The sequence below is a fragment of the Eublepharis macularius genome, chromosome 7 (genome assembly GCF_028583425.1).
Source record: "Eublepharis macularius isolate TG4126 chromosome 7, MPM_Emac_v1.0, whole genome shotgun sequence".
NCBI lineage: Eukaryota > Metazoa > Chordata > Lepidosauria > Squamata > Eublepharidae > Eublepharis > Eublepharis macularius.
The window spans coordinates 140,386,674-140,530,254 of record NC_072796.1 but is presented as its reverse complement, the minus strand read 5'-3'; the positions used below and the strand labels follow the sequence as shown (position 1 = coordinate 140,530,254).

The 143,581-nt window shown below is 45.7% G+C and overlaps 4 protein-coding genes across 6 annotated transcripts; 1 reads left to right on the top strand and 3 right to left on the bottom strand.

Annotated features, from left to right (window-relative positions):
* The first annotated feature begins 49,385 nt into the window (after positions 1-49,385).
* LOC129333694 (ly6/PLAUR domain-containing protein 2-like) lies at positions 49,386-64,933 on the top strand. Its single transcript, XM_054985527.1, has 3 exons — positions 49,386-49,551; positions 61,286-61,405; positions 63,379-64,933. Exons 1-3 carry the CDS (start codon positions 49,500-49,502, stop codon positions 63,588-63,590), a joined length of 384 nt encoding a protein of 127 aa, XP_054841502.1. The 5' UTR covers positions 49,386-49,499; the 3' UTR covers positions 63,591-64,933.
* Positions 64,934-69,623: 4,690 nt separating this feature from the next.
* THEM6 (thioesterase superfamily member 6) lies at positions 69,624-102,748 on the bottom strand. Of its 3 annotated transcripts, none has more exons than XM_054985118.1 (2): positions 102,217-102,748; positions 69,624-70,458 (listed from the first exon to the last, which is right to left on the bottom strand). In XM_054985118.1, exons 1-2 carry the CDS (start codon positions 102,724-102,726, stop codon positions 70,345-70,347), a joined length of 624 nt encoding a protein of 207 aa, XP_054841093.1. In that variant the 5' UTR covers positions 102,727-102,748; the 3' UTR covers positions 69,624-70,344. The 3 variants fall into 3 exon arrangements, with proteins under 3 accessions (XP_054841093.1, XP_054841092.1, XP_054841095.1); XM_054985117.1 differs by lacking the exon at positions 102,217-102,748 and adding an exon at positions 85,943-86,482; XM_054985120.1 differs by lacking the exon at positions 102,217-102,748 and adding an exon at positions 78,403-78,917.
* Positions 102,749-108,054: 5,306 nt separating this feature from the next.
* LOC129334016 (secreted Ly-6/uPAR-related protein 1-like) lies at positions 108,055-112,817 on the bottom strand. Its single transcript, XM_054985939.1, has 3 exons — positions 112,766-112,817; positions 109,145-109,264; positions 108,055-108,266 (listed from the first exon to the last, which is right to left on the bottom strand). The coding sequence occupies exons 1-3, from the start codon at positions 112,815-112,817 to the stop codon at positions 108,055-108,057; spliced, it is 384 nt and encodes a 127-aa protein (XP_054841914.1).
* A 19,742-nt stretch (positions 112,818-132,559) lies between these two features.
* LOC129333016 (prostate stem cell antigen-like) lies at positions 132,560-142,484 on the bottom strand. Its single transcript, XM_054984307.1, has 3 exons — positions 142,433-142,484; positions 134,932-135,039; positions 132,560-132,841 (listed from the first exon to the last, which is right to left on the bottom strand). Exons 1-3 carry the CDS (start codon positions 142,482-142,484, stop codon positions 132,627-132,629), a joined length of 375 nt encoding a protein of 124 aa, XP_054840282.1. The 3' UTR covers positions 132,560-132,626.
* Positions 142,485-143,581: the final 1,097 nt, after the last annotated feature.

The window sequence follows — 143,581 nt, the reverse complement described above, 5'->3', positions numbered from 1 at the left end:
GAAGCCGCTCTGAAGAACTTGCCCAGTGTGGATGCTGCAAGATCTTGTCTTTGCTATACTTCCCATCCAGTGTTAAGCAGGGTACCCCAAGGGCATTCCTGGCCCAATCAACCAATGGCATTCTGTCCCTATTGCTTCATTTCTGACTTGAGCCAGAGTCTTACCTTCTTGATGGGAAATTTGGGGGATGAAAGTAACACCAGTCCGCTGTAAGCCTTCTGTTTCTATTTTAGTGAACCAGAGGCCTCTGAGCCAAGCTACAAGTGACTTTTTTATGTGTAGAACACTTGATCGTTTTTGCAATTTTTCCTGGGAACCGAAGTCCCCGTGTCCTTCCTCTCTCTGTTAGAATCGCTGCCTGAAGAGCCAGAGAAAGCCGGCGGCAGCAGCAGCTTTTGCAAATCCAGAGCAGCTCCCTGGGAGCAAGACGCCCAGGGAGAAAGCTGCAACTGCCCGCCCCCAAAGATCGTTGAGAGCAGGCTTGTGACTGGAGGAACGATTTGCAAAAGCTGCTGCTGCCGCCAGCTTTCTCTGGCTCTCCAGGCAGCGATTCTAACCGAGAGGGGAAGGACATGGGGACTTCAGTTCCCAGGAAAACTTGCGAGAACCATCAAGTGTTCTACGCGTGAAAAAAGTCACTTGTAGCTTGGCTCTCGGTGCATATTGGGGGCCTGTGGGTCCATGCAATGCATTTGTTCCTGCAGTCGCTGTTGAATCAGGGATCTGGTTTGCATCATCAGAAGCTGTACCCACATGGAAAAACCTGCAAAGGCGAGGACGGCACTCTGGCTGGCAGGCTCCTGGGCCCCCTGAACAGACCCGAAGTATGCAGAGGGCTGCCATAAGAATCTCAGCTGTCGCTCACCCAACAGGCCTGTGCAGTTTACGTCTCGCTGCTTGACTTCTACCTTGCTTTGCTTACGGGATCAGGTTGTGACTGTAAATCTACTGCTCCAAGTCAAACTTGGGGCAATTTCATGGTGGGAAATAATTTGGCCAGGTGATCGTTGCCCACTGTAGATTCACAGTTTCAAACCTGCATTCCTTCCCCCACCCGTAAAATCGACATAATATCACTGCGGGGTTCTGTAGTTCTTTTTAATGCACACAATACTTTATGCTTTCGAATGATCTTGCCAGATTATTATCCATTTATTATAGTTTAATAAATAAGCGACTGAGGGAGAAAGGTGTCTCGAGATTTGTAGTATGTGTGTGTTTGCCGTGGGGTAGAGAGTCTGAATGTAAAGGCATTTTCCACATAGCAATGCTTCCCTTTGGAACAAACAGTATCTCTGTAGCTGCTGGTAGAGCGTCGGGGCAGCAGGACTCCAGATAGCACCCTTCCCTGCATTTTCCCGGCTCCATTTCCCGTGGTGGCCACCCCAAGGGATTTTCCAAGGGCTTTAAAAAAACACAATAATAGAAATAGCGATAATGATATAGACATAATGATAATGATCACTATCTCATAGTGATTTGAGATAATGATATATCACTATGTCAATTTCTGATTGTTAAAAGTCCTCCCAAAAGTCCCCTGGTGGTATGCTGGAGGGGGAGATGGCTGCTGTGGGGACAGGGAAATGGGTGGGACTGGGTGGGACTGGGAAAATCCAGACTTTACTGTTCACATGGCAGCCAGCTTGGCTTTGCTGCAATCTTTCCTAATATTGCAAGGAAATCTCCTCATGGAGTTGGGGGAAGCAAGGGAAAAAAGCTCCCATATTTTCCAACACACTATATGGTAAGGGCTCGTTTGGTGTGGTGGTTAAGAGCACGGGACTCTAATCTGGAGAACCGGGTTTGATTCCCCACTCCTCCACTTGAAGGCAGCTGGGTGACCTTGGGTCAGTCACGTAAGAGCGGCAGGACTCTAATCTGGAGAGCCAGGTTTGATTCCCCACTCCTCCACTTGAAGCCAGCTGGGTGACCTTGGGTCAGTCACGTAAGAGCGGCAGGACTCTAATCTGGAGAGCCAGGTTCGATTCCCCACTCCTCCACTTGAAGCCAGCTGGGTGGCCTTGGGTCAGTCACTTAAGAGCGGCAGGACTCTCGTCTGGAGAGCCGGGTTTGATTCCCCACTCCTCCGCTTGAAGCCAGCTGGGTGACCTTGGGTCAGTCACAGCTCTCTTGAGCTCTCTTAGCCCCACCCTCCTCACAGGGTGATTGTTGTGGGGTAATAATAACACTTTGTAAACCGCTCTGAGCGGGCATTAAGTTGTCCTGAAGGGCGGTATATAAATCGAATGTTATTATTATTATTATTATTAATTTGATATAATGGTTAAACTCAGCAGGACTCTAATCTGGAGAACCAGGTTTGATTCCCCACTCCTCCACTTGAAGCCAGCTGGGTGACCTTGGGCGAGTCACAGTTCTCTGGAGCTCTCTCAGCCCCACCCACCTCACAGGGTGATTGTTGTGGGGTAATAATAACACTTTGTAAACCGCTCTGAGCGGGCATTAAGTTGTCCTGAAGGGCGGTATATAAATCGAATGTTATTATTATTATTATTATTAATTTGATATAATGGTTAAACTCAGCAGGACTCTAATCTGGAGAGCCGGGTTTGATTCCCCACTCCTCCGCTTGAAGCCAGCTGGGTGACCTTGGGCGAGTCACAGTTCTCTTGAGCTCTCTTAGCCCCACCCACCTCACAGGGTGATTGTTGTGGGGTAATAATAACACTTTGTAAACCGCTCTGAGTGGGCATTAAGTTGTCCTGAAGGGCGGTATATAAATCGAATGTTATTATTATTATTATTATTATTATTATAATGCAGATGGATTATATAAACTATGATGAAATAAAACAGTGGAAACGTAAAGACGAATAAGTGTTTTTCCAGAGTAAGCTTTCCTGATTTGGAGCTCACGTCATCAGATGCACTGGAATGTATATCTGTTGGGGTGAATCTTTTGTGTGTGTGTGTGTGTGTGTCCTGGTCTATATTTTGTTGTCCAAACTGCCTGGCTCAGCTATAGCAGCCTTCTAAGAATGAGTGAACAAGATGAAACTGAATTGTGTCAAGATGGAGGTGACGCTGGTTGGGGATTGATTGATTTGTTTACTTGTTTTATAGCTTACCTTCCTCGCCGACACTCGAGGCAGATTACAAAATATAAAAGAACAATGCAATCCCATAGGTTGGGACATCCAGTACACAGTGCAATAGGACTCGGATTACAGAATTTACGCAAACGGTGAGGTGTGTAAGGCACGGCATCCCATAATGCAGAAAGTAGATTATAAAGTTACAGGACAATGCTGTTACAACAAGACAGTATACTATGCAACAGACTGCAATTATGTTCCCTTAGGAAAGTACCCTCGTGACTTGTCGCTGTAGATTATACCTCTAATCTTTTATCAAAATGCTGTCCTGAACATTTCTGTTTCCACATTATGCAAAACGGCAGAAGTAGGGGGGCCTGTTTTGAACCGCTCAGGCAAGGCGGGACCGCAACAGAAAATGCACATGTACGGCCTGCTAGCAATCATACCCATTTTTTTTTTCATTTTTAAAATTTGTATTTATTAGTGCAAAGCAAACAAACAAAAGAAACAAAAAGCAAGAAAAACAGTTCTGGCAACCAGAACAAAAACACCATTGGTAAATCTATACATGTACATAAGGTTTTCAAATATCTAAAACTAAGTCCATACCCAATTGCCGTCTATATGAAATACCTTCAAATGCTGATCAGTTTACGTAATGATGAGTTACGGGAGGTGGGCTTTTGTCTTTCCAGTGTTGTAGTGTAAGTCTTTCAGTGACCGCAAGGGCATAGTGAGTCCATTTCCGTTGACCATCAGTCACACCTGTTTGCAGAGAAGCACTTGCTGTGGAGAATAGCAGGAGACATGGGCTGGTGGGCTTGTTGGCCCCAAGGCCATGAAGGGCTTTGTAGTCGATGACATCACCTCTCTTCCCCCCTGTCTTTCTTTTCTGAGAATAAAAGGATCAACTTCATGAATACATACTCCAATGCATCTGGTGAAGTGTGCTTTGACTCACAAAAGCTTATGCTAAAATAAATGTTGTTAGTCCTCAAGATGCTGTTGGACTCTGGTTTTTAGTTTGCTGCTAAAGACGGACACGACAACCCGTTTAGTATTATGATTATAATGAGTAGGTGATGGTAGTCACCCAGAAGGAGTTTATTATTCCAAGAGGAGATGCTACCTACCAGAGGTATATATTGATGATGGTTTGCTCCTCAAAAGTTGGTCCCACAAACGGTATTTTAAGTCTTTCTGTCACTATTTCCACATGGGGATGACCCCCCCCCCCAAGAGGAAGCCCTTCTAACAAAGGGTAACATCCATATGTCATTGTGCCCATGGCTCGTCGTGGCATTCCCAATATTTTGGCTATCACATACAAAGACTGCCTCTCTCTGCACTCCACCACAGTAGCTGCTCACATCTGAACAGGGACTTCTTCAGCAACTACCCTGTAAATGGGCAAAATGAAACCAAATTATTCAGGAGGGTTTTTTTTAACACAGGTAAATAAAATCCTCTGCTATCTAACTGTTCTAACGGATCTCAACTGCTGCAGCCCCAATGTTCCATCAGCTCTCACTGGCTGTTTGTTGGGAGAGGTGGAGCTGGTCCTATCCATCACAGATAGTTTTAAAGAAAGAGATGAGCCATGACATCTGATTGTTTTGATGAGCTACCTGGACTCTGGACAAGAGGCTACTGTTAGGACAGAATATGAGGAAATAGAATGGTTTTCAGTTCGCAAAGGTGTCAGACAAGGATGTATATTATCTCCCTATCTGTTCAACTTATTTGCAGAACATTTCAAAGAGAAAGCTGCATTAGATATAGATGAAGGTGGAGTAAAAACGGGTGGAAGGAACATAAATCATTTGAGATATGCAGATGACACCATATCACTGCCATAAAACAGTGAAGACTTGAAATGACTATTGATGAAGGTTAAAGGAGAAAATGCCGAAGCAGGTTGGGAATGTCATCAGAAAATATTGGTAACAAATACTTACTGAAATTGTGCATATTAGGCGTCAGTTCAGAATTGTTGCCACTTGCCACCACTTCACTTATTAGGATACTGTTCTGGAAGGAGGTTTAAAGGCCAGTTATCTCTGAGACATACACAGTGCAATCCTAAGCGGAGTTACTCCAGTCTAAGGACATTGATTTCAATGGGTTTGTGTTATATGTGTGTTAAGTGATGTCAATTCGCCTCCGTTCCAACCTATGGCGACCGTATGGTTGAAAGACCTCCAAAACAACCTATCATTAACAGACTGGAGGATGTGGCTTCTTTGAGTGAGTCAAGCCATCTCATTTTAGGTCTTCTTCTTTTCCTACTGCCTTCCACTTTTCTTAGCATTATTGACTTTTCCAGAGAGTCTTGTCTTCTCATGATGTGACCAAAGTACAATAGCTTCAGTTCTGTCATTTTAGCTTCTAGGGAGAATTAAGGCTTGATTTGATCTAGTACCCACTTCTTTGTCTTTTTGGCTGTCCATGGTACCCGCAAAACTCTCCTCCAGCACCTTTCAAATGAATAAATTTCCTTCCTGTCAGCTTTCTTCACTGTCCAACTTTCACATCCATACATAAGTAATGGGGAATACCATAGTTTGGATTATTTTGATTTTGGTTCCCAGAGAGACAGCTTTATCATTAAGGACCTTATCTAGCACCTTCACAGTTGCTTTTCCAAGTTTCAATCTCCTTCTGATTTCCTTGTTGCAGACTCTCTGTCTGAATCTTGGACATTTTCAATTTCCTCATTGTCAACTTTAAAATTGTGTAATTCCTCGGTGGTCATTACTTTTGTCTTCTTGATGTTCAGCTGTAATCCTGCTTTGGCGCTTTCTCCTTTAACCTTCATTGTGATGTCATCTGCATATCTCAAATTGTTAATATTCCAGGTGAGTGGCAGCAGGGGGCAGGGGCTGGGGGTGGGGGATCTCCCACCCCCACCGAGGGAACGGCAGCCCTAGGAAAGAATAAGCAGTTTGCAAGACTGTGTAAGGCAGTCAGGAGTTGGAGACATACTAGAAGACCCTAGGACTATGAATCAACAACTGCCCATCTCATCCCGTTCGAGCGCCACCAATTCATGTTGCATTCTCTTGTAGCGAAGGTTAACCAAAGCTTTTACCACAGCTGCTTAGTATGTAAAATTTGCCTTCCACGGTAATATGCTTCTCTTTGACGTGCCTGGTTGCTACAAAAAAAAATCCGTGAGGCATTCAATGAAACTGCTGAGTTTTCACAACAGGACTGGTGAACTTTGCAGAGAGATTGTAGCGGCATGGTTTGCCAAAGAGATTGCCAACATGAATCGTGATGGCTGGGCATGTCGTAACAGGCTCTTGAAGAAATAAGTATTGTAAGATTGCATTTGGGGCAATTTCTTTTAAAGCATACTGAGGTTTTGTTTTTGTGCTTCCATGTGCTCAGCTGGAACCATCAGCATTTGCCTAACACCTTCAAAGAAGGGAAACCTTCTTTGATCACATTCTGCAACAGAGAAAGTAAACGACGTGTATGAGATCGGTTTTGAAGTCAGATTGCTCCACGTTTATGGTCAGAGATTTAGTTTTGTAACCGGGAATGAGCCCTCTTCCTCGCCTTTCAATTACCACCCAGACAGGGCTGATGCAATTTATTACAACTATTCATTTAAGGAGCACTTCCATAGCTGAAAGGTTGTTTTTATTGTTCACGTAGCAGGTTTACATGCAGCCCTTATGGCCAATGCATTCTGGAGGGCTTATCATTTAAAACCAATAAAACAAAAGACATACACACAAGTTCTTGTGCGGTTGTGCATGCGCGCGCACACAACTCATTAGTGTTTTCTTCAGGAGCCAATGGCAAGAGCTCTCAAGCCCAGCCCTTTCTTTGTTCTGACACAATTTTATCCTTGCATTCGTTCATTGAACTTACGAAAGTGTACATGGGTCTGTTCTCCATTTTATTTACGCAACAACCCTGTGAAATAGGTTAGGCTGAGAAAGAAGGTCAAGAAAGAGACATGCTGAATCAGACCAAAGGTCCATCTAGTTTAGCACTCTCTCTACATTATGCCTAATTTTATAGACCAGTTGTAGTCCAATGCATTATCTACCACAGCAACCAGCTAGGGTTGCCTGCTTCAAGTTGAGAAATTCCTGGAGATCTAGGGGGTGAAACCTGGAGAAAGTGGGGTTTGGGGAGGGAAAGGACCTTGGCATGGCATAATTCCATAGAGTCCACCCCCACCCCCCAAAGTAGCCATTTTCTCCAGGTAAATTGATCCCTGTGGCTTGGAGACCAGTTGTAATTCCAGGAGATCTCCAGCCACTACCTGGAGGATGCCAATTCTACAACAAGCTCTTTTAGAAATGCCCTCCCAACAGCTTCTCTGACTCTTTATGCAGTGTGCACAATGCATTGAAACTGTCAACTTAAATGAAAAATTCACTTGCCATGCTAGTCACACCATTGCTCATGGCCTACTTTGAACATGGCTCTGGGCATTTTGGGGGGAAAAACCCCAAACCCTACACACACCTCTTTTCAGTGCAGGGTTGCATGCTACATTTAAGTTGGACAGTTAATGCTTATGTATAAAGCTTTCATAGGCATGCACTGCAGAAAACTGGGAACGGGATTGTAGGTAGGCCAAAGTTGCATGCATAGGTTTGCCAGGTCCCCTGACCATCAAGAGTTTCAGAAGGCACATAGAATCATAGAGTTGGAAGGGGCCATACAGACCTTCTAGTCCCACCCCCTGCCCAATGCAGGAGGAGCCTAAAGCCTCCCTGACAAATATTCATCCAGCCTCTTCTTGAAAACTGCCAGTGAAGGGGAGCTCACCACCTCCCTAGGCAGCTGATTCCACCTTTGAACTACTCTGACTGTGAAAAAGTTTTTCCTAATATCCCGCCGGTACCTTTCTGCATGTAATTTAAGCCCATTGCTTCGGGTCCTACCCTCTGCTGCCAACTGGAACAGCTCCTTGCCCTCCTCCAAATGACAGCCTTTCAAATACTTAAAGAGAAAATGTGTCCCCCCTCAACCTCCTCTTCTCCAAACTAAACATTCCCAAGGCCCTCAGCCTTTCCTCGTGGGGCTCAGTCTCCAGACCCCTGATCGTTCTTGTCGCTCTCCTCTGCACCCTCTGGATTTTGTCCACATCCCTTTTGAAGTGAGGCCTCCAGAACTGCACACAGTACTCCAGGCGCGGCCTGACCAAGGCAGTATAGAGAGGTTGTGTGTGTGCGGGTACGTACTGTTGTCTGTTCTCACATGTGTGTGCGCAGCGGCAGAGAATGCATTTCAATTTATTTTACTTTGAATGCTGCTTGCACTGCAGTCACTAGGAGCTCGGGGAAGGCAGAGCAGAGTAAGGCAGGAGGAGCTCGGACTATCTGCAGAGTTAACGACACGGAGGCTGTCCGGGGTCTGAGGCACAGCCCCCGGCCTCAACAAGAGGAAGCAGGGGGAGGCAGCCAGGAGACAGCAGTCCTGCCACCTCAGCCAGCAGCCAGGGCCAGAACCTGCCTACACCAAAAGGAGAGGGCAGAGGCAGGAAGAATTGGGACCCAGCAGCAGCCCAAACAGGGCCCTTACCTGCAAAGGGGGAGAAGCAGCCACAGCAACTCAGAGCCATGCCCCAGCATCCACCCCAGCTTGAAGATGGCAACCTGACTCAGAAGGTGCTCAGAAGCCAGCCCCTCCGGGTGGAGCTGCTGAGGGCACTCTGTGGGAAGAGCTGGGCAGCCAGCCAAGGGGCCGCAGCTGGGCCCACCTTCCCTAATTAGCTCAGCCAGAGAAGCCCAGTAGCCAGCCAACATGGTGCAACATGGGCTGATCCCGGCAGCCCAGCCAGCTACCCCTGCTGCAGCAACTTGAGACAGCCCAGGGCCACGCCAGGGCTAGAAGACAGCAGCCTGGCTCAGGAGTTGCTAGAAGCCAAGCCTCTACAGGGGGGGCTGCCACAGGCATTCTGGGGGAGGAGATGGGTAGCCCCGCCCAGCATTGCCAAGCAGGCAGCACGGAAGCTGGCTAAGGCAGCTCCTCATGAGCAAGGCCAGGCAAGCTCAGTAGCTCAGAGGCTGGCTGGGGCATCCCCTCGTGAGCAAGGCCAAGGAGCCCTCAGCTGGGGATGGCTCACACTCAACCCCACCCTGCCAGCTATGCAAAGGAGCCCAGAAGGGATTAGTGGTTGGAGGGAAACACCTGGGGGAACGCACAGCTGGGCCCGGTCAGGAGAGGGAACAAGCCTGGAAGGAGGGCGGGGTGGAGATAGGAAGCCCTATAAAGGGTGGCTGGGAAGAGCTCTGGGGTGGTGGGTGTGAGTGAGGAGTGATGATGTGGAGTGAGAACGGTGCAATGCAAGAGTGGAAGTTTGGAGGAGAGCTCTGGAAGGAGGGGATGAAGAAGGACACAGGGGGCAAGCAGGCCAGGTTGAGCAGGCCAGCGAGTGGACTGAGAGGGAGTCTGGGTGAGGTATACCGCCCCTCCTTCCACAGAGCAGGGTCCTGCAGCATCCCTGGCCCCCCTATGATGTCAGGAGCAGATTGCCCAGCGCCCCGCCCAGTGGCGGCTGCTGCTAGCCCTGACAGAGGCTGCTTAGCCCATCAACCAGACCAGCATTGGAGCAAGGCAAGAGAAATCAGCACCGCGGGTGGCTGCTACAGTCATTGCCAGAACGCAGCCTGCTAACAAGGTCCCTCGTTCCAGCAGTCTGTGGTTTCCTCCTGCCTTTTGTTTCCCCAAGCTACAAAGTTTAGGCCGCCCAGATCGAGCAAAGGGAGTGTGTTCTAACGAAGTATTTATTTAAGTATTTAATTATTTACATTATTTATAGTCTGCCTTTCTCACTGTGGGCCAAGCTACAAGCGACGAATGACACTTGAATGGCAAGTGTATTTCTCCCTGTTCACTTGCCCTCCACTCAATCCACTTGCCGTTCAAGTGTTATTCGTCACTTGTAGCTTGGCCCTGAGACTCAAGGTGGATTACACGGTGAGTCAGTACAGTCACTTTCAAAGATATTTCAATATGCATGTAATAGGGTCTATGCAGGTGGCGGAATTCTCACGAGGGAAATGAGGAAGAAAAAAATGGAATTCTTTGAAATAATATTATTTTCACGCATTATTGCTGAGTATTTTCAAGAGGTGCTGGAAGTCTGTTCCACCGTGTTCCCGCTGAAAAAAAGCCCTGGGTCTATGCGTGCAAATGAGCAAAGCTTTAAAACCAGCAGAAATCTAATATGAAATTGAAGAAATGCCAAAACAGAGCACAAGCAATTATAAGATGGACATATTAAACAACATGGTGGTGGAGAATGCCCTCATAGCTGACTTATAGCAACCCTTGGTGGGGTGGGGTGCCATTGCCTGCCTTTGCTATCCAATTCCTAACCAAGGCCAACCCTGAGATCTGACAAGATGGGGCTCACCTGGGCTATCCAGGTCAGGGCATATTAAACAACATAGGAACTTCCTAATAGGATCATAGTTACAGAAATAGTAGTAAAGTCTATAGTCTTTCATACTTACAATAGTAGTAAAGTTTATAGTCTCTCCCTGTTCTTTTACCAGTGCATCTCTTTGAGATTGCTTCCTTATATTATAGCCCTCTTATCTGATTCATTCGAAATGTGGTGCTGGAGGAGAGTTTTGCGGATACCATGGATGGCCAAATGTTGCCTGGACCCCCCCCCCCAACCTGGACATGAACTTTATATATATATGGACTGTGCATGCCTTGGTACTGAGGCCAATATTAAAAAGGGAACTCCATGGGACTGGCAAGGCAACCCCTTGGTCAGTACCCACAAGCAGCTGTCTGGAGCACCTACTCTATGCCCAGATCAACGTGCCTGTTGCCAAGATGCCAGCCACTGCTGAGATCCCCACAGGAACCAGGACCAGCAGTGAGAAAGAGAGAAGCCATGTTCCAGGGACAGTTTAAAAGGACAGCCATTTTCCTATGGAAGCCAAGACATGCCAGCGCTCTTGTCACGAACTGTTCTCCAGATGTGCCTCTTGATATGTAGATGCCAGAGACAGAGACTGTGAAGCAAGGTGCCTCCGGACTCTGTTGATCTCACATCAAAATAATTGCTTCCACCCATCAAGCCTGGGACTATCATAAAAATGCAACCATCTCCATACCCTTTCCGCACTTTTTATTTCCTAGTTCTGTATTGAATGCGTGCGTGATTCTCGAACCTTGTATGTTTGGAAGTTACTAAGTTAAGCCTTGATTCAATTAAGGTTTTCGGGCCAAACTACAAGTGAGGAATGACACTTGAACGGCAAGTGTATTCCTCCCTGTTCACTGGCCCTCCACTTGCTCTCCGCTCAATCCACTTGCCGTTCAAGTGTCATTCGTCACTTGTAGCTTGGCCCTAATCTCCCTCCTTAATGCGTGTGCTCCAGAAACTCTGACCCGGGTATATACAGGTTATATGATCCCATAATATATGACAAACACATACTCTGAAATCGAGAAGATTGTGTTTTTGTTATCTGACACTGATAATCATGTGTCCTATAGAGTCTCTCAGTTCGCACTCGCCGCCAAAAAGATAAGGTCTAAGGTGGTACTGAATGAGGCTGCTTCATGATCCCTGGGATAGTTTGACATACTGTATTGTTTTAATTAATTTTAGTAACTAAAATAAACTGTGATAAGGGACTTAATTGTTTATTAGTCAATGTTTGGTGAATCGTGACGGCCTATGGCTATAGACAATAACCTATTTTGACTTTGACTTTGAACATAATATACGCCCATTGCCTATTAATTCCCCATCTTTGAGGCAATTCAGCTAACACAAAAAGACAAAGAAGTGGGTACTAGATCAAACCAAGCCTGAGTTCTTTCTAGAAGCTAAAATGACAGAACTGAGGCTATCGTACTTTGGTCACATCACGAGAAGACAAGACTCTCTGGAAAAGTCCATAATGCTGGGAAAAGTGGAAGGCAGTAGGAAAAGAGGAAGGCCTAAAACAAGATGGCTGGACTCAATAAAAGAAGTCACGTCCTCCAGTCTGTTAATGATAGGTTGTTTTGGAGGTCTCTCATTCATAGGGTCACCATAGGTCAGGAGTGACTAGAGAGCACATAACACAAGCACATCTGAGTAAAAAGCCTTCTTGAATAATTCAGTTTTATAGGCAAACCTGGCAGGTCAGGCAGACCATTCCATAAAGTGTGGGCCACCGCAGAGAATGCACCTGTACAGGCAACCCTTGATTTTGCCCATGTGCAAGGTGGCACCTGCAGAGGGCCCAGTTCAGGTGAGCGAAGCTGCCATGGTGGAACATGGGGAGAGAGGAGGTCCCATAGATATGATGGTCCAAGGCCATGAGGAGCTTTGTATGTGATAGCCAGTACTGTGACTTGAGCCCAGCCAGTGATAGGTGGCCAGTAGAGTAACTGCAGAATGGGAATGATCTTCATATTCCTCCTAGCTCCAGATAATCGCTGTTTCTTTCTCGTCTCAATTTCTTTCCTTTTAAAAAAAACCTCTTTTCTCTTAGTTCATTTTGCTGTCTTGCTTCCACAATCTGCCTTCATTTCTTTCCCCATCTAATTTTTCGGCCTCACGATATATTGTTGAAGGCTTTCACGGCTGGAGAACGATGGTTGTTGTGGATTTTCCGGGCTGTATACAATGCCAAGACCACGGCTATACAGCTTGGAAAATCCACAACAACCATTTCTGCCCCACATTTTATTTTTCAGTCTTGGTCTCAATTGCTTCTCATTCCTCTTCTGGTTGACAACCTAGAATGTACTGAGGATATAGCAGCAAATCTTATTATTATGAACACAAAAGGGGAGGGCAGATAATATTTCCCCATGATCTATCAAAGTATTAAAAGGTTGCTCCCCTGCCCCCATCATTAAGGAAGAAAGTTGATTCATTTGAAATGTGGTGCTGGAGGAGAGTTTTGCGGATACCATGGGAGCCAAAAAGACCAATAAGTGGGCAGGGCCGGATCTACGGTTGCCGGCGCCCAGGGCAACAGAAGTCCAGCCCATCATGCGCGCACAGCGTGCACACGCTCTTGGTGCTGCATGATGACATCATCATGCAGGTGGCGTGTGCTGCCCCGCGGCAAGCCGGCTGTCCCGGCGCGCCATGGAGCTGGCGGCGGCAGTGTGAGTGGCTGGGAAGCTGCCCGCGCCATTCGCCTGCCCCACAGGACAAGGGGCGGCCAGCTTGCCGCACTAGATCTGACTGACCTAGGAGTGGGAGCAGTTGACGCACCAGCAGAAATACAACTGTGTATTTTAAAGTAGGTCAATTCTAACAAGTTATCAGATAGTAATAGCCTTTCATATTGCTGGCTTGCTACATGTCATACAACTAATCTCTTGTTTGCTTGCTGTGAGGAGCATTTCCCAACTTTATCTATGATTATCTATGTAACGGCTGTGTAGATACCCTGGGAGACACATTGCTGGCATAGAGTTGGAACCAACCATGTTCTATGCTGACTAGAAAGGGAGGAAGGTTTCCCAGTTGATCACTGAAAAAACTGTGTTACGAATCATGGAACCAGCATGTACAAAAGCCATATGGGATGGGGGCTGTAGGGGCAGAAATTGGATGAGACTGAATGAAAAGCCCACCGGATCCAACCCATAGCCTTGTGCTTTTCCAGGACAGGATGAAGTAATATGCCTGCTTGGGGGCACAAAACTGTGTTGTGTGAACATCGTTTGTTTTATTCTAAAATAAACAGGAGTCTTGTGGTGCCGTAAAGGCGAACATGTTGCATAAACTTTCGCGAGTCCTCATTACGTCATCTGATATGGGCTTTATCCACAAAAATTTGTGCTGCCATAACAACAACAGCAAGAGAAAAACCTACTGTGGTAAGGTCAATATCAAAGGTACCAAAAAACACTGTGGCAGTTACGATACAAAATCTTTATAACTTACTAACACACAACAAAGACCACAACACAATCACCAGTTCTCCAAACAATTCGGTAAATCACAGAGAAAAATCTTCCTTCAGTGTCTTTAAAGGATTCCAACAGCCGCAAGCAGGTGGGGAAGCCAACTCTCTGGTTGGAGATCCTGCAGTGGAGATACAAGACGTGTTGTGTGAAGGTCCCCGCTATTAACAGCTCAACAGGGCGCAAGCTGGACTCCTGTTTCAGTGGTGCTTTTTCAAGAGCGTTGACAACCAGCAACAATATCTAAAATCAGTTCCAAAGACAAAAATCTCCTCTCTAATCCTATATGGCTAACCCAGACGACGACGACGACGACGACGACGACGACAACAACAACAACAACAACAACAACAACAACTTGTGTTTGCCTTTAAGGGGTCACCAGTTTTATCTTTGCTGCAGCACAGTAACTTGGCCACAACCACCTACCCAGTGTGAAATCAACAACAGCCCGGGCTTTCTCTGTGGTGGCCCCTACCCTGTGGAACGGCCGGCCTGAGGAGGTCAGGAGAGCCCCCACTCTCCTGGCTTTCCACAAATGATGCAAAACCAAACTATTAAAAAAGGCCTTTGTATTGTAGGGAGGGGCTCTCAGATGCTTTGCTAATGAGTTAGGGACCAGAGACTTCACCACTATGTTGCTTTACGTACTGCCTGTTGTCTTAAAATTCTCTTTCAAGGTTGTGCAGCTGGGAGTCTGGCCGAGTGGCCTTGAGTTCTCTAAGCTTGAATGTCCAGCCCCCAAAAGATGGGGGGGAACTAGTTATCTCTAAAGTATGTGTGTGACTGTTTTTTTTTTAATGTGCCTTATTCCTAACAAAGCCTTTGTTATATCATGATTCATGACACTAGGTCTTACAATAAAACTTCAAAAAACCAACCAGTGGAGTTTTTTGTAATCCCTTGGCAAGTAACACAGGATGCAGGCAGGTAAAATATAATATAGGAGTTTATTTAAGAAAGAACATAGGAGCGTGTGCTAGGTGGAAACCGCTCTTGAAAAGCATTTAGGCAAGGCAGAAAACAAACAACAGCTTGCTGATCTCAATGTGTTCTAACTTGCTAAAATGCTACTGGCTATCTGTCTAATCGTCCTCCGAGTTGGTACCAAAGTTGGTTGTTCTTACCAAAGTCCATCCATGCCAGTTGGAAGTGGCGTGGAGTTGAGAAGCTCTCGTCTTGCATTGCAGGTGGTTGGCAATGGTTACAAGGTAGAAAGGTTGGTCAAGATTGATAGAATGGTAGAATAGAATGGTAAATTGCCTAGAGACAGAGAGGCTTCTTGTAAGGTGGAGGGGGCATCAGCCCACTCAGGGAACCAATCAGGGCTAGTTTCTTAATAAGGTTTCACCGCCCTGGGAAAGTTTAGGGAGCATAGCTAGAGCTGAGAACATCATCACCAAGCACTGGTCTTCCAAAGGCCACTCTTTCAGGAGTAGAAAGCAGCCCAGGTGCAGTTAATTAACACAGCCTGTGCCTTTCCCTGCCTAGTAAGATTTCTTGCAAGACAGGGAGCCTGAACCAAAGTTTTACTCTGCATTAGGTGGAACAAGGCCTGCTCCTTACAAGAACATAGAATAATAATTCAATATAGTGTGTTGCATCTAATTATTCATTTTTACTAAGTGATGAGTAGACATGGGCACGAACAGGAAAAAAACCCGAACATGGTGTTCATTGTTCGTTGCCATCCACGAACAACGAACAATGAACATTGACGAACATGATCCCGTTCATTAAGTTTAAAATGGCAGGCTATTAAAACCATTAAAGCTGGCAGCAAAAACTTGAAGGTGACATCCATAAGAAGCTCCCCCCCTTCCCCCTAATCAAACAGACTGCAGAAAGGTAAAGAGTCCAGTAGCACCTTTAAGACTAACCAACTTTATTGTCGCATAAGCTTTCGAGAACCACAGCTCTCTTTGTCAGATGCATCTGATGAAGAGAGCTGTGGCTCTCGAAAGCTTATGTTACAATAAAGTTGGTTATTCTGACGATGCATCTGACAAAGAGAGCAGTGGTTCTCGAAAGCTTATGCTACAATAAAGTTGGTTAGTTTGACGATGCATCTGACAAAGAGAGCTGTGGTTCTTGAAAGCTTATGCTACAATAAAGTTGGTTAGTCTGACGATGCATCTGACGAAGAGAGCTGTGGTTCTCGAAAGCTTATGCTACAATAAAGTTGGTTAGTCTGAGGATGCAACTGACGAAGAGAGCTGTGGTTCCCGAAAGCTTATGCTACAATAAAGTTGGTTAGTCTTCAAGGTGCTACTGGACTCTTTACTACTTTGCAGTTACAGACTAACACAGCTAACTCCTCTGAATCAAAGACTACAGAAAACATCAGGAGAGTATAAAGGCTCTTGAAAATAATACATGAGACGGGAATCCTGTAATGACCTGGATTTTCCAGAGAAGTGCTGCTGAGCCCACGGGGAATCGCTGCAAAAGATGGCTGCTGAGATGGTTCTTTTTCATGGATTCTTGTTTCTGGATTACTTGGCTCTCTGTACATTTGGTGCCAGCAAGTTCCATCAGGAGCGAGTGGGCCTACCAAGGATCATTATGTGGTGTTCCCCGGCATGCAGCAAAAGCACAGGAGACTTGTACTCTTTAGTGCATTTTTCAGTCTTCACTGCTGGTTTCACCAGGTCTTGTGTGGCACAGATGGCTGGTTCCATACCGAGGTCGTTAGCGGCCAGACTTGCCCTCACAATATTAGAAGGATTATGAATATAGTTATGCCATAAGCCCCTTCTCTGAATGCATTTCAAACACTAAAATATACTGCCCAAGCTGGCAGAAGCATGGAAATGTCAAATAAGCCCCAGCATATCTGTCATGGTGGTGTTTTATTCATGATCCAGTTCTGTTTTTATTGCCAGTGTTCTGAGTCCTCTGAGAATATGCAAAGGTACCCTGAGCAGGGAGAGAACGCTTGCTTGCTTATCTTGCAGATGTTTTATGAACAGCCACTGGCCGATTTGGGAGTAGAGATGGGCACGAACCTGAATACGAACCAAAAAAACCCCACGAACCAGCCACGAACTGGTCTACTGGTTCGTTTGGTTCGTTTTAAAGGGCAATGCCCCTTTCCCTGCCGCTGCAAAGCGGCAGGGAAAGGGGCAGTTTAAATGGCTATTTCCCTGCCGCTTGGAGCAGTGGAGAAATGGCCACTTAAACTTTTCCTGCTGCTTGCAAGCAGCAGGGCTCTTTAAATGGCCCAAAGCCCACAAACCCCAGCCCCAGCCCCCCCACCTCCACCCCAGCCCACACACCCTCAGCCCCCACTTACCTTGGCTCTGCTGCTGGCGTGGTGGAGGCAGCGGCCCAGCAGCAGCAGTTCTGGCCTTCTGCACCACCCTGTGGGCCCATGGCCTCCTCTAGCGAGGGGTGGGAAAGCCGTTTGTGGCCTCCTCTGCTGCTGCACGGGCCCGGAGGGCACGGAGGAGGCTGAAAAGGGCCTTCCTGCCAATCAAATGGCTGCAGCGGCCATTTGAAAACTCATACCCTGAAAACCTGGACTACAATATGTAGGCAGCACAACACGTCCTGTAAAAACACGGATCCAAGAACATCTGTCAAAGATCAGAAACAAATCCTTTGAAGCTCCGTTGTCATCACATGTCAGTCAATTTCATGCTCATGAAAGGGAGCTCAGATTTTCAGTTTTATGTGTAGCAGACTTGCCCACTAATGTAGATAGTCAAAAATGGTTATTGTGCATGGAAGCAGAATGGATCTTCAGATTGGGCAGTTTGGCCCCTGCCGGACTAAACGACGAGATCGATTTCACTGCATTTTTGTAAGTAATTTCAGTGTCAGCACCAGTCTCTTTAGTAACTGGGGCTTATCCCTTTAAGCCATCCGTTCTTTAATTGGTATATATAACTCGAGTTGACCTTTCTGGTTACGTGATTGTTAGGAAGAAACTAACCAATGCTGGGTTGTGAATACTTTTATTGAAGATGATGTGAGTAGACAAACATGTACTTCTTTTTACTTCTGTATTTATTAAGACATGACTGACTAGAACAATGTTATTATATTAATTATACCGTAGGCTGTAAATGAACGGCTTGATAAAGCAAGACAATGCAAAACGGGCTGTTATAACTGCTGCCGCACCCGTTGCCAGCTGCCCAGGAGACCTTTGCTCCACCTTCGGCTCCCGTGGCGTCCATTTCGTCTTCTCCAGCCGACGGCTTTTGCCAGCAGAAGGAAGAAAAAACAGATTAATCATTGGACTTTGGAATGAATATACTCAGTGAGTGATTCCGCACACGTTGGATAATGCACTTCCAATCCTCTTTATAGATCATTTAGAACGGATTTTTTTGTGTGCGGAACAAAAAATCCACCTTAAACGATTGATAATGTGCATTGAAAGTGCATTATCCAACGTGTGTGGAATCAGCCAGTAATTACCTGTTCAGATGATGCAGTTGTGAATACTGAAGTGTATAGCACTGGAGTTGTATTGTTGCTTACATGCATGGAGTAGAACAAAACTGAGAATTTTCTTCTAATCCTTTGCACAATAGCACTTGCACTTTTATATATATTTAAAAATTAAAAAATATTTTTGCAATTGGTCTCTTTGGACCTGTGGTCCTTGTTTAGTATATATGAAAGATGAATGTTTGTCAACTTTGGCTAGACCTTTTTTGGCTAAAGGCTGTTCTAGGTTTTGGACTATGCAGTAGAGATTCCTGAACTCCCGAAGGTTTGGATTATGTTGCAATTGCAAATATCCCTCCTACTGATCAATGATCGAATCAAATGTTAGTCAAACCATTTGTCTGAGTTTACAGAGCGGCTGCATGTCTAGCGCAACAACATACATGCACAATTGGCCTTTGTGGCTGTGTGCCATGTAACATATGCGTGATTTTGCATACGGGAGCTGTATTTTCTCCTTGTCGGTAGCTAGCAATAGCCAGGGAGCGTACTGTGCCTGCATGAAAGAAATGAAACTGGACAAGGCAGTACACTTAACCAGAACAAATATGCTTGTGTCTTCTATGGTGCATTGAGCACGGAACTTGAATTGCTAATGAAATATTTTAGTCGCTTATGAAATGTGCCCCACCCACACTTTTAGGAACTGCACTTCCCTCCAACAATACTGGAGTGTATTTTTAAATGTTTTCGGTTCTGTTTTTTAACACACACATGGATGGAATTATTCCACTCTTTCAATGACAAATAGCTTGGAAGACGAGGCCCAGAAATAGCACGTCCTGCTGCCTCGCCCTTACCCTTGGATGCAGCCAAAAACTTTCTCCCCATTTCTGGCTCAGTGTGCACCCAAATTTTCATGCAGGGCTGTATTTAGGGGGCCAGGGGGGTTGCTTGCTCTGGGTGCCGCCAAAGAAAGGGCGCCGGGTGCGGTTGCTGGCTGGAAGTGCATGGAGCTGGTGGTGGCAGCATGGATGGATGCACGGGGGGGGGTGGCTGGGAGGCTGCCCGCGCCACCATGGCCACCTGCTGCACTGACAGGGTGGTCAGCTCACTGGGTGCTTGGAGTTGGTGGCAGTAGTGTGGGTGGCTGTGCAGGAGGGCTGGGAGGCCACCCGCTCCACCCTGGCTGCCTGCCGGGCCAATGGGGGAGCCACGGCCTGAATCATGGGAGCACTCCTGGGAAACAGTCGTGCCTTGTGCAATGACATCACTTCCTGGAAGTGACGTCATTGCGCGGTCCTGGGAGTGCACATGTGCACGTGTGGTGGCAGGGGTACCACATGACAGGAGTTGGCAACCCACCATATAGCGCTGTTTACATGCCTGTAGTTCTCTAAGGGTCCACTTCTCACACTCTCCATCCTGGATCTAGAACGGTCTGGTTCACCAGGATGCTGGGCCCATTTAGCAAATATGCCCACAGATGAACCAAATTGGGTGGTTAGTAGCAACCCCCTTCCACCCCTGCCCCAAAGAACTACTGTGCATCTGTCAATGAGTTCATCAAGAATTTGAGACATTTGCTGCACCCATGAACTAATCTCTGGATGGGCTCAGCAGAATTGCTCCCATCAAATATGGTAAGTTTGCCTGATGAACTCATTCATGGCCAAGTTCATGGTCTCCCTACAGCAGATCCTCTTCTGAAACTTGGGACCTTTACTATGACAAATCCTCTCCAAAAGGCCTTTCTTTTTGCAGTAGTGGTTTTCGGCACTAAGAAACCTACGAGTGTATCGCTGCTGGTGGCCTCTGCAGCAGTGACAAGGTTTCTTTGCAAGTAGTGGAAAGGAGCAGCTGTCTCTGTGGCCCCCTTTCCTTCTGCATTTGGGCTGCCTGCTGATGTCCACGTTCTGAGGACTGGAGTGCTTTGGGGGTTCCAGGTTGGATGTCTTTTGTCCCTTGGTCCCTGGATCGTGTTGAATAACCTGTTCTGAAAACTGCCATAAGAACATAAGAAGACCCCGTTGGATCAGACCAGTGGTCTATGTAGTCCAGCATCCCGTCTCACACAGTGGCCTACCAATTACTATAGGACCAACAACCGGGCATGGAAGCCAAGGCCTTCCTCTGATCTTGCCTTCTGGCACAGGGATGCAGAGGTTGACTGCTTCTGAACATGGAGGTTCTCTTGAGTCACCGTGGCTAGTAGCCACTGATAGACTTATCCTCTATCAATCTGTCTAATCCCCTTTTAAAGCTGTCTATGCCTGCAGCCATTGCCACATCCTCCGGCAGTGAATTCCACGTCTTAATCACTCATTGTGCTTCCTTTCCTCCGTCCTGAATCTACTGCCTGTCACCATCATTAGATGCCCTTGAGTTCTAGTATTTGGGGAGAGGGAGAAAACGTTCTCTCTGTCCACTTTCTCTACCCTGTACATAATATTACAAAACCTCTATCACGTCTCCTTTTAGTCTTCTCTTTTCTAAACTGAAAAGTCTTGGACTCTTCAGCTTTCGGTCAAAGGAAAGATGCTCCAAAACTCGTAATCATCTTGGTTGCCCTCTTCGATACATTTTCCCACTCTACAATGTCCTTTCAAAGGTCATAGAATCATAAGGTTGGAAGGGACCTCTAGAGTCATCTAGTCCAACCCCTTGCATAATGCAGGAACAACTACCCCCTCCCACTGCCCCAGTGATCCCTGCCCCATACCCAGAAGATGGCGAAACACCTCCAGGATCCTTAGCCAAACTGGCCTGACTTTAAGGTCAAGTCTGGCATGGCCCAAAGTGGGTGTTGAATAGCTAAATCTCCAGTGCCTCACTCAAGTTGGTCTTGCTTGCAGCTTAGCATACTTCCAAATGAACAACTGGTTGCAAAGTGTTTAAATGTTGCCGAAATGTATCTGCTGCCTCCTCCCGTGCTCTTGCACACAACTTAAAATGTAAACTGTTGCAACAATTATAGAGAACTTTGGTTCGTGCCGATGGGCCGTTATCCCTCATGTTGCAGCAGAGGATACTTTATCGAGGTCCCTTGGAGCCAGCAGGGTCCCTGAGGCGCCCATGAGCACAGAAGATGCTCAGTAAGATAAAGAAGTTCTATTTGTTATCAACCACAGGGTTGGCCTTGAACAAGAAATCCGAGCATTCAAGGCAATTTGCTCCAAGATTCCTGGCTGGGTTCCAAACATGCCGTGGTCTTCAGTTTTAGGCAATTCCTTTTTTGCTTTATATGACATGCAGTACCTCAACTTATTCTATTGGTGGAGCTCTCACACCCTAATCAGCCGCTGGACAGATTTCAGCGCAAGACCCTAAACTGGGTAAATGCTCTCTGTCCATAATACTGAGATTTCCAACCTGCTCTTTTCTGCTGGCCTGGAGTCTTGCAAAACCAGAGGAAGAGGGCAGGCTGAAGGATGCTAACAAGGGACTGCAGGATTTTGGCAGGTTTCCTTGACTTAACAAAGCACTATTGTTACCCAAAGGAGTTTCCTTGCAAGTTGGGGGGAATTAGCAAGATGGAGAATGAGCGAGAGGAGGGGTAACTTAGGGATATTTTAGTCTATGTATTCGGGGATTGTCCCAACTAGAGAACTCCTTCAATAAACAGACAGATGTTCAATCAAAGGGTTGTTTTTTATTGAGGATAACAAGGAGCAGCAGCATACAACACACAGACAACATGCATTCAGAGCTAACTAGAAAGCAGTGGTGAAAGTTGGATAGAGTTTGAGGGTTTGGATAGAGTTGCTAGGTCCAGGTTGAGAAATTCCTGGAGATTTTGGGGGTGGAGCCTGGAAAGAGTGGAGTTTGGGGAGGGGAGGGGCTTCAATGGGATATAATGCCATAGAGTCTACCTTCCAAAGCAGCCATTTTTTCCAGGGGAACTGATCTCTGTGGCCTGGAGATCAGTTGTAATTCTGGGAGATCTCCAGCCACAGCCTGGAGGCTGGCAACCCTCGGTTTGGGTGATATTTACCTTTCCAGACGTCCAAGAGAGAAAGGAGCAGTGATGAGTGGCTTGCACTTCGAGGTGGAAGGGACTCAAGCAGAGGTTCAAGGGTGGAATTCTAGAGCCAGGAATGCATTCAGTTTGGGGCTGAGGGGCAGCCTATTTTATACCATGGATCCTACCGTCGGGCAAGATTGTATCTGGACAGCCAGTTTGGTGTAGTGGCTAAGAGCAGTGGTCTGGTTTTGATTCCCCACTCCTCCACTTGAAGCCAGCTGGGTGGCCTTGGGTCACTCACAGCTCTCTTGGAGCTCTCTCAGCCTCACCCACCTCACAGGGTGATTGTTGTGGGGATAATAATAACATTGTAAACCACTCTGAGTTGGGTGTTAAGTTGTCCTGAAGGGTAGTGTACAAATCAAATGATGCTGTTGTTGTTGTTATCATCTTCTACCCCCAAAACAAAGGCCTGAGTGGTTGGTCCCGGGGCTGGACAGAGGATTGCGAAGTTGTCTCTGGGGCGAGACAAAGAGCTGGTGAACTGTCTCCAAAGTGGGACAATAAGCTGGTAAACCATCTCTAGGGTGTAACAAAGAACTAGAAAGGTTTGATTAAGCCTTCCAGGCAGAACTAAAATCAAATTATGATTGACGGCCTGCGAGGTGGATGGCTGAGGTTATCGGTTCTCTGGATTGCTTAAGAATAGGGAAGTGGTTAAGGTGAGATCAATAGTGTGGGTTGCGTTGATTAATTCAGGAACTCCAGGAAGGCCCTGTTGTGTCAGGATCCTTAGCGTGCCTCTGGGGCAAGGAAGGGGGTCAAGCCGACCTCACCTGTTTCTCCCCATGTTTGGGCAGCAGCTTCTATGTTTTCTGCTTGCTTAGGTGATGGTTTTAGTGCTAGAAGCACATTCAGAGAAGGGGCTTATGGCATATCCATAACCATAAGCCTTCTAATATTACGGGGGTAATACTGACCTCTAACACTAAAGCATAATTTCACTGTCTTCAGCACCTCATTGGTGGCTGTTGCTATAATTCTGGCTCCCCAGGTCAATGCATAGACCCTGAAAGAGGAAAAAGAAGAATTCTCAAAACTTTTGTCTCTGCTGCAGAACAGGATATTAACCTTTAGGCTACTACACAAAGGCTGCCGTTCATGCCGTGGCAATGAAAATAGCCTAATAGCAGTGGGAAATGTGAAGTTTACAATGAAATCAGTAAGGGCAGGCAAGCTCGGTAACAGCCTGCTGTCATACACTGAGCGTGTAACACACTAAACTGTGCACCTTGCAGAAATGGATTCTCTGGCAGGCAATGCACAACTGATTCTCTGAAAGCAGAAAGCTTCAGATTAAACTGAATGCAAATTCGTGCACCTTGAAACAAGTATTCTAATTTCCAAAACTAGAAGTTCCATGTGAAGCACAGTTATACCTTTCTAAGTTCATTAAAATCAGCGGACTTAGACGGGTGTAGCTCCGCACAGGGTGGCACTGCAGGATGATTTAGAGGGCGAGATGACTGATAAAATGAGAATGTACCCTTGGATGTTGGCAGGGTTATCTCTGTTTATATAACCGATGAGAAAAATCGAACTTTGGCAAACAGTGCTAAGAATGGGTGTGCCGCCACACATGAATCACGGCCCTAAAGATCACTCATGTTGAGCAAGCACAAATATAGTGGCATTTCCACTTGTGTTCAGGAATCTGTATGGCTGAATCTGCATCGCTTGGGGTTCTTTTCTATCCTTATGTAATCCACCAGAGAGTTGACAGAGCGAGACACCTGACACGTGAAGAACACGTGTCGGAAGATGCAATGATAGCTGGGAAGGGTAGTTTTAAAAGACAGAGTTGGCGGCAGGGCATAGGCTTTGCTATACACTGGTGCTGTGTGAAGGGGCTGTGAGATGCCAGAAGGGAAACTTCACTAAATACAAAAGAGGAACCTACTTGTAAGGATAGCCAAGAGGGTGAAAACACACAAGTAGGAAATAATAATCAATCACGGATTGTATCAAAAATAGTATAATAAAAACTCTCCAAGTCCAATCAAAGAATCACCATGAATCATATACAAATTCAAAATTCAGCGCACATCACAAACAGAACTTGGTGCATCTACACGATATTCTTACAGTTCAAGTTATGTTAAAGTCCAATAAGGAAGACATCCATTAGGTAAGTATATTCAATGAAGTCAATAATACTGTTCTTTCTTCCAAGTGGAGCTGTAGCCAGTGGGTTGTCTTTCCAATAAGGAAAAACTTGGAGAGTTTTTACTCTATTATTGTCGGTCTATGGAAGACAGGATACGTTGAAGGTGACTCCCAACCCTTGCAGCAAGAAATCCAAGCTCTCTTGAGTAAATGGGTCTTTATTGGGATATCATAGGCTTCTCCATACATATGTCCATAGGTTACACAGAAGCAATTAAAGGTGTCTGGCTGTACACAGGTCTCTTGTTTAGAATGACGCATTGAGTACATGATACATTATATCAACCCTGCCACAGGTTCCCCCACCCCTCCGGTTCTCCCAGCCGAACATAATCAGTAGCGGGCTGGGAAGGAGCTGTCCCAAGGCTGCTGCGGCGAGCCATCCGAGATAAGGGCCCGACTGTCCTGGAATCTGGAAAGCAACAAGGGAACAGGTGCACGAGGCTATGGCAACATATCTTATGCTGGGTAACAGTATGGAGGGACAGTGGGCAACAGACCTGACAATTATACTATTTTTGATACAATCCGAGAAGGGAAACTTCAGCCCATTATAACCTCTCCCGGTCCAAGCCTGGCTCTGAAGCCAGCCAATCTCCATCCCTCGCTGCCCTCTGTTTTTTGGTTGGTTGACATGGGGCCCTTATTTGTTTCGCGTGATTTATACACCACTCTGGACTGCCTGTCAAACATGCGAGCAAACAGTTTCTATAGGTTGTTGTGGGTTTTCCGGGCTGTATTGCCGTGGTCTTGGCATTGTAGCTCCTCACGTTTTGCTGGCAGCTGTGACTGGCATCTTCAGAAGTGTAGCACCATGGATGACTCAGCCCAAACCCACCTTCCTGAGTAGATATAAATGACCTGCCAACATCCTTTCCACACTGTGACACTGAGAGATCTCTGTCTTTTGGTGCTACACCTCTGATGATGCCAGCCACAGCTGCTGGCGAAATGTCAGGAACTACAATGCCAAGACCACGGCAATACAGCCCGGAAAACCCACAACAACCATCGTTCTCCGGCCGTGAAAGCCTTCGACAATACATCAAACAGTTTCTATAGCTGTTCCAGATAGCATCACACAAGATCTTTGCTTTAAGCTTGGAAGGGTTCCTTCCTCCCACTCATCTACATGTTGCTTAAAACTGGGGAATGTGGCCTGCCAGAATTCGAGGGAACGTGTAGGTGCCAGTGTAGATTTCATTGATGCGCCTTTTGAAGTCGGAAACAGTCACAACAAGCATTTTCCTCCCGTCTTTCAAATCTGAACTCTACAAAAAAACAGAGCTGTCAGCTTCAAAAGTGAAAAAAGAATATCAGTCTAAGGATTCAGATTAGCAGAGAGGGATGCTTATGTGTAAGGACTCACAATGTTAGCTGGGAAGCATAGTTTAAAAAGACAGAGCCGGGGAGAGGGTTCCTCAGAGGGTTTGTTAATTTCATCTTTGCCTCCCCAAAGGGGAGGTGAAATTGATGGAGACTTTGGAGAGGTGAAGATGAAATTAACAAACCCTCTGAGAAGTGATCTCTGCCAGCTCTGTCTTTTAAAACTACCCTAGTGTAGAGACGCGAAATTAACAGAGCATTTGGCTCTGTCTTTTAAAACTACATTTCCCTTCTTACATTGCCTCTCCTTACACTTGAGCATCCCCATGTAAGATGTCTCATGTATAGAGACTCTCAGAGATTCCTTAGCTGAGTCCCTCTGCATAAGAGGGACATTTGGAGAACCTCTCAGGGCCAAACTACAAGTGATGAATGACACTTGAATGGCAAGTGTATTCCGCCCTGTTCACTTGCCCTCCACTCAATCCACTTGCCGTTCAAGTGTCATTCGTCACTTGTAGCTTGGCCCTCAGTTTCAGTGTTGTTTTGGGGTGAAAACTCTTGCCTTTTATCATGAAGCAGCACTTTGATTTTGTAAAGCTAAAGTAGTTAAAGTGTCAGAGCAGGATGGGGGACCAAGCTTTGAATCCCCATTCTGCCATGTAAGTTTGTTGGTGACCTTAGACCAGTTGCACACTCTCAGAGCTGGAGGAAGGAAAATGGGGGGAGGGTGATGTTGGCTATATTGTGACATCACTTCCCAATGAAGGCCAGAACAGTGGCGTAGGGTAGCTCTAGGAACTGCTGGAAACTCTTTCTGGTGATTTCTGGAGCTGCCCTAGTCACTTGCAAGTTTTTACCTGGAAGGGACATGGCAACGTAGCTGATGTTGCTGTTTTTTTGGTTTTTTAAAAATTTCTCCCACCGTCACTCAAAGCTAGGGTGGGAAATTCTTGGAGGTTTGGTGGTGGGAACTGGAGAGGGCAGGGTTTGGGAATGGGAGGGACCTCAGTGGGGAATAATGCCATAGGTTCCCCTCTCCAAAACAGCCATCTTCTCCAGGGGAACTGAACTCTGTAGTCTGGAGAACAATTTTGATTCCTGGAAATTTCCATGCCCTGCCTGGAGATTGGCAACCCCAGTATGTGCAGGGAAGAGCTGCTGGGGAATGATAATTTGAAACAGAGAAGCAGTGAGCTGGGAAAGATTTAAGCAATCTTAAGTCTCATCATTTCTCTACTCTAAAGGCCAAATCAATTGTGTGCGTAGTGGTGATTAGTGGTGGCGTAGTGGTTGTATTTCATGAACTTTCATGAACCTGTCCCTGTTCATGGACCAGTTCATTTGGTTCGTGAAAACGTCACATCCAGGTCAGCAAATCATCACTTCCAGGTCAGAAGAAGGTCACTTTCGGGCTAGAAGAAGGCCACTTCTGGGTCAGCAGAAGGTCTGCAGGAAGTCCATCCCTTGTTGCCTAGGAAACTGATTGATCGGCACCAGGCTGTCTGTAGTGACGAACCAAAAAAATGAACCAAATGAACCAGCCTAAAGTTCGTGGCAGTTCGTCAGAAATGGGCTCTGGCGAACCCCTGGTTCACGAACCATGAACCAGCCTGGTTCGTCACGGACTTTGGTTCGTATTTCGGTTCGTGCCCATCTCTACTGGTGATACATGTCCACAAACACCCAAGGCAAGGGTGGGAAATCTGGGTTTTTTTTAAAATGGAGCATGTGGTTGAAGGGCTCTATATACTGCCCCATCATGTATCTGATTTCTCTGTGTTGTGTAGCCTTCAGTGTTTTCCTTCCAGCCCAGTAAGTCCAAGTCCCTCCCAATAACGAAAGTAGCAGAAAAATGCCGAAAGCTATGGAATGCAGTTGGATGGGGGAGGATTTAATTCTCCAGGGACTGGTTCTGCTTCTGTTTTTTTTTAATAATGCACCAGTTCCTTGCTTTAAATCTGGATGGGGTGGACACATGTAAATACATGCATCTAGCCTTACACTCCCTGCTCCTGAAGCCACCTTTCCTTTGAAAATGTTCTCTTATACATATTTTTATGACATGTGTCAACCACTCTGAACACATGTGCTTGTCCTTTTGTCTGGGCCAACAACTGCCCTGGGTGGACAGGGGCAGTTTTGATTGGCAAAATTATGCAGAGGGAGGGTTAAACAATTTCTGGGCCAATGCTGTGGTTCTAGTCCTCCTGAATCCCTCGCTACAATTGCAGCCACCCGTTTAAAAAATAGTGCAAAAACCTAATCCTGGATATTTCAGTGTCTCAGCTTTTGCACCTTAATATTTCCTCCTCATTAAGCCTTCTTTGGACCTCTTGGCTTCTTCCCAGCCCTTTTGATTGCACCTTCTCTCTTTCAGTTTGTACGGTTAAGCACTTTTAAACTTTTAATCCTTCTCTGCAACCCAATACGTCTACATTCTCTCATGAGTGCAGATAGGATTGCAAGAAAACCTTTTATAACTCCTCTCTCTCCCTCTCTGTAGTTTTCTGTATTAATAATGCTTCTGTCTGTGGCTGTAAAGAGGAATGCCAAGCAAAATTAATGCATTTGGCGGAATAATGGATTTTGCTTATACTTATAACCTGACTGTTTATTTAAGCAGCCTATGGATACAACATCTGGACTGTTTTAAGATTATTACTGATTTTATAGTTTTATGATTAATGTATTATATTTTATGAATGTTGTGAGCTGCCCTGAGCTCATTCATGGGGAGGGCTGGGAATAAATCAAATAAATAAATCAAATAAATAATTTTGTTGGGGTCAGCATAGGTTACAAGAAACTGCACTAGATCCAGAGGAGTTAGCTGTGTTAGTCTGTAGTTGCAAAATAGTAAAGAGTCCAGTAGCACCTTTAAGACTAACCAACTTTATTGTAGCATAAGCTTTCGAGAACCATAGCTCTCTTCGTCAGATGCATCTGACCTATGGTGATCCTATGAATGAGAGACCTCCAAAATGTCCTATCATTAACAGACTTGCTCAGATCTTGCAAACTGGAGGACATGGCTTTTTTATCGAGTCAAGCCATCTCATTTTGGGTCTTCCTCTCTTTTGGCCATTCATGGTATCCGCAAAACTCTACTCCAGCACCACATTTCAAATGAATCCATTTTCTTCCTGTCAGCTTTTTTCACCATCCAACTTTCACATTGATACATAGCAATGGGGAATAACATAGTTTGGATTATCTTGATCTTGGTCCCCAGAGATACATCTTTATCTTTAAGGATGTTTTCTAGTTCCCTCACAGCTGCTCTTCCAAGTCTCAATCTTCTTCTGATTTCTTCATTGTAGTCTCCCTTTTGGTTGCTGATTGAACCAAGGAATAGAAAATCTTGGACAATTTCAATTTCCTCATTGTCAACTTTAAAATTGTGTAACTCCTCAGCAGTCATTACCTTTGTCTTCTTGATGTTCAGCTGTAATCCTGCTTTGGCCCGTTCTCCTTTAACCTTCATCAGTAGTTGTTTCAAGTCTTTACTATTTTCTTCCAGTAACGTGGTATCACCTGCATATATCAAATTGTTAATGTTCCTTCCACCAATTTTTTACTCCACTTTCTTCTAGATCTAATTCAGCTTTCCTTACGATATGCTCTGCAAAGAGGTTGAACAGGTAGGGAGATAATATGCATCCTTGTCTGACACCTTTGCCAATTGAAAACCATTCTGTTCCCTCATAATCTGTCCTGGCAGTAGCCTCTTGTCCAGAGTACAGGTTGTGCATCAAAACAATCATACGTTGTGGCACCCCCATTTCTTTTAAGACTCTCTATAGCTTTTCATGATCCACACAGTCAAAAGCTTTGCTGTAATCTATAAAACACAGGCTGATCTTCTTAAATTCCCTGGTATGTTCCATTAGCCATCGTAAATTTGCAATGTGATCCCTGGTGCCTCTTCCTTTTCTGAATCCAGCTTGAAATCTGGCATTTCTTAGTCCATATGTGGTAAGAGTCTTTGCTGTAGAATTTTGAGCATCACTTTGCTTGCATGGGAAATTAATGTGCTAGTTCAATAGTTACTGCACTCTTTGGCATCCCCTTTTTTGGAATTGGAATGAAGACTGACTGTTTCTAGTCTATGGGCCATTGTTTTGTTTTCCATATTTGTTGACAGGTTCTTGATAAGATCTTGATGGACTGCATTTCTGTAGCTTGAAACAGTTCTATTAGCTGATCAAATGTGGTTACCTGCCAATATCACTCAAGTGAGGCTGAAAGAGGGTGTAGACTGGTGGTCACAACAGAGATCCTAGTCCAATATGAGGATGTCCCTGTGCAGAAATGAAGCCTTTTTAGAATGGGGCTTTCTGAACTGATGAACGCTTTGATCACCTGTATTCCAAAAGTTATATATGTGTCTGTAGATGCTGATGAAAATGTTCGTTAAAATTACTCCCTTTTCTATTTTTGAGGATGCAAATGTACTGTTAAACTATTTGCGTCTGTCTGTCTGTCTGTCTGTCGAGAAATTTGCCTGTCCCTTGGAATTGAACTGATGGTCAACAGAAATAGACCCTCCATGCCCTCACAGTTGCTAAAAGACTTTTACTTTAACACTGGAAAGACAAAGGCCCACTTCCTGTAATTCACTGGACTGAAGACTTTATAAACTTATCAACATTTGAACGTATCACATGTAGAAGGCAATTGCATATGGATTTATTTTTAGATATTTGGAAATCTTTTATAGATGCCTATGTGTAATTTTGCTAATAGTGTTTTTGTAGCATTCCTTCTGTTTGCTTTTTTTGCTTTGTTTTGTGCTTTAAAAAAAGAAAGAAAAATTACCCCTACTTCAGTCCTACCTCAGTCTTAGAGAATCCAGTACACATTTCATAACACCTTTGATTTTTTTAAAAACAACCTTGATGTTTTTTAGTGCATCAAAAACCAGTCCTTAGCTAAAGGTAATTTATTATGAAGTTTGACCGATTTTTTCCTACATTTAAAAAAGTGATATTCTACCTGTACAGTTTTGACGAGGAGCAAATTTCCTCGCTGTATTATGCCAAGTCACACATTATCCGAGCCCATCACTAGATGCTTTGGGGTTGGCCTAGCCGACTCCACTTTTGTACATTTTGTTTGCTTTTCTTTTCAGCCACAACGGGTGTGTGTATGTGGCAGCCCATCAATCAGAGACGGTGAAATTGCAGGTGTGTTCAGTAAAAAGCCCAAGACAAGAAACCTACCCTTCTGAAAAAAGAGCTTGCCTTTTTGCCAGTTTCGGGTATGGCATACGAAACTATGCATTGTTCTCATGTGTATTGATTTAAGCAATTTAATACAAGCACAATACCCAACCGCACATTTCTAAAAGCAAATGGCAGCAGGAACTTAGGAATAGATTTGCAATCGGAACAGATCTCTACAGCAGATTCCTATTCACATAACCCAGTACCAGGTGGCATGCTGAACCCCACATCATTAGGGGTGGCTATAGCATAGCTGTTAATATCCCCATTCCAAACAGCTCCAAATGAAAAGTGTATATTTTCTGGGCAAAACTGACCTAGAACTTTGGTGGAAGAAGAGTGCATTCACACCAGTGATTTCTAGAGAAAAGCAGGTATGGTTTGTACAACATTTCAAGAGGAGCTGCTCTTTCTTTCTTTCTTTCTTTCTTTCTTTCTTTCTTTCTTTCTTTCTTTCTTTCTTTCTTTCTTTCTTTCTTTCTTTCTTTCTTTCTTTCTTTCTTTCTTTCTTTCTTTGCAAAAACCTTTACAGTTCTGCATTAAAGAGGTCCCTCTCTTCTGACTAGGAAAAGTAAGGATTTTAAGGAAGTTAATTGCCCAAGTGACTGACACTAAGGCAGGACTCAGAGCCTTGCTACAAGTGACATTTTACACGTGAAGGATAAAGGATCATTTTCGCAAGTCTTTCTGGGAACTGAAGTTCCTCTCCTCCACCCCTTTTCCTTCTGTTCCTTCCCCTCGCTGCCTGAAGAGACAGAGAGAGCCTACAGCAACATCAGCTTTTGCAAATCGTCTTGCTGGGGGGGGGGGAATGCTCCGGAGAAAGCTGAGGAAGTTGCAGCTGCCTGCCCCAAAGATCACTGAGAGCAGGCTTGTGACTGGAGGAACGATTTGCAAAAGTTGCTGTTGCCGCAGGCTTTCTCTGTCTCTTCAGGCAGCGAGGGGAAGGAATAAAAGGAAAAGGGGTGGGGGAGAGGAACTTCAGTTCCCAGAAAGACTTGCGAAAATGATCCTTTATCCTTCATGTGTAAAATGTCACTTGTAGCAAGGCTCTCAGGGAGGGTCAGAGCAGAGCAGCGAAGGAATTGGAAAAAGAATCTCTCTATACGTTACTAAGTACCTAGGGATGCTGTCACGTGTCTCCCCTCCAACTTTCCATGCACTCACTCGCACAGTCACACTTCAATTTGCTTCCCGTGAGTACGTTCACATTTCATATCAGCACCTCCTCAACTGCTAAAAGAATCCCAGTTTCCCCCACATTCGTTCATTCAAATGAAGACCTTGACATTTTCTCACACCTTAGAGAAATGCAAACTGACAATTCAAAGGAGCCTAAAGTACTTGTTCTCATAGCAAAAACAGAGCTGAACTGGTGCTTTGCCCTTTGGAATCACTTGCAGATGCAGCCATACGGCATTCACGTGCGCTGAGCAAGAACAGCCTGCACGTGAATTGAGGACTACACATAAAATCCTGCACTTGAGCATTCCTAGGTACTTAGCAATGTGTGGTGGGACTCAAAGTCTAGGTACAGCCAAAGAGCTGATGACCAGCCCATTAGCTGTCTTTTCCTGCTTCCCTTATATAGATGCTACTGGGAGGCTGGAGGCAAGGAAGCCAGGAAACTGGACTGCTTCTGTCCGTCTGCCCAAGGCAGTGAGGTGGGCTGAAAAGCTATTCCTGGGCAGGACGATGCAGATACCATAAATAGGTTTTATTCCACTTCGTTTCCCCCACAGCTGGCCAGCCTCCCCTGGTGGAGTGGGGTGAGGTGCCGGACTGTGGCTCGGGTGAACAGCATGTGCGCCAGCCCCCGCCGCTGTGAAGCAGCCTGCTCACCCGAGTTCCAGGCTGCCGGGGAGACAGCCGGCCCCACAGTGGAGAGATGACAGGTAAGGGTCGGGGAGGCGAGCGGGCCCAAATTGTGGGAGTGCTCCCAGGGGGGCGGCTGTGCTGTGCATGATGACATCACTTCATGGAAGTGATGTCATCATGCAGTCCTGGGAGTGCACATGTGCAAAGCACATGCATGGGTAGTGCCAGGGGTGCCACCTCCTGCCAGGAGTTGTCATGGGAGATAGTTCCCCCACCTATTTCCACAGAAAAACCTGCCCAAGGTTGCTTTGGGGAAAAAAAGATTGGGAGAGCAAGAGGGAACTATTTTAAATATTACTAGTTAAGATATTCTACCCAGCCCCTTCTTTGAGAATTCAAGGTAGCTAACACTATGGCAAAAGGCAAAGAGAATACAAATATAAATCGCTAATACATAAACAAACAACTTCTTCACCGGATACAAAGGCAGATTTAGCAAATGTCTGTAGCACTCCGACTCCAAGATAAATAGCAATGGAAATAATGAAATCAGAGCAGCATGAATAAATAAGTTTATAAATAAAAAAACAAATTATTAAATGATAAATAAATAATATACCTGCTATACCAGCCTTTTCTTATCCTAGAACAGCTCTGACATGTAATCATCCCATTCAAAGCCATTTGTTAGATCCACCAAAATATGCTAGGAAGCAGTGGGTGGGTATGAAAATGAACTCTGCGAAGCAGCCTGAACTAGGGTTACCAGTCCCCTGGTGGGAGCAGGGGATCCCCTACTCCAAGCCTCCACCTCCTGCCACCACTTACCTAGCCAGTGGAGGGCAAAAGCGTGGGGAATGGGCCCTGGAGCTCTGGAGCATGCTCCCCCGTGTTCTGGAGCATTTCCTTGTCATGCCGGGAATGAGGTCATTCCTGGTGCAACAAGGCAGTGAAGGCCCCTGTGCATGGCTGATTTGTTGGGTGAGGTAAATTCCCCCTGTGTGCCCCCCCAATCTCCCTAGCCCCCACAATCCCCTTGGGCTCCAGGGGACCTGGCAACCCTAGCCTGAACATATGAAGCCAGTGTGGTTTAGTAGTTAGAGTGCTGGACTAGGACCCGGAAGGCTTCAGTTCGAATCCTTACTCTGCCATGGAAGCTTTCTGGGTGACCTTGAACTAGTTACATATATTCATCCTAACCTACCTCACAGGGTTGTTGTGAGAATAAAATGGAGTAGAGGAGAATGACGTAAGCCTCTTTGGGTCCCCACTGGGGGAAACAGCAGGGGTATAAATGAAGTGAGCATGCAAGCAAGCACGCAAATAAATAAATAATATTGATTTTATTTTTTGAAACATTTTTATGCCACCTTTCCACCCAAATAGGGTCTTCAAGGCACGGAACCTTTGAATATTAAAACACTTGAACATTAAAACATTTGAGCATTAAAACAACATTTAAAATAATATGTACAAATTCAAAATAAACATATAATACTACTACTACTACTAACAACAACATTCGATTTATATACCGCCCATCAGGACAACTTAATGCCCACTCAGAGCGGTTTACAAAGCATGCCATTATGATCCCCACAACAAAACACCCTGTGAGGTGGGGGGGGGGGCTGAGAGAGCTCTGAGAGAGCTGTGATTGACCCAAGGTCACCCAGCAGGCTTCAAGCGGAGGAGTGAGGAATCAAACCAGGCTCTCCAGATTAGAGTCCTGCTGCTCTTAAGTGACTGACCCACGGTCACCCAGCAGGCTTCAAGCGGAGGAGTGGGGGATCAAACCAGGCTCTCCAGATTAGAGTCCTGCTGCTCTTAAGTGACTGACCCAAGGTCACCCAGCGGGCTTCAAGCGGAGGAGTGGGGAATCAAACCAGGCTCTCCAGATTAGAGTCCCGCACTCTTAACCACTACACCAAACTAGCTATAAGCACATAAACACACAAGACCAAACCAGGGGGGAGGTCAATAACAGTTATTGGGGGTATGCCAAACAAAATAAAAATGTCTTCACTTGGTGGTGAAAAACACCAATAGAGAGAGAAAGATGGATCGCCCCGGGGAGGGAGTCCCAAAGTTTTGGTGCCACAACTGAGAAGGCTCTTTCTTAGATTGCCACTTGAATCAGGCAGTGGGTAGCTAGCTAGGATTACCAGCTCCTCAGAGGAAGCAGGGGATCCCCCACTCCCAGCCTCCGCCTCCTGCCACCACTCATGTGGCCGGTGGTGGTGGTGGGGGGGGGGGTAAGCATGGAGAACGGGCATGCTCCTGCGTGCTCCGGAGCTCTTCTTTGTAGCACCGGAAATAACATCATTCCTGGCATGACAAGGAACTGAAGGTCATTGCACGGGGCTGATTTTCATTAAATCAGCCCCCAAGTTCCCCCTGTGTGTGCCCTCCCACGACCCCCCCATCCCCCAGTTTTGGCTCCAGGAGACCTGGCAACCTTACATTAAACTAGCCCAATGCTATCTGCTAACTACCACCAGCAATCCAAGTTCTCAGATGAGGGACTGACTACCTGATTATTTACCTAGTAATTCTAGAAAATGAACACGGAACATTTTGCATAGAACACATTTACTTTACACTGAGCTACGGCTCCTCTCCGAAGCTCGTCTATGGCCGGGTCTCTGGGCTACACATTAGGAAAAATGCTCCAACTATTACGGTGATGGAACAGATAAAGCTGCCGATGCTGGTTGTAGAACCAGAAATACTTCCTTTGGAAAATTTTAATAGAGGATAGAACAAGTCAGTTATAGCTTATCCAGAAACTAATCTCTAAACAGGAGCTATTTTTCTTCTCCCTTTTTGCCTCTGTGATATATGGAAGATATTTTATGTTTACATATGACATTGATCTTGCAAACACTTTGTTCATTTGAAGCTGCTTTACATCCAAACAGATCCAGTCCAAACAGATCCAGTCCAATGTTGTTCCCCTTTGACAAGATGCGGTTCTCCCGCCAGAGGTTCTCAAATTTTTTACCGACTGTAAACTTCAGGATCCACTTCTAAGCATTCTTGGGACCCACTTGCAAAGTAAGAACCGGTTGCTTACTTGTAACTGTAGTTCTTCAGTTTCATGCATTCACACCTGCACAGAGCTACCCTTTGGAAACTGCAGAGCGAACCTTGAAGTTCTTCTCCCCTCAGAGGTGGACTGAATGTGCCAAAAGGCGAGGCGTCCTATCTTCTGCACCACAGCAACTTAAAGGCGCTTGCAGCAGGGAAGACAGTTGGGTTGTGTGAATGCAAAGATGATAATCTAAAAACCACTTATAATTAAGCAGCCTGTTTTCTTCATGGTCTTTGCGCCTCACACTGATGGTATAAGGGCTGGTACCTGGCTTCACTGAGTCCTGGACAAAATACCAGGGCTTCCTCTACTCCTCTACTCTTCTCCCCTACTTGCCACTGTGCCCCCCAATCACACCTCCATTCCCACCTACTTGTATTCTCTTCCCCCATTCCCTAGCCATTCCATCCCTCCCCCATTTACTTGTTCATTTCCCAGCTACAAGTGACGCCTGACACAGGTTGGACACTTGTCAGCTTCCCTCAAGTTTTGATGGGAAATGTAGGCGTCCTGGTCTTGCAGCTTGGCTCTCCATTTAATTGAAGTTTACAGAGCGGCTGTCTATGGAAGGGAGAACATGCGGTTGGAAGGGGGGTGCAGGCGTCGGGCTCTTTCCAGGAGCCCCCCTTCCCCTCCACTGGGTTTGTGGGGGGGGGGCAGTTTCTGTAAACTTCAATTAAATGGAGAGCCAAGCTGTAAGACCAGGACACCTAGCTTTCCCATCAAAACTTGAGGGAAACTTAAGGTATGCTGATATAGGTTAATACTCTATATTGCAGCCCTTCAAGTACTTGAAGATGGTTATCATATCACCTCTCAGTCATCTCCTCTCTAGGCTAAACATTCTGAGCTGCTTCATAGGACAGCTTGGTTGAAAGGTGTATCTACTCTGGCCCTGACGTCTAGGACAGACATCCTCACAAAAGGTAGAAGGCCGAGCCTCAGTGGTTGCTCAGTGGACCTCTCTGCTAAAAGGCAGAAAATTTAGACATTGTCTTGGTGGGACGGTTTTTATCCTCTGTGAAAAAGAGTCTTATCAGAGTTCAGTGTCGTGAAATGAACCCGACCAATTAGGCATTGCGATGGCTGCCACAAACAATCAGAAGATAGCAGTTCTGTCCAGACAGAAGGAGAGTGCCCTCCAGAGAACCAGAAAATGGAGGGTCCTCTCAACATCTAACTAAGGGGATGGGCAGAAGGTAGAGAGGAACATATCTTGACTGAGGTGGAACCAGCCAGAACCCTTTGGCAGATAGAAAATGTTGGGTTTGATAAATATCTTGTCCCAGTGGAAACAGAGGGATGGAATATCTGGCCCAAGGGCTATGAGTTCAGTTGCTATTCTGGTGGAGCAGATTGCTATCAGAAGGGCCACTTGACAGAAGAGGTAGGTCACAGATGCCTGGTGGCTTGAAGGGCATGTCGTAAACTGAATGTGGACAAGCTGAAGATCCCAGGCAGGGATGGGGCTGGAGAATGGACCGAAGGATGAAGTTTATTTATTTATTTACTTTCTTTTTTGGCCCATCTTTCTCACTGAGTCTCTAAGCAGATTACAAGATATAATAATAACAACATTCGGCTTCTATACTGCCCTTCAGGACAACTTGTTAATAAAGATTTTTTATTGAGTAGGTTGACATACAAATTCCATACTACATAATATAACTGTAATTACCCCTTTATATATATATGTCCCCACCCCTTCCCCCTCCCCCTTTTCTTTTTAGACCCCCAACAGCACTATAACCTCTTTATTTCTTATCATTGTCTCTATTCTAATATTTGTCCCTAATATTAAAGGTAAAGTTCATACGTATCTCTGTAAATTTTAGTAGTTATCCAAAGACCACAATTGTCTTCTCACATCCCAGTTATTTTCCAAATAGTCCTTAAACTTTCCCCAATCCTTCAAAAATTCACTTGGATTTTGCTCTTTCAACTTTCTTGTCATTTTATCCATCTCCGCCATGTACAACAGTTTTTGAACCCAATCTTCAATTTCTGGTATCTCTTCTTGCTTCCAATATCGTGCATATAATAATCTCGCTGCCACCGTCATATAAAATAGCAGTTTCCTGTCCTTTACATTGACCTATTCCATATTCAGTCCCTTCAGGACAACTTAATGCCCATTCAGAGCGGCCTACAAAGTGTGTTATTATTATCCTCAGGACAATCACCCTGTTGGGTGGATGGAGCTGAGAGAGCTCTGAGAGAGCTGTGACTGGCCCAAAGTCACCAGGCTGGCTTCAAGCGGAGGAGTGGGGAATCAAGATTAGAGTCCTGCTGCTCTTAACCACTACACCAAACTGGCTCTCGTGTAGTGCAGTCAGGCACCATAAAACAGTCAATGAACAATGCCATAAGATTACAGAATTAGAAAATGATGCGAGCCACCAACTGTCTACTATAAACAAGGCAGGAAGTGGAATGATAGAAGTAGAATTACAATTACAGTAGACTAAACAACCATGCCATTATAAAGACACCTTCTCGCGGTGTTTCATTCTGCTACAGTTCCTTTTATAAAAATGTCCTCCTGACCATTTCTATTTTGCAGGTTCTGAGGAATGACAGACGTGTGGGGGCTTTCCTGACGTCCTCAGCCAGGCTGTTCCACAAGGCAGGAGCCACCAAGAGAACGTGCACGAATGGGCAGATCTTACCCATTTGCAAGGTGGCACCTTCAGAAGGCTCTGCTCAGATGCACGAAGCTGTTGCAGCAGAGCACAGCAGGCGGTTGTGCAATTGTCTGGGTCCATGGCCATGAAGGGCTTTGTAGGTGATAACCGTGAATTGAAGCTGGTAACTGATTAGTAGCCCTGAGGCCAGGGGAGCCTGGTTTTGTCAGATCTCAGAAGCTAAGCAGGGCCGGAGACCTCCAACAAAGGCCAGGGTTATTTAAATCTTTATTTATTTATTGGATTTTTTAGCTCGCCTTCCCCGCAAGCAGGCTCAGGGCAGGGCACAATCATAAATAAGATACTATAAGTAAAACCAATAAAATAACATTGCAAAGGCAGGCAATGGCAAACCATCTCTCTCAGGCTTTTGCCATGAAAACCCTAGTAAGGGGGGTGGTCACCATAAGTCATCTATGACTTGATGGCACTCTCTACCATATATGCCCTGACCTAGATAGCCCAGGTAAGCCTGATCTCATCAGATCTCAGAAGCTAAGCTGGGCTGGCCTTGGGGACTAATTAGTTGGGAGACCTCCAATGAAGACCAGGGTTGCAAAGGCAGGCAATCTCTGTTAATCTTTTGCCATGAAAACCTCACCAGGGGTAACCATAAGTCAACTCTGACTTGAGGGCTCTCTCCACCAACAACTGATTAGTAACCAGTGGAGCGACTGCAGAATCTGTGGGACATGCATGCTTTGCCTAATGCCTGCTAGTAGCATTCTGTGCCAGCTGGAGTTTCCGAGACGACTTTAAGGGCAGACCTTTGTAGAGTGCATTACTGTAGTCTAGCCCCGAGGTAACCATTGCACGGATTCACATGGTCAGCTCATCCAAGCCAAGGTAGGAGTAATCTTCCAGACCAAATGAAGACTGTTTTTCTTTGTTTTTTTGCAGCTCATTAACTGACCTCTCTAGCAATAGTGCTGGATCCAATATAATCCCTAACTGAGCTGGCGAATGACAGCTGGGCCCCATCAAAAGTGGGAAGAAAAATGTCCTTCAAGACCTCAGCCTGCCCTACTAGCATTAACCTACATCTTGTCCGGATTCAGGCACACTTGTTCACGCTTTGCCATTTTACCACAGCAGTAAGGCATTTATTTAGGACCTCAACGGCATCACGGGGTAATCTGGATAAAGACATATAGAGCTGGGTTGTCATCAGTATATTGATGACAATTTACTCCATGCTTGATTTCTCCTAATAGTTTTACACAGAGTTTGAATAGTACGGAGGACAAGATCAAACCTTCTAAAACCCCGCAAGACAAGTCTCACACTGCTACAATAAAGTTGGTTAGGTGCTACTGGACTCTTTTTTGATTTTGCTACTACAGACTAACACGGCTAACTCCTCTGCACACTGAAGATAACAAATTGATTTGTCCGTCCTTGGCAGATAGATCCCCAAGCCCTTCACAGCAAACAGGTGTACTGGTTGAAGTAACTTTATTGGAGATCAATCAGTTTCAAGGTGCTCAGTCAGCGGAATTGGCAGAAGTGACGTAAATGGGATGGGTAGTGTTAGTTATAGGGAAGCTTCCCGCCTTCAGGACAGGGGCCGTTGACGTTTGGGTGCGAAAGAGCCCAGGGAAAAAGATAGGTTTGGGCTAGACATGAACTCATCTCAGTTCTCAGGAAAGATTCGTCTCGAGTCGGCCACAGCTGGCATTCAAAGACACTCGCTTGGAGCGGCTGGGAAAGCGAAAGTACGTACTTGCGAGATAACAGGTTAAGCTAGCATCAATAAAGAACTTCCCATGTTCTCAGAGGACCAAATGCCCAACACAGGAACATTATTGGCAATACAAAACATTATTGGCAGATATGCAGTCAGGCATATATGAGAATTGAGTGCTGCCGATAAAGATAGTTTAGGTGGGTAGCTGGGTTGGTCTGCAGTAGAATTTGGGTTCAGCGGCACCTTAGAGATCAACAAGATTTTCAGGGTGTAAGCTTTCGAGAGTCAGAGCTCCATTCTGGTGTCTGAAGAAGGAATCTCTGACTCTCAAAAGCTTAGACCCTGAAAAACTTGTTCGTTTCTAAAGTGCCGATGGACTCAAATCCCGCTGACCATAAGGAATGATTTAAACCAGTCCAAAGCATATCTCTTCCTCTTCTACCTCCAAATGTCTCAATAAGATGGCATGGTCCACATGTCAAAGTCCGCGGATAAATCTAGCGAGAGCAAAAAAGACACACAGCCTTTGTGTACATTCAACCAGAGATAAATGACTACAATTACCAGCATCATCTCTGTCCCGTAGCCCAGCTTGAAACCAGGCAGCAGAGTTCTTTAGAGCAGATGAATCGCCCAGAAAGACCTGAAGTTGCTCCACAACTGCTCTATCATCTTGTCCCGAAAGAGGAAGTTGTAGATCGGGTGATAATTGGCCACGTCATTCTTCTCTAGCAATGGATAGCCCATTTTAGTGACCAAGGAAAGGAGCCTTTGAGTGACTGAACGAGATCCTGGAACAGGCTATGAGAATAATGAACATTACTGTATGACAGATTGAGAAGCTGAGATGGCAGCCGGATCGGCCCAGGAGCCAAGTGTGCCGATGAACAAATAAAGCTACCCAGGGGTCATTTTGTAGAAAAAGAGCTGGAGGAACTCATTAGCATAACTCATTAGCATATGCCACACCCCTTGACAACACTGGAAGTGTGTTATTAGCATAACTGATGTGCATATGCCACACCCCCTGACATCACCTGTCCTGGCTGTTTTGGACCCAATCCTGGCCATTCAGGGCCGAAATTGGGCAAAAAGGGGCTGAAAACGGCCTAAAAGGGGCCCAAAATGGTCAAGATTGGGTTGCTGCTGAGCGGAAGAGTGATCCACCACCCGTCAGAGGCAAAATCCGGGCCATTTCTGCCCCAATCCAGGCTGAAACAGGTCCAAAATGGCTGAGAGTCAGGTGGGTGAGGCCACCTGTCATGTGACCTCCTTGGGGAACTGCCAGAACTGCATTCCTGTGCGTCCCCCCTCAAAATAAACCCTGAAGCTACCTTGTATCGAATCAAACCACTTATCCCTTAAGGATATTGCTGAGAGACTCTCTACATGAGATGCCTGGGCATGTGTTTGGCAAGTGCCGGGAGACGCAATGTTAGCCAGGAAGGGTAGTTTTAAATGACAGAGCCAGTGCAGATTGCTCTGTGGGGATGGATTCTCTCCCAGCCTTCCACTGCTTCTGGCATGCCGGACTGTCTCCCCTTCTGGAGCCTTTGCCCTGCCATCCTCGCTGCTTAAAACTTTGAATTAACCAAGCAGTAGAAAGTTGTGAGAGAATCCATTCCCTCCGGAGCGATCTCTACCGGCTCTGTCATTTAAAACTATGCTTCCCAGCTAACACTGTGTCTCCCAACACATGAAGAACCTGTGTCAGATGTCTGGTGTAGAGAGACTTTGAGACTGGCAGCAGTTCTCCAGGGTCTCAGGTCAAGGTCTTTGATATCATCTACAACAAGATCATTTTAGCTGGAGATACCAGGTATCGAACTTGAGACTTTCTGCATGCAAAGCAGACGCTCTCCCACTGAGCCATGCCCCCTCCCAGTAGAAGCTGAGATATCTATGGATTGGGTGGTTGATTGGAACCTCTGCGGTCTTTCTGGGGATTGTCTATTTGGGTGCTAAACAAATCTTTCCCATTGAAAGACAACTCCTTAACTGTGGTGCTGAGCCTCTGGTGTGACAGTAGAGGAGTTAAGTCAAGCACGGTGCTGTAGAGGTGTGGAATTGGTTGCATTTGGCAACATGCTTTGCAGTAAAGATCTCTTTGGACAGATGAAGAGCTTTGCCTCTGAATGTGGTAGCTATGACTGATGTCCTCTATGATATGATGGAAGTCGGGTAACAGTTTTTGCTGAGATAAACTATTGGTGCCTGGACGTGTTGGCCAAGTTATTCACTACTTTGAACATTAAGGTAGTAGAGGTGTTGGCTAAACCTATCCACCTTCTTCCTTCCTCTATTGGCAGGGGCTGAGGGTGGTACCTGTTTGCTTCTACCTTCTGCCTCCTCCACCGCAATGAAATTAAGTGGCAGGTGAAAGAGGAGAAAGTTTCCTCCCTGCTGCTGCACCCCATGTCAGCTTCCAGCCTGCTTAGATGTAGGCATGGTTGAAGATAGATGAACTCAGGACTCCTTTGCGACATTGAGAAGGTTAGGGAGGATGGAGAATGCGCATTACTCAGAGCAGAGCACACCAAAAACTGGATTGACCTGAATTTGTGGCTGCCTTGTGACCTCAGTGACAGGAGTTGTCACCATCATCAGCTCTGAGTACATTAGGACATTCTCAGATGGTGAAAAATTATGTGGATTGTGGCTGATGATTCATCCATTGGGGATGAGTCAGATGCTTTCGCAAGTTTAGATGCTGGATCCAAAATTTTACTGTGGGAAGGGGGTTTAGATGAGAAGCGATTCCGCACACGTTGGATAATGCACTTCCAATCCTCTTTATAGATCATTTGGAATGGATTTTTTCATGGGCGGAACAAAAAATCCACCTCAAACGATTGATAAAGTGCATTGAAAGGGAATTATCCAACGTGTGTGGAATCAGACACCGTTAGAGAATATCTAGAAGGTGGGCCAACGGATGAAGAGGCTAGAACATCCTGAGACACAGGGCTTTTTTCCCAGCAGGAATGGGATGGAACAGAGTTCCAGCACCTCTTAAAAATGGTCACATGGCCGGTGGCCCCGCCCCCTGATTTCCAGACAGAGGGGAGTTTAGATTGCCCTCCATGCCATGCGGTGCGGAGGGCAATCTAAACTCCCCTCTGTCTGGAGATCAGGGGGCGGGGCCACCAACCATGTGACCATTTTTGACGAGGGCGATTTAAACTTTAAAAAACTCGCCCCTTGTTCCAGCTGACCCAAAGTGACGTCATTGTGCGGTCCTGAGTTCCACCACCTCTTTTCCCAGAAAAAAGAAAGCCCTTCTGAGACGGAAGTTGTGATGTCAAAATTGGCAGTTGAATTACCGCCGTTCGAGCATTATGGCTTGAAGTGAAGATTCGAGGGATGGAAGCTGGAGTCCTCTGCATGCAAAGCACGTGTTTTATTACAGATAGAAGAAATGATTTAACATATCCAATTCAACAGATTTTTACGTCTTGTTAGAGAGCCGGTTGTGTGGATAAAATGGAAGACAGGAGAACAAGGTAAACTGTTTTGGATCATCTTTGGGAAGAACGGTGAGGTATAAGTGAAGCAAGCAAGCTAGCAAACAAACAGTCTCTGCTGACTATTTGTCAGATGTGATTTCGAGGTCAAATGTGATTTTGACCAGGTGAGATTTTTTCCAAAATAATAGTTATGGTTAGCACCATTATTTCCCCAAGTTTTGCTTCTTTATCTTTCCTCAGTTATCCGTGGGTGAGACCACCCAATTAGGGATTGGGTTGTGAACAGGACAAAGTTCTAGTGCTGCACCTGCATGATTACATCACAGAATTAATCAATTAATCAATTAATCAATTAATCAATTAATCAATTAATCAATTAATCAATTAATATTGTGCCATATCTCCTCAGACTGAAGGCATCTAACCATGCAGCAGCAGGATCTGAGGACCCCCAAACTGCACAGATTAGAAAAGCACAGAACTTTAAAACACACAGATTACAGATGAAAAAGTGCACAGAATTACAAACTGAAACCACACAGGCAGAACTAAAAAGAAATAAAATGAAAATTAAAAAATTGTGGGAGGACATGGTGAAGCACATTTGATTCATGATAAGCAAGGCATGAAAGAACAACGGAAGATGACGGTGACATCCGTTTAAATGAGCAAGCATCTAATTTCACAAAGAATACACAAATACTAAAATGGAAAGGTTATTTAGCACCACTACACATATTCACAAAAAGTATTTTTAACTTAATCTAAGGCACGACCCATTCCAAAGAATAATTCAGCACAGTGAAATCAAAAAGAGCCCAGTAGCACCTTTAAGACTAACCAACTTTATTGTAGCATAAGCTTTCGAGAATCACAGTTCTCTTCGTCAGATGCACAGTGTCTCAGCACAGCGAGATAACAGTGAGTGGTGCTGAATATAGACTGTCTGATTCTCCCCACTTTCTTCTCCTTCCCCTCCCTTTGTTGTCTGTGTTATGTCAAATTTTAGATTGTAGGTTCCTCAGGGCAGAGACTGTTCTTGTACATTGTAAAGAGCTGTGCACATTGAGGATGATATGATGATGATGATGATGATGATAAAAAGTCTGGATAATCAACATTGCAATTCCTGGGGATGCCAGAGTCAAAGAAAAAGAACAAGAAAGAAATGATTAAATATAGAGATCTGGCAATGGAAGCCACCCGACTATGGAAGAAGAATGCAACAGTAGTCCCCATTGTCATCGGGGCACTTGGAACCATCTCGAAAAACTGCAACTCATATGGAAAAACTGGATTTCTGACATAGCACCTACAGAACTGCAAAAGACGGCGCTCCTTGGAACAGTGCACATATTACGCCAATATCTGGTTGATACTTAGGTCTCCGGCGGAAACTTGTATCAGCTTATCACGGCCAGTCAATAATGACATGTGACTTCTTATTGTTGATTGTGTTTCAGATAATTCAAATCATGATGATGACGACGACAGGGTCACAAAGCTGATTCACTGGTCATTGAGTAAAAAGTATAATCTGCCAGTATCAAAGAATTCATGGGAACATCAGGTGGAAAAGGTGCTAGAAAATGATCAAGTCAAGATCTTGTGGGATTTCAGAATACAAACCAATTGACACCTTGAACACAATACACCAGACATAACAGTTGTGAGGAAAAATAGAAAAGTTTGGAGAATTGACATTGCAATTCCTAGGGATGCCAAAGTCAAAGAAAAAGAACAAGAAAAAATGATTAAATAGAGAGATCTGGCAATGGAAGCCACCTGACTATGGATGAAGAATACAACAGTAGTCCCCATTGTCATCAGGGCACTGGGAACCATTTCGAAAAATGTTGCAATTTATATGGAAAAACTGCAGCTTTCTGATATAGCATCTATAGAACTGCAAAAGACGGCATTACTTGGAACAGCGTACATTTTACACCGATACCTGACTGATACTTAAGTCTCTGGTGGAAACTTGTATCAGCTCAGCAAGGCCAATCGATGATAACATGTGATCTTTATTTATTATTGATTGTGTTGTGTGAAATTTGAATAACAACAACAACAACAGCAACAATAATAATAGGTGCAGTAAGATCATACAGTCTATTAAAAGCATATAACAAAGTAGCTGCAATGTTGCATTGGAATTTATGCAAATAGTATGAGCTACCATCTGCAAAATATTGGTGGGAACATAAGCCTGAGAACGTTGCTGGAAATGAATTAGTTAAGATCTTGTGGGATTTCAAAATCCAAACAGATAAGGAGTTAGAACAAAATACTCCGGATATTGCTGTGGTTGAAAGTAAGAAAGTAACAGTCAAATTGAGGAAGAAGAGATTGAAAAGATCTCAGAATATTAAGATCTGAAATTGGAAGTTCAGCATCTCTGGGAGAAACATACAACAGTTATTCCATTAGTGATAGGTGCACTAGGTGTGATTACAAAAAGACTAACTAAACATCTTGGCGATATCTGTATAGACAAGATAACAACTGGACAGTTGAAAACAGCTGCACTGCTTGGAATATCTCACATACTAAGGTGATACGTCACTGACTTAGAGTCTTGGATAAAATCTGAGTCAGTGAGAGACCAAAAATTCCAGCCCAAACATCTGCTGGACTGTGAAAAATAGAAATAACAACAGCAATAACAACAGCAATAACAACAACTACCAACAGGAAGAGCAGGGATCCAGAAACACTTGGGATAATGCAAAGTCCAACCTTTTACGGTTAAAGAGCCAGAGCCAGAGATCCACAAAGAGCTGTCTTATAAGAAATCCTATATGCATAACTGTACATATATAACTAAAAATTACTGATAATTGACATGCTGATTAATAATCCATAACGTTTCTGCAGCAGCACAAACACTGGTAGTTCTGAGTCCTTTATTAGGAAGTGGAACACGTGGTCTCACAAATAAGTCGCAGAGTGGTAAGCGGAAGTACTGCAGCCCAAGCTCTACTCACGACCTGAGTTCGATCCCGGCGGAAGCCGGGTTCAGGTAGGCGGCTCAAGGTTGACTCAGCCTTCCATCCTTCCAAGCTGGTAAAATGAGTACCCAGCTTCCTGGGGGTAAAATGTAGATGATTGGGGAAGGCAATGGCAAAGCACCCCGTAAAAAGTCTGCCAGGAAAACACTGAGATGCAACATCCCCCCATGGGTCAGTAATGACTCGGTGCTTGCACAGGGGACTACCTTTACTTTTATTCACAGAAGGATGATTTACCATTGTTTGAGAGCACGGGAACAAATCTGTGGCAAGGATCATGCTTGGACTGTTTGCCTCTATCATTTCTGTAGGGGGATCTCCCCCGAACCCCAATATTGGGAGACCCCCAAATTTAGATTGCATCCCAAAAGACCCAAGGCTGAGAGTTTGGCAAGCAAGGGAGGTTTATTAGAGTGAACACCCAAATAAACTGATGCACATGAGATATCTCTGAAAATGCCACTACCTTATATACTTTATTACAAACAAATATCAAAAGAGAAAGTTATCTACTTGAAGCTACAGACATGCAAAATGTATACAGTTCTCAAGCAATAAAGAAAGGCACTCCAGTCTGCAAAGTGTTACATTTGACACCCTTTTGGCATACATCGTTAACGATCTACGTACCATCTAAGAGACAAAAGGGAGACACAGGGGAGTTAAGAAACATCAAAGTCTAAACATCTGGATAGTTGGAGACCATTTCCTGCTGTACATCATAACGAACTGGCACATCCCCTTATCCTGCTGACACTTGCTAAATTAGCAATTTTAACTAGACCAGTCTATGCTAGGTAAAAGCAAGGTTGAAAGGAGGGAGGCAGCTGAGGATCATCCCATCGTGCACGAGGTGAACCAAAGTTTAAGATTCTACTGCTCAGAATCTGTTGGCTACCAAGGCATGGCTTCACACTATCAAATATTGGTTGAGACTCCATTTTAATTCGGACCCCCCTAGTTATACGTACCATTTATTATCTGAATTTGCCAACTCTAGTTGGTCAGCCTGTATTGAAGCTAAAATAAGTTCCTTGAACTTGTCTATAGAATCTTTATCCCTGCTATCTGAGTCTGGCCAAGCTACAAGTGACGAATGACACTTGAATGGCAAGTGGATCGAGTGGAGGGCAAGTGAACAGGGAGAAATACACTTGCCGTTCAAGTGTCATTCGTCACTTGTAGCTTGGCCCCGAGGCCTTCTCAAAAATAAAACCCAGTCTTTTGGGATTAGAGTTACAAACTCTCTATAGTTCTGCTAATAGAACTTGTTCTCCCCTAAACTTGGGGATTGTCCCTAATGTAAGTCTCCCAGCAGTATACCTTTACCAACCCCTGGCCCCCAATTTACATAGAGCCTTTTCTCTGGCCAGATTGAATATTCTTCCTTCAGCCATTTTATCTGGTAGATTTCACGGGATTCCTTATTATAGCAGGTGTTGTCCTTGTTTGATGGACTGTGTTGAAACTGTCTCCCATGTTCTTCTCCAGTGCTCTTTTTATCTGGCGCCATGCCGGGATCTTCTACATCCTATTTTAGCCCAACTTTCAGAGTTTTCTGATGATTTTAAGGTCCAGTTCCTGCTTGACAACCCAGATGGGGAAATAACTGAAATAGTAGCAAAGTTTCTCTACAGTGCCATGGCTATACACCCTGACAAGTAATATTCTATACTGATTTTGCTGTACTGCTGCCCTGTTCCTATCTGTAATTTTTATCTCATTCTGTATGGACTCATTTCTGTATTTAAAATCGTATCTTTTTATAAATGCCAATAAAGGCTTGCTTGTGTGTGCGATTCTACTGCAGCAGAATACATACGATGGCAATGACTTATAACGCCCCTAACCATTTCCCTTTCCATAAATAGTAAAGAGTCCAGTAGCACCTTTAAGACTAACCAACTTTATTGGAGCATAAGCTTTCGAAAACCACAGCTCTCTGATGAAGACAGCTTTGGTTTTTGAAAGCTTATGCTCCAATAAAGTTGGTTAGTCTTAAAGGTGTTGCTGGACTCTATCTTGCAACAACAGACAAACACGGCTAACCCCTCTGGATCCTTTCTACGTCTGTAAGAAGCCCTTTAATCCTGCCAATACCTTTGTCTGCCATTCCCTTCACTTTCTGATTTTTCTCGCATCCCATGTACCCCTCTGATATGCCTTAGCTTAAATATTTGTATTTGATTTTCTCTTTGGTCATATTTGGTTCCATACTGAGTCACATTTGGCTCCAGGCGATTGCAAACACCTGAGATAATGCTTGTTTTGTATATCTAATAGATGTGAGATGTGCAAAACGGTTGCTGCTTATTGTCTTTTAAAAAAGAAGGAAGGGCAGAAGGAGAAAAATGGTTTCGTTCTCCTTCTGATCAGTGAAGAAAGTTTAGAGGTAAAATTATACCAGCGGGGGGTGTGGTTTGCTGATTTTAGACACTTTTATCCCCTCAAGCATCAAAGCAAACTTGTTTTTTCAGTCTAATACTGTTCTAGAGGGGAGGGCAGTAGGACGAAAAAAATCATCAGGTAGTAAAAGACAAAGGACGCGGAATGTGCATGAGTTAAGAGAACTGACAACCTGACTACTAGGACACTAAAGAATTGCTCAAGAGACAAGATGAAGGTTTTTCTCTCTACGCTGCTGGCTGCTTTTGTCTATGCTGAGCTCGGTAAGGCCTCTTTGAACAAAACAAATCCTTTTATATTTGGGTTGGAACAAAAAAATCGTTTGGGGCACTGCTTTGAATCTAGTTTCATGAGAATGGTAGCTTGTTTAAAAAGAATATTTGTAGCCACTGAGTTTGCAAAGAAAGGGTTCAGAAATGGAGAATTATTCGATGAGTTGGCGACCGGACAGGGAGACGTTTCTTCACAGGTCCCAGAATGGTCCCCCCCCCCAACTCTATATTTCTCTCCCCTACTGCTCGTCCATTAGGTTTAGATGGTGTGGGGATATTTGTAAACCGGAGTGCCTGACAATGTCAGAGGGAGGCAATGGTAAACCACCTCTGTTTGCTCTTGTCTTGAAAACCTTCTGGAATTGCCATAAATCAGATGTGGCTTGACAGCATTATATGTGCATGTGCATGCATGCATACATGCACGCACATACCTACTCTGATATGTACAGTTGGGACAGAATATTTAATCCCGCTGTGGGAAGCAATACGTAACTGCCGCTGCAAAACAGAATGGATTCACCAAATTCAGCGAGACTGCTTTATTAAGCCAAATAGCATTTGAACAAAGCATGGTAAAGCTAATTCACATGTAGTGTAAGTCACTGAGATTCCTTAATGTCTCATGGATCCCTTGGTTACAAGCAGTTTGAGAGCCAGTTTGGTGTAGTGGTTAAGAGCGTGGGACTCTAATCTGGAGAGCCGGGTTTGATTCCCCACTCCTCCGCTTGAAGCCAGCTGGGAGACCCTGGGAGTCACAGCTCTCTGGAGCTCTCTCAGCCCCACCCACCTCACAGGGTGTTTTGTTGTGGGGATAATAATGACATACTTTGTAAACCGCTCTGAGTGGGCATTAAGTTGTCCTGAAGGGCGGTATATAAATTGAATGTTGTTGTTGTTGTTGTTGTTGTTGTATGTGCTATGAGCCAGAAGGGTGAACTGTTTATCCATTGAGATGTTATGAAACAATATGAAAGGTCTGTCTGTGATTTGGAAGCATGGCCCCAAACGATGCACATGTAAGTATGCATGCTAGCCCTAACATATTCATTGTGGCAGGACTGTGTGGTGTAGTGGTTAGAGTGTTGCAAAAGATCTGGGAAGCCCAAGTTCAAACCTCTCTTCTGCCAGGCACATCAGGCACCCTCAGACTAATCTACCTGCTGTGAGGGTAAAATGGAGGAGAAGAGAATAATGTAAGCCACTTTGGGTCCCCATTGGGGAGAAATGTGGGGTATAAAATAATGAACGAACCAACGAGCGAATGAATGAACAAACGAATGAACGAATGAGCAAGTGAACAAACGAACGAACAAGCGAACGAAAGAAAGACTGCAGCAGTTGGTTGGGTGAAGTACAGAGGCCTAACTGTCAAATAAATGAGGTCCAAAGTAGGCATGATGTAGCAGCCACAAGTGGCTCCAACTCGTTCATGTTCAAAGCATGCTTAGAGAGTCTTATCTAAATGTGGAAAGGGGCCTAGGATAGAGTGAGAGGAAGTGAAGCTTCCCTGCGGTGTCACCTGGCACTCCATCGCTCCAGGCACTTCTCTCTCCACAACATCTCAGAGCTAGGCGAAGGCAAAGAGAGAAAGTATGAAGTAGTAGTAGGAGTGTTGGACTAGGATCTGGGAGACCCAGATTCAAATCCCCACTCTGCTCATGGAAAGTTGCTGGGTGACCTTGGGCCAGTCATACCCTCTCAGCTGTATCTACCTCACGTGGTTTGTTGTGAGGAAAAAATGGAGGAGAGAATTATGGAAGCTGGCATCTGGTGTCATCTGGCACGCCATCGCTCCAGGCACTTCTCTCTCCACAACATCTCAGAGCTAGGCGAAGGTAAAGAGAGACAGTATGGAGTAGGAGGAGGAGTGTTGGACTAGGATCTGGGAGACCCAGGTTCAAATCCCCACTCTGCTCATGGGAAGTTGCTGGGTGACCTTGGGCCAGTCATACCCTCTCAGCTGTATCTACCTCACGTGGTTTGTTGTGAGGAAAAAATGGAGGAGAGAATTATGGAAGCTACCTTGGGTCCCCATTGGGAAGAAAGGCAGGGTATACATGAAGAGAATAAAATAAATAAAGGGAGATGTTGTGGAGAAGAAAGGCAGAAGAGACCCCTCTCCTCTCACCTATGTGCCCCTTTTCATGTTCAAATAAGAGATGTTGTGGAGAAGAAAGGCAGAAGAGACCCCTCTCCTCTCACCTACGTGCCCCTTTTCATGTTCAAATAAGAGCAGGATGGGTGAACAAATAAACATGGCTCCTATATACTACCTGTTGTTTTAAGTATGACCGGACTGGGTAGTTCTATGTTGTCTAATGTCAGTCCTAGAATTGCTTACACTCTATTTCAGCATTTCTTCAACTCAGTATTGGATTTCTGCTAATGTTCTGTCTTTGTAAACTTGCATTTATTTACCCTATGGCATTATTTGTTAAAATGTCCTTGATACTGTGCTGATCTTGCACTATGTAATCCGCCCTGAGTCTCACTGAGAAAGATGGACTATAAAGGACATAAATAAAATAAAATTTAAAAAAAGTTGGCCACAGGAGGGTAAAATATGAGGCAGGACATCCATGGTTTGTTCCACCTCAGGGCCAATCAAGAGGCACAGGTTTTTAAAGAGTTGGGTCTGGGGAACAGCAGCTTTGAGGAATAGCTGTAAAAAATAAAGGAGTGCCTTAAAGGTTTCAGAATGTCTTCGTGGGACGAGGAGGGGCTCCTCTCTCTACCATCTAAAGAGTAGGGGAGGGAAGTTTCCCCCCTTTTTTCCTGCTCCATTTAGAGTATCCTATGCACATGTAGCAGTAAAAACGGGGGGGGGGACTCCTCCCATAGTATTGTGACATGGGGAAACAGCTTGAGGGAGGCATCCCAGCGGAGGCATTCTGAGGCCATTTGAGCTTTCCATTATTTTTTAATAGCCATTTACTTTTCAACTGCTGTGTCCAGGGTCTGAGGCTCAGCCCCCAAACTTGCCAAGAGGAAAGGTGGGGGATGGCCGGGAGGCAGCTACTCAGCCACCCCAACAGACCAGGCCCCAAACTTGCCAGCAGCAGAGGGAGGTAGAGAGCCTCAGCCTCAGAAAGTCAAATGGGGCAGGTGGAGTCCAGCCAGCCCCACCCTCCAGTGGGAGGCTAGGAGCTCAGGCAGAGAGAGTGAGGGTAACCAGGAGGGGACTAGCCCAGAGGGAGAAGGCAAAGGAAACAGGGACAGCCAGCCAGCCAGCAATCTTACCGGCAGTAGAGGAAAGGTAGTACAGGGCCACACCCCAACCTGCAGCCAGAACCAGGTGGGGCTGAGAGCAAAGCAGCCACAAGTAGGGCTGCCTGAGGCAATTAGCAAAAAAAGCCCAGCAGCCAGCAAAGGAGGTACAGGTGTGGCTGCCCAAGGCAGCCAGCAAAGCACCAACAGGTGTGGCTGCCTAAGACAGCCAGGGCTGTGGCTAGGGTGCTGGGGGCATGGCTGGCAGGTGGAGCCAGGAATGGGTGAAGGGATATAAGGGAAGTCCACCCACAGGGCGTGGTGGGTTGTGTAGGAACAAGGAGGAGGTTAGGAGAAGGAGTTGGTGCAAGCAGGTGAAGGAGAGGGAGTATGACAGACCAGGAAGGGAGTTGGAGGACCGGCCAGAGGCAGGCAGGGCGGAGGACTGGACAAGAGGGAGCGAGGGTGATGTATACCCCCTGGCCATAAACTCAATGCCAGAATGGTGTCTGCAGGCTACTGCCCATAAACTTTTGACAACTAGTAGGACAGCAGGAGCTGAGAGGTCCCAGCCTAGTTGGGGTAACAGTGCTGCCCAAAGACCCACAACAGGTGCTAGTACATCTGGTGCAGCCATGCCTGGACCCAGACCTGACATGCTGTACAGCTGCAGAAACTCAAGTTAACCCAGCTCTTTAAAAACCTGCAAGTCTAGAGAGACCCTCAGTCATTAACTCACGAGGATCATAATTATATGACAGTTAAAGTGATGTGGGTCTGGCAGTCCAATTCTCTGCCAAACACCTGCCAAGTAGTAGTGGGGGGAGATACAATCAAAGTAGCAGGGAGTGGAGGAAGGGTGTGTAACACTTCTCTGTAGAATGCCCACTTAAAGGCAACTTAAGACATTTCTTTTTAGTATGTCCTTTACTTGATTTATAGCTTGGCTGGTTTTAATTGCTGTGCTAGGTTATAATGCTTTATTTATTAGCACTTTGGGTACATTATATGGAAAAGTAGCGCGCGCACACATATATTGTGTTATTTGTATTTATTTAAAGCCTTTATTCTTTGTATTGTTGGCACCATAAGCTCTGGAGGGGGCTTCCAAACAACTAAAAACACAAGTAACGTCATTTCATAACAAACCCATCACAGCATTGTAAAATAAGAAGCCAACTGTAAAAGAATGAAAGCGAAGTTGTTAAACAATAAAATATACAGAGCAAACTTAAAAGCACTTTGAAAGATGCCTGCAGCCACAGAGGAGAGTCAGTAAAATTCTGCCAGGGAGGGAGAAAAAATAACAAAAACCCTGGGAGGAATAGTCCAGTAGCACCTTTAAGAGTAACCAACTTTATTGTAGCCTAAGCTTATGAGAACCGCAGCTCTCTTGCAGGAGTTCTTTCGGTATCCTGGGCCATTTCCAGATGGCTTACCTGCCTCCGGAACGTCGCGCCATCTTGCGGGGAAAACGTGAAATATTGTCTTTTCTCACACGAGTTTTGCGTGACATCGCGCAAAACTCGCGCGAGAAAACATGATATTTCACGTTTTCCCCGCAAGATGGTGCGACGTTCTGGAGGCAGGTAAGCCGTCTGGAAACGGCCCAAGTCGTAGGTCCTCTAGAGGTTTTAATGGAATCACCGCCAGCACTTTGAGTTATGTCCAGAAACAAAATGGAAGCCAGGGCAGACCTTTCCAGGAATAATTTTCCAGAAGATGTGTTCCTTATACTTCACTTCCAGCCGGTGTTCTTGCTGTTGCGTTTTGCAAGAAGTGGATGAGGTGGGGGTTAGGCTTGCAAGCCTCCAATGGGGCCTGGAGTTCTGTTGAAATGGCACTGGATCTCTAGATTACAGTGATCAGTTCCTATGGAGAAAATGGCAGCTTTGGAGAACTGGAGAGTAGATTCTGAGATGAAAGTGAGATTCTGCCCTCCCCAGGCTCCACCCCGAAATCTCTGGGAATTTCCCAAAATGAAGTACCCATCTCAGCTCTCAAATATCTCCAGCCCAGAAAGAGGACTGCTAAGGAAAGCTAGTTTGGGACTTATGGAAAAGTATTGGTGGTGAAGACTCATTATTAAAAACTACCTGCGTTGTTTCTGGATTTCGTCTCTGCAAACATGAGCACTAGTCATGTATTTTTGTCACTAAACAACCTCCTTTTTTGTCAATTAGAGGTATTGTGTGTTCTTTATTGTAATAAGAACCACAAAGAGATTTGTTTTCTAACATTTTTGCCAGAGATATCTGGTTTAGTTTGCTGATGTTCAGATCAGGGAATAGAATGCTCCTTCAAGTAATTGGATGGAGGATTAAGGGCCAAGCTACACATGACGAATGACACTTGAACGGCAAGTGTATTTCTCCCTGTTCACTTGCCCTCCACTCAATCCACTTGCCGTTCAAGTGTCATTCGTCATGTGTAGCTTGGCCCTCAGTCACTTCTGTTCCATTTCATGGTTAACCCATAGAAGTTATTGTCACAAAATTGCAGCTGAGATTCCCTTGGTTTTTCTCTGCCTTGACTTCCAAACTGGAACACACACATACCCATCCTGGTTTTCTGGGTTTTTTTGGAACATCTACAGTATTTCTAGCTCTAATCATCCTCTTTCCAGGAATTCTACATCCTCAATATACTCTTTCCAAAACTTGCTTCATTGCAATCTTTTTGGAAAGAACACAGCCCAAGCCTGTTAGCATGTTGTATGGAAGGAACAGGGGGTGCTTTCCAGCCGCAATGATCCTGCCCATATGTGCCATTTATCCATTGTCACCCCGTCACAGTTACCATCTTTCCAACTTTTTTTTCTGCTGTGATTTTTTTTAAAAAAGTAATTTTTGTATCTTGCATCTATGAGGCGAGTTGTGTATCTGTAGAATGAGTTCTGGTTGGGTCGAGTGCTTTTGTTAACATGGATGTAATGCCAATAAAGGTTGCTGAATTTGAAAAAGTAATTGCTATTGTGCTTTAATGATCTATCGCCAACGTATCTATTACCATTTTGAAGTTTTGTTCCTCTGAACACCCAGTTTTTATTTTTTAAAATGGTCTTCACTTATTTTTGTTACGGAGATTTAAAAGAAAAGGTGTGACTTGCTATGTCCCCATTGCCTGGAAAAGAATGGGGAGGGAAAGCTGTAAGATGGCTAGAGGAATACGAATGTATGTTGATATTGCAGTTCAGGACTATAGGACTTTAAAGTCTATGAGCACTAATCTATTTCTAATTTTAATTGAACTGACATAGTGCATACATGGGGAAAAGAACAAAAGTGTTGGTGAGATGGGCACGAACCGAAATAGGAACCAAAGTTTGTCATGAACCAGACCATTTTTTGGTTCGCAAACTGGTGGTTCGTTGGAGGGCATTTCTGATGAACCACGACGAACCACTGTGATTTTAAGGCCAGTTTGTTTAGTTCGTTTTTCAGTTCATCCCTGCAGAAAGCCTGGCGCTGATCAATCAGTCCCCACTCCTCCACTTGAAGCCAGCTGGGTGACCTTGGGTCAGTCACAGCTTCTAGGAGCTCTCTCAAGCCCACCCACCTCACGGCATGTTTTGTTGTGGGGATAATAATAACATACTTTGTAAACCGCTCTAAGTGGGCGTTAAGTTGTCCTGAAGGGCAGTATATAAATCAAATATTATTATTAATGTTGTTAGTTTCCTAGGGGGAAACTAATGGGCTTTCGGTAGACCTTCTGCTGCCCCAGATGTATTCACAAACCAAACGAACCAGTTCGCGAACCGGGCAATTTCATGCTTGTTCATGGTTCGTGAAATGCGATGAACCATGAACTGCAATGAACCACCATTTTCCCGGTTCGCACCCATCTCTAGTGACGACCAACACACCCTTGAGAGCCAATGCATAGTCGCTGCAGAGCATGTGTAGAAAAGTCTGAAAAAAAAGAGGAAGGTGTGCAGAAAATTCCTACATGTGAAAGGTCTGTCACGTATGCACGTACCTCTTCATTTGATGCAACTATTAAAGCAATATGGAGAATCCTCCATGTCTTTGACCTGCATGGCTTTTTAATGTGCTGTTTAGATACAGAACTTCTATGGGTATTGTATTTTTGACTATGAAGGAACAATTTACCTATCTCTCTCTATCATGCCCTATTTCTAAGCTGCCCACAGACTGATCCGATCTTGATTTATCATCCATCTTCCATTTTCTGCAAAATGAACTATTTAATTGGGTTACTTTGACAAAAAAACAAGATATTGTTTATTCTACAACACTTGACATGTTGTGTTACATAAAAGTGTGATGGTACGCTTTGATGCAGAAGCAGCTCTGAAATCACACTTTTTGAACTTTCTTACTGTTTACAGCTGGTATATTACATTTTTGGTTTGATAGGCTATTTTTTGCTTTTTCATAAGTTAACTTTCCCCTTCTGCATTCCCCTTCTGAGTTTGCCTAAAGTGGGGTATAATGTATGCAAAGGTTGTCTGGAATCACCAACACAGATTCTAGCTAAGCTTTTGTGGACTATAGCTCATTTCATCAGTTGCATGTAGGGGACCCTAACTAGTGTGAGTTTGTGTATGTACAAACACACACACACACACATTATGAAGCAAAAATGGTAAACTGTAAGGGTAAATGGGAAGGGAAGGTAGAATCTGTCTAAGCGAAACACCTCAGCGGTGTTCATCAAGTGTAGGGAGACACAATGTTAGCCGGAAAGTGTAGTTTAAAAAAGACAGAGCAGGCAGAGATTGCTCCTCAGAGGGTTTGTTAATTTAATCTCTGCCTCCCAAAGATGCTGTCAATTTCACCTCTTCAGTCTAAAACTGTATGGGATGGCAACCAGAGGGCAGCGAGGAATGGAAATGGCTGGAGCTGCCTTCCAGAGCCAGGCTCGGACCTGAAAAGGTTATCATGGGCTGAAGTTTCCCTTCTGGCATTTCACAGCCCCTCCATACAGCCCGCTGCCAAGCGCAAGAGTGCTCTCGGGGTTGCATGATGATGTCACTTTCAGGAATGTGTCATTGTTGTGCCACCCCAGGAGCACGCCCAGGAGGTCCATTCCCATACTTTCCTTTCCCACAAGCTAGGTAAGTGGAGGCAGAGGGAGTGGAGGGTAAAAGCGGGGATCCCCCACCCCTACTGGGGGAACAGGACCCCTAGAGGGAAAGGAGAAACCAGGAAGGGGTGGAAAGAAGAAGAGGTACTTGGGAGGGAGGAAAGATGATAAGTCCGGTGTTTGGAAGAGGGGGAATCTCCCCATGATATTCAGCCCCCCCCCACTTGTCAGTCCTAATAAGCACAAATAATTGGAAACCAATCAGAAGATAGATCACTAGAGGCAAAAGACCAGGCGAAAGCAACTGAAAGGTGTAATGGTAGTTAGGTCTATAATTGCAACAGATAAGAAGACTTCTGCATTCCTCTCTTTCGAATGGGTGCATGATGACATAACCTGGTACAGACTGGCAGGGCTTGCCTCAGAGACCCACATCATGACACAGGACTCTGAGCCAGACTGATTGTCACGTCAGTTCTCCTGCAGTCAAGGGGGATCTTTGTTAACCCAGACTAAGTTGGGACGGGGCTGGCTTAAACTTTCTCTCCAAGCCTGTTCTTAGCCAATTGTCTTAAAAATTCAGATTTTAGGGCACCTGGATGGGAAATTAAATCCTGTCCATCTTGTCATCTCGGATTGCTTGACCAAAAGGCAAAGTGAAACAGAATCATAGAATCATTGGGTTGGAAGGGGGCTCCAAGGTCATCTAGTCCAACCCTCTGCACAATGCAGGAAATTCACAACTACCTCCCCCCCGCCACACACACTTCCAGTGACCCCTGCTCCATGGCCAAAAGACAGCAAAAAACCTCCAGGATCCCTGGCCAAACTGGCCTGGAGAAAATTGCTTCTTGACCCCGAAGTGGTGATCGGCATTACCTTGGACATATAAGAAGGGGCCATGATAACTAAGCATCGATGTAACCAGGGCCGGCGCGTCCATTGAGGCAGTGCTGGCAGCTGCCTCAAACACTGACTGGGGGTGGGGGCACGCACTGCAGGGCTGGCAGTGGTAGTGCTGGTGGCTGAATGGGACGGCTGGGAAGCCACTCCTGCGCGCCACCCCATCTGCCTGCCATGCCTGGCCCGCAGGTGCCTGGCCAGGAGCATGTGCTGGCGGTGGCAGCGCGGGGCAACTAAGCAGGCAGCCTCCCAGCCCTCCCACTCAGTTGCCCCGTGCTGCCGCTGCAGCCGCCACTGCCAGCACACAGTTGCAGGCCAGCCAGGTGTGGCAGGTGGCCGGGGCGGTGCGGGGCAACTGAGTAGGAGGCTGGGAGGCCACCTGCATGCCGTCACACTGCCTGCCTCACCAATGGGGTGGCCGGCTCGCAGCGGCACACCCTGCATGATGATGACATGCGCAGTGACATCATCACGCAGCCCGGGCATGTATGTGGGGGCAGCAACACCCCTGGGTGCAGGTATCTGGCCTCAGGTGCCAGAAAACCTGGCACCGTTCCTGGATGTAACCCTTCCTGCCCACCCTCTCATGATCTGCCTAGATTCACAGAATCGGCATTGCTGTCAGATGGCCGTCTAGCCTTACTTAAAAACCTCCAAAGAAGGAGAACAAGGTTTCCATTTCCTTGCATTAGCCCCAAATAACCATAAACTTGCCTCTCCCTTCCTAGGGTGCAACTGTAGGACTTCTATTACCCATCTCTACAGATGCAAGAGGCACCTTTCATCCTCTCACTACAAGGCGTATACACTTTATTCATTGTTTGGAGCAATTTTAGGCTGCTTTTGTTCCTGGAAGGAACCAAAGCACCTTACAAAAAAGCAAAAAGGTTGCCAATTACAAAAAAACAGATCCAAAAAACAAAACAAAAAAGAACAAAACCAAACCTGGATGGTCCAGGTCAGGTAAGCTGTCTTTCATTAGTCCCAGGTTACAAGCCCGGTCTATGAACCAAAGGCCAAGTTTGCATTCAAGAGTCACTTCTCTTACCCTGCATAGATTAAATACCTGCAGAAATAGTGGAGTATGTATTGTCGAAGTAGTAGTGGAGTGTTTTTTTATTATGTTTTTTATTATTTTTCCCGATAAAAAAGAAAATAGATATAAGATAAAAGGAGCAATAAAGTTTTCAGTACAATTTCAGTAGGCTTGCTTATATCAACATTATAGTTCTCCAAGTCTTTTAATTAATCTCAATAGAATTATAACTAAGTTCTGATATTTCATACATTATTGCCATCTTGTTGGATTCTGTTCTGTACATTTATTATTTATCCATTCATAAAAGGGATTCCAAGGTGTAAAAACGTCTTCTTCCACTTGCCCATTCAATATAGAGGTTAATTTGTCCATTTCTGCAGTTTCCATGATCTTCTCTATTAGTTCCTCCTGTTTGGGTATTGCTTGTCGTTTCCAGTAGGATGCAAATAAAATTCTAGCTGCAGTTATTACATAATTGGTAAAATGCATCTGTTCTTTATGTCCAGCATACAATTTAACAAAAAACTCTCTGGTTTGAGAGCGATTGAAATTTGTAACACAGTTTGTATCAAGTCATGCACCATTATCCAATACTTATGCACCTCCTTACAGGACCACCACATGTGAAAAAAATGCCCCTATATGTTTCCCATATTTCCAACATTTAGTTGACACATTTTTATACATTTTGGCTAATCTATCTGGTGTTAAAGTAGTGGAGTATTGAAGGGCCTCAGGTGCCTGTTGTCAAAGTGGGCACTAGTCCATGAAACTTTATATTAGATTAAACCTTGTAATTATTTAAAATGCCACTATATTCCTCTATGTGGAGGGAAGGCGGCATGGTGTAGTCCAATTTTGTCAGATCTTTGTAGCTGAGCAGGGTCAGTACTTGGATGGGAGACCACCAAGGAAGACTCTACAGAGGCAGGCATTGGCAAACCACCTCTGCTTCTCACTTGCCTTGACATCCCTTTGTGGGGTTGCCATAAGTCAGTTGTGACTTGATGGCACTTCACACACACATATTCCTGTCTATTTTTATTCCTGCATATTTTAACTTCTGGCAGGAATGTGGTTATGGCTGACATCTTCTTGTAGAAATTCTACCATCTGCAGACATCTTGTAGCAAGGACCGCTATGTGCACCTGACCATGTTGGCTGTAGTTAGGGTTGCCAGCCTCCGGGTGGTGGCTGGAGATCTCCTGGAATTACAACTGATCTCCAGGCCACAGAGATTAGTTCCCCTGGAGAAAATGGCTGCTTTGGAGGGTGGATGTTATGGCATTACACTCTGCTGTGAACCTTTACCTTCCCAACCCTGCTCTTTGTAGGCTCCACCCCACGAATCTCCAGGAATTTCCCAAACTGGAGCTGGCAACCCTAAATAGTCCAGGAAAGCTTGTGCTTATGATAAAACCTTGTTAGACTTCGGTTTATATTGCTGCAGCAGAATAAAATGACTACCTGCGTGGAAATATAACCATATGCTAATAGAACATTTCTCCCCTTTCTTGCAGCCCAAGCTTTGCAGTGTTATTCTTGCAATGAGCCTGTCAGCGCGGACAAATGCCTAACGGTGGCCAACTGTTCAAAGAATGACACCATGTGCAAGACAACAATGTACTCCCGTGAAGAAGGTGAGAGTCTTGACAACCGAGGAGGTCCCCGGTAGGGATGCTAGGTCCTCTTACCCTCCTGGTGGGAGGAAGGAGACACAGCAGTCACCTTTCTTGTGGCTCTCATGCCTGTGCGAAGTGTACGCTCCAGGGCTGAGCGAGGATATCACTTCTGGGAAGCGATGCCATCGCTCAGGGCATCGTGCCACCCCTGGGAGTGCTCTCATGCTCTGCAGCTGGTCAATTTTGGCCTGTTTGGGGCCTACTCAGGCCCATTTGGGGTTAAATTGACCTGCTGCGAAGCCCAGAGCACCTGGGCTCTGCAGTGGGCCAAATTGGGCTCATTTGGGGCCAAATCAGCCCACAGCGGAGCACAGGAGCATGCCCTGGGAGGCGTGTTCCCCTATCTTTTCCCCTCACTGGCCAGGTAAGTGGTAGCGGGGGTGGAGTGTTATAGTTGGGGATCCCCCACCCCCAGTGGAGAACTGGCAACTCTACCCATTGGTGATGTGGTTTACCTAAGCCAAAGAGTTTGCAAATTTTATCAGTGCAGATTTGCCCAGGGAGGAAAGAAACTGACCAAGGTTGCCCACCGTGTATAACCCACCAACTCAGGGCCTGTTGGTGGTTCCTGGTCCTCGGGCTGTTTGACTTTCTTTGACCAGAGGGAGGGATTTCACAGATGTGGTTCCCTCCGTCTGGAATGCATTAACAGAGAAGACTTGCCCCCTCTGGGATTTGGCGAAATTCCAGAGGGCCTACAAAGCAGAGATGATTCAAATATTTTTAATGCCTTGGCTCTATATGATTTGTTTATTCCAGACAATGGGCGTAAGTAGGATTTAGTGATGGCGCTGTTAATGGAATCATAGAGTTGGAAGGGGCATCCAAGGTCATCTAGTACAGCCCCCGCACAATGCAGGAAATTCACAACTACCCCCCCCCCCCGCACACCCCGAGTGACCCCTGCTCCATGCCCAGAAGATGGCAAAACACTGCCAGGATCCCTAGCCAAACTGGTCTGGAGAAAATTGCTATCTGCCCTCAAAGTGGCGATCGGCATTACCTAGGATGTATAAGAAGGGGCCACGAGAACTAAGCACTGATGTAACCCTTCCTGCCCTCCCCCTCATGGTCTGCCTAGGTTCACAGAATCAGCATTGCTGTCAGCTGGCAATTTAGCCTTTGATTAATTTTTATTATTTTGATAGTGTAGCTTGTATGTATATTGTAAACCAACATGAGCACAACATATGAAGCGATACCACATGTCCTTAAAGGGACGGCCCACTCACTGAACACTGGTGACTTTCCCCCTTGACTCCAGATGTCTCCATTTGCAAAATGGTTGCAGGTTGGTTGTTGTGGGTTTTCTGGGCTGTATTGCCGTGGTCTTGGCATTGTAGTTCCTGACGTTTCGCCAGCAGCTGTGGCTGGCATCTTCAGAGGTGTAGCACCAAAAGACAGAGATCTCTCAGAGATCTCACTGAGAGATCTCTGTCTTTTGGTGCTACACCTCTGAAGATGCCAGCCACAGCTGCTGGTGAAACGTCAGGAACTACAATGCCAAGACCACGGCAATACAGCCCGGAAAACCCACAACAACCATCGTTCTCCGGCCGTGAAAGCCTTTGACAATACATGGTTGCAGGTTGTTTGACTTCTGTTTTTTCAGCACCTTTTCTGGGAATGTACTTTCCACATTTTTTTCGGCACCTTTTCTGGGAATGCACTTTCCTTGGTCCCTGAAAAGGCACTAAAAATATGGAAGCCAAACTGCTCACAACCATTTTGCAAATGAAGATATCACCAGCATTCCGTGAGTGAGCTGGCCCTATAACGATGTGTGGAAATGGTCATGACGGAGAGGTGGTATATAAGTCTAATTAACTAACTAACTAAGGGCCAAAGCATGCACTCAAGACGGCCTACTAGAACATAGTATACTATTCTGCAGGATTAATCTATTTTCTTTTTGCTCATTGTTTTCATAGTGTATCCTTTCATCGGCGATTCCACTGTCACCCGATCTTGTTCTCCAATATGCATCCCGTCCGATGTGTACGGGATCGGTTTGACACGCCCGGTTACATGTTGCACCAGCGACCTCTGCAACCATGATGGTGCAGCCAGTGTACAAATCAGCTACATCACGGTGGGAACTTCAGCTGCTTCCGTTTTCATCCTTCTCCGGACTGGACTGTGATGGAGAGGGAAAAAACAGCTCCTCTGAAGGTACCTGGCTGATGAAGACTCCAGCAGGCTGGTGGTCCCCAACCCCTCCTAGAAAGACATGTAGAATGTGTGTTCCTTCCAGCCATTGCAGGCTCCTGTACTCATCACCAGGGGAAGAAACTGGAAACGCTTGTTCAGAAAATTATCTACTCCTAGTTGCAAAGCAAATCAGAAATCGGATCCTTGCTGGTATGAACAATCAGTTGGATTTCTACGCTTTTGCTTCATCTGCATTCAGCTCATTTTCTCAGATTCTGTGGCTCTGCCATAAACGTTAGCATTAAGTATATTTTAAAACTTAATCGTAAGGATACTGTGAGTTAAATCTAACATGACCACAGATAGATATAAAATTCTCGACCCGAGCTTGAGTGGCTGGGAGGGTACATTTTGCCAGGACCCAGAGGTCCAGGGAGGCTGGCTGAGGCTGCAACCCCAATTGTCATGATTATTCTGGAAGATATTTATGGAAACTTGTTTCACTGTATCTGTGGATTCTACCTATAGAAGGGTGTCACATCTTGTGAGATTTGCTGGAGTCAATGAGAAAGTGTGGTGGAGAAGAACAGATAATATTCTGAAGAGTGGTGGCTGGCCCTTCCATAGAACAGAGTGATAGTGCTTGTGCAGTTATGAAGAGGACTTGCAGTTTTGGAGACAGGGCAAAGGAAACTGAAGCTGAAGGAAATGTTTGTCGAAAGCTGCTGGCATTCTACTATGGGACAAGAACAACTAAACCATCCAGCGATTTTGTATATGATATGAGAAGTTGAAAGAAAAAAAGAAGATTTTTGGGAGACAGAATCATAGGATTGGAAGGTACCTCCAAGGTCATCTAGTTCAACCCCATGCACAATGCAGGAAATTCATAAATATCTCCCCCTCCCAACACGCACACACACAGTGACTCCTGCTCCATGTCCAGAAGATGGCAAAACACCGTCAGGATCCCTAGGCAAACTGGCCTGGGGAAAATTGCTTACTGACCCCAAAGTGGCAATCGGCATTAACCTTGGCATGTAAGAAGGGACCATGGGAACTAAGCACTGATGTAACCCTTCCCGCTCTTCCTCACATGATCTGCCTAGGTTCACAGGATTCTGCATTTTAAATGGACAGAAAAATAAACCTTTAATGTAAATTGGTCTGTTTATAAAACAGTTGCAATCGTATTGGTCCATTAGAATTAAAGGGAAAAATATCAAAACAAAAGCAATAACTGAGTAATACCTTAAGACTAACCAAAATGTTACAAACAGACTGCAAAAAAGAAAAGTGAGGTGTTGGGGAATAGTAGAAAAGCCCCATTGTGGGCCATGGTACAATTTTAGAAATGTAGAAAATGTAATTTCAAAATTAAAAACGAAATTCCTTTCATGACTCATAACGTTGTCTGTATTTATGTCTGAAAATGTGGTGTGTGTGTGTGTGGGGAATAAACAGGGTGGCACATTTGAATTGGGACCAAGAAATTATACTTAGGCTCCTATAATTTTAAGTTATGACAAGATAATAGACTTTATTTCACTTCCATAAAGTAAATTTGCTTTACCTTCTGCAATTCCATGTCAAAGACAATGGAGTTAGCCTAGGTTGCCAGGTGTCCGCTATGATGGAAGATCGCCTATCGGCAACCCACTACTTAAAGTGGCAATAGGAGAAAAATAAATGTGGCCATTGGGTCAAAGGCATCATGCCACTTGCAAGAGAAACCTGGAAGTGATGAAATCGAAAAGAGTCTAGTAGCACCTTTAAGATTAACCAACTTTACTATAGCTTAAGCTTTTGAGAACCACAGCTCTCTTTATCACATTCTTGAATGCTGAAGATGCATCTGACGAAGAGAACTGTGATTCTCGAAAGCTTCTGCTACAGTAAAGTTGGTCAGTCTTAAAGGTGCTACTGGACTCTTTTCGATTTTGCTACTACAGACTAACACGGCTAACTCCTCTGGATCTGGAAGTGATGGCAGCCCTGCTTTGATGTCCCCACATTTTTTGGTTATGAAAATTTGCGTCCATTTTTCTTCAATATTTCTCCCACGTGTTTTTATGGTGTATGTTTAGCAGTGCTTCTTGCTAGTATATTGTTACTGCTAATTTTTCTCTACTTGATAACATATTTTCAAATATCTTTTTAATCTGTTTTATAACCACGTAAACACTTTACTGTCTGTCTTTCACAGAATCATAGGGTTGGAAGGGACCGCCAGGGTCATCTAGTCCAACCCCCTGCACAAATTCACACACCCCCAGTGACCCCTGCTCCATGTCCAGGAGATGGCAAAACACTGTCAGGATCCCTAGCCGAACTGGCCTGGGGAAAATTGCTCCCTGACCCCAAAGTGGCGATTGGCATTACCTTGGGCATGTAAGAAGGGGCCTCGAGAACTAAGCACTGATGTAACCCTTCCTGCCCTCCCTCTCATGATCTGCCCAGGTTCACAGAATCAGCATTGCTGTCAGATGGCCATCTAGCCTCTGCTTTAAAAAACCTCCAAAGAAGGTGAGCCCACCACCTCCTGAGGAAGCCTGTGCCACTGAGGGACTGCTCTAACTATCAGGAAGTTGGTTGTTGTGGGTTTTCCGGGCTGTATTGCCGTGGTCTTGGCATTGTAGTTCCTGACGTTTCGCCAGCAGCTGTGGCTGGCATCTTCAGAGGTGTAGCAGCAAAAGACAGAGATCTCTCAGTGTCACTGTCTTTTGGTGCTACACCTCTGAACATGCCAGCCACAGCTGCTGGCGAAACGTCAGGAACTACAATGCCAAGACCACGGCAAAAACCCACGGCAAAAACCCGGAAAACCCACAACAACCATAGTTCTCTGGCCGTGAAAGCCTTCGACAATATATCAGGAAGTTCTTCCTAATGTTTAGCCGAAAACTCTTGATTTAGTTTAATTAAAAGATGGAGTCTTTAATGGAGTATCCGTAGCATCTAGTAATTGAGTTGGGTTAAAGCAAATGTTGTTTCTCCCCTTCCTCAATGTGGTTTCTTTTTTTTTTAAGTTTTAAATTTTATTTGAAACAAAGTAAACAGTAAGACAGTAAAGAATGCATAAAATAGCATAAGCAAAATATATAATACACAAAGACAACAGAAGCAGAATATATAATAGCATATTATACTACAAACTATTTCTCCTACTTACATACACACATCAATTTACATTCAAAATTTTAAAATGTTAATTTTATGGTTGATCTACCTTAGTAATAGCTATTCTTAGTTTTTCTTAATTTTCAACGACATAGTAAAAAAATCTTTCCTTTTTTGAAATTCTAAGATTGGTCAATGACTTCTCTGTCTTTTGAGACTGGAATGGGAACGTTCTTTTTATACATATTTTTCTTGCATTGAGTTCTCTTTCCTGTACATTTTTCATGTTTGCTCGGTGTTCCTTTTCTTCAATGCAACCATAGCTGTCAAGAATTTTCTCACACAAAGCATACCACAGTTTTGGTTAGTGGCTTCCCCTCTAAACAGTCACTTTCACCCGTTACCGGCTGCCAGTTCTGAACTCAACCCACCCACCCCTTTCACTGCGACGGCTTTTAACTGTTTCTACAGTCCAGTTTCTTAGGAAGAGGGTTTTTTTGGCCCCTTTTTTGTTTTTTAAAACTAAGCCAGATTTGTTTGCATACCCAGGGAATTGGTCTAGTGTTCAGAAACACCTGCTTTGGCTGTGGTTATCCTGTTTCATTGCTCTACTAACTGGCATGCGGCCAACAAGATTGAATCTTTTCAAATATCTTTTTAGTCTGTTGTTTTATAACCACTTAAACATTTTAATGGAGTATTCGTAGCATCCAGTAACTGAGTCTGGTTAAAGCAAATGGTGTTCCGCCCCCCTCCTCAATGATGTTTTTTTTTTTTTGAGTTTTAAATTTTATTTGAAACGAAAAACATACTCTATATACCATTTTAAGAGTCTGCAAACTGCAGGCTTCCCCATCATGCTCTGAAACAGGTGGGAAACCATTTTGTCCCCCGTGCTGGGAAAAAAATGTAAAATCTACTTGTGAAGATGTTGGTGTGACAGTGAGCAAAGAGGGGAGGGGCCGATGAGGATTATATTTGCCCAGCCAAGCCAGTGGTACTGCCAGCATCTCAGAGATTGGCCTTGAGCTTGGTGAGTAGCTATGCAGATTGACAAAGTAATGACAAGTAGGAGTGTGCACTTCAGGTTTCTGATTTGGGTTTTTAACATGAATCAGGCCCAATTTGGAAAGATTCGGGATTCCCAAATCAAAGATTTGGGAATCCCGAAACAAAGTTCCCTGAAGTGATTCGTATTGCTTTGGGAAGCTTTGGGTAAAGCAGCAGCAGCCACAGCACTTTTCTAGCTGTTTGCATTTGTAAACATCCAGAAAAGTTTCAAACTTCCCCTCCCATCGGGTGAAAACAGCGGTGGGGCGGGAAGTTTGAAATTTGAAAGCGACACTTCTCTGACTGCTTGCAAGCGGCAAGAAAAGTGTTGCTTTGAGCTTTGGTGTGCTCCGTAAAGGTTCCCGAATCTTTACGGAGCACACCGAAGCCGCTTAAACACCCATATCTTTTTTGGGTTCATACCCCTAATGACAAGCATAAGCCCTGCCCGATATCTTCTCTTGTACCATAGGCCCCGGCAGTGTTGCCGCTGCCTTGGTTGCTTGCTGAAGATTTGCCAAGTAAAATGGTTTGGTGCACTCTATCGGCAAGTGTGCCTATTCTTATCCAACAGCCTCCCCGCATACTGCACTGGCATTTTAAAGGGAAATGCTGGGAGAATTAAACCAAGAATCTGAGAGGAAACCTTCTAAATATGTGCTCTCCCATTGGGTTTTACTGAATCCTCCCTTTGGGCTTACAGTCAGTGCTGGAATTTGGCTGCCATTTTCAAAAGCTCCGTAAAGCTTCCTGAATCTTGTGCCAAAGTTCTGCAAAGTCCTAATTGTGCAAAATCTGCAGCTTCTGGGAATGTATTCGATTTAACATCTTTTATTCTGCACCTGTGTTTTCTGCTCTGGATATGCCACAGTTTTAATCTGATGAAGAGTCCAGTAGCACCTTTGAGAATAACCAACTTTTATAGTAGCATAAGCTTTCGAGAACCACAGCTCTCTTTGTCAGATGCATGGAGGATGAAGTGAGCTGTGATTTATAATTGGATGAAGTGAGCTGTGATTTATAAACACTTATGCTGGATTATATTTTGTTAGTCTTTAAAGTGTCACCAGTCTCGTTTTTTATTATATCTCATGGACGGTGGGGGGTGGGGGAGGCGGAAAGAGAGGGCAATGTTTTTTGACCAGCAGAAGAGGATGTCTCCTATCTAAGGATGGTATTAGTGAGAGCGCATGTCTCATGAAAAATAAGAACATACTCCACAAATGTTTTTCATATTAACCCTTTAATGTCTTTAAACGGATCTAACATACATGTACCAAGTCTCACATAGAAACACTTACATCCAAGAAAACTGGGTTTTCAGGGCCACATTAGACACGATAGTGGCACTTACTTCATCCTCAATTCCATAGAAAGAGGGGGGACAGGTCCATACAAAAGAGGCACGTGGGCAAGAAATGCAGAACCCCTCCCACTCTTCCAATCACCGACCTTATCTTCACTCCCTAAATTCTATTTTTATTTCTCAGCTGAACTCCGGTACCCAAAATGAGGTCAGCAAGGGAGGGACGACTGGAAGAAAGGGGCTGGGGGAGGCAAGTCACAGCAGGGTAAGTACTTTGCACCTGGGGCCGGGGGCAGCTTCAGGGATGTTGCCGCCCCCACTGCATGTGACGTCATCATGCAGCATGCCGCTGTGAGCCGGCCCCATTGGCGTGGCAGGCAGCCTGTATGGCGTGTAGGTGGCCTCCCAGCCCTCCTGCTCAGTTGCCCCACGCCACCCCGGCTACCTGCCGCGTCTGGCACCTGTGTGCAGATGGCGGCGGCAGCACAGGGCAACTGAGCGGGAGGGCTGGGAGGCTGCCAGCTCAGATTGCCCTGCGCTGCTGCATGCACTCCCGGCTGGGTGCAGCAGCTGTGGGCCAGGTGTGGCAGGCAGCTGGGGTGGCACGCAGGCGGCTTCCCAGTCCTCCCACTCAGCCGCCAGCATTGCCTCCACCAGCTCCGCAACGTGCCCCCTCGGCCCCGGCACCCCCTCCAGCGCCTCAGCGCTCAAGGTGGCTGCTGGCCCCGTGTGCGCACTCCTCTCTAACTAACCAGCAGCGTGCACTAGGTGGAAAAGCTACCATAATAGGACCGGCCTCTAAACTGAAAATATTAACAGACGAGTCACTGTAGCTCAACATAACACATTCATGTCTGTAGGCTGCTTATTCAACAAACTAAAATTAAATAGTTTATATAATTTTCTTTCCCTAGTAATGTGGTAACTTTAAATCCAGAGGACAAGTAGATTTCTCCTTCACAAAACAACTAAGACTTAAAAGCCCGCCAGGTCATCAGGGATTTAGAGCTCGAGTGGTCACCACCAGAGAACGGCCTGAACTGGCTCATGGTTAAAAAGAACGGCACTGCCCAGCATGGCCAAATTTATGTCAGGCTAAATGAATTCCAAAACATTTGGGACCTATGCCATCCCCTCCGTGGCTAGCTTTGCTGTTGATGTTGTTTGGGACTTTTGTCTTCACTACAGTGGAAGAGTAGAGGCCTGTTACAGTTCTCTGGAAGAGCCTTTATGGTCCACCACAGATGAAGCAGGGGTGAGGGAAGAGGAACTACTGGTCTTTGCTGTTTTTCTGCATGTTGCTCTCTGCCCTCAGTCTCTGGCTGCTGGCTTCGTTGTACTTGAGCCAATGCTTGACCTCTTCGGGAAGCTCAGGTGATTCCACCTGCAACACAACCAAAACTCGGGTTATTATATTGATGTAAAATCCAGAGGAGTTAGCCGTATTAGTCTGTAATTGCAAAATAGTCAAGAGTCCAGTAGCACCTTTAAGACTAACTAACTTGATTGTAGTATAAGCTTTCGAGAACTTTCGAGATGTCATGCATGTGACGAAGAGAGCTGTGGTTCCCGAAAGCTTATGCTACAATCAAGTTGGTTAGTCTTAAAGGTGCTACTGGACTCTTGACTATATCGACCCAAAACATTTTTATCCCACCTTTCCTTCTAATTAGGGCTCTGAAGGCAGCAAGTAGGAAAAACAAATTAGAAACCAACTTTAAAAACAATACATGCACACCCATATATACAGAAAAATAAACACAGGACGGAGGATCAGTAAGAGAATGCCAATCCAAAGAAAAAGGTCATCATCTTTAGATGGAAGATAATGTGAGAGGGGACACATACGAATCGGCCTGGGGAGGGAATGCCATAGTTTTAGTGGCATAGATGACGGCGGCACCCTGAAAATGGGAATTAATGGTCCTTAAAGTATGCTTGTCCCAAGATATATGGGTCTTGGGATCAGCATGGGTCTTGGCCAGCACCTAGAATTGCATCTCGAAGCAAACTGGAAACCAGTGTAAATGGAGCAAGACTGGCCTGATATGGTCCCTGTGACTCATTCCGCTCTGCACTCTTCCTGCAGCGCCAAGTACCAATTATAAAAAGTAATTGTAGTTTATAGGACACTAAATTGCAGTTTATAGGATGCTATAAAGATGTCATGATAAACCATGGTTTGTTTGAAATGCAGTTTATTTGCACGGCTTTGTGATTAATCTGCCAGATATACCTAACAGACCACAGTTGGTTCCTAAAGCCCAGTCAGCCTGCTGCTTGCCTCCTTTTCCACCCCCAATCAAAATCCCTGGTGTGATTCCAAGTTGTTTGCTGGCAAAGCATCACTATATTTGCAGTAGAAAAGAGCAAGAGTCCAGTAGCACCTGTAAGACTAACAAAATTGGTGAGCTTTCGGGAGTCACAGCTCACTTCTTCAGATACCCCATCTGAAGAAATTTTGTTAGTCTTATAAGTGCTACTGGTTTTTAGTCTTGTGTTAGTCTTGTAAGTGCTGTAGTCTTTTGTATTTGCTTGTATTTTATGTGTGTGCTGTTTGTTCTTTTAAGAGTTTTACTCCGTAGCCCTTTTCACTCTGCTTACCGGGACTCGCAACAATGCAGAACATCACGCCACAAACGTGGAAAATCGCATTTTCTCGCGCGAGATTTGTGCGATGTCATGCAAATCTTGCACGAAAAAACGCGATTTTCCACGTTTGTAGCGTGATGTTCCACGTCGTTGCAAGTCCCGGTAAGCAGTGTGAAAAGGGCCATTGTTTAAAAAATAAAAAAACTGGGATTGGACATAACAAGAAGCCACAGCTAGTACTACCTGAAGTTAATTTAATAGCACCTAACAAACTAAAATTTTGTTGGACAACCTACAGCTGAAAGAATCAGAGCTCAGAAACAGTAATTTATCATGATGTCAGAACACAATAAATATAATTATATGGTACGTCATTAAAAAAAACTTGTATTGAATCAGGGTGGATTTGATTTAAATTGAATCGATTTAAATCATGATTTAAATCATGATTTAAATCACTAGTCAATAGGACTAGATTCAAATCATGGTTTTCTACATAAAGACTCCTCATGTTTAGCTTCTTGTGCAGATCTGTTCTACTCCCAACAATCTTCTATTAATTGAATTTTTTGAAACTTAGCACTTAAGGGGTTGGTTCTGTGTAGAAAGATTTGCAAAGGAACAATGGGATTAAGGTCTTTTTCTCAACTGTGTAATGTTTATTTTATAACCTTTTTGCTGTGAAGAAGAGGCACGTGATCTCTGCAGACACAAATTCACAGTTTTGAGTACTGTGAAACCAAGCATTTGTGATAATATCTTCAAAATAGAAAGATTGCCCAATAATCTTACAGAAACCACTGGAAGAGCATGACATTGTGAATGGATTAATGGAATTCATTTACCAAAAAATTTAAACATTGCATGAATATACAGCCTCGTGCTACATTATTAAAAACTAATTCTTATTTCATGATGATAATAACCGTTGGACTATAATGTATCTTAAATATAAAACTATCTTTAGATAGAGTTTTCCTCGAAAAACATTTTATTTAAAAAATCTGATTTAAATAAAAAAATCAAATTTAAATTTTAAAAATTCATTAAAAAATCATTGATTTTTATCTACCCTGTACTGAATACAGTATCTCACATAGCAGACTGAATACAAGGCCAGCATTATTGTAATTTGTGGGAACATGCATGAGATGGGTTTCCAAACAAATCTGTATTTCATAAAAACCTTTCGTTGGGTATCAAATTCAATTAATAGCTTTATCTTAAAAACCTTGCCTTTAAAGAAAACATTATCTATTCCAGTTTCAAATGGCTTTTAATTTCTCTGTACAGGCTTGGTTGTATCTGCTGCTTTGTAAAAGCTGATTTTTTCTGCTTTTAGTTTTGCTGGTTGATTCTTGTTTTTATACTAATGAAGCCTATATAAATATTAATCTGATGAAGAGAGTTGTGGTTCTCGAAAGCTTATGCTACAATACAGTTGGTTAGTCTTAAAGGTGCTACTGGACTCTTTACTATTTTGCTAATGCGGCTAACTCCTTCAGAATAATGTAATGGTTAAAGCCTTGTGCTAGGACCTGGGACATGCTAAGTTTAAACCTTCACTTTGTCTTGAAAATCTCTGACTGACTCGGCCAGGCACAAACTCTAAGCTTAACTTCCCTCCCAGGTTTGCTGTGAGGATAAAATGGGGAACGGGAGAACCATGGATGGCACCCCGAGTTCCTTGGAGCACGAAATAAAATGAATTAGAAAGAATTCACTACAAAAAGGGAAGCATTAAGGTTCTGGATATGTCAACAGCAGCAGCCTGCAGAGAGAGATGACCGTCCGATATGGTTTCTTCTGACTCCCTTTTTTTGAGGGAAAAATGTCTCAAAAGTTGGAGCTTCTGCATGGTTGAGTGCCTGCCCCACATATTGCGTCACCTGAACGGTGGAGAGTAGGGCTGTATGCCTGTTCTACTACTTGAGACAGGGTGTCACCAGTGTGATAAACTTCACTTCATTCCTTAATATGCAGGGAAAGTGTTTGGGCGGGAATGACGGTACAAGCTTGGAAAGAACTGGAGAAGTGGATCGGGAGATCTAAACTCTGTCATCCTGGATCTCTGCCACCTCAAGCGGTAGAGAATTTTGTACCTTAAATATGTTTTGTCATAGATCATAGAATCATAGGGTTGGAAGGGATCTCCAGGGATATCTAGTCCTACCCCTGCACAGGGCAGGAAATTCACAACTACCACCCCCACACCCCCAGTGACCGCTGCTCCATGCCCAGAAGATGGCAAAACACCATCAGGATCCCTGGCCAAACTAGCCTGAGGAAAACTGCTCCCTGCTCCCAAGGTGGCAATCGGCATTAACCTTGGCATGTAAGAAGGGGCCATGAGAACTAAGCACTGATGCGACCCTTCCTGCCCTCCCCCTCATGCTCTGCCCAGGTTCACAGAATCAGCACTGTTGTCAGATGGCCATCTAGCCTCTGCTTAAAAACCCCCAAAGAAGGAGAGCCCACCACCTCCCGAGGAGGCCTGTTCCACTGAGGGGCCGCTCTAACTGTCAGGAAGTTCTTCCTAACGTTTCGCTGAAAACTCTTTTGATTTAATTTCAACCCATTGGTTCTGGTCTGATCTTCTAGGTCAGTGGAAAACAACTCCACGCCATCCTCTATATGACAGCCCTTCAAGTACTTGAAGATGGTTATCGTATCACCTCTCAGTCGTCTCCTCCAGGCTAAACTTTCCAAGCTCCTTCAACCTTTCCTCCTAGGACTTGGTCTCCAGACCCCTCACCATCTCCGTTGCCCTCCTCTGGACACGTTCCAGCTTGTCTATATCCTTCTTAAATTGTGGATCCCCAAAACTGAACACAATACCCTAGGTGAGGTCTCACCAGATGTGATTCTTCGTCTACTATTCAGTGGGTCATATTACAATATAATACGAATAGTTATGAACACGGCCTTAGTTCAATAAAATCTTATGCTGCCTTCTGTTTTTTAAAAAAGCCACTTAATAGGAATCTTGAATGTAGCAATTCGGAATTTGAGACAATGGCTCTGTATGGCGGCCAAGGAGGATCAAACAGACCAAGTATTGCGCTAACCTTTATGATCTACGGACCAAAAGCCAATCACACATTTTCAGTGCAATCCTAAGCAGAGTTACTCCAGTCTAAGCTCCCTGGTTTCAGTGGTTTAGATGGAGTAACTCTGCTTAGGATCACACTGTTTATTACCTAAGAAGCAAAAAGAATGGGAAAATTGAAAAACTGTCTTGTGGAGTTTGATTCGGTGGTATTAGGAGACGGGCGCTTCTGTAAGACTCGTTGCTTCTTTTCAGTTCTCCAACCTAAGTTCTCTGAATGCAGCTGAACTATCTTTTATTTATAACACTGAATGTTTTTGTCCTCATAGTAATTTATTTAGATTTCTATGTCACCTCTCTAGAGAATCTGCTTATATCTTTCTGCATGTTCAGTCTTTCATAAATAGGGAATTCCTTGCCGTCTCTGTTGGACAAACTCATAATAACAACAGTTATCTAATCTTCTAGACAGATTAGTGCCCCACTGAGAGCAATGAACAAACTCAGTGTTATTCTTACCCCCACAATACAGCTGGGGAGCTGGGCTGAGAGAAGGGGCTGACCCAAGGCCACCTGCTGAGCTCGTGGCAGTAGTGGGAGTAGAACCAGCAGAGTGCTGACTCACCGCCCAACCCCTTAACCACTATGCTACAGCACTAAACTGTAAGATCTCCTTGTGATATGAAAAAACACTTCGTGTCTGTCCTGACATTACTACACATCAGTTTCACTGGATGACCCTGAGATTTCTGTTTTGAAGGGAGGGTGAAAAACCCACTCCGCTCTCTACATCATTCGTAGGATGGTTCTGATTTCCCAGGTTTTGGGTAATCAGTATCTGATTATTTAAAGGTAATCATTCATTCTTTGGACACATTAACAGTTTTATTGTAAATTAATATTAACTGGGTTTTTTATAAGTTTCCTAGAGAAATATGTTCTCAACCAACCAACCAACCAACCAACCAACCAACCAACCAACCAACCAACCAACCAACCAACCAACCAACCAACCAACCAACCAACCAACCAACCAACCAACCAACCAACCAACCAACCAACCAACCAACCAACCAACCAACCAGGTGGCCTCACACACCTCAACTCAAATCACGCTGACCATGCTGAACAGAAGTCCTAGACTAGGAGTTATCTTAATGTTTCAAGGAAACATTTTATGGAAGTGAGATTTGGCTTCATGGACAGGTAAGTAAGTGTTCCAGGCATTGCAGAATAAGGTTGCCAGCTCCAGATTGCGAAATTCCTGGAGATTTGGGGGGGGGGGTGAAGCCTGGAGAGGGTGGGGTTTGAGGAAAGGAAGGACCTCAGGGTGGTATAATGCCATAGAGATCAACTCCCCCCCCCCCAAAGCAGCCATTTTCTCCAGGGGAACTGATCTCTGTCACCTGGAGAGCAGTTGTAATTCCAGGAGATCTCTAGCTGCCACTTGGAGGCTGGCAAACCTACTGCAGAAGGTCCAGACATGGGACGAAGACTGTGGTACTCACTTTGCAGTTCACAGAGAGCCACATTTGAAATTGCCATCCCCCAAAAGAGCCACAGTTACGTCCCTCCCTGGCATGAGGCCTGCTCCTCAGGGAACCTCAGAATTTGTCCGTTCTTCTGGAGTTAGCTATTTCAAACTAGGAGCCACCTGTCAACCACAAGTCTCGCCCACTTTCCTGAAACATGAGGTAGGTGCCTTATTGGGGAACGGTGCTCAGCAGAGCCACAGGTAGCATGCGAAAGAGCCACATGTGGCTCCCACTGCGTGAGCGTCACTGAATTAAAAAAAAAAGCTGAAATAGAGCCAAGCCAGCCAAGCAACCAAAACACCCATAAGACGACCAGCTGGACGAAGGTGCACTGAACGGAGATAGTGAGAGCAGAAGTACAGTGTGACCTGTACGGGCACAGTAATTTCCATCAGCCTGTGGGGATTATGCAAATACATGAACATCTTATCTTTGTGGAGCAATCCCTGGTCATACATGGCCCTGTTTATGCACCAGGACACAGCAGAGTTTCGAGTTGGATGCCTGTCTGTCAGGACAACAGGAATAAATCAGAACGAAATTAGCACTGGGAGACAAAAGGTACACTTTAAAGAATCTGGACGGAAGGAATTCAAGATTCAAGTCCAGTAGCAGGATTTCCAAAGGGTAAGCTTTTTAAAGTCAAAGTTCTCTTGGTTAGATTTTGTTACTGCAAAGTTTCCCCATAGATCCTGAATCACCACTGTTGTGAAGGACAAAATACTGTGTTTTCACTTAGAGATGCTTATGAAATTTAACACACCCACATTTATCCCTAGATCTTGGGGCTCTAAATCACAAAAACCTGCTCTGGGGCACGGGCACACACACATCAATGATTTACTATCCCACCCCTTCTTTGAGTGGATAACAGTGCCTGTGAAGTTGGCCTGAGATTTCAGTTCACTGCTCTTTTTCTCGCAGGTGACAATGCGCACTAAGGCATATACTCTTTGATGAAAGCACACAGCAATAAGGAACGCTGATGGGATTGTGTAGTCTCAACGGTATTCTTTTTTGCGCTTCTTAATCTTTGTTGACAAGTGCCTTTGAGCATGAGCAAGCTGCTAGTACGAGCAAAATGCAAACAGAAAACACCGCATGTCTATCGATTCCCCCAAACCAATTTTAGAGACTCTCCAAGATGCACCGGAAAATTTGTGGAGCAGAATTTGTGGCACAACAGCCGCACAGGAAGGGAAGAGAGGAAAACCACACAACTCTAATTGTCATACATAAGCCTTAATGTGCTTTAACATCAATGAAGAAGAAAGTGAAATCAAAGAAAGAGTTCCAGTTCTCTTTCCCTTTTCCCGTTCATGTTTTTGTTGCATAAACTGGGCCGTTTATAGAGGGCTGTGATACAATTTCAAACTACGCATGATCGAATGACAGCAGGATTGCTTGGCAGAACCGATAGAAAAAATTGAGCTGTGACTCACTGTGGTCCGCTCATAACTGACCACAAGTTTTGTTAGTCTTATAGGGGCTACTAGACTCTTGCTCTTTTCTGCTGCTACAGACAGACTAATACGGCTACCCAGCTTGATCTGGCAGAACCAGAAAGAAGGGGAAAAGAGAGAGAGAGAGAGAGAGAGAGAGAGAGAGAGAGAGAGAGAGAGAGAGAGCTCTGTTGTTCAAGAAGAGATGGCCCTGATATTAGAAAGAAATTCCCCCTTTTCATAAATGGAATTTTGCTGACGACAGAAATGGGCAAGACTGAAGGAAGAAGAACAGATAAGGGAGGCAGCTACTTCCGTGGGAGAACAAGAATTAAGAAGGGATTAGAGGAAGAAATATCAATAAAATGAACCCACTCGCAACATTCTGTCCCTTTAAAAAAAAAATACACAACAGTACAGAGAAAAATAACCAATGACTTGCTGATGCAACCTTGACATAAACATGAGACGTGAACAAATTATGCTGTCTTCTGCTCAAGTGTCTCAAGATCAGTCTTTTCTACTTTGACTAACAGCATCTCTTTGGGGTCTCAGGTGGAAGTCTTTCTCATCGCCCAATCCTTTTTAAAACCGAATCTGGGGGTTTCTACATGCAAAGAAGATACTCTATCACTGACCTACAGCCCCTCTCACTGGATCTTAAAAGGAGAATCCTTTAAACCCTGAACTATGCATGCCCAGCCTCTTACCTTCTTCTGAGTAACAGATGCTACCAGTGCTGCAGGAGTAGTGCCTGTTACATGCTGCTGGCAAAGCACCACAGCCACAACAAAATCATTATGTTGTGTTACAAACTGCTGTTCCAGGTAAAACGCGTGGTCATCCCAGCCCAAAATACGAGTGTGGATCTCAAAGCGTTCAAACAGGCGCAACGGACGGCGATGGCGGCTACAGGAAGCGCACAGGATGGTGGTGCCTCCCAAAGCCTTGAGCTTTGCAGAGAGCCTGTATCCGGTAAACAAGACACAGCGGGCAATATTGGCCTCACGCAGGTAGCGGGCGTTGTTCATATGCAGCAAGCAATCCAAATCAGTGGTCAACACAAGGCTTTTGAAGACGAGGGGCTCAAAGATGTCTTTCGGGGGCTTCAGCCAAAGCAAGGCATATAGATAATGCAATCCTTGTCTCATGAAGAACCACAGATCCATGAGAGTGAGGGTCACAATGGAGAGGAAGCACACAGCAGCTACGCAAAGCAGGTCCATCTTCCCAAATGGCAATTAAATGACTTACTAGTTTGGGAAAATGTTTAAGCCAGTATCGGCACTGCTAGGATCGAGATACACCTCCTCACAGGGGCGCCACCCTCTTATCGTGTATCATTTCAGCCTCACTATCATTTTGCAACACAGATTAATCTCTTGGTTCATTCCTCACCCGAGGTAGCATTATGCACACTGCACCTCTACTGAAGTCCAATCACTCCGAATAGTGGAGGTGAATACTTGAGATGTGCATATCAAAAAACAGTGTGTGTGTGTGTGTGTGTGTGTGTGTGTGTGTGTGTTGGGGGCCCCCAATGTGAGGCTTCTGTTCCTTAGAAGTTCAAGCTTTGTTAAGTTGGAGTCAAACTGGATGTGATGCTGAGAACATTGTGATCAGTCCTTGTTGTCTTCCACATGGGTTATGTGCCCGGGTTTAATGCTTTCGGGAAGGGTTTTTCCCCCGTTTCCCCACTGCATTGAGATTACGGTTGCCAGATCCCCTTACGGTCCCGGTGGGAGGCTGGGGACCTGGGGCTTACCTTTGTTGTGCCCCCAGTATGCTTCACTCACGTGGGTAGTGTGCACTGCCCTATGCTCGCACGATAATGGCACTTCCGGCGACGTCACTTCGGGGTGACATCATCGTGTGGGTGCAGGAGCACACACACACTTTGCAACGGGCCGATTTGGGCTTCAAATAGGCCCAATTTGGCCTGTTTGGGGCCCAAATCAGCCTGCTGCAAAGCGCTTGTGCAGTCTCGGGGCAGCGCAATGACGTCACTCCCAGGAGTGACATTGTTGCGTCACTCCTGGGAGCACGCGCAGGAGGTCTGCTCCCAAGCCTTTCTCCCCCACCAGCCAGGTGAGTGTTGGCGGGGGAGTGGAGGGTGAAAGCGGGGGATTCTCTGCCCCCACTGGGGAATGGAATCCCTAACTGGGGTGCATTTGTGCCCCACCAGGGGTTTCCCCAGCTTTTATCTCATCTTTCTCAAACTTCCGTTGCTCCAAAGGTTTGCTAAAGATCACGGTACACCCTGGATGGCTGCTATGTGGGTGAGAAAATTTTGAATTTTCTGGGCCACATGGCAGCCATCTTTCCTGACCCCTGTTCCTGTGCCAGCCATTTCCTCCCATCACCATTGTGGGGCAGGGCGGGGGGGGATTTTAATTATTTTTTAAAATCAGCACAAGAATATCATTATATTGATATACTATGGTAACCACAGATGTAGCAGTTTCTCTGAAACCTAAACTTTCATTTTAAAAGCAGAAAGTCTTTAGCCCCTTCCTGCGCAGAGATAGAAGGGAAAAAGGAGCAAGGGAAAGGCTAGAGATTTATTTATTTATTTTTAAAAAATGAAAGCTGGGAAGTCAGAGAAACTGCTATACCTACAGTTACAACGGTATCCTATTATATAAAAAGGCAAGCCGTATTACTGACGACTCACCTCTTATCCTGGTGCACCTCCAGAAGGCGCCACTATGGTGGGAAGCCCAGGTGAGGTGGCCTGTCCCTCCCTCCCATCTGCCGCCTTCACCAGGCAGCAATTGGGGTGAGGAGGAGGTGGCAATGCCCTCCTGTCCCCCCCGCCTTCACCTGGTGGCGATCAGGGCATGGAGCAGGTGGCAATGTGGGCCCCCCTTCACCCCACCGGGATCAGGTGTGGAGCAGATGGCAAAACTCGCCTCCCCTTCATCCAGCCAGGATCATGTGCGGAGCAGGTGGCAATGCGGGTCCCCCTTCACCCCACTGGGATCAGGCGCGGAGTGGGTGGCAATGCCCGCTCCCGTTTCACCCAGCTGGGATCAGGTGTGGAGGAGGAGGAGGCAATGCCAGCTTGCCTACCCTCCCCTTTCTAGTGCCTGTTGTATTTTCCCCACAACAGGCTTTGTTGCTAGTATCAATAAAATGATATTCTTGTACTGATTTTTTTAAAAATGGCAAAAGCCCTGTTGGCCTGGAGAAGTGAGGGTAGCAACTTCTAGGGGACTGGGGCAGGGAAGCCTGCCATGTGGGAGCCTCATTGCTGCTTTACTTAATGTGCAGCTGCACCAGCAACAAGGAAATCACAAAACTCTGCCCCTGTGTGGACGAAACCCTTGTCTTTCTTCACCTGTAAGGCTTTTGCAGTGTTAGAGAGGGAAATTTAGGTCAGGGGAAACAACATACACAGAAGAAGAAAAATTCAAAGTTTTCCTGTCTACATACCGGTCTTGCCAGCCCAGGTGGCCCAGCCTAGCTTGATCTTGTCAGATCTCAGAAGCTAAGCAGAGTCGGCCCTGATTAGTATTTGGACGGGAGACCACTAAGGAAGTCCAGGGTTGCAGAGGCGGGCAATGGCAAATCACCTCCGCTGGTCTCGTGTTTTGAAAACCCCAGCAGGGGTCGCGATAAGTCAGCTATGACTGGACTGGACTGTCCGCTACCACTGCTGCTTTGCAGTCAATGAAGAGGGGTGGGAAACCTGCAATAGCTCTGATCGCAGATCTCTGGGGTCACATACCTTGGCTCCCAATAAACCACCCTCCTACAAGAACCAAAAACTTCTCCGGTTGGCAAGACTTTTTGACGGCTATACTTCGATTGTAACATGAGCAAACAGTTGCTGTCTGGGTATGCCAAGAAAGGTGTATGGGCAGTACTATTTTGATCTCCTTTCTACCTTCTTTCCTGTGGTGGGTGGGGAAGGAACATCCCATCCGTTCAATGTTGTATCTCTACCTACCATCTCATCAGTTCATCTCCATGCCGGACGCTCTCCTACTCTTTCCTACTCCTGTGATTTTTTTCCTGAGATGAAGGGTGTGAAGGGTGGGTGAGGGGGAGCACCCACCTACAGAGATTAGGCTCCAGGAACCCTCCTCGAGACCCCTACATTTAACTACAAATTACCTGCCAATTAGGTCTAGGCATACTGGCTTCACCACAGCTCTGTTCAAACAAGATCGGAGCCTACTACATGCTAGAGAAGTGCAGCACAGAGGCCTCTACAGGCATAACTGCAACACCACTCTTGTCTTCCTTCTGGGTTATCTATGTACACCAACACCAATACGTACACAGCGTTTAAGTCACAGTGCAAAAAGGCCTCTTAGGGCCAAGCTACACATGACGAATGACACTTGAACGGCAAGTGGATTTAGTGGAGGGCAAGTGAACAGGGAGAAATACACTTGCCGTTCACGTGTCATTCGTCACGTGTAGCTTGGCCCTGTATGTGGTCTCGTGATCACACCAGGATTCCGTCCCCCAGCGCTGTTATTTGAAGAGTGCGTATTGTAACCTCTAACCCCCCCCCCAAAAAAACGAGTTGCTTGTGTAAGCACAGCCTTCGGAATATGGTCTGTAAATGCAAAACAGGAGAACGTTAAATGGCTACCGCATTGCTATTGCTCGTTTGGGGGCTCAAAACCCTCAAACTGGGAGTAAAAAAATAGTTGCTTCTTCTATAGAGAGGATTTTGCTTGGTCTTTGACTGCCTACTAGCAACATGGAAATTATACTCATAGTCAAAAGAAAATTGGCGTGCAAATTTACTGTGCAACCACAGAACGTGCTTTTCAGGCCCGCAATTCTGCCCTACTGAGGCCATTGGCTTGCCCCTTCTTTGTAAGGAAGCAGTTTTTTTGCTCTTCTGGTTACGGAGTAAGACCGACAGCAACTTGGAAAAATATGGGCACTGTCTCCGTGAAGTCTCACGGACTGAGGCGGACATACGGCTGCCGTGTCCCCCATTGGGGGGTGAGGGAGCCCCTGCTCCCAGTCTCTGCCTTAGGGATCCCATTCCACTGGTGGGGGCAGGGGATCCCCCACTCCCACTTTTGCCCCCTGCCTCTGCCTACCTGGCTGGAGGGGGGAAAGGTGAGGAATGGACCTCTTGGGCACACTCCTGGGGCGGACGAGACGTCACTGTCGTCACTGCGCCACCCCAAGAGCGCTCCTGCACTTTGCAGCAGGCTGAATCGGGCCTGTTTGGGGCCCATATCGGGCTTCAGCAAAGTGCGTCCATGCCCCCCAGACTTGCACGATGATGTCACTTCCGGGACGTCATCCCCAGAAGTGTCGTCATCGTGCTGTGCACATGAGAACTGTCCCAACAACGACAGGAAGGTAAGCACTGGGTCCCTCCTCTCCTGCTGGGAGGGTAAGGGGACTGGGCAACCCTAGGTGAACAGGACTTTCTGGCAGTCAGAGTTCCGCTCTACACCGTAGCTGCTAATTTCCACCTCTTCTCACTGCATTGTTAGAAATGTAGATTAATTTATCTGTAGATTCACCTGTAGACAAGTTTTTTGCATAGACTGAGCCATGCCAGTTCATGATATGGCCACCTACCTAGGGCTGTGCTCTTCCTTGCATGGTGGAGGCGGGGGTGTGCCCTTGTCCCTTCCGGCACGCAGATAAGATGATGCCTGAGCTAGGAACTCCATGCAGATGTCAGCTTGTAAAGACAGACTGGCATGGTGATTTCTGCGCCCCCATTTCGAGGCTGTGAAATTATGTGAAAGATACTTCCGTGTGACTGGTTGTCAATGTGGAGTGTTTTCCTCTTCTGTTGTATCATCTGCAAGGTGGAGAAGGAAGCTTCATACAGGCTCCTCTACCCCCCTGTGTAAAGACCTGGGCTGAGCTACACAAAAAGGCCCTGATAACGAATTAAAATGTCTTCATGTCTGGTGAATGTTTCAGGTGGGAAGGATTGCACGGGTTTGAAAAGCTGGAGCAATTGGGTTGCATGGATTTGGAAAGAACAGGGAAGACATGCCAGGGCTATTGGGAAACCTAAGAATTCCTCTCCTGCTTTTGATAAAAGAGCTCTCTCTGTGCAGCGCTGTCTCTCCCGCAGTGCTAAGGCAGATATCTCTGAGAATCACACAAGCAATGGCTGAATGTGGTAACCTTGGTTTGTTGCATCTAAGAATCCAAGGATTAAAAGTGCACTACCTGACGAAACGGGAGATTTCATTTGGCCATCCCAGCCAATAGCTGCTGTTTACCCCACCCCACCCCTTCCAATGCAGTTGCCTAATCTTTCTTTTAAAGCCGTTAGCAGCTATGATGAAGAACATCTTGTGTGGTAGGACTCCAAATTATCTGCCCTTATTTCTGGAGCAGCCCCAAGAAGTTATAGGAAGAAGTGGTGGAGATTTCTAGAAACGGCGGGGAAAGAAAAGGTCAAGGCACGGACTGGCTGAAATGGCTTCCGGAAAAGGCCCGCACAAAGATGGAAATGTTAAGGTAATTCTGCCCGACTCGTAACATCATCATATTGGAGAGAGGATAAATTTTAGGCTTGCGTGAAAACAAGGGATGCGTGATTTTCCTCTCCTTTGCTCCAAAAGTTTCCTGGCTTAGCTTGAAGAATTTATAAGATTGATTTTGAAATCGGCATACCTGCCGTTCACTGCATTTGCAGTTTTTATTTCCTTTCCCCCCCTTCCTTGCAGGTTGCCAGCGTGCAGTAGCCCATATCGATAGTGATGGAGTGACAAACTGTGACACCACAGAAGTACATGAAGATTCCTTTTTGTGCCGTGGTTTAATCAAGACACTAATGTGCACTGGTAACTTGTAAGAAAATAAAAGACAGATTGAAAACGGAGGCAAACTGTACGTGCACAGCTGTCTAAATAAGGTCCAAAATGAAAAGTGGCAAAATGATGGCTCACCAATGTACCACTTCTTCCCATAACTTTCCCATTCTAAAACCCAAATCTTCTTCCGCAGCCTTTTTAAACATAAGGCAGAGTCCACCCCCCCCCTCTTTTAATCAGCCTCAGACCCTATTGATCAACCTGATGGAAAATTACTAGATTTCTGTTCGGTGCTCATGAGATCGGAGGCCACAGAATAAACTTTTCTGTTCTGGTGGCTACCAGCCATGACTCCTGAGAGACAGGCAGAGCGCAGGCTAGCTGGCTGGAGCTAATTTGCAACCTTCAACCTCCTTGTGAGTGATTGTAGGTTAAGCCCTGAGCGTTAATAGAGAACATAAATGTTTATTGTTCAAACACAGACTCCTCTGTGGGTGTTAGAGGTGAGAGAGGTGTCACTTCTTCACAACATATCAGCAGAGTCAAAAGGAAGATGCTGATTGACAAGAAGCTGTCCAGGGTCTCGGAAGGAAACTGAATTCCTATATGTTAAAAATCACAATTGTATGCTGTTAATACTAGGTGGTTTATCAAATTATGCGTGGAAAGGAGGCCCTGGACAGAGAGAACGTCTTTCTTTCCCATAAAGCAAATACTCAAGGGCAGGCAAAGAACTTGAGGGTAATAGATTCAGGATGGAGAAAAGGGAGTACTTCTTCACTCAGCGAGAAATTAACAGTGAAATCCTAAGCAGAGTTACTCTAGTCTAAGCCCATTTTCTTAGATTTCAACTCTGGAGTAACTCTGGGCCAAGCTACACATGACGAATGACACTTGAACGGCAAGTGGATTGAGTGGAGGGCAAGTGAACAGGGAGAAATACACTTGCTGTTCAAGTGTCATTCGTCATGTGTAGCTTGGCCCTCTGTTTAAGATTTCACTGTGGGATTCAGTGCCTGTGTGATGGCCAAGAGCATAGATGGTTTTAAAAGGGAATTAGAAAATATGTCCATCAATGATCGCTAGCTGTAATTAAAGGGAACTTCCGGCATCCAGAGGCAGTAAAACACTGAATATCAGAGCAGCATCAGTGAAAGGCCTTGGCCTTGATGCCCAGTTACTGGCCCCCAAGGGCAGCCAGTTGTGCAATGGACCACCGGACTCATCCAGCAGGGCTCTTCATATGTTCTGTTAGGAGGACAAAGAAAGAAGGAGGGAGAGACCCAATCTTTGAGGATAAGAGACAGGATTAAGTATATAAACAAGAAATTCACAAGATGCTGTCACTTTTAAATGAAATGTTAGAAGGAGAAAAAAGGCAGTAAGTGCCTTTCTGAACTGAGGCTGTCACGAACTAAGAATCAAAACTTAGATCTCCAAGGCAAGTTCTTTAAAGCCCGAACCAACCACCCCATACCCAACTGTTTACCTTTTTCTGTGCAATAGCCTCCATAAGGGCGGCAGGAGTAGCGCCTGTTACATGGTGCCGGCAATGTATTATGGCAACGACAAAGTTTTTACGATGGCTAACAAACTGCTGCTCCAAGTAAAACGCGTGGTCGTCCCAACCCAAAAGCTGCGTACGGATATCAAAGTGTTCAAAAAGCCTCAACGGACGGCGATAGCGACTGCAAGAGGCAGACAGCACGGTGACGGCTCTTAAAGCGCCGAGTGGCCGAGCGAACTTGTACCGGGCGAAGAAGGTCCAGCGGGCAATATCAGCCTCACGCAGGTAGCGAGCGTTATTCATGTGCAGCAGGTAATCCAAGTCAGAAGGCAGCACCAGGTTTGGTATGACGAGTGTTTTGAATATGTCTTTGGGGTGCTTCTGCCAGAAAAAGGCATAACTGTAAAATAACCCGATTCTAATTAAAAACCATATATCAAAGAAAGCCTGGAGAAATATAAACCCAACGCACACGAGGCAAAACAAAAGCAGGACCATCTTGATAAGCGGCAGAGAAGTGACTTGGTTCTTCGGAGAGATGGTTAAGACTCCACCAGCCGCCTGGGTTAAACTCCACCTCTTTAATAGGGCGCCACCCTTTACCATTTCAAATAATCTCCCATGCAGTATAACACAATCTGGCATATTTCTTACCCAAGGTAGCATTTGGAGTCTAACTGCCCACACGCTATATCTCGGCTTCAATCCTAAATAACCACACCAAGTAACAGAGGAGTCACTCCTAAGAAGAATATGTGGGAAGGTCTGGAGGAAGTAAGTGTACCTTGAGAGAAAACCATTACCTTCCTTTGCTTCCTAAAAGATTCATTCCAACTTTATAATTTGATAAACCACCTATAAGACTAACAAAATTTGTGGTAGGAAAGGAGCTTTTGTGAGTCACAGCTCACTTCTTCAGATTAACTGAAGCATCCGAAAAAGTGAGCTGTGTGACTCACGAAAGCTCACGCCCTACCACAGATTTTGTCAGTCTTATAAGTGCTACTGGATTCTTGCTCCAGTCTCTGTATCAGGCATCTGACGAAGAGAACTTGATTCTCGAAAGCTTATGCTAAAATAAAATTGGTTAGTCTTAAAGGTGCTACTGGACTCTTTTTGATTTTGCTCCTTTCTAACACAGACAGACTTGCATGGCTACCCATCTTGATAAACCACAGTTCTTCTACTTGCAACCATAAATGTCTTTGATTACTCAAACCCATAGTTCGATAACTACCAAACTCTGCAAACTATTTTTGTGCTATGTATTGTCGAAGGCTTTCACGGCCGGAGAACGATGGTTGTTGTGGGTTTTCCGGGCTGTATTGCCGTGGTCTTGGCATTGTAGTTCCTGACGTTTCGCCAGCCGGTGTGGCTGGCATCTTCAGAGGTGTAGCACCAAAAGACAGAGATCTCTCAGTGTCAGTGTCAGTTTTGTGCTCTTTTTACTTTAAGTAGTACTTTAAGTACTTTAAGTAGACTGTGAAGTGGTGCTATAATTTCATAAGGACAATTCTTCTTTTGGTGTTTGTTTTTTGGGTAGCAAGGGACAGAATATGCTGGTTAGAGCCCTCACAAAATGTACTTACCTATTTTCACATGATTATCACTTACTCTGTTTTACCATGCTTTGTTCCATATATAATTTGTTGTTTTGTTCTGTACGAGAATTTCCTGCATTGTGCAGGGGGTTGGACTAGATAACCCTAAATCCTGTCCAACCCTGATTCTATGATTCTGTGCATTTTAGCTCTGGTTTTAATTGTTTTAATGATGCTTTTAGTGGTTTTTGAAATCTGGTTTTATGTTTTAGTTTGTTAGTCATCTTGGGGAGGCCCTTGGGATATATAAATTTTGTAAAATGAAATAAAGAAATAAAAATGTAGATTAAACTGACTATATTCTTTCAATAGGATATTTTGTAGGCACTTAAAAAAGGGGAGGTCATTTTCTTAATTGTGCAAGGTGAGCTGCCTTCATATGTTTTATTGATATTGTATGATTGTTTCAAATTTAACTGCTTCATTGCTTTCCAAATTCTGTTTATTGTTTTCAAAATCACCAACAATACAAATAACTTTTACAAGAATAGGTATCCATAAACAATTATTACATTATGTTTTCTAAATTATTATACATTCATACTATCATAAATAACGTATTTACAATTCATATACAATCGTTTAGCAATTATATCTTACTGTATTGAAACTGTTTTATTACTTACTGCTTTATTGTATTTATATCCATGTGTTGTGAACCTGCATGCGGGGAGAGTGGATTACAAATAAAATAAAAGAAATAAATAAAAAGCCCTCTTCAAGTAAATTCTGAAACTACCATTCCTTTCCTATACAAGCTGTCCGTAACCCTCCTTCATACACGACATGGAATTACGTGCCTCCCCTAGGAGCTACCTTGGAAGGGGAGAATCTGGAAACGTAGCTGAAACAAAGGCAGAGAAGCAACATGGAGGGACATAGGGGGAGCGCCCTCCTTCACTGTGCATGGCGCCTTCACCGTTCTCCAGGTATCTTCGCCTCTTACGGCCAAACTACAAGTGACAAATGACACAGGTTGGACACTTGTCAGCTTCCCTCAAGTTTTGGCGGGAAATGTAAGCAGCTTGGCGGAATGTTGGACAAGTGACAGTTGAAAAGTCCATTGGACAGCAGTCGGAGAGCCAAGCTGCAAGACCAGGACGCCTACATTTCCCATCAAAACTTGAGGGAGGCTGACAAGTGTCCAACCTGTGTCATTCGTCACTTGTAGCTTGGCCCTGAGTGGAGATCTGTTCAGAATTCCTCCTGGGAAGAAGCGCCATGTAGCGTGACCAAGGGCAACACACCTCACCCCTCCTCTCAACCTACTATCTTGTCAGGCGGTCTTCTTCCATGTTCTCTTTACAGCAAAAAAGGTGTTAGGATCTTCCTGACTATGGGTTGGGTGAAATGGGACCTGGGTTCTAGGAATGTTTAGTTTTCCCTCTTCTCTCTAGATCCACGGTGGCTGCAATGTCAAGCTGGCTTGGCTCTGCTGCAACACTGTTCAGTGGGTGGTGTGATGCAACCCCAGGCACTGGAGACGGGGTGTTCTAGGGAAAAGTGTGTGGGAGCTTCATCGTGAACCTGCAAATGAGGCAGGGGAATTATTTTGAGACCTGCCACTAGGCTCAGCAACGTCCCAGATTAATTCGATGGAAGTGGCACAACTCCCGGTTGACGTACATCTTCCTCTGCTTCCCTGATCCCTTTGCAATCTGGAACAAGAGTTGGCACGTCCTCCTCAGACTCCCTTTAGAAGGCAGCCATCCAACTGGTGCGTGCCTCCTGGCTTTGGCAAGGGGGACCAGCCTTCCTGTAAGAGGCAGGGAGCTGAGCTGTCAATTGGTGCCTCTGGATCCTGCCCCTCAACCTCCAGTTGGCAGGAGGGCAGGAAGGGCTACATCAGTGCTTAGTTCTCATGGCCCCTTCTTACATGCCCAAGGTGATGCCAATTACCACCTTGGGGTTAGGTAGCAATTTTCCTCAGGCCACTTTGGCTAGGGATCCTGACAGTGTTTTGACATTCTCTGGGCACAGGAGCAGGGGTCACTGGGTGTGTGCGTGTGGGGAGGGGGGAAGGTAGTTGTGAATTTCCTGCATTGTGCAGGGGGTTGGACTAGATGAACACCAGAGCTCCCTTCCAACCCTATGATTCTATAACTCCTGCTGAAAAGCATGTGTATATGTGTGTGTGTGTGTGTTAGTTAGCACCTTACAAGGCCCACTGCTACCTATCAGGGCCTGTCCACCAAGTGTTCCTCCATCCCATGGGGGTTTTGGCTGCAACTGGGGACCACCACACACCCCAACAGAAGCATAGCACTTCTTCCTGAGGAAAAACATCTGGCTCAAGAAGATTTGATGAAGAGGGGATTTAAATCTGCGGACGCTCTCTGGAAATACATTGCATCCAAATTCTTGAAATGACTTGTTTGAACCTTAGCATCGCTCCAGCATTTTCTCCAACTTCTCCCAGATGAAATGAAAATGTCTGTTTCCTCTTGCTGTAAATCGGTTCTAATTTTAACTGAGATGCACTTGATGACAATGACGAAAAAGAGACTGTTAGTAAGATGAGGTAGAAGGCCCCGGCTTCTCTGACGAAATTTCAATTGCTGATCTTACTGGTTGCTTGCCGATGGATAATAAAACTTCTTTTTAAAATGGAGCTTTTTTGGTAGCCTTTATCAAAAACTGTGGCTATAACTTCTGGATGGTGCATGGGTCAAGATTTCTGCCACGTCCGATAGCACAGGTTCTTGCAGTATTTATTTGTACATTTCCACATGATACAGAGTCAAATGTTCCTTTCGAACCGTCTGTGTCCTTAACTTTTTGGTATTTATTTCAGTTGTGGGGAAAGACGGAAGATCTCAGCCAAAAGGCCAAGGAATGAACAAAATAAATTCCAAAAAGGTTAGTTGTATACCTAACGCTGGGCGACAAACTGGCCAAGAAGAAAAGAAAGGAATTGTTCAACTCTGCCCTCCTGCCAGCAACGCTACGGGGAGCCAAGAGTTAGTCCGTTCGGAAAGTGGAGGAAGAAATGTTGCTTCGTGATCACACGCTGAATGAAGAAATGCGAAAAGTACGATGGTAACCGATGTAATACAGGCAACATATGACACACAGAAAGACGGGAGCCACGTATCTTGCAGTCAAGAGAACAGGTGGACGCCAAAGTCCATAAAACTGATGGTCCAATGTCTTTTTTTGTGTATGCAAAAAGACAACCCAAGTATGGTAGTTCATGTCATCTTCTTACATAGGTTCAGCTCAGGGCCAAGCTACACATGACGAATAACACTTGAACGGCAAGTGTATTTCTCCCTGTTCACTTGCCCTCCACTCAATCCACTTGCCGTTCAAGTGTCATTCGTCATGTGTAGCTTGGCCCTCAGTATGCAGGATTAGGCCTGCAACGTATAATTAGCCTGCGTAACCCAGTGCCACGAGATGCCTATCTATTCGATTTTCCTGCTTTTCTCCCATGGATCCAAGGGCGTTTATGGCTCTTCCTTCCCCCAGATGTACCATTTAGGCTACGCTGAGCAAGAGAGACTGGCGTGAAGGTCACCCGGTGAACTTCATGGCTAAGTGGAGATCGAACGAAGATCCCACTCTGACACGCTAACCATTATATCATGTGGGCCCACCATGTGATAACAGATAATAGCTACGGCTTTAGCAAAGAAGATGAGGACTCACAAGAGAGGGACAATCCCATTCCCCCCTCCCCAAACCACTGCTCCTACTTCTCTGCTGTCACTTGGTCTCCTTTAACTACCTGGCAAGAGCCAGTTCGGTGTAGTGGTTAAGAGTTTCCTGTCAGTTAGAGCGGCCCCTCAGTGGAACAGGCTTCCTCGGGAGGTGGTGGGCTCTCCTTATTTGGAGGTTTTGAAGCAGAGGCTAGATGGCCACCTGACAGCAATGTTGATTCTGTGAACCTGGGCATATTGAGAGGGGGAGGGCAGAAGGGGGTCGCGCCAGTGCTTTGTTCTCACAGCCCTTCTTACATGCCCAGGGTAAGGCCGATCACCACCTTTGGGGTCAGGTAGCAATTTTCCCCAGGGCAGTTTGACTAGGTATCCTGACGGTGTTTTGCCATCTTCTGGGCATGGAGTCGGGGTCACTGGGTGTGTGTGTGTGTAGGGGGGGGATGTGAATTTCCTGCATTGTGCAAGGGGTTGGACTAGATGACCCTAGAGGACCCTTCCAACCCCATGATTCTATGATTCTATGACCTTGGGTCAGTCATATGCTTTTGGTCAGTTTGGCATAGTGGCTAAGAGTGGTGGGACTCTAATCTGAAAGGCTGAGTTTGATTCCCCACTCTTCCACTTGCAGCCAGCTGGGTGACCTTGGGTCAGTCTCAGCTCTCTCAGAGCTCTCTCAGCCCCACCCACCTCACAGGATGGTTGTCGTGAGGATAATAACAACACACTTTGGAAATCGCTCTGCGTGGACGTTAAGTTGTCCTGAAGGGTGGTATATAAATCGAATGTTGTTGCTGTTATTATTATTATTATTAAAGTCCTCCTCGTTGTGAGCAAAAGCACAGCCATTTTTCTTGCTAGCTTGAAATACAAAGCAGTTTAGTTGCTTGGCCTTGAGAGCGTAACTGTGCAGAGAACAGCTTAGCCAGCAAGACAGCAGAACCTGGTTGAAGCCCGGTAGATAAGCAAGAGCAGGAAGAGCGGACTATAAGTTAACAACAGCAGCAATAACAATAACAATAACAATAACAGAAAATTTCACTTAGAGCTGAGAGAAAAGGGTGGGCTTTATCTCAGAATAGAGACTTTGTCTCAGAGAGAACAAAATATAAAAGATCTCCACCCTGCTTTCTCAAGTGGGCTCAGAGAGTTTTTACTTGCATGAAACTATGTTTCTATAGGGAAAAAGCTTTTCCCCTTCAGAGTTCTCCAAGGTACTTGCTTGGAGGCAGGGCTGAGCCAGGCTTCTGAAATCCACGCTGCTGCCACTTTCCATGCCCCTGGGGGTGCGGGACACTGAGCCAAAGGCCAAAGAACTTGACAAATACTGGGACCGATGGAGGTGCAGCAACCACTGGTAGCATTCCCTGTACCGAGCTGCCAGAGATATGCCCCGGCAGATGGACAAATGGCTCAGAGCAGCCACTTGCTGGGAATACAGCCCAGAACCACTTGGGGGCACCTCCTGACCCCTCCCTAGGTTTGGGCGATGTAGGAAGCTCTCACCAGGCCTTGTGGCCACCAGAGGTGGGAAATGGGTGTTGGGGAGCGTGGAATCAGGGAAATCCATCCTGGGTATTTAAGCCCGAGGCCAAGGAGGAGCTACTGGGGATGAGAGAGAGAGAGAGAGAGAGAGAGAGAGAGAGAGAGAGAGAGAGAGAGAGAGAAGGAATCTCAGGAGCAATCCAGGGAGAGAGGAGGACCTGGGGGATTCAAAGATCCCCTCCCCTCCCCAACTGAGGCCTAAAAGGGGTGCAGTGGGCTTGAGACTGAAGCATCACCCACCTGGGAGAAATCGAGAGCGCTCGTGTGAGCAGCCTCGGGCTGCAACCTTGCTGCGCTATCCTCTCCACCCCGCAGCGTTCTCTCAATTTAACTATTATTTATTGATTGATTTCATTTATAATCCATTTTCTCCCTGGGACTCCAGACGGATCACGGAATTAAATGATGACGTAATACAACCAAACGAAGCAAGAAAGCAGGACTGCAAAATCGGAGGACGACGCAGGAAAAAAACATTCCACACACAACAAACGATGCAATGAACACCAGCTAAAGTAGCAATAAACACCGAGCTGTATGGAGTCTGTCACGTCCTGACAATTAGGGGCACAGGGCGGGATCTAGGGTTGCTGATGCCCGGTGCACCCCTTGTCTGGTTCTCCATGCGTGTGCACACCGCGTGCACTCCCGGCGCTGTGTGATGACGTCACTTCCATGATGTCATCACGCAGGGCGGGAGGCATGCCACATGCGTGGCAAGCCGGCCACCCTAGTGCCCAGTGTGCTGCGGAGCTGGCGGTGGTGCAAGCGTGTGCTGGGGCGGCCGGCTTGCTGCGTGGCCGGCTGAGTGCAGGGCTAGGAGGCCCTCCGCATGGTTTGCCTGCCCTGTGCTGCCCATGCGGCAAGCCTGCCGCCCCAGCACACAGTGCACAATGGAGCTGGTGGTGGTGGTGTGGGTGTGTGCTGGGGCGGCTGGCTTGCCACATGGGCAGCTGAGCACAGGGCTGGGAGGTCCTGTGCGTGTGGCAAGCCAGCCGCCCCATCGACGGGGCAGGCGAGGGCCTCCCAACCCTGCACTCAGCTTTCCGCGTGGCAAGCTGCCAACTCTGGCACGCTCCTGACAGCTGGCAGCCACGCCCAGTGCCCCCTCTTTGGCAGCGCTGTGGGAAGGCTACCCCCTGCCCCCCTAGATCTGGCCCTGCCAAAGCACCGGCCAATCATGCTCTTTCAAGCTCTCCGGAGCCATCATTCACAGCATAGTTGCCAGCTCCCAGGTAGGAAGGAGAAGAGAGCAAAGCGCTCCTACAGCAGGACTTACAACTTGGTCAACACTTAAAGGGCACCATTGCAAAAACGATGTTGCAAACCATTTTTATGTAATTCTTATATATATTTATATATGCAACTAAAGTGCAAGGTGCAATAAATAACAATAAATAAAAGATTCTTAATTGATAATATATAGTTCTCATCCCTCATTTTGAATAGATTGTCAATAGAGATGGGCATGAAACGGGGGAAAAAAACAAACCCTGAGTTTCGTGGTTCATCGCATTCCACAAACCACAAACTTTCACAAAATTGTCCCGTTTCGTGAAACGATTCATTAGGTTCATGATTTGTCAGATCCTGGGGCCCTACAATGGCCCCTTTCATACCCAGAGATGCCAAACTCGCAGGGCCCCAGAGGCAGGCAATGCCATGAGACTAGGGTGGGGTGGAGGAAAAAAGGCAACCTCTCCCAACAACTTTCCCTGCAAGGACAAGAGCAAAAAAGATGAAAGAGGCTTTTCAATCCACTCTCTCTCTCTCACTCCAAATCCCAGCAGCAGTTCCTCCCTCTTCCTCTGTCTACTGGAACTGAAAGCAGGAGGCACAGAGCTGTGCCTTATAGAAGAAACACTCACATAGAGAAGAACAGGAGCTCTCTGGCTGGCAGGCAGACCTGCCTCACAAGGTTGGGAGGGATGAGATTGGTGTTCCCATGGCTACAGAAGGCCCACCTCCCCCCTGCTCGTTGCTCTCATAGGACAGAATGGGAGATATCAGGTTGGCAGGGAGAGCTGCCTATCAAGATAGCAAAAAGTCCAGTAGCACCTTTAAGACTAACTAACTTTATTGTAGCATAAGCTTTCGAGAGCCACAGCTCTATTCGTCAGATACAACAGATGTTACTGGATTCTTTGCTATTTTGCTACTGCAGACTAACACGGCTAACTCCTCTGGATCTGCCTACCAAGGTTATGTGGGCTAAGATCGAAGTTTCCATGGTAACGAAAGGTCTGCAGACATTCTGGGCCTATGTTGCCTAGGGAACCAATGGATCGGCACCAGCCTGTCTGGCATCACGAAGCATTCACGAACCGAACGAATTGGCCCCAGAAGTCGTGGATTTTGTGAAAAACGTGGCCCCATGAAAAGTGTTTTTGCAATACATGAATCAGCCTGATTTGTCACGAAATCTGATTCATGTTTCGATTCGTGCCCATGTCTAATGGTCAATTTTGAGGCTCCTAGCTTTATTTTTGGATGAATTATGTCTCTCAGAGACAACTATGTCTTCCAATGCAAAAAGGGAGGATGGGTGGGTAAGGGTTTCTGGGGATGAAATGAGGCTGGCTGTGGCTCATCCCAAAACCAGTGGCCAATTTTGAGGCTCCCTGCCTTATTTTCTGGGGAGTTATGCATGCCGCTGATGGATGGAAGGACAGACAGATCCTTTTATTATTATAGATTTATTTACTTACATCATTTATATCCTGCCTTCCTCCTCAATAGGACCCACAGCTTGCTTCATTCTTTCCTCCATTTTATCGCAACAACCCTGTGAAGTAGGTGAGCAACTAGCCCAATGTCACTCCAAAGCTTCCATGGCCAAGTGGAGATTCAAACCTGGATCTCCCAGATTCTAATTCGCCAATCTAACCACTATACATACAATGCTGGCTCTCTGTTTACCAAAAGCATTTTTATCCCACCTTTCAAACAACAGATTCATTCAAAGGGGCTAACAAAATTCAGAAATATAGAACAACCGAGCAGTAACATCTGTTACAGTAAAAAGCAAAAAAAAAAATCAGAAAATCTCATGGATCGAAATTGAATCAGAACCTCAACAATAAAGCAGACCGATGCAAATCAATCAAAGAAATGCACGACAAAATGAGGAATTCTTCATCTGGTACCTGAAGACCAGAAATGAAGGTACCGACTAAAGGGGGATGAACCTCTAACGGACGGGGGGGGGGGGGGAAGGAGGTATTGAATACCAGAGGTCACACAGAAATGTGCTTATAAAACAGATTGCACAATGATATATTTGCAAATTAATAAAAACATCATACTATAACAAGATACATACAATAAGGAATTGACAAGCTCCAAAAGGCGCACAGCAAGAAAATTATTGCAACAGAACACCAGGCAAGCACCAAAGGGGAGGGGTATGTAAAGGGGGTAAGCCAGGTGAATCTCAATAACTTCACTGCAAGAGTCCAAGACTGCATGATTTAAAGATTTATTGACGATCTCCGGTTCAGCATCGGCTCTTTTCTTGCTAAAAGCTCAACACATATTCAGATAAGCTTCTAATAGAACCATCCTGCATCTGACGAAGAGAGCTGTGGCTCTCGAAAGCTTATGCTACAATAAAGTTGGTTAGTCTTAAAGGTGCTACCAGACTCTTTGCTCCTTTGCTGCTGCAGACTAACACGGCTAATTCCTCTGATCTACAACCGTGGTAATTCAGCCGAATGGAGAGGCAATCCATCAACCTCATGAAGTCCTTGTTACTGTTACTCAATTGGTTTTACTGTCTGGTTTGATAACGACGCTGCAGGTGTCTGCCCCAATTTCTTGGAAATAAGGCACGGCTCCAAGGTGTGTCAAAGACTGCAAGGTTGCTGGGTGCCTTGATCTGAAGGGTAAATTGCAGGCCTTGTTCTTGCTGAGGTGGAAAAACTACAAGCAGCTTATAAATGATTGACACTCTCTGAGGGCTGAACTAGACAAGATGGAAATCACAGGTTTCCATTTGCTAAAATAAACCAAGTTAGAGCCGAACAGTCCCCGGATTCAAATTAGGGCTGTGGAGCGGAGAGAGTAGCTGATAAGACCTCCTCTTTGGAAGGGGATAAAAAAACTTTACCAAACATAAATAGCAAAGGAGTGGTGGAAAGTGCCCTCAAGTCAAAGCTGTCTTATGGCGACCCCTAGTGGGGTTTTCATGGCATGAGGCTAACACAGGAGGTTTGCCATTGCCTGCCTCTGCAATCCTGGTCTTCTTTGGAGGTCTCCCATCCAATTACTAACCAAGGCTGACCCTGCTTAGCTTCTGAGATCTGATGAGATCAGGCTCACCTGGGCTATCCAGGTCAGGGTAGTAAAGGAGTACAGCTGTGTGAAACAATTGCTCACTAGTTGCTGTGTACCATCTCTGATGGTCTCCTGCAAGATGCAACCAATGCCGGTCATTATGTGTAGTGATGTGGGAAGTAAACTAACCCTCGCTCAGGGCCAAGCTACAAGTGACGAATTACACTTGAATGGCAAGTAAACAGACTCATGTGTATTCCTCCCTGTTCACTTGCACTCCACTTACACTCCACTTGATATGGAGTGCAAGTGGAGCACAAGTGAACAGGGACGAATACACGTGAGTCTGTTCACTTGCCATTCAAGTGTAATTCGTCACTTGTAGCTTGGCCCTCGGTCTAAGTGTTGTCAGCGGTTTAATGCACAGTTCTGCCACCGACTCTTAATGCATTTGTTGGGCACGGGGGCCAGGGGGACATCTGAGCTGTGGCAAGGGTGTGGAATGCGTACCCACCGTGCACTGAAAAGATTGTCCTTGTGCTGCCACTTGCTTCCGGGTGCCATTCAAAACTGGCCTTGACCTCCCATGCCCTCGATCGCCCGGGTGCGAGGATGGTCTGCAGGATGGATTGGCTGCTCACAGACAAACAATGCCAGAGGTTAATAGTAAAGGTGATGCCGGCAAGGAAAAACTAAATCAGCCCGAAAGTTTTGTGCACATGCCACGTCTCGTTAAACATGGGCTGCCACTCGTCTGTCCGGGGTAGCTGCTTTGTAAGTTAAACAAAACGTTGTGCAAGTGCAGCGCACTGTAGGTGAGTTCTTCTTTATTCACAGCCCCACACTTAAATAAGGTGAGTTTCCCTACTGTATAGGGCTGGGGTCATGAACAGGGCCTTATCAGATGTGGCACCATGCCCCTTTGTCAGGGTCATGGCCCCTGCCGTAAGCTATACTTTACAAGCTCCGTGGTCTAGCAGCCCCTGCCCCACTTTAGGGACTTAATGTGAACTATTACGCAGGGGTTTGATGCCCGTTGACACGCTGTGTAAAATCTTGTATGTAAAAGATCCTGTTTGCTGACACGGCAGAAACAATTTACCAGAGAAACAACGGTTCTAATTTCATCCTACAGAAGGAATCGGAAGGCAGCGATATTAAACATTCCAAATTACGCGCCTCCTCTCCCCTCTCGCCGATTAGCCAAGCTTAGCTGGATTATCCCAAAATGCCTTTTCTAATGATTAAAAAAGAACCCTCTCTCAAAATGCTCAAACAAAAGGAACAGAATGTTTTCTCCTCTGAAGCATTTATAAAAATAATTTCTCTGAGAAAACAAAAGGAAAACACTTAGCAAATTCTACACACTCGTGGAAGATCCAGCAGCGTCTATTTCAGCAGAAGTGACTTACAGAGCAATCCAACGCAAAGTAAGTCAGAAGTTCCTCTACAGCAGCTTCGCTCATCTGAACAGGGTCTCCTGCAGGTGCCAGGCTGCACACAGGTGAAGTCAGCAGCAGCCCATACAAGGGCTTTCTCTGTGGTGGCCCCTATCCTGTGGAATGACCTGCCTGAGGAGGTCAGAAGAGCCCCCAGTCTCCTGGCTTCCTGTAACCGATGCAAAACCGAACTATTCAAAAAGGCTTTTTACTCAAATGGGAGGGTTGTATTGTAGGGATGGGGTCTCAGGTGCTTCACTAATGAGTTGGGGATCATAGACTTCATCAACATTTTTGCCTTATATATTATCTGCTGCTTTAAATATGTACGCCTATGTACAACCTGCGCTCCATGTTGTCTGACATTAGTCCTAGAATTGATTATGTTTTGCTCCAGTATTTTTTTCTACTCTGTCTTGGATCCTTGCTAATGCTATGTCTTTTAAACTTGTATCTGTTTACCTGATGGTATCAGATTGAAATGTACTTGATACTATTGTCGAAGGCTTTCACGGCCGGAGAATGATGGTTGTTGGGGGTTTTCCGGGCTGTCTTGCCGTGGTCTTGGCATTGTAGTTCCTGACGTTTCGCCAGCAGCTGTGGCTGGCATCTTCAGAGGTGTAGCACCAAAAGACACCAGGCCAACAAAAACACCAGGCCAACAAAACACTCCACACCCGACAATAGCCCTGCAGAGAAGATTAGCACATCAAGCACCAATCCATATGCAAAAGAACCGCCTCAGGATACAGTGAAGCCTCCCGCCATTAGCATTCCACACCCTGGGAAACTCTTACAGAATGACTCAGTGAAGCCTCCCGCCATTAGCATTCCACACCCTGGGAAACTCTTACAGAATGACTCAGCTCAACCCCACCCCTCCTGAGTAGATACAAATGACCTACATCTTTTCCACACTGTGACACTGAGAGATCTCTGTCTTTTGGTGCTACACCTCTGAAGATGCCAGCCACAGCTGCTGGCGAAACGTCAGGAACTACAATGCCAAGACCACGGCAAGACAGCCCGGAAAACCCCCAACAACCATCGTACTTGATACTGATTGTATTAACCTCATACTGGGTAATCCGCCTTGAGTCTCAGTGAGAAAGGCGGACTATAAATGACGTAAATAAATAAATAAATAAAATAAATTTACTCCAGTCTAAACCCATTGAAATCCACTGATGAAGAGAGCTGTGGCTCTCGAAAGCTTATGCTACAATAAAGTTGCATCTGACGAAGAGAGCTGTGGCTCTCGAAAGCTTATGCTACAATAAAGTTGGTTAGCCTTAAAGGTGCTACTGGACTCTTTGCTATTTTAGTAACAAGGACATTTCCTTTTTTTGTTTTGATAGATTAACTGGGGAAACTGATGGAAAAATCCATCCGAAAACTGGGTTTATAAGTAATCAATAATTTTTATAATACTCAATAACGGTTGTAGAGTCAGCGGTTCTAAAGTTCAGCAGCCTTCCTGCGTTCCCTTCCTATGTTCTCAGAAATACAGGTGCTCGTACGATTGAGAGCAGAAACCGCATGACACTTCCTGCTTCTTACAAAGACAAGGTGCGAATTAGTTATAGGAAAGTTAGCCACAGTCGCTCGCCGCAAAAGTAGAACAAGCTGGTTTAGAACTTGTTTTTCACCAAGTTTAACTGCATGCGCAGAAAGCAAAATTCCATTAGGTAAGATGCTAAATAGACATGGACAAAAATATTGTTTACTCAACTGTATTTTTGTGCATGTCTCTTTAGCATCCTGTAAGAGCCCCGTGGCGCAGAGTGGTAAGCGGCAGTACTGCAGCCCGAGCTCTGCTCACGACCTGAGTTCGATCCCGGCGGAAGCCGGGTTCAGATAGCCGGCTCAAGGTTGACTCAGCCTTCCATCCTTCCGAGGTCGGTAAAATGAGTACCCAGTTTCCTGGGGGTAAAGTGTAGATGACTGGGAAAGGCAATGGCAAACCACCCCGTAAAAAGTCTGCCAAGAAAACGTTGTGGCGCCCCCCCCCCATGGGTCAGTAATGACTCGATGCTTGCACCTTTTCCTTTACATATTTAGCATCCTACCTAATGGGGAAAAAAATTGTTTACTCAACTGTATTCATTTGAAATGTGGTGCTGGAGGAGAGTTTTGCAGACATCACAGACAGCCAAAAAGACAAATAAGTGGGTACTAGATCAACTCAAGCCTGAATTCTCCCTAGAAGCTTAAAATGACAAAACTGAGTCTATTGTACTTTGGCCACATCATGAGAAGACAAGAGTCTCTGGAAAAGTCAATAATGCTAGGAAAAGTGGAAGGCAGTAGGAAAAGAGGAAGACCTAAAACGAGATGGCTGGACTCAATCAAAGAAGCCACGTCCTCCAGTTTGCAGGATCTGAGCAAGTCTGTTAATGATAGGACGTTTTGGAGGTCTTTCATTCATAGCATGCCATAGGTCGGAGGCGACTTGATGGCACATAACACATATGTCAGAGTCTGTTATTCTGAGAAATGCAACCTGAGTAACACCATACTTATTTCTGTAGTTGTTTAGTCTTCCTCTCTCTCTAGGCCCGTGGGATGCCAGGAGCCGATTCCACGGGAGAGGATACTGCATCTTATCTGTTCTCTTCTCAGCCAACCTTGGCTGGCCAGCGTTCCCATCGAGAAGTTTCATGCTATGTGAACTCTGGGGGGAGGCTGGGCTCTGAGGGCTTGATGTGTAACAACTTTTGTTTTGTATCTCATTCCTAACAAAGCTTTGCTCAGCCAGGATCTGCTTGGTCCTGGAGTGTGGACACCTGGGCCTGCATGCTGTCTTTCTAATAAAACCTTTTGAAATCAAAGGACCTTGTCTTCTTGCAGAAGGGAGGAAGGCAGACTCTAGCTAACTGGAATGCTATAGCCTGACATCATGAGAAGACAAGATTCTCTGGGAAAGTCAATAATGCTAGGGAAAGTGGAAGGCAGTAGGAAAAGAGGAAGACCTAAAACGAGATGGCTGGACTCAACCAAAGAAGCCACATCCTCCAGTCTGCAGGATCTCAGCAAGTCTGTTAATGACAGGACGTTCTGGAGGCCTTTCATTCATAGGGTCGCCATAGGTCGGAGGCAACTTGATGACAAGTAACACACACAAACACACACACTCTCAGTGGTACAAAAGTTGCAAGATCAAATGACTGAGCTCTGTGTGAGGGTTGCCAGCTGTAGAGATTTGGAGGGCAGAGCCTGGAAAGGGTGGGGTTTGGAAAAGGGAGGGGCCTCAGCAATATATAAAGCAACAGAGCCCACCCTTCAAAGCAGCCAGTTTCTCCAGGGGAACTGATCTCTGTCGCCTCGAGATCAGCTGTCATTCCAGGAGATCTCCAGCCACCACCTGGAGGCTGGCAACCCTCTATTTCCTAAAATCATAACACTCCTTGTACTGTCCTCAGTCTCGGCCTTGTGTGATTGATTGGGTTTGAGTCACACCAAGGGAACTCACAGAACATTTTGCAACAAAACTATGATTCTGCAATTCTTTTAGAGTGGGCCTGAAAACCATGTATCTGACCATGCCAAATGCAGTTTGTAGCAGGGCCTGCGGGGGCCTGAATTGACCTTCAGTTGTGCAGGTCTTGTGCAAGCAGCCACAAGCAGGCCAAGGGTTGCATTTGGCCTGGCGGCTTCTCTGAGTTTGATAGGCCTCCTGTTCGGGTACACTGGCTTCTCGCATACATCAAGGCAGCCTTCTTCCTACTGTGCCTTACCTTTCTCTGGCACAGATACGAAACAGCCTTGTCCGGGCTGGCGCCCACCACGTGCTGCCGGACAAGCACCACGGCGCAGACAAAGCCATCGCGAACACTTACGAAGCGCTGCTCCAAGAAAAAGGCTCGCTCATCCCAGCCCAGCAGGCGAGTGCGGACGACAAAGCGTTCCAAGAAGCGCAAGGAGCGCCGATAGCGGCAGCAGGAGGCGGCCAGCACCGTGTGACCCCCGAGGGCCCGCACAGCTCGGAAGAGCCCGCAGCGCATCATGTGCACGCACCGTGCCACATCAGCCTCGCGAAGGTAGCGCGCATTGTTCATGTGCAACAGCCAGTCCAGGTCAGAAAGGAGCACTAGGCCTTGGAAACTTTGCTCCTCCAGAATGTCCCAGACCGTGGGCAGAAGCCACCTGGCATACACCATAGTCAAGGCCATTCTCAGCCCGTACCAGACGTCTAGAGAGGCAAACAAAGCCACAGCAGCGCCTAGACCCATGGCCACGAGCTCCATTTCGGCAGGAACCTGCAGGTCACACCAGGCCAAGGCTTGCAGCTGATCTCACGTCCTCCTGGCACGTAGCAGACTGGGAGAAACCACTTTGCAATGCACAGAGGAGAAAGGTCAGAGCAGGTGTTGCATCTCTCCCCCCTTCTTCGCCTGCTAGTTGGTTTCGTCCTGCTCCTGCGGAGCTGCCCCTCCTTTCTTCAGCGCCTCTGCATTGCAACGTTGCAATCTGTGCGGGATAGCACACCCTGGTGCGCCGCCTATTTACTGCACGGCAGAATTCGTGCAAAATGAAACAAAAAAAAAGCACTCTGGTTCAGACACGGGAGGGAGAGAGGGAGGGACTGTTTATTATTTCTAAAAATTTAAACTTGGCCAAGTTGGAGGTTTGTAGCAACAGTCAATCATGCGATCCTCACCACAAATGAACTCGATATCCTCTTGCATGCAAAGGTTTTACAAAACAGCTCTTTTCTTTTTTCGAAATTATATACATCACTAGCTGGTGCTTTGGCGCCATCTGGCGACCAAATTGGAGATATGCAAGAGATGGCTGCTTTTAAAAAGTTGATCTGAGAAGGACTCCAGGATTATTTGTAACAAAAGCCAACGTTTTTGTATACGTTTAATATTATTACTGGTCTTGTTAGTATAAGATTTATATTAATGTGTGTGCCCGCTAAATTTACAGTTTAATATTATTACTGGTCTTGTTAATATTGAAGGTGAGAAAATTTACATAAAAACATGTGCTTGCTAAATTGGGGCACTAAAAAAAGAGAGAGAGAAATAAAAGGTTGCGCCCCAAAGAGATGAATTCTATTTGAAATGTGCAGGGCGAGCGTATTTGGTTATTGCAGGATCCCTTTTGCTTTCTGCTGGAGAAGCAAAAGACAATGGAGCCACACCCACAAATCCTTTCTTCTTAGCCTTCGGAAACCTTACCGGTCACCGGCCCTATATTTTAAAGCTAGTTTGGTGGGCAGCCATGTTGATCTGCAGTGGAACAGGTTAATTGGAGTCCAGTGGTACTTTAGAGACCGAAAAGATTTTCAGAATGTGAGCTTTCGAGAGTCACGGCTAGAATCTTAGAAACTGAGGGCGAAGCTACAAGTGACGACGAATGACACTTGAACGGCAAGTGTATTTCTCCCTGTTCACTTGCACTCCACTCAATCCACTTGCCATTCAAGTGTCATTCGTCATTTGTAGCTTGGCCCTGAGATTCTCAAGATACATCTCCATTCTCAGCCCCAAATTCTGAGCTGATGACCCTGTTTGGAATACTGTGTAGACTTCTAGAGAAAGTGGGTAGAGAGAATTTTTTCTCTTCCTCTCCCACAGTGCTTGAATTTGGGAGCATCCAATGAAGCTGATGGGCTAAAGATTCAGGATGGACAAAATCATGCCCACGCGTCTATCCCCACCGTTGGATGCTCAATATACTGAACCAGACCGTTGGTCAATCAAGGTGAGCATTGTCTAGTGAGACTGGCGGCGTCTCTCCAGGGTCTCAGGTACCGGTCTTTCACATCATCTACTACATGTTCTTTATTCTTCTAACTGGAGATGCCAGCGATTGAACCTGGAAACTTCTGCATGCAAAACAGATGTTCTCCCGTTGAGCCATGACCTCCCCTAACCCATGCAAAATGTATAACCAGTGTAGCATCAGGCGAATCTGTGGCCTTGCTCTCTTCCCCGTCCCTCCCTTTCCCTGGGGCTGCAGGAATGCATTGTGCATTCTTGCAGCAGGCCCTGGATAGACAGAGTTGCAATCTGCTTCCCAAATGTAGTAATTTAGAAGGTCTAGGTTTTAATTTGGTGGGCTGGAGAATGGATTTATTTATTTTCAATTTATATTCCACCCTCCCCACATTTCCAGCAGGCTCAGGGAGGATTGCAGGCACATACAGTTCAAATATATAAAACAATTATTATAAATTAGCAACCATAAAACATCCAAAAATATCACACCATTTAAAATACATATAAAAACTTCAAAGGGCAGAATGCTAGAGTCAGAACTGTATTTTCTCATGTGCTGACGGGTCAGGGAGCCACCTAGGCGTCTAGTAGCAATTTCCCCCAGGCCAGTTTGACTAGGGATCCTGACAGTGTTTTGCCATCTTCTGGGCATGGACCAAGGCTCACTGGGTGTGTATGTGGTGAGAGGTAGTTGTGATTGAATTTCCTGCATTGTGCAGGGGGTTGGATTAGATGACCTTGGAGGTCCCTTCCAACCCTATGATTCTATGATTCTCCTCTATGATTTTATTAGGTAACTATTTGCAACCATTTTTGCAATTGTCGTTTAACTGACAGTGCATCTCTGCAGAATTTGCTTTGGGCCTTCACAGACCCTTTTTTCCCCTTCATTGTGCAACAGTTTTTGAAGTGAGCAACTCAGCGCAGTCTTAAGCAATTACAGCCTTCTAAGTCCGTTGAAGTAAATTCCGTGGTTACATGTTTTGGTTTTGATCTGACTCATTTTGATTCCTGTATTTACTAAGGAGAAGTAGGTGTTGTGACTGGGGCAAAATAGGACCCTGATTTGAACTGTGAAAACGGGAGGACTCGGCAGGTCGTTTCCCACGATCTGTGGCACGCACACTCTCTGGGAAGCAAACACACTACTGAAGCAAGAAGACGTTTAGTTACTACTTCTTAAGATGTTCTCCCATTTCTCAGGAAATGGCAGTTTCAAATAATTCCTTCTTACAGAATCTCATCCGTAGATTATTTCAGGCTCCAAAATCCATGACCATCCATGACTCGTTCCTTTGGCTGTGTTTTCTCTTCTCCTCCCCTCCCCTTTTCCTTTTGAGAATAAGATTTTCTTTCTTTTTCTTGCCTCGGCTTGTGTTCTCAAGCAACAGCCGGTGCGGAGGAGAAATGTGCAAAGAGCTCAGGTGATAGTTATTTATGGCTCCATTTAACTCCAGCACACTAGAGCGACATCATGTGAAGGAATTGATAAGTGCAATTCCTTTAATATTTTTGGGGCTTTTCACAGAATCACAGAATCACAGAGCTGGAAGGGGCCCTACAGACCTTCTAGTCCAACCCCCTGCCCAGTGCAGGATCAGCCTAAAGCATCCCTGACAAATATTCCTCCAGCCTCTTCTTGAAAACTTCCAGTGAGGGGGAGCTCACCACCTCCCTAGGCAGCTGATTCCACCTTTGAACTACTCTGACCGTGAAAAAGTTCTTCCTAATATCCAGCCGGTACCTTTGTGCATGGAATTTAAGCCCATTGTTTCAGGTCCTACCCTCTGCTGCCAATTGGAACAGCTCCTTGCCCTCCTCCAAATGACAGCCTTTCAAATATTTAAAGATAGCAATCACGTCCCCCCTCAACCTCCTCTTCTCCAAACGAAACATTCCCAAGGCCCTCAGCCTTTCCTCATAGGGCTCAGTCTCCAGACCCCTGATCATCCTCGTCGCTCTCCTCTGCACCCTCTCAATTTTGTCCACATCCTTTTTGAAGTGAGGCCTCCAGAACTGCACACAATACTCCAGGTGTGGCCTGACCAAGGCAGTATAGAGAGGGGCTATGACCTCCTGCGATTTTGACGCTATGGCCTCTTTGATACAACCCAAGACTGAGGGCCAAGCTACAAGTGACGAATGACACTTGAACGGCAAGTGTATTTCTCCCTGTTCACTTGTGCTCCACTCGATCCACTTGCCGTTCAAGTGGCATTCGTCACTTGTAGCTTGGCCCTGAGTTTGCCTTTTTAAATTCCATCTTGTGTCATTCTTGCTTCTTTACATTTCCTGAAGCATACATAAAAGAGAATGAATAAATCTTATTTACCTTTGTAACACCTCAGCACATAAGAAAATGTTTTGATATATTTAAATGCACAATGCCTATAAAAACCCTCCAGCACTTTCAGTAGCCAAAAGGGGCTTTAAAATGTTTGCCTCACCCATCCTTACAACAACCCTGCGAGGTAGGTTGCCATTATTCCCACCTGAAGAATGAGGGGTAAGAGACTTGTGCGCATCCGTGGCTCAGACCAGGTTTGTCCTGCTGAAGCCCTTCTGGCACTGGGTTAGTTTTGAGCACAGCTTCACTGGCACATCAGAACCAAATAGGGTTGCCAGCTCCAGGTTGGGAAATTCCTGGAGATTTTGGGGGGAGCCTTGATAAGGCAGGGTTTGGGGAGGGAAGTGATCTCAGTAAGGTAAAGTGCCATAGACTCCACCCTTCAAAGCTGCCATTTTCTCCAGGGGAACTGAGCTCTACGGCCTGGAGATCAGCTGTAATTCAGGGAGATCTCCAGCCACCACCTGGAGGCTAAGAAACAAACAGAAGCTCTGTTAGAACTAGCAGGGGTCTATTGACCCCTGATGAAGTGATACTCTGGAAACAAGCGTCTTGATAACCGGTCCAGTTATCAAATGGGGGAGGGGGGCAGTTCTGGAGTGTTCCGGCAGAAAAAAAAACCCTGACGGTAAGTAATCACAGTAATTCTTCTCAAAGAGTAATAAACATCGTTTTTCTTTTGCAGGTGGAATAAGCTGGATTGAAAACACCAGGGGACCACAGATCCAACAAGGGACCGGCTATCAGGATGCTATCAAGAGGGAGACTCCGTAGCGTCAGAGAGACAGAAGGGTCAAGAAGATGTTTCCATCCTTTCCGTCTCTGGTCTGGTGCTCGCCCTTTGAAGTACAGCTTGCTACTCTTAGGGAACCCCTTCCTTCCATCTTCCTCTTCCTCTCCTCATTCTTTTCTCCATCTTGCAGTCATTAATGCAAGACATACCTCAGGCACCTCTTGCCATCCTAGTTAGAATAGACTGCTATCTCTACTTCTTTCCTATCTGGAGTGGAGTTTCATCATCATCATCATCATCATCATCATCAACAACAACAACAACAACAACAACAACAATAACAACAGCAACAACAACATTTTTATTTATAGTCCGCCTTTCTCACTGAGATCCATGGTGGATTACACTATTTCTTTGCTAAAGAAAAACCTTGGCTCTATGGGGATATTTGTTCTTCATCACATGCACACTTTTGCTGCACCCTCTAGGCAACTCTGCCTAGCAGGATCCAACCCAAGCAAGAAAGTAGATGTTGTAATAAGTACGAAGGCACGGTCAGGGGAACTGCTGGATACCATCGACGGATGGATTTCCACTTCCGTTCTACAGTTGTATTCTTGCAACTTTCATGGAGCTTGGGTCTCTGTTCACATGGAGGAGCCCATCAGAAATATTTTTTCAGCTGCACAGTCTGGATTGTTCATCTGGACAGGTTTCTTTTCCGGATGCAGATGCGCCAAAACCAACCTGCCCCTGACCCGCAGCCTTATACTCTGGCCTCAAAGAGGACAAAGACAGTGGCAGCCATAAAGGGCATGGCAGAGAAGCTGGCGGTGGCCTGCGATGCCCCGGACACATTGCACAGGTCAGTATAACAGCAGTAGACAGGATGACTATCGCCAAGCCTATCTGGATCCGTAGGCACGCATTTTTCGGAACAAGTTTTGGAGACGGACATGTTTCCAAATAAAGGGTAGCCTGAAACATAGAAGAGCCGTCGTGAGAGGTGAGGGAGAAAGGAAGCGTTGTTGCCAGATAAGGGTGACCAAAATGATCAAGAGTTTGGTGCATCTTCTCCAATAGGGAAAGCTAACGGGCTTGGGGTTTTTAGCTTTGAGAAAAGACAGCTGGGGAGGGCATGATGGAAGTTTATAAAATTATGCTTGAGATAGATATATAAAACCTTTTCTTCCTTTCCTTTAACATTACAACTCACTGCCACCCAGTTAAGTTGATGGCGTGTAAATGACCTGTAGACTAGAGTAATTCATTTGTGGAACTCACTGCCACGGGGTGCGCTGATGGCTGTTAGTTTAGTTAACTTTAAAGGGGAGTTAGACAAATTCATGGAGGAAAAGTCTTCTGGGGGCCTCTGGTTGGCCACCGTAGGGTAACAGAATTCTTGACTAGATGCATCGTTCATCGGATCCAGCGTGACACTTATGCCGCTTAAAAGCACAGACTGCTTTAGCGACGTATGAACAATCAATGAAATTAAGCCCCCCTTTCCTCCCACGTGTCCTTTGGACACCGAGGAAGCGCCTGCCCCATATTCAGAGCTTCTGGCATTCTGCAGGGTTACAGGGCACCGTGTGATTGTGGACCTCCCTTCCGTGGAAGTAGTAGCTATGAGTTCCTATTTTTTGGAACGGAATACCCCTTTTCTCAAACGAATGGAAGATTTCACGTAGCAACAACAGCTCACAGCATGCACAGAGAGCCACCTCTTTGCATCCACTTGCCGTGGGATCTATGGGCATACTGATACCCTGAGGCTGGTTTTGAATTCATATTGGTCAGTGTAGGGAGACCGGACAGGGACATCCAGGCGTTGGCTCGTGTGAACGCACCCTTACCTGAATCCACGGAGTGCACCATTGTCTTGCAGGCGGTTGTCTCCACGGAGCAGTTGGTGATGAACATGCAGTTGTCAAGGTCGGAGGGATCGTTGCAGGTATAACACTGCAAAGAGAGAGCTGCGAAGGGGAGGATGGAGCGTTAGGGTGTGTTTGGATAGGCGGCAAATAAGATCGCAGCTACAATTCCCCTTCTTACAGTTCTAGGGAGAGGGACCGCCTCTCCCCATATGTACCTCAGAAAGCTCTTAGATCTGCAAGTAAACACCTACTGGTGGTTGCTGGCCCCAGGAAGGCTCGGCTGGCCTCGACCAGGGCCGGGGCATTCTCTGTCCTGGCTCCAACCTGGTAGAACTCTCTGTCAGCAGACACTCGGGCCTGCCAAGACCTTGGCCGATTCCAGACGGCCCTCCGCATCCCGAAACGTCGTGCGTCATCACGCGGAAAACGAAAAATATCGTGTTTTCTCACACGAGTTTTGCGCGAGGTCGCGCAAAACTCGCGTGAGAAAACGCGATATTTTGCGTTTTCCGCGCGACGACGCGCAACGTTTTGGGATGCGGAGGGCCGTCTGGAATCGGCCCTTGTATCTTTTTGGTGGGCCTGCAAGACAGAGATGTTCCACCAGGCATATGGTTGAGGCCAGCACTGGATCCATCTAATTAGCCTCCATGCCGGTCACCTGCCAGTGAGGGGGGGGGAAGCATATGGTCCATCTGCCCCCCCTCATGCCTGAGGAGTTAGAGTTTTACCAACCCACACCTCCACCTTTTTCTTCCCTTGTGTATGGTGGGCAGGGGAAGGGGGAAGGGTGCCCCATCTGGAATGCCGATATTCATGTTTGCGCTGAGATGTTATTTTATTGGTTTCACCTATTGTACCGTATTTATTATTGTAACCCACCCTGAGCCTGCTTGTGGGGAGGGCGGGCTAAAAATCAATCCAATCACTCACTCACTCACTCACTCTCTCTCTCCTCTCTCTCTCTGTATATATGCATATATGTAAGGGATGTTCTAAGGTGCTCGATCCTTCAGACCCCATTATTGTCTCATCTGCCAACAGATCTCCAGTCTCCCTCGGAGAGGCCTTTACTGCTAATATCTTTGCTAGGCTTGTTATGGAAGGAACGCTGCCGATGTTCTGGCCAGTGAAAGTGCAGAGCACCAAATGCCTTGGACTGGCCCCACGTGTTAGCAATGGCAGCCCATTCAACAAGTACATAGCAAGATCTCTTACCCTGGCAGGTAAGTGAGCATTTTCCAGATTGTTTAATGCTATTGGGTCCTCTGTGTTGGCAGAGTTCAAATAAAGCAGAGAAGTTATGCTGTGCTGATTAAAGAGGCTAAAAAGTTTATTTAAGAAATACATACTTGATAGTGGAGAGATAGAGAGAGGTTCCTTGCTATCTGACTACATCTTGCAGAGAGAGTGAAGAAGTGTGGCAGGAGAGAGAAGAAGCAGGATATTGCCCTGTTTAACCCAATAGGAGACAAGACAAGGAAATGACCCCCAGGAAACAAGAGAGGTGCTGCTCTCACTGTCCTAACTAAGTGATCCTTGCTGCCCCCGGCATAGAAGGTTCTTCTTCCCTTCTTGTTGCTGCAGTACACCAGGCATTGCTATTTCCAACACCCTGGGATACTATCCCTCACAATTTCCATTTTCCATTTCTTTAATTAACAGGTTTGTCTATACAGCTTTTAGATCATCTACAATTTCATTGATTTATTTTCCAGGCTGGAGGCCAAGTCCGGTACTTTTTCCACTGATGTGCCATGTGCGTGTGTATGTTATGTGCCATCAAGTCACCCCTGTCCTATGGCGACCCTATGAATGAAAGACCTCCAAAACGTCCCATCATTAACAGACTTGCTCAGATCCTGCAAACTGGAGGACGTGGCTTCTTTTATTGAGTCAAGCCATCTCGTTTTAGGTCTTCCTCATTATTGACTTTTCCAAAGAATCTTGTCATCTCATGATGTGACCAAAGTACAATAGCCTTAGTCTTGTCATTTTAGCTTCTAGGAAGAATTCAGGCTTGATTTGATCTAGTACCCACTTCTTTGTCTTTTTGGCCGTCCAGGGTATCCACAAAACTCTCCTCCAGCACCACATTTCAAATGAATCAATTTCCTTCCTGTCAGCTTTCTTCATTGTCCAACTTTCACATCCATACATAGTAATGGGGAATACCATAGTTTGGATTATCTTGATCTTGGTCCCCAGAGAGACACCTTTATCTTTAAGGATCTGAAAGCAATTGAATTGAAACGGATAGCGAATGAATCCCATCCTTTCTAACAACTGTTGGACCCTTTCTGAAAAGTCCCTTCTTACACTGGCTGGGCTCAGCTCCAAGCTATACAGAATATGCACTGGACAAAGACCTGGAACACAATCTTAGGCATCCCTCTCTGTGGGTAAGGGAAAAGCCAGCCTGTGACCCAAAGCACCAGGGTCTGGCTTCACTTTCCTGTGGATTCATGATATGAGACCATGCTGTTTGTCTATTAACTGCAACAAGAAATAGCCTGCTTACATGGCAGGGCTGGTTCAGGGTATTTTGTTGCCCACGAATAGACATGGGCACGGACAGAAAACCCCCCCGAACATAGTGTTCGTTGTTCATTGCCATCCACGAACAATGAACAATGAACAATGACAAACATGACCTGTTCACGAACATGTTCGTTGTTCGTTGTTCGTTGTTCGTGGGGGCCAGCAGGCTCTCCTCCAGCCATCAAGATCCCTATCACACGACTCCCAGAAACCTTACCTGAGCAGGCAGCAGGAAATGTACCAATAATAAATAATACCTTGGCCCAGAGCCTGGCAGCAGCCCTGGAACCTGAAGGGGTAGATCCCTATCCCACCACACGCAAAGTAAATTCAAGCTCCAATGCACTCTCCCTGTCTCTCTCTCAAAATGCCAACAGCAACTGTCTCTCCCTCACTGTCTGCAAAACCAGAGCTGGGAGCCCCCCTCCCCCCTGCTCTTTGCTTCCTTGTAACAAATTTGGAGCACCACACTTGAAAGGAAGATCAAGCTAAATTGGGCTTAGATTGGGGTTTCCAGGGCAACAGCAGGAGTTCAGACAGACAATCCCTGCCTAAGTTGCCAAGAGAATTGATTGCAGGTGCCAGACTGTCTGGCTTGACGAACAGCAACGAACAGCAATGAACAATGCTTGCAATGAACACCTGTTCATTTAGAGTTCGTTTAGAAGGGGGCCTCGCGAACAGAACAAGGTACGCCCAATGTCTGTTGCTGGTCAGGTGCAGAAATTGATCCTTATCAGTGATAGTTGGGTGTGAGTCGATCTCCTGCAGGCCATGGATAGGGTTTCCGCTACCCACAGGCAGCTCAGTTTAAATGAGATGCAGGGTTAGTGCAAAGGCCCTTGGAGGAGTTCCTTTGCCTCTGACAGCATTACTCGTCCAGCTGGCTCCATTGTAAAGAAAAGATTACACCTGAGCAAATGTGAAAACTCAACCAGTCACCATGCCTTGAGCTTTCCAATCAAGCTTGGAAATAAGATTCAGGCCTCTTTTTTCACTGACGAAACCTGGAAATCCTTAAACATTTTGCTGCATAATTTTTTTTTGCAATTGTCTTACCATATTCCAGGGTAGCTACAAAAGTCAGCGAAGCAGCGAGGAATACTTTCATTGTAGTACACCAAATCTGGCTGATCTCAGGAGGTATTTTGGTGCCTTTCTCCCGTCCCTGATGGCTTCTGCTGGGACAGTGTCTGGGTGCATGCACTGGCCTTTCTGGGTCAGAGAGCAGAAATGCAAGTTCTCTTAGGTGTTGTGAAAATGTCCTTTACGTGGAACTCCTCCTTCGGTCTACTGTGCCCTGTTCCTTCCCGGGGACATGCCTGAGGGAGTGGGTGGGGGGCAAGCATGGAAGGAAGTGGGTTTTGTAAGAAAAAACACCCAGGTTCACACTAGATAGAAACTGACACGAACCTTCCAACGTTGCTATATGGCATGTCTCTGAACTAGGAAGTCGTTCAAAAAAACATTTCCAAGACTGATTTTTTTTTTATTTGTTTGCTCCATTTAAAAAGCATTGCTTACAAAAAAGAATAAAAATAAAATAATACTGGATAAAAAAAAATTAACTAAAAAGGAGCTCTTTCAAAGTGATGTATCAGAAGAGATGAAAGCGAGGACGAGTAGAGTAAGCTAACACCTTCCAGATCCGTGCCTTGACCTCTCTGTGTTCATAGCCATGGATATGTTGTGTGAATAGGACTACAGTGGTGGTGTCATGTATGTTTGCTGGCGTAGAGTTCCAGGCTCAGCGGACAGCAGCGAGAAAGGAAGGGCATGTAAGACAGCAGGAGTCTGGGCCAAGAGAAGGTGGTGGTGATGGAAGAGAAGGGATACAGCAGGAAGTGAGGGCAGAGAAGCATAAAAAAGGCCACTAACCATTTTTTAGGGGGAAGAGGTAGCGTAGTGGTTCAGTGGCTGGGCTGCGAATCAGTACTCTGCTGGTTCAAATCCCTCTAGGGCCATGAGCAGGTGGCCTTGGGTAAGCCACTTCTCTCAGCCCAACTCTCCGTGTTGTGGGCATAATGATAACACTGACTTTGTTCATGTCTCTGAGTGGGGCACTAATCTGTCTAGAACAGCAGTATATAAGTGCAGTTATTATTATAGAGCTGCTGTAGCATAGCAGTTAAGGGGTCAGGCTGCAAAACAGCACTCTGCTGGTTTGAATCCCACTCCTGCCATGAGCTCATCAGGTGGCCTTGGGTGAGCCACTCCTCTCAGCCCAGCTCCCCAGTTGCATAGTGGGGATAATAATAACAGTAACTTTGTTCACTGCTCTGACTGGGGCACTAATCTGTCTAGAGCAGCAGTATATAAGCACAGTTATTATTATAGTGCTGCTGTAGCGCAGTGTTTAAGTGGCTGGGCTGTGAATCGGCACTCTGCTAGTTTGACTCCCACTGCTGCTATGAACTCTGCAGGTGGCCTTGGGTCAGCCACTCCTCTCAGCCCCAGCTCCCCAGCTGTATTGGTGGTATAATAATACACTGATTTTGTTCACCTCTCTGAGTGAGGCACTCATCTGTCTAGAAGAGTGATATATAAGCACAATTATTATTATAAGGGAGCTGCTGCAGTATAGTGGTTAAGTGGTTGGGTTGCAAATCAGCTCTCTGCTGGTTTGACTCCCATTGCTGCCGTGAGCTCAGCAGGTGGCCTTTGGCAAGCCACTCCCCTCAGCCCCAGCTGTATTATAGGGATAATAATAACACTGACTTTGTTCACTGCTCTGAGCGGGCACTAATCTGTCCAGAAGAGCATTATACAAATGAACTGTTATTATTATCTGAACACTGTACAATGGCTTTTTAACTTCTCAGGAACCTTTTTTAGGTTTTGGGGAGAAGTTGCAAAAATACCCCACAAAAACCTGGAAGCTCCATTTCGACAGAGGCTGAGCTACTTTACTTTTCTTTGCTGGAAATCAAGTCCGTGTTTGCCTCCTCCTGAGTCATCACGAATGGGCGAAAACAAGAAAAAAGATTTTCTAAAACATTGAATGTGGTGAATGACGGACTCCTTAATTGGCTGTCACTTTGTGTTTGGTCAATTGGTTTGTGAAGGCACAAAAAGCACAGAGGAAAGGATAGGTGTGTGTGACAGGTGTGGCATTTTGGGGTGGGAGCATTTATCTTGTGTGCCATCCAGAGGACCAGAAAATGGACGGGAAGGAAAAGTTTCTCGGAACGGAACACAGAACGGAGTGCCATGAAGGGTGCGGCATTTTGAGATGGGCCTGTGTTTGAGCAAACTACAGCCTCTGGTCCTTTCATCATCTTTAATAAAGGAACCAATCCTGAAAGTGCTTCCACCGAGCACTTAAATAGAAAAGAGCTGGATTAAATGGCACACAGCCCCTTAGCAGGGGCAGCTGAAGCCCTTCTTCAGCCTTTGAACACGTGCAGAGTATATTTTCCTCTATCCCAGTAAAAGATCAAATGTTGGATTGGAATCTGAGAATTCTAAGTTCAGGGGCCAAGCTACACATGACGAATGACACTTGAACGGCAAGTGTATTTCTCCCTGTTCACTTGCCCTCCACTCAATCCACTTGCCGTTCAAGTGTCATTCGTCATGTGTAGCTTGGCCCTTAGACTCAGGGCCAAGCTACAAGTGACGAATGACACTTGAACAGCAAGTGTATTTCTCCCTGTTCACTTGCCCTCCACTCAATCCACTTGCCGTTCAAGTGTCATTCGTCATGTGTAGCTTGGCCCCAGGTCATTGCTTTATCATGAAGCTCCAGGGTTTTAGGTAGAAGTCTTCTGTATGACTTTCCGTCTGGTTTTTTAAATGGAGTCGTGAAGAATTAAATCTCACACTTTTTGAATGCAAAGGAGATACCCTGCCGTTGAGCTGCGTTTTGTATTTTAATGCAGGCTAAGGGATAGCACACGGCAGAATGAATTTGAAACATTCTGATAAAATTGTCGAAGGCTTTCACGGCCGGAGAACGATGGTTGTTGTGGGTTTTCCGGGCTGTATAGCCGTGGTCTTGGCATTGTAGTTCCTGACGTTTCGCCAGCAGCTGTGGCTGGCATCTTCAGAGGTGTAGCACCAAAAGACAGAGATCTCTCAGTGTCACAATGTGGACCTGCCTACATCTTTTCCACACTGTGACACTGAGAGATCTCTGTCTTTTGGTGCTACACCTCTGAAGATGCCAGCCACAGCTGCTGGTGAAACGTCAGGAACTACAATGCCAAGACCACGGCGATACAGCCCAGAAAATCCACAACAACCATTCTGATAAAACATGGGTTAAAATGATCATCTAGGACATAGATAGCAGCATTATACGGAGTAGTGTCTGTGGCAATTCAGTTAGTGGAAGAAAATGCCTGAAGGTTTTCTGTCCTTCAGGACCCAGGCAATGTAGAAGCAGTGTCTTTTTCCTTGCCAGGGTAAGCCAATAGCCAGCAAATAATGACTGAAATAAGACATTCTTCCTACGGGAGTGGAAATCCTCCAGGAAAAGATATGAAGAAAGGTAAGAGAGAAGTCTGTGCCATCTGAGAGAACTGTGAACTTTCAAGGAGCTGAATGCTGGTTGCAGGACAAAAGTAAATGACATTTCTGGGCTCCCGAATAAGTGGCTGGTCTGTCAAAATGCAGTGCTCAAGCAACTAGTCAGAATTTTTTTAAAAATGTATATTATTTATAGTCTGTCTTTCTTACTGAGACTCAAGACAAATTACACAGTGTAAGTCAATAGGATCAACAGCTGGCATAGTCAATAAACAATACATTCAATAAACAATACAACAGAGTCAGTTTTGGTGTAGTGATTAAGAGCAGCAGGACTGTAATCTGGAGAGCCAGGTTCGATTCCTACTCCTCCGCCTGAAGCCAGCTAGGTGACCTTGGGTCAGTCACAGCTTCTTGGATAATAATAATACACTTTGTAAACTGCTTTGAGTGTGGCATTAAGTTGTGAAGAGTGGTATCAAATGTTGTTGTTCTTATTATTATTATTGAAAACAAGCAGAAATCTGATACAGAAATGAAACAATGCTAAAACAAAACACATTCAAATTGACATGACATATTAAATGGCATGGAAAAACTATCCAGTAGGAGCATACCTACACCCACAGACAGTGCTCAGTAGTATTGTCTGCAGTCCCTGTTCCTTTACCAAAGTATCTCTCTCAACCATTTCCTGCACTGCCCTATCACCTGTGCAAGAAAGCCCTCCTGAATAATTCTGTTTTGCAGATTGTGGAAAGCCAGGAGAGTGGGAGCTTTCTCGACCTCATCAGGCAGGCCATTCTGTAAGATGGGGCCACCACAGAGAATGCACTGAACGGGCAGCACCTGATTTTGCCCACTTGTAGGGTGGCACCTGCAGAAGGCCTTGTTCAGTTGAGCGAAACTGGTGGGGCATAGGTAGTGAGGCACTTCTGTAAATATAAGGGACAACGGCACGGTACTGGAGGTTATCAATCAACATCAGCTTAGGAAAATCAACACTATGTATTCTCTTGTTCCATCCAGAAAGACAGTAGCAATTTGGCAGTGGGAAAAGCAGGTCCCTAGAAGTATCCCCAAATCTTACAGCAGCAGATCAGAAGAAGGTCCCTTGGGTTGCCAACCTCGAGGTGGTGGCTGGAGATTCCTTGGAAGTAAAACTGATCTCCAGGCCACGGTGGTCAGTTTCCCTGGACAACATGGCAGCTTTGGAAGGTGAACTCTATGGCATGTTGTGGGGTAATAATAACACTTTGTAAACTGCTCTGAGTGGGCACTAAGTTGTCCTGAAGGGTGGTATATAAATCAAATGTTATTATTATTAAACCCCACTGAGGTCCCTCCCCTCCCCAAATGCTGCCCTCTCCAGGCTCCACTCGAGGGTTGCCAGGTCTCCTTACCCTCCTGATGGGAGGGGGGAACTGGAAGCCAGGAAGTGACATCATCACGCAGGGCCTGGGAGCAGGTATGGGAGGCCTGTTCCCCCACCTTTCCTCCCCACAGGGCAAGTGAGTGGTGGCAGGGGGTAGAGGATGAGAGTGGGGGATCACCTGCCCCCACTGGGGATCCTAAGATCCCTTCTCCACCTTCCAAATCTCCAGGAATTTCCCAGCCGGGCAACCCTCTCCCTCCTACACATGGAAGAGCTGACTGCAGCCTCTCTGTGGTTCACTATCGCGTTGCCAATTTGTTTCATATGGGCAAGAAGACAACACAAGGCAGGATTCTGAATATCAGGTTCTATTCTTCTGTCCCCCGTCCCCTGCACTAGCTTCCTCTCCATCTTTCTTTCTTCTTTGCTCTGCTTTCTCCTTGAGGGGCCTAGTGCGGCCCACAACAGACGACGATCTCTTTTATGGGACCCACTTCTCAACTTCAGCAATACTGTTGCCAGGACCCCCAGCCCCCCTGGCAGGAGATGTGGGGCCCAGCTCCTCCTTGTACTTTCTCCTGCTCCAGCTCCTGGCTTGTGCGATGACGTCACTTCTGTCAGACTGTGGCTAGATAAGGTACTCTCTGCAAGATTCCCTTTAGAAGCAAGAATAAGTCCAATGTCTAGCAAAGGAAGTTTTATTGCAGAAAAGGTCCATTATAGTCCACTGTCCTGAATAGGAGACTCAGGATGGTACATGATCATTGTTACCAATGAAGAGCAAGCATAGGATACAGAGTAACAATACCCATCTGGAACAGCCTCCCCCCACAGTTCTCAAAACAACATCTTTCAGTCCTGGGAAGCTGCTCTCCTTCAAGGCCAATGCTTGGTGGAACTGGGTTAGACACAACAGTCTCCTCTGGTGGGAATGCTGCCTGGGAACTGGTGCACCTGGGGAGAAAGCACTTAAACACTAGAAGCATTAGAAAATGGAGTCAGTACAGTTTAGAAACATACTGGACCTGACATTCTGCCCCCCTTAAAATAGATCCCCCCCTGGCTTATATGGATAGCGAGTATGAAAAGCTTTGGTTAATCTAGGAGCATGAACATGTGCAGAGTTCACCCATTCGTCGTAACCAGAATCAAAGTCCTTCCAGCGAATGAGGTAAAAAAGCTGGTTTCGTTTGAGCTTAGAGTCCAAGATTTGTTGTACCTCATAGTGTATTTGGTCGTCAATCAAAGTTGGAATGGGTGGAGCTTTGACGTGCCATTTGTTGTCGGTGGGAGCTCTTTTCAGAAGACTGACATGGAACGTATCATGCACATGGCGCAGGTTCTTGGGCAAAGTTACAGCAACAGTCACTTTATTTATTATCTTGCGCACAGGAAAAGGTCCTAGGAATTTGAGAGCGAGTTTGCGGCTTGTTTGAGCTAGCTTCAGATTTTTTGTGGAAATATACACATGATCTCCGGGTTGTAATTCCCATTCGGCCACACGATGGCGGTCTGCGTATTTTTTGTAATCCAGTTTGGCTTTTTCGAGGTGTTTTTTAATGAGAGTCCATTGCTGTGCCGCCTCCCCCCACCATGAAGATACATCTGGCAATTTTGAGGAATGGAGAGGGGGTGCGTCCAACGGGAAGGGGTTGAAGTGGGCTCCGTAGACAATTTTGAAGGGGGCCTCTCCCGTCGAAGCGTGTACACTGTTGTTATATGAGAACTCGGCCAAAGGGAGGAGGTCCACCCAATTATCTTGCTGAAAATTGATGTAACAACGAAGGAATTGTTCTAATATTTGATTTGTTTTTTCGGATTGCCCGTCGGTTTGTGGGTGGTGGCTTGAACTGATGCCTTGCTCAATATTCAACATTTTCAAAAGCTCCCGCCAGAAGTTGGCAACGAACTGTCCGCCGCGATCCGAAATCACCTTGGACGGAAAGGAATGTAATTTTACAATGTGTTTTAGAAACAAATCCGCTAGTTTTCGAGCGGAGGGTATAGCAGTGCAAGGGATAAAATGAGCTTGCTTGGAGAACAGATCTACCACAACTAAGATACTATTATGTCCTTTAGAGATAGGTAGATCAGTGATAAAGTCCATAGATATTACTTCCCAGGGTCTGTTTGGTGTCTCCAAGGGTTGTAAGAGACCCGGAGGCTTCCCTTTCCTGGTTTTGGCGCTGAGGCAAATAGGGCAGGAACTAACGTATTGGGAAATGTCTTTGCGCATGCCCGGCCACCAAAATTGTCTCTGGATCAGGTGTAAAGTTTTCAAATACCCATAATGTCCAGCAGTGGGAGCGTCATGACAGCGCTGTAAGATCTCCAGCCTGAGGCTGTTTGGGACATAAAATTTGCTCCCAGCTAGCCAGTCCCCGTGTGGGGATTGGGTTAGTTTGTTTCGTGGAGTCCTATCCCCCTCCTTCTCTACTTCAGTTTTGAGTTTCGATTTCCATTCTTGGTTAGCCGGGAGGGGCAGCTTGGCCCGACTGCGAGTGGTCACCACGCCCCCAAGTTGCGTAGGTGAGAATACAGTGTCGACAGTCTCCTCCCTCTTGCTCTTGTGTTGGGGCATGCGCGATAGGGCGTCCGCTAAAAAGTTAGTTTTGCCCGGGAGATAGTTTAGAGTGAAGTTGAATTTGGAAAAGAATTCCGCCCATCGCAATTGCTTAGCATTCAGTCTGCGCGGGCTTCGGAGGGCCTCCAGATTCTTGTGGTCCGTCCAGACCTCGAAAGGGTATCGCGCCCCCTCCAGCCAATGTCTCCAGTTAGTGAGGGCTGCCTTTACCGCAAAGGCCTCCTTCTCCCACACATTCCAATTTCTTTCCGCCTCCGAAAACTTTTTAGACAAGAAAGCGCAAGGCCGCAGCCTCCCATCCTCCCCCTTCTGCAGCAGAACTCCCCCAATCGCTGTATCGCTGGCGTCGACCTGCACTATGAAAGGGGTATGTTCGTTGGGGTGGGAGAGGACGGGTTCCGTTACAAATTGCTTTTTTAAATATTCAAAGGCCGTCTGGCAATCGGGGGTCCATAGCAGTTTGGAAGATGGTTTCTTAGCTTGGTCCCCTTTATCTTTGGTTTTTAGCAAGTCTGTTAAAGGGAGCGTAATTTGGGCGAAGTTTGCTATGAAATCCCTATAGAAGTTGGCAAAACCCAGGAAGGATTGCAGTTCTTTACGGGTGGTGGGTGTTTGCCAGTCTTGGATCGCTTGTATTTTGGCTGGATCCATTTTCAGACCCTCTTGGGAGATACAATATCCGAGGTAAGTAAGTTCGGTTTTATGGAATTCACATTTGGACAACTTGATGGGCAGATTATTTTCCATCAGGGTGGCTAATACTTTCTGTACGGTTTGGATATGTTCCTCCTCGTTGTCTGAGTAAATTAACACATCATCAAGGTACACCACCACCCCTTTGTACAGAAATTCGTGTAGAATTTCGTTTATCATGGACATGAATACGGATGGGGCTCCCGTCAAACCAAAAGGCATAACTAAGTATTCATATTGTCCGAGGGGCGTATTAAAAGCCGTTTTCCACTCATCCCCTGCCTTAATACGAACGTGGAAGTAAGCATCTTTTAGATCTAATTTTGTAAAGATCTTACCTTGGGCCACGACGTTGAGAAGGTCTCGGATGAGCGGTATAGGATAGGCGTTGTTTGTGGATACCGCATTTAACCCTCGGAAATCAGTACACAATCGGAGTCCGCCATCCTTCTTTTTCACGAAGAGGACTGGAGCGGCGTGGGGGCTGGTGGCCGGGCGTATGAATCCGCGTTGGAGGTTGGTGTCAATGAATTTTCGAAGCTCTTCACGTTCATGGAGACTCATGGGATAGAGCCGTCCTTTGGGCAGTGAGGCTCCGGGTAAAATTTCTACCGCACAATCCGTACGTCTGTGCGGGGGTAGAGTATCCGCTTCCTCCTCCGAGAAAGCCTTTAGAAAGGGCCAGTACGGTTCGGGTATTTGGCTGACTTCTTCTTGGGTGAGAAGGGCCTTTTCTTTATGCGTTGGATCGTCGCCCCAGTTCTGATTCCAACAGTGATTTTTACAGTTGGGGTGACTGAAGGTAATACATCCTTGTGCCCAATCTATATAGGGGTTGTGATCACATAGCCATCTACTGCCTAGAATTAACGGGTACTTGGCAGTAGAGCTGATGACAAAGGACCTCTTCTCCCAATGTTGTCCCATGCCCGTGATTACTGGGATGGTCTCCGTTGTTACAGGATTCATATTGGTACCATCCATTTGTTCAAAGATTACTGGATTTTGTAAATCCCGGGTTGGTAGGACTAGTCCATTGACTAACGCAGGGGCGATAATGTCTCTTGAGCAGCCCGAGTCAATAAGGGCTTGCACCCGAATGTGCATCTTCCTCTCAGGGTTGAGTAGAGTCACTGGCATGAATAAAATGGACCCAGGTGGCCGGTCCCGTGCAGGGACGGGCTTCTGGTGGATCTGTCGTTTGGGTCCTTTTACGACAGATCCATTTCGTTTCCCGACTGGGGACTTTCTGGATTGACTTCTGCGGTTGGGGAAGCGGGATCATATTCCATGACTTCTTCCGTTTCCAACCCTCTCTCTGAGGCTGGCCTTTGGGAAGTGCCGCGACCTCTATTCGCCCGGGGTGCTGGAGTCGGGCGTTGGGGCGCAGAAAACTGAGCCGGAGTTGGACGGCGTAGTTGGAGCGGAGGTCTTTGCACAGGCCGGTAAGGGCATTGTGCTGCAAAGTGACCAGCCTGTCCGCAATGCAGGCACAGCCCTTGTTGCCATCTAGCATCTCTCGCTCCACGGGTGGCGTAGCTAGTTCCCCGTGCCGCCCTCTGTAAGGTTAATGGTCTTCTTTGTCCCGTTTGTTGTTGTTGTTCAACCAAACGGACTTCTAATATGCGATTCTCCACTTCACAAATAAGTTGGATCCACCCTAACAGCGTAGGGGGATTGTCTTGCATGAGGGCTCTGTCCAAAAGTCTCGGGTTAAGGCCTTGTTTGAACAGGATAATTTTGGTGGACTCCTCACACCTGGGGCACTTGGCTGCTAATTGTCGGAATTTTGTAACATAGTCTCTTGCTGTCATGCTGCCTTGTTTGATGGCTTGCAGTTCTGTTCGGGCCCTGGTTTCCTCTAAGGGGTCTTCATATTGGGCTCGAATAGCATCCACCAACCCCTGGAGAGTATCAAGTTCTGGGGCCCCGACATTGTATAGTCCTACATACCAGTCTGCTGCCTTGCCCTGTAGACGAGATCCGAGATGTTCGATTTGACTGGCCTCGCTGCCGAATAGGTGCCCCCAACGGTTGAAAAACTGTACCACTTGTACTAAGAAAAAGCCCAGTTTGGAGGGGTCCCCATCGAAGGTGGCTTCCAGCTTTACCCAGCCCATCGGGAGGTCTTGTCTCGGAGCAGGCACTGGGTAAAAGTCCATCGGCATTTCTAGTTGTCCCTGAGGCACAGGCGGAGGTAACTGGGGCCTCGGTAGGGGCAACGGTGCCGGCTGTGCTGGCGGCGGTCGAGCCGGCGGTGCCGGCTGGGGTTGACCTGGTGGTGCGGGCGGAGGTTGTCGTGGTTGCGCTGGCGGGGTTGGTCTTGGCTGGGCCGGCGGCTGCAATGGCGGGCGAGCAGGTGGCGGTATCCTCGGTCTAGCGGGTAACACCGGAGGCGTTGGCGGTGGCTGTCGAGGTGGAGTAGGTTGGTGTGGTTGATTTGGGATCGGCCGCTGCGGAGGCGGTCGGAGGGGTCGTAGTGGTGCAGGCCGTCCCGGTTGGTTCGGGGGTGGCAAGACGGGCTGGTCCTGAGGTTGCTGCACCGGTGTGAGCTGCGGTCGAGGTAAGAGGGGCCGCAGCGGCGAGGGTTGAGTAGGTGGAAGGCCGCGCGGGCTTGCCCCTCCGGGCGTTGTCAATCTAGGAAGCAGCGGCTGGCCTCTGGGCGCTATTGGACCTTCTCCCGTAGGTTGGCCGACGGGGACAGTGTTAGGCGGTTGACGCGGGGCTCCCTCTTGGTCCGGCCGGACTATAGGAGAAGTAAGAGGGGGTATCACCGGTGTATCACTTGGCTTTTCGTCACCTTCCGTAGGCCTCTCCACGGGAGTCTCATCTGGGGGCGCATCCCCTTCCTGGTTAGGTTGTTCGGTGGGGGTCTCTCCGGGTGGCTCAACCGAGTCATCCCTTCTCGGTGGAATTTCTTGCTGCTCGGGAAGTTCCTCGGTAACAAAATGGTAACAAAATGTCAGACTGTGGCTAGATAAGGTACTCTCTGCAAGATTCCCTTTAGAAGCAAGAATAAGTCCAATGTCTAGCAAAGGAAGTTTTATTGCAGAAAAGGTCCATTATAGTCCACTGTCCTGAATAGGAGACTCAGGATGGTACATGATCATTGTTACCAATGAAGAGCAAGCATAGGATACAGAGTAACAATACCCATCTGGAACAGCCTCCCCCCACAGTTCTCAAAACAACATCTTTCAGTCCTGGGAAGCTGCTCTCCTTCAAGGCCAATGCTTGGTGGAACTGGGTTAGACACAACAGTCTCCTCTGGTGGGAATGCTGCCTGGGAACTGGTGCACCTGGGGAGAAAGCACTTAAACACTAGAAGCATTAGAAAATGGAGTCAGTACAGTTTAGAAACATACTGGACCTGACAACTTCCAGGAAATGACATCATCACTTGGGTCACGGGCCACCCTGGGAGTGCCAAATTGGGTCTCTGAGGAGCACAGCAGCATTCCTGCACTATGCAGCAGCCTGATTTGGCCTGATTCCAGCCCAATTGAGCTGTTGCAGAGTGCAGTCGTGCTCCCGTGCAATGCAGTGGCCCGATTCTGCCTGATTCTGGCCCAATTTGGCCTATATCCAGGCTGATTCAGGCCGAATTTGGCCTGTATCAGCCCGAATCCAGCTGCTGCAGGGTGTGGGAGTGCTACCGTGCTCTGCAATGGCCCTGCAGTGGCCTGATTCGGTCTGAAAGGGGACCAAATCCGGCCAAATCAGGCCTAATTTGGGCTGAATTTGGTCTGAATCAGGCTGCTGTGGTGCATGGGAGTGAGCCGCGCCACCCAGGGACACGGCCTGGGAGGCGCATTTCTCCCTGCCAGCCAAGTAAGCGGGGGTGCATGGTGGAGGGTGGTGGAGGGGGATCCCCCGCCCCTAACAGGGGACTGGCATCCCTATTCAACAATGATATAAGTTGCAAAATGACTGTTAAAACGCTACACCATGTGCCCTAGAAGGGGAGGGATCCTTTCCATTGTCACATTTGGGACTGAACAACTGGAGCTTTCAGATCAGAAGGTGTGGCTTCTAGGAGTGCCACTGAGTTCCCCTGTGACCGGAATTAATGTTTGAGTATGCTTTAATGCATGAATGAACCAGTGAGTCTGTTAGCTGCGTTTCAAAGTGTAATGAAAAGAAAGGATCTTGGGACGGAGATGACCGGGCAGGCCTTTTCTTCTAAAAATACCTCCAGCATTATCAGCGGGCGATCGTTTCCTGCTGCCCTGGGGTGCTGAAACTTTTACCAGAACAGCCTCAGGGTGAAGTTATGAAAAAGAGACAATCAAGTGCAGTTCAGCTAATAGTTTAAGGGCAGGACAAGTTGGACAAGTGTTTTTCCGAAGCAGAAAATTGATGGCGTCAGCTGCCGTATCTGGTGGCTGTTTGACCAGTTGAGTAAAAACTTCAAACCAAATTCCAGAAGTGGAGTCACATCATTTGAAGAGAGCCCAGATCTCTGGCATTATACTGAAAGCTGCTGTCGGCCATTGTTTTGTTTTGTTTTGTTTTATTTGTAGCCTGTCTTTGTTGCCAAGACTCAAGGTGCATTTATGTGGTGCAAAACAGTGCAACCCAATTGCACATATAGGGTTGCCGAATGAGATTCGGTCTAATACCAGATGCTGGGGGGAGATGCCGGGGGGTGGGAGGAATTTACCTCCCGGGCAGTGTGATGACATTACTGTCATCATGCTGACCTCCCCTTCCAGGTGCCATTCCTGGGCGGCACTGCACCTGGCCTGGCCAGCTGCTCTTGGGTGGTGCTACACCATTACAGGAGGCCGGCTGAGCGCCCAGTGTGACAGACCACTTTCCCAGCCAGGCAGCAGCACTGCTCAGCCGCAGGAGGCCAGGCAGCCAGGCCGGGCAACGGATGGGGGAGGGAGAGGGACTGGACCTGGGCCAGATGTCCAGTATTTGGTCCGTCCCTCCAAACAGGACTGTCTGGGCCAAAATCGGACATTTGGCATTCCTATGCATGAGACCTCTAATACTGCAATAGAGCTAGGATTATTATAGAACCATAGAATCCTAGAGTTGGAAGGGGCCTCACAGACCGCCTAGCCCAAACCCCTGTCCAATGCAGGAACAGAGACACGAGAGATCAGAGCACGGTTGCAGCATTCTATCCTATGTGGTGGACATGTAAGAAAGCATGAAGATATTGCATGCAGATGCATGTAGAGATGTAGAAGATTCTCAAGCTCAGGTTCGAACTAAATCCAAAAACTATGCTACTAAACATTTTACCGAATCATGTAACGAAAGAACAGGGAGACCTTTTCTGGTACATGGTGACAGCTGTGAGAGTGCTCTATGCAGCAAAATGGAAAACGGATCTGCGCCCTGATGTGCCAGAGGGGATAGATAAGATGTACAAATACATATTGATGACTAAATTAACTTCCTATGTGCACAACTGACCAATAGTGGAATTCTGGAAAGAATGGAATTACTTAGGTTAAAACTAAGATAAACTAAGGTAATTACGTTATAAAGATAAAACACAGGAGAAATGACAGAATAAAAAATTATTAATATTAATGTTTGGGTATGAGCAACTAAGGAGAGGGAATGAGAGCAATTATATAATTTAGTTGTGCTGTTATATACTCTGAATATATTCTTCTATTAGCATAATCTAAACTCAAATGTAGTGCTTGTAAATTAACTTCCTATGTACACAACTGACCAATAGTGGAATTCTGGAAAGAATGGAATTACTTAGGTTAAAACTAAGATAAACTAAGGTAATTACGTTATAAAGATAAAACACAGGAGAAATGACAGAATAAAAAATTATTAATATTAATGTTTGGGTATGAGCAACTAAGGAGAGGGAATGAGAGCAATTATATAATTTAGTTGTGCTGTTATATACTCTGAATATATTCTTCTATTAGCATAATCTAAACTCAAATGTAGTGCTTGTAAATTAACTTCCTATGTACACAACTGACCAATAGTGGAATTCTGGAAAGAATGGAATTACTTAGGTTAAAACTAAGATAAACTAAGGTAATTACGTTATAAAGATAAAACACAGGAGAAATGACAGAATAAAAAATTATTAATATTAATGTTTGGGTATGAGCAACTAAGGAGAGGGAATGAGAGCAATTATATAATTTAGTTGTGCTGTTATATACTCTGAATATATTCTTCTATTAGCATAATCTAAACTCAAATGTAGTGCTTGTAAATTAACTTCCTATGTACACAACTGACCAATAGTGGAATTCTGGAAAGAATGGAATTACTTAGGTTAAAACTAAGATAAACTAAGGTAATTACGTTATAAAGATAAAACACAGGAGAAATGACAGAATAAAAAATTATTAATATTAATGTTTGGGTATGAGCAACTAAGGAGAGGGAATGAGAGCAATTATATAATTTAGTTGTGCTGTTATATACTCTGAATATATTCTTCTATTAGCATAATCTAAACTCAAATGTAGTGCTTGTAAATTAACTTCCTATGTACACAACTGACCAATAGTGGAATTCTGGAAAGAATGGAATTACTTAGGTTAAAACTAAGATAAACTAAGGTAATTACGTTATAAAGATAAAACACAGGAGAAATGACAGAATAAAAAATTATTAATATTAATGTTTGGGTATGAGCAACTAAGGAGAGGGAATGAGAACAATTATATAATTTAGTTGTGCTGTTATATACTCTGAATATATTCTTCTATTAGCATAATCTAAACTCAAATGTAGTGCTTGTAAATTAACTTCCTATGTACACAACTGACCAATAGTGGAATTCTGGAAAGAATGGAATTACTTAGGTTAAAACTAAGATAAACTAAGGTAATTACGTTATAAAGATAAAACACAGGAGAAATGACAGAATAAAAAATTATTAATATTAATGTTTGGGTATGAGCAACTAAGGAGAGGGAATGAGAGCAATTATATAATTTAGTTGTGCTGTTATATACTCTGAATATATTCTTCTATTAGCATAATCTAAACTCAAATGTAGTGCTTGTAAATTAACTTCCTATGTACACAACTGACCAATAGTGGAATTCTGGAAAGAATGGAATTACTTAGGTTAAAACTAAGATAAACTAAGGTAATTACGTTATAAAGATAAAACACAGGAGAAATGACAGAATAAAAAATTATTAATATTAATGTTTGGGTATAAGCAACTAAGGAGAGGGAATGAGAGCAATTATATAATTTAGTTGTGCTGTTATATACTCTGAATATATTCTTCTATTAGCATAATCTAAACTCAAATGTAGTGCTTGTATAAGTTCTTATATGCGCCTTCTATTGTTATATCTTTTCTTTTTAAATAAAATCTTTTAAAAACAAAAAAAAAATGAGGATGTGAGGCTATGGAGTCAGTGCTCCAAAGCTCACATTTTGTGCAGAGGAACTGATCTCTGTAGCGTGGAGTTGTAATCTGAATAGAACTCCAGGCGCCATCTGGAGGATGGTAACCCTAACATATGCATGCGTGTGGTATGCATGCATGTGCAGGTATGTATAGTCACAAACACATTTACTGGCTTGCATATCAGAGATGTAGAGCAGGGAATAGTATTCCTGTTTGGGGGATGATTAAATTTGCCAGGAATGGGGAAAGAGAGAGGATCGTGTCTCTGTGATACGACCCGCTGGGCTTAGATACGACCTGGTATTGCCTGCGAGAAAAAATGATGTTTGCATTCCATTTAAACTTTGGTTTTGTAACAAAAAGGCAGAGTGTTCTTTCTTCTAATGCCTATAAAATGCTGCTAATTTCTCCAGGGAAGAATTAAATGAAACAATGGAAACTTCTGCTTGACCATTAAGGTGAGACAGCACAGACTACATTGTCGCTTAGGGGCCCTCCGGGGCACAGCGTTGAACAGTTGGTATTTTTCCAAATTTGTCAGGCCAAGTTTGTCTCTTTTCCACAACTGGCAATGCCTGCAATGTTCAGCACTTTGCAAGATCCCACCCTTGCACCCAGCATCGCCCCAAAAGTTATTCCCCTTCCGTCTTCAACAGAGCGGCTCTTAAGTTTGTCTTAGGAAGTAGCCCTTGTTCCAGCCTGTGATAGTGAATTTCATGGTCCAAAGTGAATTTTGTAGCCAGGGTAAACCTTTGCTTTTAAATATGAAGCACCTTCGGCAAGATGAAAATGTATTTTGTCTGTGGCCACTTTACAGGCAGCCCTGCTGGTTCGAATCCCACTCCTGCCATGAGCTCAGCAGGCGGCCTTGGGAAAGCCGCTCTTCTCAGCTCCCCAGCTGTATTGCGGGGATAATGATAAAAATGCACTGGCTTTGTTCACCGCTTTGAGTGGGGTACTAATATGTCAAGAAGACGGGTATATAAGCACAATTGTTGTTGTTGTTGTTACTCAGCAAAAATGAAGGACTGCCTAATAGACACAGACCAGGGCTTGGGTGTCATGTCTGACTGTGCCCATTCATTCATGCCAATATTTCTGTTGTCAAGTATATGCTTTATTCTGTCAACTGTGACTCCATCTTGTATTGCCAGATATAACTCAGTTTCTTGTTGCTAATATTCTAGTGGGTTCTCGCACGTTTCCAGGTGGCCGGGTGTTTACAAGTTTGAAGCCTTCTTCCTGACTATGATATGTCTTCTCTCCTTGTAGCACAATAACACAAATATGCATACTGTTCTCACGCAGAAAAAACAACACTAGGTTGTTTGGGAATTGGGAGGGGGAAGGAACAGGGGTAGAAAAGGGATGTAATTTTCCTATGTAGCCATTCTGGGCAACTTTCTACTAGAACTGCTTAGGTGCTTACCTTACTCCTAAGCAGACCTTTGGATCTGAGTATGGAAAGAACTGATTTCTGAATAAAAGTCATTTAACCAAGAACCAGTGTCTTGCTACAATGAACCAGGGCTCTGTCTGCTGTAGTCTATCATCCAGAGTCTGACACTGGGCCTCTCAACTGATTAACTCTAGAATATTTTGGCTAACGCTAGAATATTTTGGTAAGGGCCAAGGTGAAGAAGAAATTGTCAGGATTGTTGGAGGTGGGGTCACGGAGGCTGTTTTGAATTTCAAAGATTTAGGGCCCAAACAAGCCCATTTAGGGCCCAAATTGGCCTGCTGCAAAGTGTGGGAGTGCTCTTGGGGCAGTGTGGTGATGTCAGTGACATCGTCGCGCCACTCTAGGAGGCCCATTCCCCTCCTTTCCCCCTCCTTCCGGTGGCCAGGTGAGTGGTGGTGGGAGTGGGGCAGAGGGTGGGAACGGGGATCCCCTGCCCCCACTGGGAGACTTGGGATCCCTAGACCCAGATGAAGCTTAATCCCACATTTACTTAACTTCCGAGGGGCCCCTGTCTCTCTTGGAATGGTTTATTATTTTCTTCAACAAAGAAAACTCCAAGACAGTTCTCTGTCCAAAACTAAAGAAATGTCATGCACATAAGAAGCCCCCCCCATTTGATTACAAGTCCCTTTTGCACAATGAAAATAAATGTTTACTAAGCTGTCAAAAGTCACAAAAGTCTGTTCTCTTTCTTGCTTTAGAATGTAAATAGCCTAGAAAAATACTGTCTGTTCTCTTTGCAATTTGCTGAGCCTTCATGTCTCCAGTTGCCATCAATTTTGGAAGTTCCTCCCCCCACTCCTGCTATAACAATGCTGTGCTTGTTGTGTAAAAGGAAGTTGTTGAAGTTTCAACATTGGTAGCCATAGAGCCAAGCTACAAGTGACACCTTACACACGTTGGACACTTGTCAGTTTACTTCAAGTTTTGATGGGAAATGTAGGTGTCCTGGTTTTACAGCTTGGCTCTCCATTACAGCCCACAATGACATTTGCTGACCACTGGGGGGTGCCATAGAGCCACAGCAATGCTCATAGAATCATAGAGTTGGAAGGGGCCATGCAGACCATCTAGTCCAACCCCCTGCCCAGTGCAGGATCAGCTTAAAGCATCTCTGACAAGTATTCATCCAGCCTGTTCTTGAAAACTTCCAGAGAAGGGGAGCTCACCACCTCCCTAGGCAGCTGATTCCACTTGTGAACTACTCTGACCGTGAAAAAGTTTTTCCTAATATCCAGCCGGTACCTTTGTGCATGTAATTTAAGCCCATTGCTTCGCGTCCTACCCTCTGCTGCCAACTGGAACAGCTCCTTGCCCTCCTCCAAATGACAGCCTTTCAAATATTGAAAGAGAGCAATCATGTCCCCCCTCAACCTCCTCTTCTCCAAACTAAACATTCCCAAGGCCCTCAGCCTTTCCTCGTAGGGCTCAGTCTCCAGACCCCTGATCATCCTCGTCGCTCTCCTCTGCACCCTCTTGATTTTGTCCACATCCTTTTTGAAGTGAGGCCTCCAGAACTGCACACAATACTCCAGGTGTGGCCTGACCAAGGCAGTATAGAGAGGGGCTATGACCTCCTGCGATTTTGACGCTATGGCCCCTTTGATACAACCCAAGATTGAATTAGCCTTTTTTGCCACCGCATCACACGGACTGCTCATATTTAGTTTACAGCCCACTCTTACCCCAAGATCCCTTTCACGTATACTACTGCCCAGAAGTGTATCCCCCATCCAGTATTTGTGCTTCCCATTTTTGTGGCCCAGATGTAATACTGTGCACTTGTCTTTGCTGAATTGCATCCTATTCACAGCTGCCCACTTCTCCAGAGTATTCAGGTCTTGTTGAATTTTAATTCTATCTTCTTGGGTGTTTGCTACTCCTCCCAATTTGGTATCATCAGCAAATTTAATGAGCAGACCTTCCACTCCTTCATCCAGATCATTGATAAAAATATTGAAAAGTACCAGGCCCAAAACCGAGCCCTGTGGCACCCCACTGGACACCTCCCTCCAATGCTCAATTGAATTGTGCTGTCCCCAGTGTTATCCGGGATTTTAGCCCTACGTAGGGGCACCAGGAAATATTCTGGGGAAGCCAAAAAGGAGGAGCTGGTTGTTCTGTTACTGAAATTTCCAAGAGACAGGGGTGAGATGGGAGGCATGGGGTTAAATATGGATGTCATTTTGAAAGGATGAATCAAGTTTGCATGTAGATAAAGGATGGGAAGGGTGCAGGATGTCAGAGTCAGACCTTATTTTCTGGATTGTGGAAAATTTTCTGCAAGTGATATCTCCAACCCACCCCATCCCCCTTGTTTGGAGCGTCAGCATTCACAGATGTAATGGAAGTTGCTTCCTTCGTTTGCTCTGAAAGATGAAACTCCGTGCATGGTGAGCGTGCCTCTTACCTAGAGTTGCAATGCCGGAAAGTATACGCCTCTCCAGTTACTATTAGCTGGGACCGTTTTCCTCTACGGAGCAGGGGTCTGGATTTCAAATACACCCTATCGACATCCTATACATCCGTCTATCAGCTTTGACCCCAAAGGGCGTTTGATCTAGATGGAATGACTCTAAAATACTCAGCTGTGGGGGCTCTTTTAGGCTGCCGGGGCTGCTGCCGATAGCTCTTCTTGACAGGCGAGACAGCAGGTCCCTCAAGGGACCGGTGCCTTATTCTTCATAAATGAATTGGAGAGAGTAGCTGCCTGACTGTAGAAAAGAGGTAGCTTAGAGACCTCAACTCTGCACCGACGACTGGATTGTAAACACTGCTTTTCAGCCACACTGACTCTCCAGCCCTTAATCTCCAATCAAGCAAGCCTAAATCTCTCCCTGCGTTCGAAGCACCAGAAGCTGATTAGCAACGGGAAATAGATGTATGCATTCCTACTTTAATGGAAAAGAATCTAGATTTTTTTTTTCTTTTTGCATTTGCAAACTTACAAGCCCCCCTTCCCACCCCTCAGGGCCCACTCCTGAGAAAAGTCAAGGCAAAGCTGGTGCAGAGAGCCAAGGCCACCTTGGTGTAGCTTATCTCAAAGCCACTGGCCCCGCTGAAGTTGCAAAACTCGGTGTCACAGCACGAGACGTTCCTTTTGGCCACGGTGTAGTCATTGAAGGCCGCCTCGCAAGACAACGCACACTCTTTGGAGATCAAAGTGATGACGCCAATGACACCTGCAAAGGAGACAGGTGAAATGGAAGATGTCCATTAGGGAAGAACGTAATAGAAGAAAGAGAACAAGCAGCCCAGTTGTTCAAATCTACTGTTGTGCATGCCCTGGTAACTTTCTTACTAGACTACTGTAATGGACTACTGTAATGCGGGGCTGCCCTTGAGGGTTGTTGAGGCGTAGTGATCTAAAAGGATTTCAGCACTAGCCTTGAATGTTCTTCACTGGTTGCTAACGTATTTCAAAGTCAAATTTATGATGCTGTTAATTACTTTTAAAGGCCTTTATGGCTTTGCCTTCGGATGCTTGAGGGAGCATCTCCTCTTATAAATACCGTTCTGCTTTTTTAAGATCTGGCACAGAGACTCTTTTAGGGATTTATTCGTTTTAAAACATGCATACTACACTTCCTCTTTTTCAGGACTCACAGCACTTTACAGATTCTGTCTACACAAGACTCTTACTTGGGGACGCTCAAGTGAAGGGCAATACGATGTTAGCCAGGAAGCATAGTTTTAAAAGACAGAAATGATGGAGATTGTTCCTCAGATGGTTTGTTAATTTAATCTTCGTCTACCTGAAGGCTCTGTCAATTTCACCTCTCTACAGGAGGGTAGTTTAAAAAGACAGAGCTGGCGGAGATCGCTCCTCAAAGGGTTTGTTAATTTCATCTTTGGGGAAGCATCGTTTAAAAAGACAGAGCCCATGGAGATCGCTCCTCAAAGGGTTTGTTAATTTTATCTTCACCTACCTGAAGGCTCTGTCAATTTCACCTCCACTTCGGGGCAGCAAAGATGAAATTAACAAACCCTCCAAGGAGTGATCTCCACTGGCTCTGTCTTTTTAAACTATGCTTCCCGACTAATAGTGTGTCTCCTCACACTTGAGCGTCTCCGTGTAAGATGTCTCGTGTAGAGAGACTCACAGTTTCAAAGAAATAACAGATACCAGTAAAGCAATCTTTCCTGTCCCATACACAAAACCAGAGAATCATGCCAAATAGCACGCCTGTCTATCAAGTGCTTGCACTGCCTTCTACATTCCAACAAGGAGGCCGACCATTTGGAGGGCATGCCACAATGGCAGGGAAATCACTGAGACAGCTTGTGCCCAGGCTGCAGCTGTTCTTACTGCCTTACAAGGGGGTACATTTGGTAGGAACTTCTGAGCAGGGTCCAGTTGAGACAGAGGTTAATCTGGGATCTGCAAGCATGGGGGTTCCAGGCTGGAAAGGGCTTCAAGGCTCAATACGAGCACTTCAGTTTAGACCAGGAAACAAACTGGAATCCAGTGCAGATGTTCTAGGATATGTATTATTTGCTCAAATTGGCTAGTCTCTGTTAAAAAAAAGAAAAGGCCTGCTGCATTTTGTATTAGCTGAAACTTTTGAGTCTTCTTCAAGGATATCCCCATGTAGATTACATTACAGTAGTCAAGCATCAGGGTTATAGTGGTACAGATCAATGCAGTCAGATTTCTTGAGTCCAGAGATAATCTCCATGTTTAAATAGGTTGCGAGCTCCAGGTTGGGAAATTCCTGGAGATTTGTGTGTGTGTGTGTGTGTGTGTGTAGTCTAGAGAGGATGGGGTTTGGGGAGCAGGGACCTCAGTCCACCCTCCAAAGCTGCCATTTCTTCCAGGCGAACAGAACTCTGTGGCCCGGAGATCAGTTGTGATTTTGGGAGATCTCCAACCACCTGGAGGGTAGCAACCCAATTGATGCAATTGGATAAAAAAAACATTTATTTTACTATCACGTGGACTTCTCAGACAGCAAAACTTAATTGAGGAGCAGCCCTAAGCTCTTTACTCCAAATTATCGAATCGACTCTCCCTGCTCCAATGCGCCAGAGACAGGATCTAGACCATTTTAAAGCCCTCCCCTTTTGTGGCTAATGTGCTCTGATTGTAATTGCTGGCTTTTATGTTGGCTAATTACATTCATGACATATGCTCTTAAGTGTTGTTCCTCGCTTTGAGGCCCTTTGCTGTCAAGAAGCGAGTACATCCTCTACTCCCATCAATCAATTATGGCAAGATTTGCAAAATGCAACAGTCCGGAGCAGAGAAGATGGTGACCAGGACATAACTTACTTAGCACTTCCGTTTTGCACGCTTTGGCAGTGTGGTCACAGTCTTTCACTCCTTGGCACTTGGAATTGCTGACCTGCATTGCACACGTGTAGCACTTAAGTGAACCCGCTGCAAGAGAAGAAAGTGGATAAGGAAGGAGTCCGACCAACAGAAGGGTAAGGGGCATCTCTGGACTCAATAACAGGATGCATTTTCTTCCCGGTTTATTTTAAATGACCTTTTCCTTTGCAAATTCAGCCTTCAGGGTTGTCCTATCCCAGAAGGGAATAGGGTAGGGAGAGAAGGGAACCTTAATCATTTCCTTCCATTTTGTGTTCTTCTTTTTAAAAAAATGACCCCAAGCTAGTTTTAATCCTGCACGGCAAAATGTACAGGTACTTGCATTTTTATTTTCCAGTGAGTGGTTAAAAGCAACATAATAACATAATAACTTTCGATTTATATACCGCCCTGCAGGACAACTTAACACCCACTCAAATCCTCACAACAATTACCCTATGAGGTGGGAGGGGCTGAGAGAGCTCTGAGAGAGCTGTGAAAGAACCAAGGTCACCCAGCTGGCTTCAAGCGGAGGAGTGGGGAATCAAACCTGGCTCTCCAGATTAGAGTCCTGCTGCTCTTAATCACTACACCAACATGGGTGAGGGCTTTTTTTTCTGGGAGGAGAAGGTGGAAGTGTCTCTCTCTCCCTTCCCTCTTCTTGATAAAGTAATGTCAGAGACTGTATTTTCTAAATAAAAAAAGTCATTTAAAATAAACAGGGAAGAACCATGTTGCTGAGCCTGAAGGCATGTGATTCAGCTGGGAGCTACTGTTATGGCATTAGTGGCGTTTTCTTCCCTTATCAGAAACGAGCGACACAAAAAAGATGTCTGGAAGAACACAAATGTCCTGCAGAACAGCTGTGATTAGCTGTCATTTATCCCACTAAGCACTTACAGTCTGTTTCATTGCTTCTTTGTGACTCTTTGGCCTAGCGGAACGACCGGCTTGCACTGCCAGTCTCATCTCTCAGCCCCATTACTGCCCACAACGAGTCTCTCTACACGAGGCATCTTACACGTGGATGATCAAGTGTGGGGAGAAGCAATATTAGCCAGGAAATGTGGTTTACAAAGACAGCCTGCGGAGGTTGCTCCTCCAAGTGTTTGTTAATTTCATCTTCGCCTCCCTGAAGGGGAGAGGAAATTGACAGAGCCTTCCAGAAGGTGAAGATGAAATTAACAAACCCTCTGAGGAGTGATCTCCACAGGCTCTGTCTTTTTAAACTACCTTCCTGTAGAGAGGTGAAATGGACAGAGCCTTCACCTCCCCGAAGGTTGCTCTCCAGTGCACTCTCCAGCGTTTGGGAGCTTTGTTTCCTTCTGCAAAAAGCTTTTGTGATATCAGTATGCACTCCTCTTGTGGGAAAGGCTTGGATCAATCTCAAGGCCTAAATACACAATGTTCGCTTTCTACTTCTGTTCTGGGTCCCATCAAACCAGCTGTATCCTGGGAGGTATGCGGTAAAAAATAATTCTCAGATACACGTCACAGAAAAAAGGAATGATTTCTATACTTTATACCATCTTACTAAATACACTGAATAAAAAACAAATATCCTGTCAAACCTGTTGGGCCAAAGATTGTACCGTAGATCAATCTATAATGACATGTAAAAAGATATGGTCCTCAGACATATTTAAATCAAATGTTATTCAAACCAGGATACAAACATTTAAGATCATCCACAGGTGGTATCTTACACCACAGAGACTCTCCCATATCTCTTCATCAGCGTCCCCACTTTGTTGGGAAAAATGTGGAGAGATAGGCACGTTTGCCCACTGTTGGTGGGAATGCAAATTTGTAAAAAAATTCTGGGAAAAAGTCATTGAAACAACCAGGGAAATCACAGGGTATGAAGTGCCTCTAGACCCAAAAATTATTTTTCTAAGCCAATGGGATGAGTTCGCCATCCCAAAGATCAGGAGAGAACTAATAGCGACACTCTTTGTGGTAGCAAAGAATGCAATAGCACTAGAATGGAAAAAAGAAAGGGTACCCTCGGTTGACTCCTGGTTTGAAAAAATTTGGAATCATTTTATAGTGGAAAAAACTCACAATGACCTCATTGTAGCAGAACAGTTCCCTACGAACTCTAATTTTATGGAAAAATGGCTACTTTTCTTTGATTACGTAGATATGCATAATATCCAACCCAAATCAAAAATATCTCAAGCAATAACCCAATCTGGAAACTTTATTCTGTAATTTCAAAATATGACAAACTGTATTGCCTTGATTCCTCTTTCTGTATCGATGTCACCACTATACTGGAAGAGTTGTAATAATACTTGTTCAAATGTTAATAGTTTATATTATTGACTTATGTATATTACTTGTTCATATTCAATAAAATGAAAATTAAAAAAAAATAATTCTCAGGTATGTGGGGGCCCCATTTAAATTTTCAAGCACGTGGGGGCAGTGGGACATGATGGCTGGTAGTGGGGTATCCCCTGCCCCCACTGAGGAGGGCAGCCAGCCCTGCTCTGAAGAGCATCTGTCCTGAGGGTCTCTGTCCTTGACAACGTTGCAATCTAGTTGAGAAGGCACTCCTGTCCATCCCCCAAGCATTTTGAGCAGAGCTCTGTTCTCTGTTAAGCTGGTTCAGGCAATACTTGAGTGAGGGCAAAGAGGGCAGGTTCTAGATTTTGGGAGGCCCTGGGCAGAGAGGGCCAAGGGTTCTCTGATGCCCACCACCAAGACCCCCCCCAATGCTTTCTTTTCCACCCACCAACACATGTGCCTGTGTATCCTCCGCCCACCCCCTCACTGCCTAGACTCACTGACGCCCGCATCACCTGCATACCCGTTCCCTGATGATGCCAGGCAGTACCTATGGCTGGGAGCATGGGTGGCGGAGTGCTTGCAAGCAAACAGGCAGGGGAAGGGCTGGCAGGTTGTTGGCAGTGGCCCTGCCCTACTCTGGCAGCCGCCTTGCCTCCGGGTATGCTGATGCTGGCTGATGCCAGAGTTGGAGTTTCCAATTTCTAATTTAAGGCTTCGTTCCTTTGCACACACAGCTGTAAATAAGCCCCTCTGAGCACTGGTGGGCTTAGTTCTGAGTAAACTTGCATAAGGGTGAGCCATAAGATTAGAAAAACTTCCCATCCAAGGTGCAGAAAAAAATCTCTTCCCTTTGGACCCAAACACATGGCTGCATCTTCTCAAAGCCGGGCCCTTGCAAACTTCCAGATAGGGCTGTTAACATTAGGAATAAGCTTGGTTCTCCTCTGTTACTTACCTCTTTCTCCCTAGGGAAGCTCTGAGTCTCTCTACACGAGACATCTTATGTGGGGATGCTCAAGTGTAGGGAGATGCGATGTTAGCCAGGAAGTGTAGTTTAAAAAAGAGCTGGCAGAGATCACTCCTTAGAGGGTTTGTTAATTTCATCTTTGCCTCCCCAAAGGTGAAGTGAAATTGACAGAGCCTTCAGGTAGGTGTAGATGAAATTAACCAACCCTTTGAGGAGCGATCTCCATTGGCCCTGTCTTTTTAAACTATGCTTCCCCAAAGATGAAATTAAGAAACCCTCCCAGGAATGATCTCCACTGGCTCTGTCTTTTTAAACTATGCTTCCCCAAAGATGGAATGAACAAACTCTCTGAGGAGCGATCTCCGCTGGCTCTGTCTTTTTAAACTACCCTACACTTGAGCATCCCCGTGTAAGATGCCTTGTGTAGAGAGACTCTCAAACAATGATAGGACTATGCAATTATGCATAGCCTGTGGGGCCCAGTTTGCATCCATGCCCTGCCCTGCAAAGCTGGGAGACAGACAGAGGAGAAAGGTACGGTATAAATGCAGGAAGGCAATACATTCTTTTCAGATGCCCCCTGGCGCACAGTAGTTTTATGCCCACCCTGCTTGCATTTGGATTGGAGCTGCCATGAAATTTCATCAAAAAGAAAAGATATTTGGCAAAAATGTTGTTTTACTCATGTTGGCTTCTTTGCATCGTCATGATCATGGCAGATGTCTAATATGACACCTGTCAAATACTGTCAGAGACTTCATACTATTGTTTGTCAAATATAGAATAGGAGCTGCCTTTGTCAGAAGCAAAATAGTACTTAGGGCAATTAGCAAATGCAGCCAAAGGATGCAAGTGAACCAACTTCTCAGCTCCATCCTTTATAACACTGTTGCATACCAAGGATCAAATGCTGTCAGATAACAACAACAACAATAACAACAACAACCACATTCCATTTATACACCACCCTTCAGGGCAACTTAACACCCACTCAGAGCAGTTTACAAAGTATGTTATTATTATCCCCACAACAAACACCCTGTGAGGTGGGTGGGGCTGAGAGAGCTCTGGTAAACTGTGACTGACCCAAGGTCACCCATCTGGCTACAAGTGGAGGAGTGGGGAATCAAACCCAGTTCTCCAGATTAGAGTCCCGCTGCACTTACCCACTACAACAAACTGGATCTTAAACAGCACTATTAGCAGTAAAATCTCTCTTCCCTAAGAAGCAGTTTATAGATATGAAATCATAAACACCCTTCCCTATATAGCATAAGTGCAAGGCACTGCCTGGCCTGAAGTAAAACAAAATGGATGCCAGCTGGGTAAAAGTCTGGGAAATATTTTAAATGGTGAGTCAGAGCGGCTGGCACACCTCCATGCCCCGAAGAGATGCATAACTTTGGACAGTGAGGTTCTCAGGAAATGGCTGACTAATCTCGTCAACACCCGTCCTTTCTTCCCCTCACCCTTTTACCCTGATTAAGCACCACCCAAGCTATTCAGCAAACCTGGTAGCTTTTCCTATCTGGTCCTCAAAGGCTCATCAAGCACAAGCTACACATATAGTCCGCCTCAGGAACACATGACGCCTCTCCCAACTTATTATCCACTTCTGGAAAACCCATCAAGTTATTGTTTTGGGGGGGCAAAGACATCAGCTTGCCCCAGGGAGCCTTTTGCCCTATATCTGGACTCCTGAGCCACTAGAGAGAGTGTGCGTGTTCTGGATCCATCCATGCACCTCCAAATCTGTTTGGGCCTTCTCTTCTTCTCCTCGTGAAACATGGGTTGTTTTTGAGTTGCCTCCATGGACCTCTGTCTTTGAGACTGGTAATTGTTGTCTTCCCTGAAACTGCTTTCTCCTCTTTCCTCCCCGATTTCCCCTTAGTTAGCCTCAGATATGTGCTGTGTGTGGTTTTCTGTACGTTTGCCCTATTTTTTCTCTTTTAATTAAAAACTCCTTTCTGGTTTATTTATTTTATTTTATTTATTTCAAATTTCTATTCTGCCCTCCCTGCGAGTGGGCTCAGGGAGGATAACAACACATTAAAATACAGAATACAAAAAACCCAACATCTTAAAATACAATAAAATCCATACACATTTAAAACAGGATGGTGGACAGCCTTCACAGGGAGGGTTAAGATTTTATACACCCCTTTTTTCAGGCCGGTGGAGGCCCAGCCTCAGCCATATGCCTGGTGGAACAACTCTGTCTTGCAGGCCCGGTGGAAGGACAGTAGGTCCTGCCAGGCCCTGATCTCAGCAGACAGAGCATTCCACCAGGTGCGAGCCAGGACCAAAAAGGCCCTGGCTCTAGTCAAGGCTAGGGGGGCCTCCCTGGGGCAGGGACCACCAACAGCTGTTTGTCCCCTGATCGGAGTGTCCTCCGGGGAATATATGGGGAGAGACGGTCCCATAGATATGCTGGTCCCAGTCCGCACAGGGCCTTATAGGTCAATACCAGAACCTTGACTCTAAGGTTGAACTTCTGGCTGATTTATTTGAGAGTTCTCTAAGGGAATAATCCACATAATCATTGGTGGAGAATCCCAGTTATCCCCTCTCACTTTTCTCCTTTAAGCTAATTTCCCCCAACTAATTAGGAGACTGCCTATTTCGGTAACTGCACCGCATTCCCTGACAATAATTCCAGAAGCGGTAGTGGTGTTAGTCTGTTGCGGCAAAAACGAATCGGGGAAAAGTGGCACTGTTGATTAAGAAGGGTTTATTCGAGGATAAAATTCTCATGGACTTAAGCCCTCTCTAGTCCATGAAAGCCTGTCCTGAAATAACATCTTCACTAAAGCCACTTATTAAACTGCACTTCAGGTTTGCTATCAAACACTGAGCAATATTGAATGCAAAGACCCAAATATGAATGCCAAATGTCTGATGAGGATTCATCTCGCTCTGACGAAGTGGGCTGTGATTCACAAAAGCTCGTATTGAAATAAATGTTATTAGTTTTTAAGGTGCCCCACTGAACTTAGGTTTTAAGGACTATTCTGGTGAATACTCAGCATCAAGTTTTGCAGCTTAGACTTTGGGGAGCCACTCCTTGACCGTAGATCCCGAGGAGTCAGCCGTGTTAGTCTGTAGTAGCAAAATCAAAAAGAGTCCAGTAGCACCTTTAAGACTAACCAACTTTACTGTAGCATAAGCTTTTGAGAATCGCAGTTCTCTTCGTCAGATGCATCTGATGAAGAGAACTGTGATTCTCGAAAGCTTATGCTACAGTAAAGTTGGTTAGTCTTAAAGGTGCTACTAGACTCTTTTCAATTTTGCTCCTTGACCGTTGTTCTTGCCAGAAATGCGCAACCCTCTTCTGCCCAACGAATCCTTCCCTTCTCACTGACAGAAAGGAAGAAAAGGAGGGAGGGAATGGGATAGGAGAAGATTCCTTTTCGTTGCTGGCCAGAACATCTGAGAAGCAGCTGCTAAGAAAAGTCTAAGCTTGATTTCCTCTACCCCATCTAGGGTGGCTTGGAGGAGGTGAGATTTCTGTTCAGAAATCCACACAAGCAAGATCTGGAAAAGGCGAAGTAGCATCTCTTGTGGAGTTGAGTTCCACAGGGAAATTTCTGCTGGAATGCAAGAGAGTTGAGAACTTCACTCGTTCACCTGCATCTGACCAGAGGGTTCTTGCTCTCTCAAAGGACTCTGCTTGGCTGACTGTTATGCCTGAGACTGCTTCCCAAAACGTACACGTGGCACCACTTTTCATTTCTTCCAAATTCCTCCTCAAAATGCAACTTTTCTGGGGAGCCATTCACACACCTCTCAGCCCTCCCTCCCCAACTGAAATAAGTACTCAGTGCCTCCCCTCTTTTTATCTCCTCCTCTGTTTCACCTTTTTATCTCATTCTCCCTACGAGTTTCAGGGCAGCACACATGGTTCTCCCTTTTAACGTTGCAACGACCCTGTGAGGTAGATTAGGCTGAGAGCATGTGACTGACCCAAGATCTACCCAGCAAGCTTCTGTGAAAGAGTGGGGATTCGAACCTGGGTCTCCCAAATATTAGCCCAACACTCGAATCTCTGCATCGTGCTATCTCTGGTTCTCTTCCTCATCTCAAATTTCGGATTGTAAGCTCACCGGGGCAGGGACCTAGCCGCTTATATTCTGTAAAGTGCCATGCATATTGGCGCTGCTATACAAATAATGCAGGTAGATTTGGGGGGGAAAGATTTACCTGGCTGTACAAACAGGCTTCCGGCCAACACGAAGATCAGAAGTGGCTTCATTGCTGGGAAACGTCATGCAGGAGATGGGACATCCTTCCGTCCTGGGCTTGCTTTATATGCTCTGCAAAGGAACTGTTTGGCCACGTGACAACATGAGATTTAGAAGGCCCCCCCCCCCGCAACCAAACAGGACTGACAGGTTCTTTAGATCACATCACTGACATTATGAGAAATAAATGCCCCGCCTCACTCTATCTTTACCTGTGATTTGATGCTCCTTCACCTTTTCCTGCACTTCCTGTTATCTTTAGGCAAAACTCTCTATATTAGCAGAATTAAATGGCTAAAGAATGGGTCTGGCATTGGTTTGGGGCATGGTCCCCTCCCTCCCCCAGTAGGGTGGGTGAGATTTCTTGAGTTCACATGAAAGATCCTCATTCTCTTGTTCAACAGAACCGGTCCGATCTGTCTGAGGTTTAGCATGGGCCACTGGCTTGGAATTGCATGCATGTTGAGTATGGTGGGGCCGGAAGAGGACAGAGAGCATCTAAGTCACTAAGAATTAAGCCTCATGCATGCTTGACAGGTATTTCACCAGCCTAAACAAACAGAGGCCTTAAAATGCTGGAAAACCCAATGCCCCATTGCTAATATGCTTCTGAGAACAGAAGTTACAACAAAGCAAGTCACGTTCTTGAGCATCAAGAGAAGAATCAAAGGTTCTACATTAGCTGCGATTCCAGAGCACAAGGTCAGGAAATTTCCAGAATGTTGGCCACAAAGTTTCCTGTTTTTTTAAAGAAAATTGTAAGTTTCTAGTCCTTAAGACTGAGGAGACATGGTGGAGAGTGTTTAAAGATGGTTGAAAGATGACTGGAGAAAGCTCAGAAAAAAGAGGATTTAACAACAACAAAACAACAACAACGTGTGACTGCGTTCCATCAAGTTGCAACCTAATTATAAATTAGTAAAGAGTCCAATAGCACCTTTAAGACTAACCAACTTTACTGTAGCATGGGCTTTTGAAAACCACAGCTCTCTTCGTCAGATACATGGAGGGTATGAAAAAACTGGCCAGAGCTATATAGGTGGTGAGGGGAGGGGGGAGAGGGTGTAGGCAATGAGGGCCATGAAAATATAAATCAGTTGAAGAAGTC

Coding starts and splice junctions, on each gene's coding strand:
- LOC129333694 (XM_054985527.1), top strand. CDS start 49,500: ATGAAGGTTTTTCTCTCTACGCTGCTGGCTGCTTTTGTCTATGCTGAG. Junction 49,552..61,285: donor TTTTGTCTATGCTGAGCTCG/GTAAGGCCTCTT, acceptor CCTTTCTTGCAG/CCCAAGCTTTGCAGTGTTAT. Junction 61,406..63,378: donor AATGTACTCCCGTGAAGAAG/GTGAGAGTCTTG, acceptor TTGTTTTCATAG/TGTATCCTTTCATCGGCGAT.
- THEM6 (XM_054985117.1), bottom strand. CDS start 86,458: ATGGTCCTGCTTTTGTTTTGCCTCGTGTGCGTTGGGTTTATATTTCTC. Junction 70,459..85,942: donor AGGCTATTGCACAGAAAAAG/GTAAACAGTTGG, acceptor GTTGTGTTGCAG/GTGGAATCACCTGAGCTTCC.
- LOC129334016 (XM_054985939.1), bottom strand. CDS start 112,817: ATGAAAGTATTCCTCGCTGCTTCGCTGACTTTTGTAGCTACCCTGGAA. Junction 109,265..112,765: donor TGTAGCTACCCTGGAATATG/GTAAGACAATTG, acceptor TCCCCTTCGCAG/CTCTCTCTTTGCAGTGTTAT. Junction 108,267..109,144: donor GGTGCACTCCGTGGATTCAG/GTAAGGGTGCGT, acceptor TCTATGTTTCAG/GCTACCCTTTATTTGGAAAC.
- LOC129333016 (XM_054984307.1), bottom strand. CDS start 142,484: ATGAAGCCACTTCTGATCTTCGTGTTGGCCGGAAGCCTGTTTGTACAG. Junction 135,040..142,432: donor AAGCCTGTTTGTACAGCCAG/GTAAATCTTTCC, acceptor CTTCTCTTGCAG/CGGGTTCACTTAAGTGCTAC. Junction 132,842..134,931: donor GTGCAAAACGGAAGTGCTAA/GTAAGTTATGTC, acceptor TCTCCTTTGCAG/GTGTCATTGGCGTCATCACT.